This window comes from Carcharhinus amblyrhynchos, chromosome 31 (genome assembly GCF_965287045.1).
Source record: "Carcharhinus amblyrhynchos chromosome 31, sCarAmb.v2.hapA, whole genome shotgun sequence".
NCBI classification, from domain to species: domain Eukaryota; kingdom Metazoa; phylum Chordata; class Chondrichthyes; order Carcharhiniformes; family Carcharhinidae; genus Carcharhinus; species Carcharhinus amblyrhynchos.
The window spans coordinates 23,319,881-23,464,059 of record NC_137354.1 but is presented as its reverse complement, the minus strand read 5'-3'; the positions used below and the strand labels follow the sequence as shown (position 1 = coordinate 23,464,059).

At 48.7% G+C, this 144,179-nt stretch overlaps 1 protein-coding gene and 1 non-coding gene across 2 annotated transcripts; one reads left to right on the top strand and one right to left on the bottom strand.

The window, feature by feature from the left end:
• Positions 1-27,625: 27,625 nt before the first annotated feature.
• LOC145360476 (PDZ and LIM domain protein 1-like) lies at positions 27,626-142,431 on the top strand. Its single transcript, XM_080215697.1, is given in 8 exon segments — positions 27,626-27,718; positions 27,721-27,773; positions 80,043-80,194; positions 92,555-92,639; positions 116,566-116,756; positions 130,645-130,796; positions 140,455-140,572; positions 142,056-142,431. Coding segments are annotated over 8 exon segments (981 nt in total). The 5' UTR covers positions 27,626-27,678; the 3' UTR covers positions 142,246-142,431.
• On the bottom strand, positions 37,749-37,820 carry trnag-ucc (transfer RNA glycine (anticodon UCC)). The gene has a single exon. It is a non-coding gene; the product is annotated as a tRNA-Gly (tRNA).
• Positions 142,432-144,179: the final 1,748 nt, after the last annotated feature.

The window sequence follows — 144,179 nt, the reverse complement described above, 5'->3', positions numbered from 1 at the left end:
TTAATGCCTGTACTAGGGAAAATGCTTGAATCTATCACCAAGGAAGGAATAGCGAGACATCTATATATATATATATATATTGGCTAGCGGATATGAGACAGAGGGTGGTGGTTGATGGTAAATATTCATCATGGAGTTCGGTTACGACTGGTGTGCCTCAGGGATCTGTTTTGGGGGCCACTGCTGTTTGTAATTTTTATAAATGATCTGGATGAGGGTATAGTTGGGTGGATTAGTAAATTTGCTGATGACACCAAAGTCGGAGGTGTGGTAGATAGTGAGGAAGGGTGTCATAGTTTGCAGGAAGACTTAGACAGGTTGCAGAGCTGGGCCGAGAGGTGGCGGATGGAGTTTAATGCAGAGAAGTGTGAGGTAATTCACTTTGGTAGGAATAACAGATGTGTCGAGTATAGGGCTAACGGGAGGACTTTGAATAGTGTGGATGAGCAGAGGGATCTAGGTGTATGTGTACATAGATCCCTGAAAGTTGGGAATCAAGTAGATAAGGTAGTTAAGAAGGCATACGGTGTCTTGGCGTTTATTGGTAGGGGGATTGAATTTAGGAGTCGCAGCGTTATGTTGCAACTGTACACAACTCTGGTGCGGCCGCACTTGGAGTACTGTGTGCAGTTCTGCTCCCCACATTACAGGAAGGATGTGGAGGCTTTGGAGACGGTGCAGAGGAGGTTTACCAGGATGTTGCCTGGTATGGAGGGGAGGTCCTATGAGGAGAGGCTGAGGGATTTGGGGTTGTTTTCGCTGGAAAGAAGGCGGCTAAGAGGGGATCTTATTGAAACATATAAGATGATTAGAGGTTTAGATAGGATGGACAGTGATAGCCTTTTTCCTCGGATGGAGAAATCTAGCACGAGGGGGCATGGCTTTAAATTAAGGGGGGGTAGTTATAGGACAGATGTCAGGGGTAGGTTCTTTACCCAGAGGGTGGTGAGGGATTGGAATGCCCTGCCTGCTGCAGTTGTAAATGCACCTAGTTTGGGGGCGTTTAAGAGATCCGTGGATAGGTTTATGGACGAAAAGGGATTGGTTTAGGTTAGAGGGTCATTGTTTTGTAACTGGTCGGCGCAACATCGTGGGCCGAAGGGCCTGTTCTGCACTGTAATGTTCTATGTTCTATGTTCTATCTAGGTATAAATTGTCCCATTGGTCAGATGCAGCACGGGTTCATGATGGGCAGGTCATGTTTGACTAATTTACTGGAATTCTTTGAGGACATTATTTTTGAGTTTTTTGAGGATATCACCCCCCCCCCCAAATTCCCCCCTCATCCTCCTTCCATCCCCCACCCCCATCACCTCCTCTATTCCCCCCCTCCATCCCCCCTCCACTTCCCACTCCATCATTCCCTCCATCACCCCTCTATTCCCCCTCCAACCCTCCCTCCATCACCCCCCCGTCACCCCCTCATAGAACCCTACAGTGCAGAAAGAGGCCCTTCGGCCCATTGAGTCTGCACCGAACACAATCCCACCCAGGCCCTACCCCCCATATCCCTACATATTATACCCACTAATCCCTCTGACCTACACATCCCTGGACACTAAGGGGCAATTTCTTAGCATGGCCAATCAACCTAACCCGCACATCTTTGGACTGTGGGAGGAAACCGGAGCACCCGGAGGAAACCCACGCAGACACGAGGAGAATGTGCAAACTCCACACAGACAGAGACCCAAGCCAGGAATCGAACCCAGGACCCTGGAGCTGTGAAGCAGCAGTGCTAACCCACTGTGCTACTGTGCCGCCCAAATCCCTCCATCACTCCCTCCATCCCCCCCCCATCCCCTCTTATCATCCCATCCATCCCCCTCCTCCAGCTCCCCTCCATCTCCCCCTCCATCTCCGCCTCCGTCACCCCCTCCGTTAACTCCTCTTATTAATTTTTCATATTTTTCTGAGCTATTAAATGACTTGGGGTTTCGCTCAGTTGTCTGGGTGGCTGGTTAGTGATGCAGAGCGATGCTAACCCCATCCCGTTCCCCTACCGTCTGAGGCCCCGCCTTGTCGACCTTGCCCCCTTGTCTGAGGTGTGGTGACCCTCAGGTTAAACTCACCACCAATCAGCTCTCCCCCTCAAAGGAGAGAGCAGCCTATAAAGAACAAAGAAGAACACAACACGGGGAACAGGCCCTTCGGCTCAACGAGCCCGCGCCGCCATCTTAACAATGTGCTTTTCCTCCTCCACCCTTGACCCATGTCTATGTTGATGGTACGTCCATTGGTCATCTGGGACTGTAGCGACTTATCTTTATGTACATTATTTACAAATTAATTTGTGCTAATTGGTTGATTAGTTCCTCGCTGCTTGATTTTTGCCTTTCTGTGTTGTTTCGAAGGGTATCTATGGTGTCATTGTGAATATAATTGTGTAAAACTCTCTTCCCCCAATCGTCTCCAGCTGAAACATTTCCTGTGGTTTGTAAACTGGCTAATTTGTCCTTGTTCCTTTTTGTGATATCGCCACTACTTCCCTTTTCCCTTTGCGTCTCAGTGAAGTGCGTTTTGTTATTGGTTATTGTCTCTCTTTCTGTTTCTTCATATCTCAAACCCAATCTGAGGTGTAACCTCCCGAGAGAAAGCTTCCACTTTGGATTCTGCTTCCAGAGATTTCGCACCGATGTTGTGTGTGTGACAGATTACCAAACACTCAGGCCTTTCTGCTCCTGGGGGAGAGGCGCAGTCGGACATTTCCCCATCTCGCCGTACCCGCCTCAGGAAGCAGGCCTCGGATTCCGAATCTTCCTTCTGGTGGTGATGGGTGGACAGGTGCGTGCTGGGATTAGGTTGACCACCCCCAGACATGGCTTGGAGGCAGCCACTGGGGACACGAGAGCCGAGGTAGGCTCGTCACCTTGCCTCTTGGTGGGTTGGTCCCCGCTATGCTGTTAAATATTAGGCCCTCCAGCTATTACCCTCTAACCGCGCCCCCCCCCCCCCCCCCACACCCACTCCCCATGCCCCATCCATGCCAACACATATCCCTCCTCCCATCCACCCTCAGTGTTCCCTCAACTCCTCCCTGCCAACCTATGTTCCACCTCTCATCCTCATTGTCCTTTATACCCCTTATGCCAATGTGGTGTCTACCCATACCAAGTTATCGAGTCGCCCCCCCCCCCCCTCCCCCCCCGGTCCCCAATAGCCCTTACACCAATTTAATGGCAACTCAAGACTCAAGTGGTGAGGGATTGGAATGCCCTGCCTGCTGCAGTTGTAAATGCGCCTAGTTTGGGGGCGTTTAAGAGATCCGTGGATAGGTTTATGGATGAAAAGGGATTGGTTTAGGTTAGAGGGTCATTGTTTTTTAACTGGTCGGCGCAACATCGTGGGCCGAAGGGCCTGTTCTGCGCTGTAATGTTCTATGTTCTACTCATTATCATGACCCGTTGTAGCTCTTATGCCAACTTGGTGCCAACTCATGTCAACTCAATATGCCTCACCCACTCATTATACTCCTACACTAACTCAGCGCTAACTCGTGTCAATCCAAGCACTCCCTCCCACACGTAGGAATGTCCGCCTGTTAATTGTCCACCGCCATTCGCAGTTGGGTATGGCAGGATGGCAGGGCTAGAATCTGATCCGTTGGTTGTGGGATTGTTTCACTCTGCCTGTTGCACGCTGTGTTGCAGCTGTACCAGAGTGCCCATTCTTTTTTGGGTAAGCCTGGTGTTGCTCCCACTCACACTCCATAGTCAATGAACGAATGGTGAAAGTTAGAATGAAGGCATTTATGCACAGTAGGATCCCACTGGCAGAACCACAAAGGATCCCACACCCAGACTCTGTGTGTGTCTCTCTCTCCGCCCCCCCCCCACAACACCTCCCGAGACCCTCACACCCCCAGCCCCACCCCCTCCTTTATAGTTTAGCTCTCCCTCCCTCCATCTCTCTCTCTCTGCCCCTTCCCCCTCCTCAAGCCTTCTCCTTTCCCTCAGTCGTTAACGTTTAACGTGCACACAGTGCGAGGAGTAGGGAGCCAGACCCACCTCTGTACACAGCAAGATCCCACACACAACCTGGCGACGGCCAGTTAAAATATAATTTTGGGTGGGGATTGGAAGAAAGTGTGTGGGAAATGGGATTCACACCTCTCTTTCTCTCTCTTTCCTTCGACTAAAATGGTAACAATTCATGGAATTCCTACTGTGCAGAAGGAGGTCATTCGGCCCATCAGATCTTCATGGAGAACAATCCCACCTAAGCCTTATCCCCGTAACCCCACGTATTTATCTCACTAATCCCTCTAACCTAATCTATCCCAGGACACTAAGGGGCAATTTAGCATGGTTAATCTACCCACATCTTAGGACTGTGGAAGGAAATCAGAGCACCCGGACGAAACCCACACAGACACAAGGAGAATGTGCAAAATCCTCACAGATAGTGACCCAAGCCGGGAATCGAACCCGGGTCCCTGGCGCTGTCAGGCAGCAGCGTTAACCCACTGTGCCACCCATTCATTTCGGTGTTTTTTTCCAACACTTTATTGAGAAATGAAATACAGTTAGGAATAGCCGGAGAGAAAGAGGGAGATGGGATGGGCTGTAGGGATTGGTGAGAAAGCTGGAGAGACAAAGACCGGGTAATTGTACAGATCCTCATCGCCTCAGAATGGAGTGTTTTTCGATGCTTGTTTCCAGTCCGTTTAGTGAGTGAGACTCAGTTTTACTGAGGCATCTTATTCCTGCTCCCTCTGCAGAGAGTTGGCATGTGTGCAACATAGATCCCTGAGGAACATCACTGGCCATATTCCATTAACCAGAGAGTCACTGCAGACTCAATGGGCCAAATGGCCTCTTCTGCACTTCAGGGATTCGATGATTCCATGACAGCGCACACTCTTGGCAATCTTTGTCTCAATTTCCAACGAACTGCCGGCTTTGCCACAAAGCTGAATGCTGTGGAAACTCTATCCATGTGTGGGCATCGCAGCTTTCATAACGTCAGAACATGACAAGGCATTTTATAGCACAGTGGCACAGCACGCTAACACTGCTGCCTCACAGCGCCAGGGACCTGGGTTCAATTCCAGCCTTGGGTGACTGTCTGTTTGCTGTTTGCACATTCTCCTCATGTCTGCGTGGGTTTCCCCCGAGTGCTCCGGTTTCCTCCCACAGTCCAAACATATACAGGTTAGGTGGATTGGCCATGCTAAATTGCCCCTCAGGGTGTAAAGGTGTGCAGGTTAGGTGGATTGGCCATGCTAAATTGTCCCTTAGTGTCCAAAGATGTGCAGGTTAGGTGGATTGGCCATGCTAAATTGCCCCTTAGTGTCCAAAGATGAGCGGGTTAGGTGGATTGGCCATGCTAAATTGCCCCTTAGTGTCCAAAGATGAGCAGGTTAGGTGGATTGGCCATACTAATTTGTCCCTTAGTGTCCAAAGATGTGCAGGTTAGGTGGATTGGCCATGCTAAATTGCCCCTTAGTGTCCAAAGATGAGCGAGTTAGGTGGATTGGCCATGCTAAATTGCCCCTTAGTGTCCAAAGATGAGCGGGTTAGGTGGATTGGCCATGCTAAATTGCCCCTTAGTGTCCAAAGATGTGCAGGTTAGGTGGATTGGCCATGCTAAATTGCCCCTTAGTGTCCAAAGATGAGCGGGTTAGGTGGATTGGCCATGCTAAATTGCCCCTTAGTGTCCAAAGATGAGCGAGTTAGGTGGATTGGCCATGCTAAATTGCCCCTTAGTGTCCAAAGATGTGCAAGTTATGTGGATTGGCCATGCTAAATTGCCCCTTAGTGTCCAAAGATGTGCAGGTTAGGTGGATTGGCCATGCCAAATTGCCCCTTAGTGTCCAAAGGTGTGCAAGTTATGTGGATTGGCCATGTTAAATTGCCCCATTCTGTACAAAGATGTGCGGGATAGGTGGACTGGCCATGCTAAATTGCCCCTTAGTGTCCAAAGATGAGCAGGTTAGGTGGATTGGCCATGCTAAATTGCCCCTTAGTGTCCAAAGATATGCAGGTTAGATGGATTGGCCATGCTAAATTGCCCCTTAGTATCCAAAGATGTGCAGGTTAGGTGGATTGGCCACGCTAAATTGCCCCTTAGTATCCAAAGATGTGCAGGTTAGGTGGATTGGCCGTGCTAAATTGCCCCTTAGTGTCCAAAGTTGCATAGGTTAGGTGGATTGGCCATGCTAAATTGTCCCTTAGTGTCCAAAGATGTGCAGGTTAGGTGGACTGGCCATGCTAAATTGTTCCATGGGGTCCCAAATGTGTAAATGAGGTAGATATCAGGATTGTTGGATCTTAGTCGAGCCATTACAAGCATTAAGGAGCTCTGAAGGCTGTTCCAAGTTTGCTCATCTTTTGGAATTCTGAGACAATTCCCAGCGAAACCAGGACATGGACACTGGAATGAGATGCAGGACGGTGAATAATTGGGTGTCTGGAATGTTCTGAAGCAGGGTTACTTTCCGTTGGGCAACAAACACAAGGAACAGCTGCAAGCTATCAAACTGTTGAGTTTTGTTACATCTTCCACGGAGAATTCTTAGCTTTCATCATACGATGACTTTGTCAGGCAATGATTATTTGATTGAAGTTGTGGCCAATATAGTTATTTCCACATGTTAACAAACGCCATGTCAGCAATGGTTCAGTGGGTAGCACTGTTCGCCTGCAAGGCAGAGCGTTGCAGATTCAAGTCCAAGAGATTTGAGAACATAAACCAGGCTGACAATCCTGGGTCCCTGCCGAGCTGGGGGAGTGCTGCAGTGTTGGCAATGCTGTGTTTCAGATTAGACAGTAAATAAAAGCCCGATGTTGTCTCAGGTGGATGTCAAAGATCCCATAGGGCAGTACCTAAAGAGAAACAGAGACATCTTTATCCCTTTACCAACATTGTGAAGAAATCTGAATAACTGGCCAAAGTTATATTTTCTGTTCGGGGGGATTTTGCTGAGAACGAAATGGCCGCCACATCTCCTCCAACGCAGTAGCTTCTCATTCCAGTATTCATAGAATCCCTGCAGTGTAGAAGAGGCCATTTGGCGCATTGAGTCTGTACCGACTCTAAGACTCACCTTTCTCTCGACCTATCCCCGCAACCCTACACATTTATCATGGCCAATCCACATAACCTACACATCTCAGGACACTAAGGGGTCATTTAGCATGGCCAATCCACCTAACCTGCACATCCTTGGACACTAAGGTACAATTTAGCATGGCCAATCCACCTAACCTGCACATCCTTGGACACTAAGGGACAATTTAGCATGGCCAATCCACCTAACCTACACATCTTTGGACCATGAGGGGCAATTTGGCATAGCCAATCCACCTAACCTGCACATCCTTGGACACTAAGTGACAATTTAGCATGACCAATCCACGTAACCTACACATCTCTGGACATTAAGGGGTCATTTAGCATGGCCAATCCACCTAACCTGCACATCCTTGGACACTAAGGGGCAATTTAGCATGGCCAATCCACCTAACCTACACATCTTTGGACTCAAAGGGACAATTTAGCATGGCCAATCCACCTAACCTGCACATTTTTGGACACTAAGGGGCAATTTAGCATGGCCAATCCACCTAACCTGCACATCCTTGGACACTAAGGGACAATTTAGCATGGCCAATCCACCTAACCTACACATCTTTGGACACTAAGGGACAATTTAGCATGGCCAATCCACCTAACCTGCACATCTTTGGACACTAAGGGACAATTTAGCATGGCCAATCCACCTAACCTGCACATCTTTGGACACTAAGGGACAATTTAGCATGGCCAATCCACCTAACCTGCACATCTTTGGACACTAAGGGATAATTTAGCATGGCCAATCCACCTAACCTGCACTTCTTTGGACACTAAGGTGCAATTTAGCATGGCCAATCCACCTAACCTGCACATCTTTGGACACTAAGGGACAATTTAGCATGGCCAATCCACCTAACCTGCACATCTTTGGACACTAAGGGACAATGGCCAATCCACCTAACTTGTGGAAATGGTGACGCTGTAAACCTAATTGAAAAGGGAGACTGGGATCTAATTGCGAATTAACGCTAGGGTTATGCTACTGAAGGGTACGTTGAACATGCTGCCCCTTATCAGACCAGAAAGGGTTAGCAGCTCAGCCTTATCTATGTTAACATCACTGAGAGAAGAGTGGGTGCTGGCCATTGGGTAGAATGTAAGATCGTTGGGGTTGGCACAAGTGATTAGCACTGCTGCCTTACAGTGCCAGGGGCCCAGGTTCAATTCTGGCCCTGGACAACTGGCTGTGCGGAGTTTGCACATTCTCCACATGTCTGCGTGGGTTTTCTTTAGGTGGTCCAGTTTTCTCCAACAGTCCAAGGATGTATATGTTTGGTGGATTGGCCATGCTAAATTGCCCCTCAGTGTCCGAAGGTGTGTGAGTTAAGGGGATTAGTGGGTTAAATACATGGGGTTATGGGGATAGGGCCTAGGGAAGAGTTGATGCATGTTGGAATGTAACTAATGATAACATTGGATCTGTTGTCATGTGGCCAATGGTAATGAGTTGTAAGGGTCAACTGACCCAGTAAACCATGTAACCAATGGCAGAATGATCAGCTGACCATCTCACTCAGTATAAATATGAACCTGTTGGGAATTATTGGGAGCTTGGAATGGCTCAGGATGAGGCTGTAAGTGTTGGTGTAATGAAATTTGTGTATTAAACCTTTTTCATTATAAGTTGGAGTAAGTTTTGTTTTATTTTACTATCTACAACTGAAGAGGTATGTCTGGAGGGTCAACAATGCAGAGTCAATGGGCTGAATGGCCTCCTTCCGCTCTGTAGAGATTCTATTTGCATTTACTACGTTAAAGGTGCTATATGAATGTAAGTTATTTTTGTTGATGTGGGCTGCAATGAAAAGGATTTTGGGTGGGGACAGGAGACTGGTTTTTGACCTGATTCTGTTAATACCTTTGACCAGCTCACATTAAAATTAGCTGGTGAGCACTGAACTCCTTGCGGTGTCAGCAATGTTAATCATAGTTTTGAGGATGTTTGCTTGAATATTTAATCAAGACATCTATTATTCTGTGGTTCACTGTGAAACACTTAGACTTGAGTCATACAGGACAGAAGAGGCTCTTTGGCCCATTGAGTCTATGCTGGCATATGGGAAACACCTGACTGCAAACCTAATCCCATTCACCAGCACTTGGCCCATAGCTCTGAATGTGCCAAGTACCCATCCAGATACTTTTTTAAAGGATGCCCTCCCAGGCAGTGCATTCTGGACTGTCACCGCCATCTCCCATCCCCATCTCCCTCTCCACTTTCCCTCAAACCTCCCCTTCCCCACCCCCTTCCCCTCGAACCTCAGGGGACCAGTTCTCTATCCATGTCCCTCATAATCCTCGATCAGGTCGCCCCTCTGTCTTCTCTGCTCCAACAGAAACAACCCAAGCCTAACCAACCTCTGTCTTTATAACTTAAATGTTCCATCCTGGTGAGTCTCCTCTGCACCCCCCTCCAGTACAATCACATCCTTCCCATAATGTGGCGACTAGAACTGCACACAGTATAAATCTGACAAATGAGCTGTTTAATTGTTAATGAGGGGCAAACAAAACCCAATAATCTCAAGATAGATAAGGCCATATCAGTCTTATCCAAGATCCCAGATCAATGGCAAGGAAATGATGCAAAGAACAAAGAACAACACAGCCTGGGAAACAGGCCCTTTGGCCCAACGAGCCCACGCTGCCATTTTAACATTGTGCTTTTCCTCTTCCACCCTTGACCCCCTTGTGGTACCCCCATTGGAAACCAGATTGAGGGGAGATTTCCTTTCTTATCAATGCTTGCAATTAAGGCTTCCTTGGTAAGCAAAGTGGGAACTGTGCCATTTTAGTCACCTTAGCAGCTTATCAGATTCGAAAATAAGAACCTTGTACTTATGGAGCGGACTGTTGGCTCTCAGTGGGTCTGTAAATCAGTGCTGGAGTGAATTGATCCGATAATGATGCCAGTAATTAGAACGAGTATCTCATTAAAGGACAGGGTGTTAGATTATTTGAGCAACATTGGTGAACATACCTGCAGGGACGAACCCCACCAGGACGCATTGCTCATACTCTGCAGGAAGAGGCCATTTGGCCCATTGAGTCTTGCACTGACCACAATCCCAACCAGGCCCTATCCCTGTGACCCCACACATTTGCCCCACTAGCCCATGCATCCCAGGACACAATTTAGCACGGCCAATCAACCTAACCCACACATCTTTGGACTGTGGGAGGAAATCCACGCAGACATGGGGAGAATGTGCAGTCTCCGCACAGACAGTGACCCAAGCTGGGAATCGAACCCAGGTCCTTGGAGCTGTGAGGCAGCAGTGCGAACCACTGCTGCCGTGTCTTAAGAGGCTTATTTTCCTTCCTTCTCAATGTGCAATCTGAGATAAAGGAACAGGCAAACGTACGAATCGAGAGCAGGAGTAGACCATTCGGCCCCTCGAGCCTGCCCACCATTCAATAAGATCGTAACCCCAACCCCACACACTTGCCCACTCCCGATTAGCTTCTGCCTCCAATAACCCCCGATGGTTAGCACTGCTGCATCACAGCACTAGGGATCCAGGTTCCATTCCTGGCTTGGGTCACTGTCTGTGCAGAGTCTGCACATTCTCCCCGTGTCTGTGTGGGTTTCCTTCAGCTGACCCAGTTTCCTCCCATGGTCCAAAAGACGTGCTGGTTAGATGCATTGGCTGTGCTAAATTCTCCCTCAGTGTACCCGAACAGGCGCCGGAGTGTAGCAATTAGGGATTTTCACAGTAACTTCATTGCAGTGTTAATGTAAGCCTCCTTGTGACACTAATAAATAAACTTTAAATCCCCTTTTAAAAAGTGTTGCAAGTAGGCTTATGTTAATACTGCAATGAAGTTACTGTGAAAATCCCCTAGTCACCACTCTCTGGCATCTGTTTGGGTACACTGAGGGAGAAGTTAGCACGGCCAATGCACCCTAACCAGCATGTGTTTCGAACCGTGAAAGGAAACTGGAGCACCTGGAGGAAACCCATGCAGACATGGGGAGAACGTACAGACTCTACACACAGATAGTGACCCAACCTGGGTCCCTGGCACTGTGGGGCAGCAATGCTAGCCACTGATGCCTCTATCCTGCTCTTAAAAAAATATTCAAAGACTCTGTTTACACCCTCTTTTTTGAGGATGAGAGTTCCAAAGACTCGCAGCCCCCTGAGAGAGAATTTCTTCCCTTGCATTTGGAATATTGTGTGCAGTTCTGGTCACCTCACTATAAGAAGGATGTGGAAGTATTGGAGAGAGTGCAGAGGAGATTTACCAGGATGCTGCCTGGTTTGGAGGGTAGGTCTTGTGAGGAAAGGTTGAGGGAGCTGGGGCTTTTCTCTTTGGAGCGGAGGAGGATGAGAGGCGACTTAGTAGAGGTTTATAAGAAGATGAGAGGGATAGATAGAGTGGACGTTCAGAGACTATTTCCTCAGGTGGATGTAGCTGTTACTAGGGGGCATAACTATAAGGTTCATGGTGGGAGATATAGGAGGGATGTCCGAGGTAGATTCTTCACTCAGAGAGTGGTTGGGGTGTGGAATGCACTGCCTGCTGTGATAGTGGAGTCGGACACTTTCGGAACTTTCAAGCGGTTATTGGATAGGCACATGGAGCACACCAGAATGATAGGGAGTGGGATAGCTTGGTCTTGGGATTGGACGTAGCTCGGCACAACATCGAGGGTCGAAGGGCCTGTACTGTGCTGTCATGTTCTATCTCCATCCTGAATGGGCAATCCTTTACTTTTACAGTGACCCCTAGTTCTTGATTCTCCCACAAGAGAAACTTTGCTTTGCATACAATGCAAACTGGCTGATTCCACATCTGCAAGATTTCTGGAGAACTACAAATAGTTCTGTTGTCAGATCTTGAAGAATATTAAAGCCAGGTCCTGAGTTATAGGCTAGATCCCAATTTAATAGAAGCCATCTGAATCACCACTGGTGTTGTATTGTGAAATAGTAAAGTTGTTCCTCTACTTTGAACCATTTGAACATCCTGGTTTCCATCACTCCATTCATGCCTTCAGCTGCCTAAGCTCCAAGCTCAGGAATTCCCTCCCTAAACCTCTCTACCTCCTCCTCCTCATTCGGTCCCTCAAATCCTAGAAGATAAAAGTAGGGAGGTCTTGCTGCAACTGTACAGGGCACTGGTGAGGCTGCATCTGGAGTACTGTGTGCAGTTTTGGTCGCCGCACTTACGAAAGGATATATTGCCCTTGGAGGGAGTGCAGAGGAGGTTCACTAGGCTGATACCAGAGATGAGGGGGTTGGACTATGAAGAGAGACTAAATAGACGGGGTCTGTACTCGTTGGAGTTTAGAAGGATGAGGGGGGATCTTATAGAGACGTATAAGATGACGAAGGGGATGGATAGGGTACAGGTAGAGAGATTCTTCCTGCTTAGAAAGGATAGCAGGACTAGAGGGCACAGCCTCAAGATAAGGGGGGGGTGCAGTTTAGATCAGAGTTGAGGAGGAACTTCTTCACTCAAAGGGTGGTGAATCTCTGGAATTCTCTGCCCGTTGAAGTGGTGGAGGCTGCCTCGCTAAATATATTTAAGACGCGGGTTGATAGGCTTTTGATAGGTAAGGGGATTAAGGGTTATGGGGAGAGGGCGGGAAAGTGGAACTGAGACACAACAGATCAGCCATGATCTTATTGAATGGCTGGGCAGGCTCGAAGGGCTAGATGGCCTACTCCTGCTCCTATTTCTTATGTTCTTAATTGAACCCAAGTGCTGTGAGGCTGGGGTGCTAACCACTGTGCCACCGTGCTGCCCCGTCAGGGTTTAAAGGGTCTGCAGAGGAAGAACATTATGTGAAAGGGGGTGGCAAAGCAGATCGACGCCTCGACACCATTTTCCATGCACAAGGGAGCTGGGAGGAAGAGGTTTACATTCATCCTAACGTACAAATGAGGGGCAGGAGAAGGCCCCTTGAGCCTGCTCTGCTGTTCAACACGATCATGGCTGATCTGACTGTAACCTCAACCCCACATTCCTGCTGATCCCTCAAACCTTTCACCCCCTTGTTAATCAAGAATCTATCCAGCTCAGCCTTAAAGATATTCGAAGACTCTGTTCCCACTATCTTTGGAGGAAGAGAATTCCAAAGACTGACAACTCTCTAAGACAAAAGCTCTCATCTCTGTCTTAAATGGGTGACCCCTTATTTTTAAACAGCGGCTTCCAGTTCTAGGCTCTCTCAAGAGAAACATCCTCTCCGTATCTATCCTGTCGATACCTATCCGGACGTTATATCTTTCATTCAAGTTGCCTCTTGCTCTTCTAAACTCCAGTGGATACAAACCTGAAGGCTCCAGCTTTTGCTCATAATTTAACCCACCCATTTCTGGTATTAGTCTAGTTAGTTGTTCGTCCATCGTCCTCGATGAGGACCTCGACACCATTAGTCATTTTGAGGCTGGTTGCGGTGTGTCTGTAGATGACTGATCAGGGCCAATTCGGGCATGGAATGTCCTGGCACACATTGGACAGACTTGTGTAGTTGTTGCGCTGGTGGCTCTGGACTTGCGCAGCTCGCGCTTAAGTTGTGCTTCAGCAATGCACCTTGCTTCATAAGCTTGACAGCCTCTTGTGGATGAGGCAGTGCCAGGTAGGGTGGTTTTGTGCCAGCGTTTCCCAGGTGGTCGTGTCAATGTCAAGTGACTTCGGGGAGGCCTTGAGTGTGTCTTTGAAACGTTTCTTCTGCCCTCCATGCGAGCGTCTTCCAGCAGAGAGTGCCCCAGGAAGGAGCTGCTTGGGTATGCGTTCATCTGGCATATGGATGGCATGACCTGCCCATCAGGTCTGCGCTCTCATCAGCAGTGTGGACTGATGGTAGACTTGCTCTAGAGAGAACTTCAGTGTCTGGTACTTTGTCTTGCCAATGGATACATAATGTTCTGCGAAGGCAAATCATGTGGAAATGATTGGATTGTTTTGCATGCCTTCGATACACAGTCCACGTTTCACAGGCATACAGGAGGGTAGTGAGTATTGGGGCGCTGTAGACCTTCAGTTTTGTTGCTGGGCTGATTCCTCGACGTTCCCGTACAGTGGGGCGCAGTCTACCGAAAGCAGAACTTGCCTTTGCTATTCTGCAGTTAACTTCTGTACTTAGTCTAGCAAACCTTCTCTGAACTGCTTCTAATGCATTTCCATCCTTCCTTAAATAAGCAGACCAATACTGTACAGGGTGGCACAGTGGGTTAGCACTGCTGCATCACAGTGCCAGGGTCCTGGGTTCGATTCCTGGTTCGGGTCACTGTCTGTGCGGAGCTCGCATGTTCTCCCTGTGTCTGCGTGGGTCTCCTCCGGGTGCTCTGCTTTCCTCCCACAGTCCAAAGATGTGTGGGTTAGGTGGATTGGCCATGCTAAAATTGCCCCTTTGTCCCAGGATAAGTAGTTAAGAGACATTAGTGGGGTAAATATATGGGACTATGGTGTGGTTAGTGCAGACTTGATGGACCAAATGGCCTCCTTCTGCACGGTAGGGTTTTTATGATTCTAATATTCCAGATGTAGTCTCACCAAGTGAAGTAGAACCTTCCTACTTTTGTACTCAATTGCTCTCAAGTGGCAACATTCTATTAGCTTTCTGAATAACATGGGCAGTAAGTCTTTCTGTATGTGTAAAAAATATCCCCCCCCAACAACCTGTATCTATGTTACACACTTCATAACATGTTGGACTCCATAGGTGCATTAGCAAACAAAATTTGACACTAAACTTTACATGAGAATTTTAGCACAGGTGAGGGAGGTAGTGGCATAGTGTTATTATCACAAACAAAGAACAACACAGCACAGGAAACAGGCCCTTTGGCCCAACGAGCCCGCGCCGCCATTTTAACATTGAGTCCCCTCTCCCACCCGTGACCCTTGTCTAAGCTTATGGCACTCCACATTGGAAACCAGATTGAGGGGAGACTAATTTGTTACACCAATTAGCCTAGGAGCACATCTTTGGGGTGTGGGAGGAAACCCACGCAAGCACGGGGAGAATGCGCAAACTCCCACTGACACTGACCCAAATCCATGTATCTGCACAGCAAACAGTGATAGTCACTGAGCTGTGGTGTTGCCCGTCAGTCGGTCCAGTTTAAGCGTACACTAACGACGTGAAGCACTAGGCAACTCTCGCAGCAACATCCAAGAGCAGCCCTTGCACGACCCACCGCGTGTATGCCCCTTGTTGGACAACAAGGCGGACCGAATCGCCTATGGATTAAAAGAGAAAAACAGTCACCAGACTAGTAACGAGACCCAGGGTAATATTCTGGGGGCCTGGGTTCAAATCTCACCATGGCAGATGGTGACATTTAAATTCAATTAAACTTTTTTCTGAAATACCAGATTTTAACGATGGCCCATGAAACGTCAATTGTTAGTAAAACCCACCTCGGTTCACTAATGCCCTTCAGGGATAGAAATCTGCCATCCTTACCCAGTCTGGCCTACACGTGATTCTAGACTCACGGCAACGCAGTTGGCTCTTAAGGTCAAATGGAGTTGATCAATAAATACTCAATGAATTAAAAAAAGTTACCAAAAGCTCGGCCTAAGGGGTCGGTCTGACAGAACTTCCATAAGGAATGGAGATTTAAGGAGGGATTTTCATGGTTCACAGCCTGGATAACTGAAGGCATGGCCACCAATGGTCAAACAAAGGAAATCATGGACCCCAGTGCAGGACACAGCTTGTCCTTGTCTTTCTCTGTTCTAGATCCTTCCTTATGGCATTCTTCTGGAAAGGGGGTGAGAATTGTAGAAAAGTTAAAGATGGGGATTTTTCAGTACAGACAAAAGCTGATACCAACCGGACTAAATCCACTCATACATTCTGTTAGGTCCTGGAATATGAGGGTATAAATGAGCAGTATCATATAGAATCCCCTACTGTGCAGAAAGAGGCCATTTGGCCCGTCAACCTTACCCCCAACAACAATCTCACCCAGGCCTGTAACCCCACGTTGCTAATCCCTCGAACCCACACTTCCCAGGACACTAAGGGGCAATTTAACACGGCCAACCCACCTATCCCACCCATCTTTGGACTGTGGGAGGAAACTGGAGTACCCGGAGGAAACCCACGCAGACACGAGGAGAATGTGCAAACTCCACGCAGACAGTGACCCAAGCTGGGAATCGAACCCAGGGTCCCTGGAGCTGAGAGGCAGCAGTGCTAACCACTGCGCCACACTGCTGCCAGGTTTCCCCAAATATTCTGATCCATCACCAACGCTCTGAATGTCACGTGCCTACCTCTGCACTCACACTTTGAATCCAGATAGCCAAAGGCCATTTTGTTATGGGGAGAATGTGCTGTTCCGTTCACTCATATTCTTATTAAACATCTTCCAGTTTGTGTTATAGTCTGCCTCGACTCTCTCTCTCTCCCTCTCGATGGGGCATTGGAGATTGAAGGAACAGGGAGAGTTACAGAGAATTAAGCCTAGCTGGCGAAAGGATGTGGGTTTTCTTCGGGTGCTCTGGTTTCCCCCAAAGATGTGTGCGGATTAGGTGCATTGGCCATGCTAAATTGTCCCTTAGTGTCCCGGGATGTGTAGGTTAGAGAGATTTAGTCGGGTGAATGCGTAGAGTTGTGGGGATAGGGCCTGGAGTGGGATTGTTGTTGGTGCAGACTCGATGGACTGAATGGCCTCCTTCTCTGTAGGGTTTCTATGATATAGAGCAGGATAATTGCACCCCCCCCTCCCTTCCCCACCACTATTGACTGCCAGTGGGGGTCTCCAGGTCCCACCAATGTCTATGGTGTTTTGTGTAGCGCGCTGATCCCCGACAGTACAGAAGGAGGCCATTCGGCCCATTGAGTCTGCACCAACAGCTCTGCCCAGCAAAGGGGGCTATTTTTGCGCTATTCAGTCTTTGCAGGCTTCTTTTGAGAACTTTTCAAACATCGTGCACTGTGTGACAATCTCCACGGTGATTAACCACTTTTCAGAAGGGATTAATTTCCCAGCGACTGATGGGCAGGACTAAAGGGCAACATTTTGAGATTTCCACTGTAACAAATGAACCAAAATCAACATAGGCCAAACATATAAGGACATAAGAAATAGGAGCAGGAGTCGGCCATCTAACCCTTCGAGCCTGCCCCGCCATTCAATAAGATCATGGCTGATCTGAAGTGGATCAGTTCCACTTTCCCGCTTTCTCCCCATAACCCTTAATTCCCCTGTCTATCAGAAACCTATCTACCCGTGACTTAAATATATTCAGCGAGGTAGCCTCCACCACTTCAACGGGCAGAGAATTCCAGAGATTCACCACCCTTTGAGTGAAGAAGTTCCTCCTCAACTCTGATCTAAACTGCCCCCCCCCCTTATCTTGAGGCTGTGCCCTCTAGTGCTGCTATCCTTTCTAAGCGGGAAGAATCTCTCTACCTCTACCCTATCCATCCCCTTCATTATCTTATACGTCTCTATAAGATCCCCCCTCTTCCTTCTAAACTCCAACGAGTACAGACCCAGTCTATTTAGTCTCTCTTCATAGGCCAACCCCCTCATCTCTGGTATCAGCCTAGTGAACCTGCTCTGCACTCCCTCCAAGGCCAATATATCCTTCCGCAAGTGCGGTGACCAAAACTGCACACAGCTGCAGCCTCACCAGTGCCCTGTACAGTAGCAGTAAGACCTCCCTACTTTTATATTCTATCCCCCTCGCTATAAAGGCCAGCATCCCATTCGCCAAACATTATATTCCAAGCAACTAATACATCAAACCAAAGAAAATATACTCGCACAACAACTAACTAGCACAACTGCAGTGTGTCTTACACTTCCACTCACTGTATGCTGCATTTCAAGCAGCTATGTCACTTGGGGAGGCAAGGGCTAGTGGTATTATCACTCGAATATTAATCCAAAAACTCAGCTAACGTTCTGGGGACCCGGGTTCCAATTTCGCCACAGCATATGGCTGCATTTGAAATCAATAAAATCTATCTGGAGTTAAGCATTTACTGATGATCATGAAACCTATTGTCAATTGTTGGAAAAATCCATCTGGTTCTTTGGGGAGGGAAATCTACTGTCCTGACCTGGTCTGGCCTACGTGCGACTCCATAGTAATGTGGTTGCCCTCCTTGGACAACGAGGGATGGGCAATAAATGCTGGGCAGCCAACGATGCCCATATCCCACGAATGAATAAAAAAAAAATGATGGGAATAGTTCCAAAGTACATCTTGGTTTTCCCAAGTGCTCATTTTTCCCTGTTATGCTGGATCTTAACTTCTGATGTCCTTCAAAACACATTCCACTCAATCTGAGTCTTCTGGATCTAATTTTCATCATTTCCCTGTAACTCCCTTCCCTATTCCTTCAACCTCCAATGACCCCATAGAGAGAGAGAGTTGAGTCAGACTATAACACAAGCTGGAAGATGTCAGATATGATTGAACAGAACAGTACGTGACTCCCATAGCAAAATGACCTGCTGGCGCATATAATCCTCTGTAAAGTGACAAACGTGTGGGACAGAGTGGCAGGGAAAGGCTAGCAAATTTAAGAGGCGCTTGTTTCATTGATGCAAAGGAGTGACAGGAGGTGTGCTCGATGGGAATTTTTGATGCTTATCGTACACATTCCTGCATCGCTAATGAAATGATGTTATCTGCACGCTCTAATCAGGGGAGTAAGGGCTTAGCATGTAGGATTTACAAGGAGTGTGTGGGCTCCTGACGGGGACAATGGTAACACTATCCAGAGCTGTATGTTTTCCCTGTTTGATCTCTCCACATTGGTACGCTCGCTGAAGTCAAACAAATTCACGAGGGTTCCTGGAACGCTCCCAAATCTGCCGATTTCTCTCCACGTCCATTGCTTTCCTGAAACATGCAAGAATGTGTTCCCATTAAACCGCTGATGTCTCATGGGGGCAGCAAAGGGGGTTGTTGATGAATAACGGGTTCGCCTGGATTCTCAACAGCTGCTCTGTCTGTTCCTCTCTTATCCGCATCTAGAATCCGATGATTGTAAAGAGCTGATCCCAAGTGCCAAACCTTAATCCAGCACAGATTAGAGTCAATTTCTGCTTCTAATCAGCGGCTCAGAAGCAAAAAATTCTGCCCTACTGCCTTAATCAGGATATACTTGGCAGAACCGCTGGTGGTGTTGTGAGATATCAAGATTGTTGTCAGCTGGACGCAGATCAAGAAAACACGAGATTTCAGAAGTCAGTTCAGTCGGAGATACTTACTGAGCTGCAGGCAAAGTTTTCAAGCTCAATATTAACTCTTCCATCCATTCTGACTTGCAAATATATCCCCATTCCTTCATTGTCACTGGATTAAAATCCTGGAATCTTAGGGTAGCAAGGTGGCACAGTAGACAGCTCTGTTGCCTCACGGCGCCAGGGACCTGGGTTTAGTTCTGGTCTTAGGTGACTGGCTGTGCATTTTCTCCCCGTGTCTGTGTGGGTTTCCTCCGGGTGCTCCGGTTTTTCTTCCACAGTCCAAGGGTGTGTAGGTTAGGTGGATTGGCCATGCTAAATTGCTCCTTGGTGTCCAAAGATGACAGGAAGGCTATGGCAGGTGAGAACCTAGAAAATATCATTATCACGAAATTCCTGGGCAGGTTAATGGGGCTAAAGGTACAGAGGAGATGCCAGGGGTAAGTTTTTCACTCAGAGGGTGGTGAGTGAGTGGAATCGGCTGCCATCAGTGGTGGTAGAGGCGAACTCGCTGGGGTCTTTTTAAGAGACTTCTGGAATGAGTACATGGGATTTAATAGGATTCAGGGTTATAGATAGGCCTGGTAGGCATGGATATGATCGGCGCAACTTGTGGGCCGAAGGGCCTGTTTGTGCTGTAGTTCTAAAGGTAGACAAGTCTCCTGGCCCTGATGGAATGCATCCCAGGATACTAAAAGAGATGGCAAGAAAAATAGCAAATGCACTTGTGGTAATTTACCAAAATTCCCTGGACTTTGGTATGGTTCCTGCAGATTGGAAAACAGCAAATGTGACGCCACTGTTTAAAAAAGGAGATAGACAAAAGGCGGGTAACTATAGGCCGGTTAGCTTAACTTTTGCAGCAGGGAAAATCCTTGAATCTATCATCAAGGAAGAAATAGCGAGACATCTGGATATAAATTGTCCCATTGTTGAGATGCAGCATGGGTTCATGAAGGAAAGTCACGTTTGATTAATTTGGTGGAATTATTTGAGAACATTACATGCGCAGTGGACAAAGGGGAACCTGTGGATGTGCTGTATCTGGATTTCCAGAAGGCATTTGACAAGGTGCCGCACCAAAGACTGCTACATAAGATAAAGGTGCACGGTGTTACGGGTAATGTATTAGCATGGATAGAGGATTGGTTAACTAACAGAAAGCAAAGAGTGGGAATAAATGGGTGCTTTTCTGGTTGGCGATCAGTGACTGGTGGTGCGCCTCATGGGTCAGTGTTGGGACCGCAATTGTTTACGATTTACAGAGATGATTTGGAGTTGGGAACAAGTGTAGTGTGTCAAAATTCACAGATGAGACTAAGATGAGTGGCAGAGCAAAGTGTGCAGAGGATGCTAAAAATCTGCAAAGGGATATAGATTGCCTAAGTGAGTGGGTGAGGGTCTGGCAGATGGAGTACAATTTTGGTAAATGTGAGGTCATCCATTTTGGTAGGAATAACAGCAAAATGGACTATTATTTAAATGGTAAAAAATTGCAGCATGCGGCTGTGCAGAGGGATCTGGGTGTCCTTGTGCAGGAATCTCAAGGAGTTGGTTTGCAGGTGCAGGAGATAATTAAGAAGGCAAATGGAATTTTGTCCTTCATTGCCAGAGGGATGGAGTTTAAAAACAGCGAGGTTACGCTACAGCTGTATAAGGTGCTGGTGAGGCCACACCTGGAGTACTGTGTACAGGTTTGGTCTCCTTACTTGAGAAAGGATATATTGGCACTGGAGGGGGTGCAGAGGAGATTCACTAGGTCAATTCCGGAGTTGAGAGGGTTGGATTATGAGCAGAGACTGAGTAGACTGGAGCTATACTCATTGGAATTCAGAAGAATGATGGGAGATCTTATAAAAACATATAAGATTATGATGGGAATAGATAGAAGCAGGGAAGTTGTTTCCACTGGCGGGTGAAAGTAGAACTAGGGGGCAAAGTCTCAAAATAAGGGGAAGCAGATTTAGAACATAGAACATAGAACATAGAACATAGAACATTACAGCGCAGAACAGGCCCTTCGGCCCACGATGTTGCGCCGACCAGTTGAAAAAAAACAATGACCCTCTAACCTAAACCAAACCCTTTCCATCCATAAACCTATCCGCGGATCTCTTAAACGCCCCCAAACTAGGCGCATTTACAACTGCAGCAGGCAGGGCATTCCAATCCCTCACCACCCTCTGGGTAAAGAACCTACCCCGACATCCATCCTATAACTACCACCCCTTAATTTAAAGCTATGCCCCCTCGTGCTAGCTTTCTCCATCTGGGGAAAAAGGCTATCACTGTCCACCCTATCTAAACCTCTAATCATCTTATATGTTTCAATAAGGTCCCCTCGTAGCTGCCTTCTTTCTAACGAAAACAACCTCAAATCCCTCAGTCTCTCCTCATAGGACATCCCCTCCATACCAGGCAACATCCTGGTAAACCTCCTCTGCACCCTCTCCAAAGCCTCCACATCCTTCCTATAATGTGGGGACCAGAACTGCACACAATACTCCAAGTGCGGCCGCACCAGAGTTTTGTACAGTTGCAACATGACACTGAGACTCCTAAATTCAATCCCCCTACCAATAAACGCCAAGACACCGTATGCCTTCCTAACAACCCTATCTACTTGATTCCCAACTTTCAGGGATCTATGTAACATACACCTAGATCCCTCTGTTCATCCACACTATTCAGAGTCCTACCGTTGGCCCTATACTCGACACATCCATTATTCCTGCAATTTAGGACTGAGTTGAGGAGGAACTTCTTCACCCAAAGGGTTGTGAATCTGTGGAATTCCCTGCCTAGTTCAGGCTACCTCATTGAATGTTTTTACGGCAAAGATAGATAGATTTTTAAACAGTAAAGGAATTAAGGGTTATGGTGAGCAGGCGGGTAAGTGGAGCTGAGTCCATGAAAAGATCGGCCATGATTTTATTGAATGGCGGAGCGGGCTCGAGGGGCCAGATGGACTACTCATGCTCCTTATGTTAAACAAAGAACAACACAGCACAGGAAATAGGCCCTTCAGCCCTCTAAGCCTGTGCTGCTCATTGGTCCAACTAGACCTTTCTGAAGATGTGAGTTCCAGGGGTGGACGTATGGGGTTATGGATATAGGAAAGATGCTTTGTTGGAGAGTTAGTGCAGACTCATTGGGCCGAATGGCCTTCTTCTGCACTGTTGAGATTTTATGGACTCTGTGGCTTCTACGAAACTCCTTCCCTAACAGCACGTATGGTGTACCTATACCAGATGTACTCCAGCGTGTTCAGGAAGGCAGCTCACACCAAATTCCTGAGGGCAATTAGGGATAGGTAATAAATACTGGGCTAGCCAGTGACACCCACATCCTGTTAGCTAATACAAAAGAATGGGAGGGGGTTGGGTCAGAGGTTAAAGAGCTAAATGCAGGGAATGGGAACCCATCTGCTCTCTTTATACCAGCAGCGAGAATCAAGTTCTCCGACTGTCACATCATGAAGATGTTCTGCCACTGCCTCCTGAGACTATCACAGTTCCAGTCTTCAGCTCATTCCATTCACTCCACATCAAGAAACAATTAATGCCCTGGATACAGCAAGAGACTAATGGTTGTGTTTAAGGGGAATATTTCAAAATTCAGCTTTATGCTACAGGTGGTCAGTTTGTCTGGTCGGAATACAACTCAGATGCTGGGAGAGCAGGATAATTACTAATTGTAGCCATGTAATTAGATACGTTAAGTAGGATTACTAGACTTGTGTTTACTTAAGTACCCCTGGGACTTTTGATTAGAGTGATTGATAGTATCATGTGGTGATATCATAGAAAGAGGCCCTTCAGTCCATCGAGTCTGCACCAAACACAATCCCACCCAGGCCCTACCCCCATATCCTTACATATTATACCCATTAATCCCTCTAACCTACTCATCCCTAGACACTAAGGGGCAATTTCTTAGCATGGCCAATCAACTTAACCCGCACATCTTTGGACTGTTGGAGGAAACCCACGCAGACACGAGGAGAATGTGCAAACTCCACACAGACAGTGACCCGAGCTGGGAATCAAACCCAGGACCCTGGAGCTGTGAAGCAGCGGTGCTAACCACTGTGCTACCGTGTCATTTACGTACAGTACCTAAAGCTATAGCAGAGTTAGAAAGAAGCTTTTACAAAAGGAATTGGGATGTGGCTATTCTGATTGAAGCTAGGAGAATTTTGCAGGCCTCTGAAAGCTCTATATCCCTCTGCAAACTCCACGGTGTCTACAAAGAACAAAGAACAACATAGCACGGGAAACAGGCCCTTCGGCCCAACGAGCCCGTGTTGCCATTTTAATATTGTGCTTTTCCTCTTCCACCCTTGACCCTTGTCTATGCTTCTGGCACCCACATTGGAAACCAGATTGAGGGGAGAATAATTTAGGGACAATTTGTTACACCAATCTACACTCATCATAGTAAGTATATATGCGATTACTAACTATATTTAAGTGGGTTTTAAGCTGTAAGAAGAATTTTGCTTATTTGGAACTGAAACAGTGATATGTTAGAAATTAAAGTTATCTCTTTTTATATATTGTTCAAATAGTTAAGCTGGTTCATTTGTTAGAGTTATATTGAAACTGTTGTTAAATAAAGTTTGTTTTACTATAAAAGATCCTTGATTTGTCAGTGGAATCATTCGTGAAAGGAGGTATTCTTTCATCACATTTATCCCAAAATGGAAAAATGGTTGGAATCTACTCTGGCTTTATGTATCATGGCATTCAGGTGCTGGACCCTAACACTATCGATCAGTGTCACCAAATCAGATTATCTAGTCATTTCAAATTGCCGTTTGTGGAATACTTCTGTGCATAAAGATTTGCAGGTTATGTGGATTGTCTCTGCTAATATGCCCTGTAGTGTCCAAAGATGCGTAGGTTAGGTGAATTGGCCATGCTAAATTGTTCCTTAGTGGGACTTTTGATTAGAGTGATTAACAGGATCATGTGATGATGTGGTTCAAGTGCATTCCTGAAGAGTTAGAAACAAGCTTTTACAGGAAGAAGTTGGAATTTGGCTGTTTTATTGAAATTCGGAGAATGTTGCAAGCTTCTGAAAGCTCTACATCCCTCTGCAAACACCAAGGCTATCCACACTCACTGGTGTCAATGTGTAGGTTTAGGGAGATTATGGGTTAGGGGATAGGGCAGGGGTGGGGCAGGGTTAGGCCTGGGTAAGATTCTGAATCATAAGAACATAAGAAATAGGAGCAGGAGTAGGCCATCTAGCCCTTCGAGCCTGCCCCGCCATTCAATAAGATCATGGCTGATCTGAAGTGGATCAGTTCCACTTTCCCGCTTTCTCCCCATAACCCTTAATTCCCCTGTCTACCCGTGACTTAAATATATTCAGTGAGGTAGCCTCCACCACTTCAATGGGCAGAGAATTCCAGAGATTCACCACCCTTTGAGTGAAGAAGTTCCTCCTCAACTCTGTTCTAAACTGTCCCCCCTCCTTATTTTGAGGCTGTGCCCTCTAGTCCTGCTATCCTTTCAAAGTGGGAAGAATCTCTCTACCTCTACCCTATTTATCCGCTTCATTATCTTGTAAGTCTCTATAAGATCCTCCCTCAGCCTTCTAAACTCCAACGAGTACAGACCCAGTCTATTCAATCTTTCTTCATAGTCCAACCCCCTCATCTCCGGTATCAGCCTGGTGAACCTTCTCTGCACTCCCTCCAAGGCCAATATATCCTTCCGCAAGTGCGGTGACCAAAACTGCACACAGTACTCCAGCTGCGGCCTCACCAGTGCCCTGTACAGTTGCAGCAAGACCTCCCTGCTTTTATATTCAATCCCGCTCGCTATAAAAGCCAGCATCCCATTCGCCTTCTTGATCTCCTGCTGCACCTGCAGACTGGGTTTTTGCGATTCGTGCACAAGGACCCCCAGGTCCCTCTGCACCGTAGCATGCTGCAACTTTTCGCCCTTTAAATAATAATCCCTCCTACTATTATTTCTACCAAAGTGGATAACCTCACATTTGCTAACAATGGCCTCGATGGGCTGAATGGCCTCCTGTGAGGCATTCTATGGTCGTAATGCAATCCCTGGGCAAGATAAGCCTCTGCAAAAAAATGAGAACTGTCTTGTAACTGAAGTGAGAGGAAGTTTGTCAGACAGAGATAAAACTCAGTGGCCTTCTATTTACTTGGAGGACATTGTGCACAAAATCCAAAAATAGCCCAGTCTTGGGATAAAGCTGGGACCAGTTCTGGGACAAGTAGAAGTGCCAGAATTAATGGAAAGAAAAAATGATTGAAAGGCCTGTGAGTTTTGCAAAGGAGAAACAGTGGAGCTTGAGGGAAAATATAGTGCAGCATGTGTATCCATATCGATATATAAATTTGAACAGCACATAATGGGAAAAGATTTCACTGCATCCGACCATACTTGACAACCAGGAATATGGGAATATTCTGTGCACACACTGCAGGGAGCTGGGAATGTCCCCATTTTTCTATGGTTTCCTCAGAGGGGTTTGTTTTTTTGCAATCGTTAGATCTGCATGACTTGGGGAAATCCCAGTTTACTGTTCATTTCAGCAGAGTCATTCCTGTGGCTTTACAGAACTGTTGGTGAGAAGTTTGTAGCAATACTGTGTCCTTTTCCGCTCCCGAAAATCTCCAAAATAATGTCAGACCTGTCATCACGTGACTGAGCAGTTAGAGCAATGTCGGGGGGTGACTGAGAAAGATTCTGTTCTCTCTCTTGTCCTTTCAAGGGTGGCACGGTGGTTAGCACTGATACCTCGCACAGCGCCAGGGACCCGGGTACGATTCCCAGATTGGGTCACTGTCTGTGCGGAGTCTGAACGTTCCCCCCACCCCGTGTCTGCGCGGGTTTCCTCCGGGTGCTCCAGTTTCATAGAACCCGACAGTGCAGAAGGAGGCCATTTGGCCCATCAAGTCTGTGCCGACCACAATCCCACCCAGGCCCTATAACTCCATGCATTTCTCCTAACTAGTCCCCCTGACACTAAGGGCAACTCAGCGCGGTCAATCCACCTAACCCGCACATCTTTGGAGTGTGGAAGGACAGAGGGCACAGAGGAAACCCATGTAGACACGGGGAGAATGTGCAGTCTCCACACAGACAGTGACCCAAGCCGGGAATTGAACCCGGATCCCTGGTGCTGTGAGGCATCAGCGCTAACCACTGTACCACCCATGGTCTGAAAGATGTGCTGGTTAGGGTGCACCTTAGGCTGATTGGTGTTAACAAATTGTCCCTAAATTAGTCGTCCCTCAATCTGGTTACGGTTCCTTTATTGTGGAGTCCAATAGGCGTAGACCTATTGCGCAAGGATATATTGGCCTTGGAGGGAGTGCAGAGGAGGTTCACTAGGCTGATACCGGAGATGAGGGGGTTGGACTAAGAAGGGAGACTAAATAGACTGGGTCTGTACTCGTTGGAGTTTAGAAGGATGAGATATATATATATAAATATATATCTTATAGAGATGTATAATGAAGGGGATGGATAGGGTAGAGGTAGAGAGATTCTTCCCGCTTAGAAAGGACAGCAGGACTAGAGGGCACAGCCTCAAGATAAGGGGGGGGCAGTTTAGATTGGAGTTGAGGAGGAACTTCTTCACTCAAAGGGTGGTGAATCTCTGGAATTCTCTGCCCGTTGAAGTGGTGGAGGCTACCTCGCTGAATATATTTAAGTCACGGGTGGATAGGTTTCTGATAGACAGGGGAATTAAGGGTTATGGGGAGAAAGCGGGAATGTGGAACTGATCCACTTCAGATCAGCCATGATCTTATTGAATGGCGGGGCAGGCTCGAAGGGCTAGATGGCCGACTCCTGCTCCTATTTCTTATGTTCTTCAAGGTCATAGGTAGAAGAGGGGACTCACAATGTTAAAATGGGCGGCGCGGGCTCGTTGGGCCAAAGGGCCTGTTTCCTGCGCTGTGTTGTTCTCCGGCTGCGCTGAATTCTCCCTCAGTGTACCCGAACAGGCTTCGGAGCTTGGCGGACAGGGGATTTTCGCAGTAACTTCACTGCGGTGTTAATGTAAAGCTATTCGTGACACTAAGATGTAAACTTCCAAGTGCTTGTTGGAGCAGGACTGAAAGGTTTACACAAGAAACAAACACGGATGATTAAGTGAAAGGGTGCGGGTACTGGACTGAGAGAGAGAGAGAAGGCGGATCCAGCCTGTGAACACCATACAAGGCAACAGGAGAGGGACTGGCTGACGTGTGTGCTGTTGGGTCATACAATAAAACTCTGGCAAACCTCGGAAATGATTGCACTCCCGTGCAGAGTTTAATCCTCGGCGAGGGGGGATCGCTGTTCCTGGGACAAACAGTGTCTCTGCTTCTCCAGTATCCCTCTCCCCCAACACCACTCCCTGAATTCAAACCCCCTCCCCACTCACTCACTCACTCAGCATGTCCCAGTTTCGGGTGGATCTACACGGACCGGCACCCTGGGGTTCAGGCTGGTCGGAGGGAAGGACTTTGAACAGCCGCTGACCATCTCCCGGGTAAGGAAAAGGGGTAGGGGTAGGGGTGGGGGTGAGGGTGGGGGGCTGGATCTCCCCGTTCATCCTTTAATTCTTGTTCATTTCAGAAACTGACCCCCCCCCCCCTCCTCCCTTGCTGCTTATTCCCTACTCCTCTCTGTCCATATGGAAAAGTGAAACCTACAGAGTGGGGGAAGAGTAGGGGTAGTGGGGGGAGGGTCTGTCTCTCTTTCCTTCCTCCCCCACCCCTCCCAAGTAGCTGGCTGCACACACCTGCCCCCACCCCCTCCCCCGGCTAGGTGTCTATGTGTGTGTTGGGGGGGGGGGGTGGTGGTGAGGTTTAGGGGGTTAATATTCTGTGTGGGGCAGGTGTGAGTGTGTGTAAGATGTGGTAGGGTCTGTGTGTTGGGGTGGGGTAGAGGTTGTGTGTGTGGGGGGGGGAGATAAGGGGTTGTGTGTGTGTGTGGGTGGGGGGGGAGGGGGTGGTTAGGAGTATGTGTGGGGGAGGGATTAGGGGTTTTGTGTGGGGGGCGCGGTGGAGGTTATGTGTGTGTTTGTGGAGGGGGGAGTTAGGGGCTGTGTGTGCAGAAGAGGTTAGGGATTGTGTGGGGGGTGGTTAGGAGTTGTGTGTGTGTGGGGGGGGTGTTAGGGGTCATGTGTGGGGGGGGTGTTAGGGGTCATGTGTGGGGGGGGTGTTAGGGGTCATGTGTGGGGGGGGGTGTTAGGGGTCATGTGTGGGGGGGGTGTTAGGGGTCATGTGTGGGGGGGGTGTTAGGGGTCATGTGTGGGGGGGGTGTTAGGGGTCATGTGTGGGGGGGGTGTTAGGGGTCATGTGTGGGGGGGTGTTAGGGGTCATGTGTGGGGGGGGTGTTAGGGGTCGTGTGTGTGTGGGGGGGATGTTAGGGGTCGTGTGTGTGGGGGGGGTGTTAGGGGTCGTGTGTGGGGGGGGGTGTTAGGGGTCGTGTGTGGGGGGGGTTAGGGGTCGTGTGTGTGGGGGGGTGTTAGGGGTCGTGTGTGTGGGGGGGTGTTAGGGGTCGTGTGTGGGGGGGGTGTTAGGGGTCGTGTGTGGGGGGGGTTAGGGGTCGGTGTGGGGGGGGGTTAGGGGTCGTGTGTGTGGGGGGGGTGTTAGGGGTCGTGTGTGGGGGGGTGTTAGGGGTCGTGTGTGTTTCGGGGGGGGTTTAGGGGTCGTGTGTGTGTTTCGGGAGGGGTTTAGGGGTCGTGTGTGTTTCGGGGGGGTTTAGGGGTCGTGTGTGTGTTTCGGGGGGGTTTAGGGGTCGTGTGTGTGTTTCGGGGGGGTTTAGGGGTCGTGTGTGTTTCGGGAGGGGTTTAGGGGTCGTGTGTGTTTCGGGGGGGTTTAGGGGTCGTGTGTGTGTTTCGGGGGGCGTTTAGGGGTCGTGTGTGTTGGGGGGTTGGGGGTCGTGTGTGTTTCGGGGGGGTTTAGGGGTCGTGTGTGTTTCGGGGGGGTTTAGGGGCCGTGTGTGTTTCGGGGGGGGGTTTAGTGGTCGTGTGTGTTTTGGGGGGGGTTAGCAGTTAGTTGTTATATATAAGTGGGTGGTAAGGGTTGTGTTGCGGGGGTGTCAGTGTTAGTGGTGTAGTCTTTCACAAGAAGGGGGCGTTAGACCACCCCAAAGGTCAGGTGAGGAGACGGCATCATTGGAAGGTGTCGGCTCGTCACCCCCTTGTCAAGGGGCAGTAAGGAGTGGGCAACAAGTGCTGGGCTAGCCAGCGACGCCCATGAAAGAATTGACATTCTCAGGCCATGGGCATTGCTGGCAAGGTTGGCATCTATTGCCCATCTCTGTCGCGGAGCTGCTTGTTTGACCAGAGCCGTCGCCCCACACAATGCAATGTGTTAATCCAACATCGTGACTCAGTGAGAGAGGGGGATCCGGAGAGACAGCAAACATTCCAGTTGCTGATCAGCCCTCACGTACTCTGGGGATTTCTTTTTGAACTGATGAAATTTGAAGTCCTGTAAAACAACATTTTTATTATTCACTGACGCAGACTGGGAACGATTATCATCAGTGGAATTTTTCCTTGTGGATTGCGAGCTAATCTTGGGGATGGGAAAAGTCAGAATGTCTATTGCCTTGTAAAATATTATTGTCCGCGACATTACTTAGTTGATACGTTATTCTCTGTGAGCTGAGTGGATTCTGAACAGTAACTCAATTAGTTTGTGCTCGTCTGAGAAGGAGCACCTTTTTTTCCAGAAAGAAATTGGACAATTGCAAAGGAGAGCTGGGGTGTTGAGCTAATTGGATAGCATGGATATGATGGGCTGAATGGTGTTGTGTGTTGTATTGCTCTGTGCTACTTGTGGACACGGGTTGGGCTATCCTGTCTGACCTCATTATTCCGGAGAGCAGACTTGAGTAACAGACCAGGTGCTTCCCAATAAAGGCAGGAAGGGGAGTCAAACCAGGACGTGTCCTTTGCCAGCTGGTTCGTGTTTAGCTCACCGCACCAGCTGAGGTTTGGGGTTAGCGTGCGTGCCTATCCCTAAACCACAGCCAGCATCTGCTGTGCCGTACATGACGAGAAAATGTACAGTCTAGTACTGAGAATACCCACCCCTGTGAAACACAGGGCACTTAGGAAGGAAAGGATCGCGTCACTCCATCCCCAGAGACTGGCTAAAATACTGAAGAGCCAGTTAGTTATTTCCGAAGTGTTCCAAAGGATTCCCTACGAGGAGGCCACTCGGCTCATCAAACCTGCACCGACTCTCGTAAAATGAAGCATCTAGGCTCATCTCCCACTACCCTATCTCTGCAGTGACGTGGAGATGCTAACGTTGGATTGGGGTAAATACAGTCAGAAGTCTCACAACACCAGGTTAAAGTCCAACAGGTTTATTTGGTAGCAGAAGCCACTAGCTTTCGGGCCTCTGACCCTTCGTCAGGTGAGTGGGGAGTTCTGTTCACAAACAGGGCATATCAAGACACACACTCAGTTTACAGAATGCTGGTTAGAAAGTGAGTCTTTACAGCTAATCAAGACTTAAAGGTGCAGACAGTGTGAGTGGAGATAGCATGAAGCGCGGGTTAAAGAGATGTGTATTGTCTCCAGACAGGACAGTAAGTGAGATGTTGCAAACCCAGGCAAGTCACGGGGGTTACAGATAGTGCGACATGAACCCAAAGTCCTGGTCAAGGTTGTCCTTATGTGTGCGGAACTTGGCTATCAGTCTCTGCTCAGGGACTCTGCGCTGTTGTGTGTCGTGAAGGCCGCCTTGGAGAATGCTTACCCACAGATCAGAGGCCCTGACCGCTGAAGTGTTCGCCAACAGGAAGAGAACAGTCTTGCCTGGTGATTGTCGAGCGGTGTTCATTCATCCGTCATCGTAGCGTCCACAGCAGGTTGCAAATGACCAAATAAACCTGTTGGACTTTAACCTGATGTTGCGAGACTTCTTACTATCTCTGCAACCCCAGGCATTTTCCGTGAATAATCCATCAAACCTACACATCTTTGGACACTGAGAGGCAATTTAGCATGGCCAATCCACCTAACCTGCCCTTCTTTGGAATGTGGGAGGAATCTGGAGGAAACCCACGCAGACACGGGGAGAATGTGCAAACTCCACACAGACAGTCACCCAAGGCTGGAATCGAACTCGGGGTCCCTGGCGCTGTGAGGCAGCAGCGCTAACCACTGTGCCTCCCCTGGCAGTTGCAGTTGTAGTGCAGGAAAAGGGACAGACAATTGGTGCACAGCAAGCTCCCACAAACATCTCAAAAATGACCAATAATCTGCTTTAGATACATAAATAAGTATTGGCCAGGATGTCGCCTTTCTTTAACAAGTGCTGTGGGATCGTTTAGGTTGATAAGTGAGGGCCAAAAGCATATAGGAACATAGCAACTGGAGTAGGCCATTTGGCTCCTTGGATCTGTTCTGCCACTTAACCGGATGATGGCAGACATTGGGAGAATGTGCAAACTCGGGCGGCACGGTAGCACAGCGGGTTAGCACTGCTGCTTCACAGCTCCGGGGTCCTGGGTTCGATTCCCGGCTCGGGTCACTGTCTGTGTGGAGTTTGCACATTCTCCTCGTGTCTGCGCGGGTTTCCTCCGGGTGCTCCGGTTTCCTCCCACAGTCCAAAGATGTGCGGGTTAGGTTGATTGGCCGTGCTAAGAAATTGCCCCTTAGTGTCCTGCGATGTGTAGGTTAGAGGGGATTAGCGGGTATAATATGTAGGGATATGGGGGTAGGGTCTGGGTGGGATTGTGTTCGGTGCAGACTCGATGGGCCGAAGGGCCTCTTTCTGCACTGTAGGGTTCTATGACTCTAAAGGCAGCCCTACCCCTTACCCTCGCCCTTCTGCCATTGAAATCTTCTCTGTGCTTTGTAACCTCCAGATTTAACTATTCCAATTTACAACTAGCCTGGCTCCCACATTCCACCTTTTGTAAACATGAGGCCGTTCGAAGCTCTGTGGTCCAGGTCTAAACTTGTAGCAAATACCATTCCCTCACCATCCCCCCTCTGTGCTCACTGACTGGCTCCTGGTCAGGTTTTAAACATTCTTAGGCTTGTTTTCAAATCCCACCCTGACCTCGCCCCTGTCTGTCTCTGTGACTCAACCCCCTTAAGATATGAGAGATCGGCACTTTTCGAATGCCACCTTCCTGGACACTCCCCCCTGACTATAATCACTCCACCGCTGGTGGCTACACCTTCAACTGCGTGTCCTGAAGCTGTGGAATGTACTCTCTAAGCCTCTCCTCCTCACGTTCCCCCTTTTTAAGATGCTCTTTCAGCCCCATCCCTCTGATCGAGGATTTGGTCAGTTCCCCTCACGTTGGCTTGGGTGGCGCAGTGGTTAGCACCGCTGCCTCTCAGCGCCGGGGACCCGGGTTCGATTCCCGGCTCGGGTCACTGTCTGTGTGGAGTTTGCACGTTCTCCGATTTCACCCCCACAGTTCAAAGTGCAGGTCAGGTGGATTGGCTGCGTTAAATTGACCCTAATGTCCAAAGATGTGCAGGTTAGGTGTATTGGCCATGCTAAATTACCCCTTAGTGTCCAAAGATGTGTAGGTTAGGGGGATTGGCCATGCTAAATTACCCCTTAGTGTCCAAAGATGTGTAGGTTAGGGGGATTGGCCATGCTAAATTACCCCTAGTGTCCAAAGATGTGTAGGTTAGGGTGGATTGGCCGTGCTAAATTGCCCCTTAGTGTCCAAAGATGTGTAGATTAGATGAGTGGGGGAGTTGCGAGGAGGGGATAGGGCCTGGGTAAGATGCTGTTTTGGAGGGACGGTGCAGATTTGATGCGCTGAGTGGCCAGTTCTGCGCTGTAGGGATTCTTATCATTTCTGTGGTGTTGTATCTTGTTTATAATGTATCTGTGAAGTTGATGTTTTATTATTGTGCAGATGCTATAGAAACACGAGTTTGTTGCTGCATTTGTGATTATGATGGATTGTGTGGTGTGCTGGATAATATCTGTGGCTGGAACCTTTAAGACTGGATAAGGGATGGTATTGCGAACTCTATGTGCCGTAGTATTGGCCGCTTTCCATTTGCCACTCCATCTGACGGAACGGAAAGCCTCCTGATCCACGTTAACCCTCCATGCTGGACCCCAGGCTTCCTGGAAATGTCTACCCGAGAAGCCCTTGGTTTGGCATTTCACCTTAAAAACAGTGCAGCTCTGACAGTGCAGCATTCCCTGTGCTCTGTGTATGCCGTCGCAGATTCAGTACATGGAAATCAAAGAGAAATTGCTGAACTTCACCTGTATTGCTGCTTTAGAGCGGCATGGTGGCACAGTGGTTAGCACGGCTGCCTCACAGCACCAGGGAGCTGGGCTTAATTTCTGGCTTGGGTCACTGTTCCCTCCCCCCCACTTTCTGCGTGTGTGTTTCCTCCCATAGTCCGAGAGACATACTGGTTAGGGTGCATTGGCTGTACTAAATTCTCCCTCGGTGCGCCCGAAAAGGCGCCAGAGTGTGGCGACTAGGGGATTTTCACAGTAACTTCATTGCAGTGTTAATGTAAGCCTACTTGTGACACTAATAAATAAACTTTAAAAAAAATCTAAAAGTTACACGTTGGTAATGCAGTGTAAATGAATCATAGAACCCTACAGTGCAGAAAGAGGCCCTTCGGCCCATCGAGTTTGCACCGAACACAATCCCACCCAGGCCCTATCCCCATATCCCTACGTACTATACCCACTAATCCCCTCTAACCTACACATCCCTGGACACTAAGGGGCAATTTCTTAGCATGGCCAATCAACCTAACCCGCACATCTTTGGACTGTGGGAGGAAACCGGAGCACCCGGAGGAAACCCACGCAGACACAAGGAGAATGTGCAAATTCCACACAGACAGTGACCCGAGCTGGGAATCGAACCCAGGACCCTGGAGCTATGAAGCAGCAGTGCTAACCACTGTTCTACCATGCCACTCCAGCAGAATACCGACCATTATAAATGGGTTTATAATTGCAAGCTAACTTGTAACTATTGCTGAAGAACCTCTCGGGCCCTGGAAAACAAATTTCATTTTTACGTCCTTCCATTCTGTAAAGTTTACATTCCTTTTTAAATATTTTTGGGAAGGCTGTCCATGATATTTCTGCTTCATTCCCATGTCTCTGTCTCAATCCTTATTTCACTCCACAAAATTTATAAGAATTGAAGCATTGTACTCCTGGTTTCCTGTCTCTGGTAATACTTTAATGTGATTGGCTACTTTCTCTGCTCATAATATCGGTATTGGTGGACATCTAGAAGTCTCCTTGACTTGGCAGCAGATTCAATGACAGACACAGGGGGATCTGTGCCACCACTAGATCCCTGTGGGCAACTTTCTTTGAGGTCAGTGACCAATAATGCCACTGTGCACTTTGGCCTCAGATGCTTTGTTAATGTCACATCTTAGCGAAAGTTCTAATATCTTTCCTATTACTGATAGTAAGCTAGCTGGTCTGTAACTATCTTGTTCAAATTTTGTCTCCGGTTTTGCAGAGAGAAATAATATCTGCTGTTTGCTAGTCTGTTAAGACCCAGATGGGAAATTCCAGGGTGTTTTGTGCATTTAGCTTTGACCCTAAGTTTTAGGTTTGATTTTAGCATTAGGGTGAGCTTAAGGTGTTTTACTCCAGGTTTGATTCCAGTGACCCACTAGGGAGCTTTTAGCAAGCAACGTTTATTTCAGAACACAGTTAGAATGTAACAAAGAGAATTAACGTAACTTTTACCAATTACAAGACCTAAACATGACACAGTATAATTCTTAACAGCTAGCTATCTCTGTTGTTCCAACTTAAAGCCATAAACCTTCTTCAGAATTAGGTAGCACAAAAGCAAGTATGTTCACAAGACACTAGATTTCTAGTTTTTAACATCTATGGACAGAAATCCAAACAGCAGTTTTCAGAGAAGGATGTATCCTCAAGACACAGGAACAGAGAAGCGAACTTTGTCTCCATCAACTTTCAGACTTCAGAGACAGAAAAGGATAGCTCTCTCCCTGCAGCTTCCAAAACAGTAACATTCAGACAGCAGATTCTCCAACTCCAGAGAGGGGAGAAAAAGAGACATTGCGCTCTCTCTCAATTCCAAATAGCAGCTGAGCTGGAATTCTCTGTAAAAGCCTAGCTGTCTCCAGTCATATGACCTGACCTGTCAATCATCCCAGTCAAGCTATACTCTGCAATCCCAGGGGAACACTGCATTACTTCAGATTAAAACAAACATGGTATCAATTATACTGCTTCAGTAACAATAGAGGACAGCGGCAGGAGACAAAACGACTCTGACAGGATGCCAAGGACCGCTTAGAAACATCCTGTAGAGAAACATGACTGAATTTACAGGCACAATATTGTCACAAGTGCTCTGGCATCATTTCTTCGCTACTGAATCTTTATGTATGGATACTAGTGCCTCTGCTATTTCACAGAATCACAGAATACTACAGTGTAGAAGAGGCCCTTTGGTGCAGCGAGTCGACACCAACCTATAAATTGCCCTGACCTGCCCACCTAATCCCACTTGGCCCAGAGTCTTGAATGTTACGGTGTGCCAAGTACTCATCCAGGCACTTTTTAAAGGATGTGAGTTTCTTTGCACAGCTCCAGGTGTAAGCCATCTGGACCTAAAGTTTAAAAGTTTATTAGTCACGAGTAAGCTGACATTAACACTGCAATGAAGTTACTGTGAAAATCCCCCAGTCGCCACACTCCGGTGCCTGTTTGGGTACAATGAGGGAGAGTTTAGTGTGGCCAGCCAGCACGTCTTTGGGAGGAAACTGGAACATCCGGGGGACACGGGGAGAATGTGCAATCTTCACACGGGACAGTGACCCAAGCCGGGAATCGAACCCGGATCCCTGGCGCTGTGGGGCAGCAGTGCTAACCACCGTGCCGCTCTTGGAGTTCTGTTCTCAAGTCTGCCTTGTTTATTTTGCACATTAATTCCTTTCCTTACCTATTGTGTTACCAATCTTTGCCATCCATAGGTCAGAAGGTAGCACACTTATGTCTGAGTCAGGAGGTTGTGGGGTGCAGGTCCCACTCCAGGACTGGGCACAAACTCGGGGCTAATACTCCCCAGTGCACTGCTGAGTGTTACAATGAAAAGTTCATAACGTTGTTGGAACTGTAGCTTTAAATTTAGCATCAATGAAGATGGTTTTATGACCCATTTTGCAGTGTCCTTGACAATAAGTCTGGAATGTTTGATTGTTGGAGATCAAAGGAAGGCTTAGATTATCTTACTGAGAAGAAGGTACAAGGCGGACATCCTTGGAGACCAAGGCAGCAGCCTGGGTCTCCCAAAGGCATGGATAGTAACATAGAACACTATAGCACAAACAGGCCCTTCAGCCCACAATTTGCGCCGATCATATCCATACCTACCAAGCCTATCTGTAACTCTCAATCCCATTAAATCCCATATACTCATCCAGAAGTCTCTTAAAAGACCCCAGCGAGTTCACCTCTACCACCACCGACGCCTGCCGATTCCACTCACTCACCACCCTCTGAGTGAAAAACTTACCCCTGACATCTCCTCTGTACCTGCTCCCCAGCACCTTAAACCTGTGTCCTCTCGTAGCGACCATTTCAGCCCTGGGAAATAGCCTCCGAGAATCCACCCTATCTATTCCTCTCAACATTTTATAAACCTCTATCAGGTCGCCCCTCAACCTCCGTCTCTCCAGGGAGAAGAGACCGAGCTCCCTCAACCTATCTTCATAAGGCATGCCTCCCAATCCAGGCAACTTCCTTGTATCAGATTGTAAAATGTTATGCTGTAAACTGTCTACTTGCTCCTGAGGTCAAAGACAACTGAGGGTCAATAATAACAAATCAGTAATTCTATCAGGATGGAGTATAAATGTGTTTCATGTTGCTATGGCGTGGAGGGCAGAGCAAGCCATTTTTGCGATCAGGTTACGTACTTCCCTAAAATCAGTGAATATCTCAAACAGACGACAGTTCTGTCTGATCAGCCGAGGGGAAAGGCTGCTGGACTTTGGGAGCTAATACTGCCGGATATAAGGAGGGGGGAGAGGGAGGAGGAGGAAGGGGGGAGGATGGAGACGGTCTCTAGTTGAAGATTCGCCCACTACGGATTCTAGGAAACTTGTCCTGACACAGCCAGAGGGAGGAAGACACTTTGGGGAGTTCCAGAGATTTGACTCAGAGCAGAGGAGTGCCGGTATAACTCCCAAGTCAGGGTGCTGTGTGACTTGGAGAGGAAATTTGCAAGTGGTGGTGTTCCTATTGCATCTGTTGCCTTTGTCCTTTCAATGAAAGAAGATGCCCACTGAAAACTGGGAGCAACTGTAATTCTGTAGAGAGTGGGACGTCTGATCAGCATAAAAGTTCCTCTTTGTAGTTGAAAGTATAAGCTGCCTACAAAATGAAAATAGTGTTTAGTCAATAGTGCATTTAATCATTTGTTACCGTAAGAGTTTTAAGATGCGAACTCTTGCCATGTGATTTGTTCAACTACCAAAAAGCTCATTTGCGATGGCCGGGAATCGAACCCGGGTCAACTGCTTGGAAGGCAGCTATGCTCACCACTATACCACCATCGCAGTGATGTAGGGGTGGCACGGTAGCACAGTGGGTTAGCACTGCTGCTTCACAGCTCCAGGGTCCTGGGTTCGACTCCCGGCTCAGGTCACTGTCTGTGTGGAGTTTGCACGTTCTCCTCGTGTCTGCGTGGGTTTCCTCCGGGTGCTCCGGTTTCCTCCCACAGTCCAAAGATGTGCAGGTTAGGTTGATGGGTCGTGCTAAGAAATTGTCCGTTAGTGTCCAGGGATGCGTAGGTTAGAGGGATTAGTGGGTATAATATGTAGGGATATGGGGGTAGGGCCTGGGTGGGATTGTGTTTGGTGCAGACTCAATGGGCTGAAGGGCCTCTTTTTGCACTGTAGGGTTTTATGATTCTATGAACTACCGACTGGAAGCTTGAACCTCTTTTCAAAAGGTTATCATTTCCTCGGAGAGTGTAGCACTGAGAGAGTGCCGCACAGTCAAAGGTGCAGTCAGACATTGGCCCAAACTTTCTGGATGCTCACACTGGTGAGATCTTCTGGTCCTGCCTCCTCGGTGCGGATTTCCTGGTGGCGTGGGATGGATGAAATCCCGGTGGTTGGACTGGAAGATTTTGCCGCCAGCGAACTGCGCGCCAACTCCTGCGCGATAGACACACAATGAGGAGACCAGAAAATCTTGCCCACGAAAGTGACACACGCTCTGCGATCTCAGACAGCCATAAAAGGACCTAAGAGCACTACATTGAGGATGAGCAATACCTGGTGTCTTGGCCAATATTCATCCCTCAATCTGTATCACTAGAATCGATTCTCTGTCCGTGGGAGCTTGCTGTGCGCACATTGGCTTCTGAGTTTCCGACAGTGACCACATTTCAAAAGTACTTCATTGGCTGTAAATGACTTTGGGGTATCTGGTGCGATGTCAATGCAATTCTTTTATTCTTTACTGCTGCCAGTTCTTCTGTTTGAACTTCTTCAATGATAACAGAGGCAATCTTTCCATATCTCTATCAACATCTCCTGTGAGTTTATCTCGTGCTTCCTTTGCTGGTCTAGTTCCTCTTTTAATTTCCTTGCATTATTTACATGCTGGTAGAATACATTACTAGTCTTATGTTCTTTTGATATTTTCATTTCATATTTTCCCCTTACCTTCTGAAATGTCCTTTTAACCTGTGACCTGAAGTCACTATTTTCCCTTTTGCCACCCTCTCTGTTGTGTTTATTCTTTTACGAGATGTGAACATCATTGGCAAGGTCAGAATTTTATTACCATTCATAATTGAATAGAGATTGAGGGATTGAATAGACTGGGTCTGTACTCATTGGAGTTTAGAAGGCTGAGGGGAGATCTTATAGAGACTTACAAAATAATGAAGGGGATGGATAGGGTAGAGGTAGAGAGATTCTTCCCGCTTAGAAAGGATAGCAGGACTAAAGGGCACAGCCTCAAGATAAGGGGGGCTCAGTTTAGATCGGAGTTGAGGAGGAACTTCTTCACTCAAAGGGTGGTGAATCTCTGGAATTCTCTGCCCATTGAAGTGGTGGAGGCTACCTCGCTAAATATATTTAAGTCACGGGTAGATAGGTTTCTGATAGACAGGGGAATTAAGGGTTATGGGGAGCAGGCGGGAAAGTGGAACTGATCCACTTCAGATCAGCCATGACCTTATTGAATGGCGGGGCAGGCTCGAAGGGCTAGATGGCCGACTCCTGCTCCTATTTCTTATGTTCTCAATTATCCTTGAGAAGGTGGTGGCACACTGCTTTATTGAGCTATGGTGAGTTGGATCGACAGGCAGTGACTAGTGAGGTACCGCAGGGATCTGCACTAGGACCCCAACTGTTCACATTATATATAATAATTTGGATGAGGGAACTAAGTGTATTATCTCCAAATTTGCAGATGATACAAAGTTGGGTGGGAGGGTGAGCTGTGAGGAGGATACAGAGATTTGGGCAGGTTGTGAGTGTAGGCATATCTGTGACAGATGCAGTATAATGTGGATCAATGTGGGTACTTGTGCCAAGAATAACAAGGCAGATTATTATGTGAATGGGTATAAGTTTGAGAGAGGTGGATACTCAGTGAGACCTTGTACATCAGTCACTGAAGGTAAGCGTGCAGGTACAGCAGGCAGTAAAGAAGGCAAATGGTATGTTGGCCTCCATAGCGAGAGGATTTGAGTATAAGACCTGGGATGTTTTGCTGCAATTGTATGGGGTGTTGGTAAGGCCACTCCTGGAGTATTGTGTGCAGCTTTGGTCTCTGTATCTGAGGAAGGATGTCCGTACTATAGAGGGAGTACAGCGAAGGTTTACCAGGCTGATTCCTGGGATAGCAGGTCTGTCATATGAGGAGAGACTAAGTTGGTTAGGAATCTATTAATTGGACTTCAGAAGAGTGAGAAGGGGATCTCATAGAAACTGATAAAGTTCTAAATGGTTTAGATAGGGTAGATTCAGAAAGAATGTTCCCAGTGATGGGACAGTCCGGAACTATGGGTTATTGTTTGAGGATAAGGGATAAACCTTTTATCATAAGAATCATAGAACCCTACAGTGCAGAAAGAGACCCTTCGGCCCATCGAGTCTGCACCAACCACAGTCCCACCAGGCCCGAACCCCCATATCCCTACATATTTTACCCACTAATCCTTCTAACCTGAGCATCCTAGTATACTAAGGGGCAATTTCTTAGCATGGCCAACCAACCTAACCCGCACATCTTTGGACTGTGGGAGGAAACCAGAGCACCCGGAGGAAACCGGCGCAGGCACAAGGAGGACGTACAAGCTCCACACAGACAGCGACCCGAGCTGGGAATCGAACCCAGGTCCCTGGAGCTGTGAAGCAGCAGCGCTAACCACTGTGCCGCCCACTGATTTTAGGACTGAGATGAGGAAAGATTTCTTCACTCAAAGGGTGGTGAATGTGCGAAATTCACCACCACAGAAAGCAGTTGAGAGATTTCGAGGAGGATTTAGATCTAGCTCTTGGGGCTAAAGGGATCAAGGACTATGGGAGGAAGGGGAGATCAGGATATTGAATTCAATGACGGGCCACGATCAAATGAATGGCTCTAAGGGTCTACTCCTACGTTTCCCTGTATGCCTTCTTGAACTGCTGCAGTCCCTGTGGTGTAGGTACACCCACACTGCTGTTTGGGAGGGAGTTCCAGGATTTTGACCCAGCCACAGTGAAGGAATGGCCGATACATTTCCAAGTCAGGATGGTGAGTGCCTCAGAGGGAGGATTTTGCAGGTGCTGGTGTGCCCAGCTATCTGTTGAGCTGACCTTGAGCTGGTAGAGATTGCGTCGTTTGTAAGCTGCTGCTCATGTATCTTGCACTTACTTCTTAAAATTCAAATTCGTCCGAACCTGACAACGTCCGACACTTGCTAGTTTGCTATCTTTTCAAAAAGTAAAGTCTATTTATTAGCCACAAGTAGGCTTACATTAACGTTGCAATGAAGTTACTGTGAAATTCCCCTAGTCGCTACGCTGCGGCACCTGTTCGGGTACACTGAGGGAGAATTTAGCACCTAACCAGCACGTTTTTTGGACTGTGGGAGGAAACCAGAGCATCCGGAGGAAATCCACGCAGACACAGGGAGAATGGATGAAAAGGGATTGGTTTAGGTTAGAGGGTCATTGTTTTTTAACTGGTCGGCGCAACATCGTGGGCCGAAGGGCCTGTTCTGCGCTGTAATGTTCTATGTTCTCTATGTAATGTGCAAACTCCACACAGACAGTGACCCAAGCAGGGAATCGAACCCAGGACCCTGGAGCTGTGAGGCAGCAGTGCTGACCCACTGTGCTCCCTCTTTAATGAAATGTTAATCTAAGTAAAGTAAAGTAAAGTTGATTTATCAGTCACAAGTAATGCTTACATTAACACTGCAATGAAGTTACTGTGAAATTCCCCTAGTCGCTACGCTGCGGCGCCTGTTCGGGTACACTGAGGGAGAATTTAGCGCCTAACCAGCACGTTTTTCGGACTGTGGAAGGAAACCAGAGCATCCGGAGGAAACCCACGCAGACACGGGGAGAATGTGCAAACTCCACACAGACAGTGACCCGAGCCGGGAATCGAACCCAGGTCCCTGGAGCTGTGAGGCAGCAGTGCTGACCCCACTGTGCTACCTCTCTAATGAAATATTAATCTAAGTAAAGTAAAGTTGATTTATCAGTCACAAGTAATGCTTACATTAACACTGCAATGAAGTTACTGTGAAATTCCCCTAATCTCCTGAACTGTGTCTGCTTCATTGTCTGTACTTTATCATTGTTCTATCCATCCTCATTCCGTCACTCTTGGCATTGTTCCTAATCGATTACTTTGCTCTTTAGACTCTGATTATCTTAGGCTTGCCACACCCTGGCTGGTTTAGCTGTACTTACTTCCTCTATCGCTGTATTTCCTTTCTCGGCAAACTTCTTGGATCAGGGGCAGAGTTTTTTTTGTACACAGTCGGTGCAGTGGAAGTGAAAGGACTGGTTTCAGCTCGTTGTCGCTACCTGTGGAGGAGGGGCATTAGCTTTTTCTAACGGCCTCCAGCAAGAGGAACGCGGGTGACGGGTCTAATGCAGGATGTGGTTTTGGGTGGGAGTGCCGAGCCTTTGAAGCACACCGTTTGTGTTTCCTGAAGGCAGTGATTGATTCCAAGGTGCGGGGAGCTACGGGCGGAGTTGGCACTGCTGCACCTCTGGTGTGGCTGCATGCCCGCGACGGTTGGCACATTGGCTGCAGCAACCCAGCTCAGCTCAATCCTTCCTCGTCTGCCCCAGGCACGTACCTCTCATAGAAATGTAGAAAGCAGGGGGCAGAGGCAAGCCATTTGGCCCCTCTCCCCCCCCCCCCCCCTTCATTATGATCGTGGCGACGGTGCAGAGGGACCTGGGGGTCCTTGTGCATGAGTCGCAAAAACCCAGCCTGCAGGTGCAGCAGGTGGTCAGGAAGGCAAATGGGATGCTGGCCTTCATAGCGAGGGGGATTGAATATAAAAGTAGGGAGGTCTTGCTGCGGCTGTATAGGGCATTGGTGAGGCTGCAGCTGGAGTACTGTGTGCAGTTTTGGGCGCCGCACCTGCGCAAGGATATTTTGGCCCTGGAGGGAGTGCAGAGGAGGTTTACTAGGCTGATACCGGAGTTGAGGGGATTGAGCTATGAGGAGAGGCTGAATAAACTAGGCTTGTACTTGTTAGAGTTTAGAAGAATGAGGGGAGATCTCATTGAGACGTATAAGATGATGAATGGGATGGATAGGATAGAGGTGGAGAGACTCTTCCCGCTCAAAAAAGACAGTAGGACTAGGGGGCACAGCCTCAAGATAAAGGGGGGGCGGTTTAGAACGGAGTTGAGGAGGAACTTCTTCACTCAAAGGGTGGTGAATCTCTGGAATTCTCTGCCTGTTGAAGTGGTGGAGGCTGCCTCGCTAAATATTTTTAAGAAGCGGGTTGATGGGTTCTTGATAAGAGAGGGGATTAAGGGTTATGGGGAGAGGGCGGGAATGTGGAACTGATCCACTTCAGATCAGCCATGATCTTATTGAATGGCGGGGCAGGCTCGAAGGGCTAGATGGCCGACTCCTGCTCCTATTTCTTATGTTCTTATGTTCTTATGTTCTAATCATCGAATTCAATTGCCTGATCTCACCTCCCTCCCATCTCCCTTTAGCCGCATTCTTGAAATCACACAACGTTTTGGCCTCAACTACTTTCCGTGGGAGTGAATCCCACACGTTCGCCACCCTCTGGGGTAAAGAAACTTCCCCTCGGTTCTAAAAGATTTACTCCTTACCCTCAAACTCCGTTTTGGACTTCCCCGCCTTCGGGAACATGCTTTCTGAATCTACTTGTCTGCGCGGATGCGGACATAATGGATGGGAATTCCCGGCCTCCTCCACCCCCCGAGCCTGGAAATTCCGGCCTGAGGCTGACGGTCTGTCAGATTTTCCATCCTGCCCGCAATGGGCGGGACTGGAAAATTTCCCCGGGTAGGGGCACCGCAGTAGGTCACATCTCAGAACTGAGCTATTTGTCCATCATATCCAGGCCCTTACCTGACGTACAATTTTGTTTCAAAAGATTCTCTGAGCCAGTTGCACTCAAGTGCCAACACACTCTTCGTATCCCACTTTTTCGAGCAACGATCGAACTCTGAAAGAATTGTTGGATTCTGCTTCCGCAATAATTTCTACGTGGTGGAGAGTTGCACATTTGACCCGGAATGTTCTTGCCGATGCCCTGGACAAGTTGTGGAGATGTCGGCGTTGGACTGGGGTAAACACAGTAAGAAGTCTCACAACACCAGATTAAAGTCCAACAGGTTTATTTCGTAGTATCGGTAATGCAGAGAAACATGGAAAACACCAAGTTCTCATCCGACCATTTTCCAATGCGATTGTGAGACTGTAATAACAAAGAACAGAAACAGCCCGGGAAACAGGCCCTTCGGCCCAACGAGCCCGCGCCGCCATTTTAACATTACCAGTCCCCCCCCCTCCACCCATGACCCTTATCTATGCTTATGACATTTCACATTGAGGGAAAACGAATTTAGGGACAATTTATTACTTCCAGTCAGCCTAAGAGCACATCTTTGGGGTGTGGGAGGAAACCGGAGCACCCGGAGAAAACCCACGCAAGCACGGGGAGAATGCGCAAACTCCCACAGACACCGGCCCAAATCCACGTGTCTGCACAGCAAACAGTGATAGTCACTGAGCTGTCGTCTTGCCCAGTATCTAGTCCCGTTTAAGCGCACACTAACGACATGAAGCACTAGGCCAATCTCGGACATCCAAGAGCAGCCCAAGTGCGACCCATCGCGTGTATGCCCCTCGTTGGACAACAAGGCCGACTGACTTAAAACCTGTGAATGAAAAGAGAAAAACATTAGTATCATACCATATCCTTTTACATTACCAGGGGCGTCCCAGTGCTAATGAACCTTATTTAAAACAATCTCCTATATCCTCCCATCTCCAACCCACTCATGTGCCTGTCTAAGTTACTGGATGCATTGGAGAATTTGAGATTTTACTTTAGATTCCCACAGGGGTGGGAAACTAGTTGTCAATCTCACGGGCAGACTGAACAAGTGCGGTGTCATTAGCCCCAGATGTGATGTCCAAGTGAAGGAACTGGAAAGGTGGCAAAATGATCTACTGCCTTCCCATCAGTTTGGGTTCCTCGTTCTAATGATCTCAGCTAGCATCATGGACTATGAAGAGGCCAAACAGAAACATACGGGAGGAAAAATCCTCGGATTCTTTTTCTCTAAGATGTGAAACCAGTCTATAATAAAACATTGAAACTAAAAAAAACACACTCCACAGTAAAGTAACCTTTATAAACCCCATCCCAACCTCCGCTAAACTCTACTTGTGATTAAGTTTGTAACTGTCTCACCAACTGATGGAAACAATCTACTTGTCCCACCCTCTTTTCATCTTCTAGACATCTTTAACCTTCCCCTGTGAAAAAGCTCCTTATTTTCCCGTCTCTCATCACTTTTATCTGTCATCACTTGTCTCTCAGACTGGAATGAAATAAGTGATTGTCGAGATGCTGAATTGAGAAGGTGAATGCTGGTCTGAGCATCAGAGACTTTCCCTGACTCTTCCTTCGTTAGAGGAGTCACGGTGGCACAGTGGTTAGCACCGCTGCCTCACGGCGCCAGGGACCCGGGTTCGATTCCTGGCTGGGGTCACTGTCTGAATCTGCATGTTCTGTGTGGGTTTCCTCTGGGTTCTCCAGTTTCCTCCCACAGTCTGAAAGATGTTCTGGTTGGGTGGATTGGCCGTGCTAAAGTCTCCCTCAGTGTATCCGAACTAGAGTGTGACGACTAGGGGATTTTCATAGTAACTTTGTTGCAGTGTTAATGTAAGCCTACTTGTAACACCATCTCTGTCGGAGATTCGGTTCATATCCGATGGGCTGAAAGGCCTCCTTCTGCACTGTCAAGGGATTCCATTCTATGATTGCAGTGACAATATTACAATGCCACCATCTCTCCATGTTAAGAAGGCATGTTAGAATCCCTGCAGTGCAGAAAGAGGCCATTTGACCCATCGAGTCTGCACCAACCCTTCGAAGGAACATCCTCCCCAGGCTCACCCACCCCTGACCCCCAGTGCTAACCATCAGGCCACCTCTTTATTCCCTTACTCCAACCCTCTTGCAGCAACCCCTAACCCTAACCTTGCCATTTGTTTTCGAATTGCCTTCTGTATGTAAATAAATACATATCTCTCTCTCTCAAACCACATTGGGTGGCACAGTGGTTAGCACTGCTGCCCTACAGTGCCAGGGATCTGGGTTCAGTTCCCGGCTTGGGTCACTGCCTGTCTGGAGTCTGTGGCTTTCGTCCCACAGTTCAAAGAGATGTGCTGGTTAGGGTAAATTGGCCATGCTAAGTTCTTCCTCAGTGTACCCAAACAGGCGTCCAGGGGAGTGTGGCGACTCAGGGATTTTCACAGTTAACTTCACTGCAGTGTTAATGCAAGCCTACCTGTGGCGCTAATAAATAAAGTTCAAACTGAATAGGTCACCTGAGAGGGCAGATGTCACGTCCAAAGAAACCGGGATCTTGGGTTCATGTCACACTATCTGTAACCCTCATGACTTGAATGGAATGGACTTGAATGGAGCCCACGCGAATGGGATGTTGGCCTTTATAGCGAGGGGGATAGAATATAAAAGCAGGGAGGTCTTGCTGCCGCTGTACAGGGTACTGGTGAGGCCGCAGCTGGAGTACTGTGTGCAGTTTTGGTCGCTGCACTTACGCAAGGATATTTTGGCCTTGGAGGGAGTGCAGAGGAGGTTCACTAGGCTGATACCAGAGATGAGGGGGTTAGACTATGAAGAGAGGCTGAATAGACTGGGTCTGTACTCGATAGAGTTTAGAAGGCTGAGGGGGGATCTTATAGAGACGTATAAGATAATGAAGGGGATGGATGGGGTAGAGGTAGAGAGATTCTTCCTGCTTAGAAAGGATAGCAGGACTAGAGGGCACAGCCTCAAAATAAGGGGGGGCTCAGTTTAGATCGGAGTTGAGGAGGAACTTCTTCACTCAAAGGGTGGTGAATCTCTGGAATTCTCTGCCTGTTGAAGTGGTGGAGGTTGCCTCGCTAAATATATTTAAGTCTCGGGTAGATAGGTTTCTGATAGGCAGGGGGATTAAGGGTTATGGGGAGCAAGCGGGAAAGATCGACTTCAGATCAGCCATGATCTTATTGAATGGCGGGGCAGGCTCGAAGGGCTAGATGGCCGACTCCTGCTCCTATTTCTTATGACTTGCCTGGGTTTTGCAAAGTCTCACTAACTGTCCTGGATGGAGACCGCACACATCTCTTCAACTTGTGACTATCCCTCTCTCCACTCGTGTTGTTTGTACCTGTAAAGATTTGATTACCTGTTAAGACTCACACTCCAACGATGACCTTACAAATTGAGTTTGTGTCGATATTATGCCCTGTTTGTGAACGCAACCCTCCACTCACCCGATGAAGGGGCAGCGCTCCGAAAGCTCGTGCTGCAGATAAACCTGTTGGACTTTAACCTGGTATTGTGAGACGACTACACCCAAAGGAAACAGCGTCTCTGACTAACCCCCTCCAGTGCCGTGCCAGCCGAGAGGATGGGCTCATGCCTGTAGGGGAGAGGGTTGAACTAGGGGCTGGCTGAGACGGGAGCCACAGCTGTTTTGTGGTCTTGTGGGGGGTGGGGGGGAGAATGCTAAGATTATTCACTTTGTGGTCAGAATGTGGATGGAGACTGCAGCAAGCTTTGAGCGCTGACAGATTGTCGCAATATCTAGTCACATTGGAACATTCCCCCAGACTTATCGTGCCTACTATTTCCAGAATCTGGGAAAATAGACTTTCTTTTTTTGCCAGTTTCTTTCTGGGAAGGGATTGCAGTTTGCGAGTGGTTAAGGTGGTAATGCCCCCTAAGCCCATTATCTTTTTTGTTTATAACTGGCAGTTCTAGGTTTCCTGTTGATTACAAGAACCGGGATATTTAACTGCAGGTTAAAAGGACAAAGAGCAGAATGCCTGTGGGTGTTTACACAATGTGGGCCTGTTTTAATCCAAAGTAAAAGGGTGAGGTAACCTTTTATTTGGAGGGCAGTTGTCTTTATTAGCCAAAGCTATGACTACAGCCCGTGGCATGTCGGCTATGACTCTCTCCAACGTGCGCCATTGAAAGCATTCTCTCTGGTTGACGCCTGCTGTGCCCAAGACTGCAAAGGGTGGGGAATGTAGCCCAGTCCGTCACGCAAACCAGTCTCCCGTCCGTTGACTCCGTCTCCAGTTCCTCAGGAAAGCAGCCAGGATCCCATGCCCCCTGGACATTCTCTCTTCCACCACCTTCCAACACAAAAGTCTGAGGTCCCATACCAACCGACTCCAGCACAGCTTCTTCCCTGCTGCCATCAGACTTTAGAATGGACCTGCCTCGCATTAAGCTGATCTTTCTCTACACCCTAGCTATGACTGTAACACCACGTTCTGCACTCCCTCCTTTCCTTCTCTATGAGTGGTATGCTTTTTCTGTGTAGTGCACAAGGAACAATACTTTTCACCGTATGTTAATACATGTGACAAATCAAATCAAATTGAGGCATAGAATAGAAGAACAGGGAGGTTATGATGGAGCTGTGTAAAACATTAGCTAGGCCACAGCTAGGGTACTCAAAAAATCAATCATAGAATCCCTACAGTGCAGAAAGAGGCCCTTCGGCCCATTGAGTGCACCAAACACAATCCCACCCAGGTCCTACCCCCATATCCCTACATATTATACCCACTAATCCCTCTAACCTACATATCCCTGGACACTAAGGGGCAATTTCTTAGCATGGCCAATCAACCTAACCCGCACATCTTTGGACTGTGGGAGGAAACCCACGCAGACACAAGGAGAATGTGCAAACTCCACACAGACAGTGACCCGAGCTGGGAATCGAACCCAGGAGCTGTGAAGCCGCAGTGCTAACCCACTGTGCTACCTTGCTGCCCACCACAGGAACCATGAATGCTGTGGAGTCATAGAGTCATAGAACGTAGAACATTACAGCACAGTACAGGCCCTTCGGCCCTCGATGTTGTGCCGACCAGTGGAACCAATCTAATGACCCTCTAACTTTATAAGACCCTTGTCAGGCCTCATTTGGAGTACTGTGCGCAGTTCTGGTCGCCTCACTATAGGAAGGACGTAGAAGCTATTGAAAGGGTACAGAGGAGATTTACAAGGATGTTGCCTGGACTGGGAGGCATGCCTTATGAAGTTAGGTTGAGGGAGCTGGGACTCTTTTCCCTGGAGAGACGAAGGTTGAGAGGCGACCTGATAGAAGTTTATAAAATGTTGAGAGGAATAGATAGGGTGGATTCTCAGAGGCTATTTCCCCGGGTTGAAATGGTCGCTACGAGAGGACACAGATTTAAGGTGCGGGGAGGCAAGTACAGAAGTGATGTTAGGGGTAAGTTTTTCACTCAGAGGGTGGTGAGTGAATGGAATCGGCTGCCGTCAGTGGTGGTGGAGGCGAACTCGCTGGGGTCTTTTAAAAGACTTCTGGATGAGTATAGGGGGTTTTATGGGATTGGGGGTTATAGATAGGTCTATGGATTGGTAGGTGTTGATGTGATCGGCGCAACTTGTGGGCCGAAGGGCCTGTTTGTGCTGTAGTGTTCTATGATCTATGTTCTAACCTAAACTATTCCAATGTTATCCATATGCCTATCCACTGACCATTTGAACGCCCTTAAAGTTGGCGAGTCCACAACTGCTGCAGGCAGGGCATTCCACGCCCTTACTACCCTCTGAGTAAAGAAGGGAGGGGGAATTTTCACATCCCAGCCACCACAGGAATCGTAGCGGGCGGGACACGGATCATGCAAAAGTCTGCTGACTTCGGACAGGAGTTCCCAACCTTGGGGGCAAGTGTGACCAGGAGCAGTTTTACAGCACAGAAAAAGAGGCCCTTCAGCCCATCCTGTCTGGGTTGGCCATCAAGAACCTGTCTATTCAAATCCCACTCTCTATCACTCGGTCCACAGCCTTGTATGTTAATCCCGGCTCGGGGTCACCGTCTGTGCGGAGTTTGCACGTTCTCCCCGTGCCTGCGTGGGTTTCCTCCCACAGGCCGATAGATGTGCGGGTTTGGGTGCGTTGGCCGTGCTACGTTCTCCCTCAGTGTGCAGTTCGGGTCACCAGGCTGTAGGAAGGATGTGCTTGCTCTGGGAAGGGCGCAGAGGTGACTCACCAGGATGTTGACTGGGCTGGAATCCTTTTCCTTAGAGCAGAGAAGGCTGAGGCAGAACCTGTACAAAATTATGAGGAACGCAGAAAGAAACCTTTCCCCTTAGAGGGGTCAGTAACAAGGTGGCGTGGATTTAAGGTCGATCTAGAAGGGATTTGAGGAGGAACTTTTTCACCCAGAGGGTGGTGGAACTCGCTGCCCGAAAGGTTGAAGCCTCACAACATTTAAGAAACATTTAGATGAGCACTTGAAAAGCCAAAACGTACAAGGCTGTGGATCAAGTGATAGAGAGTGGGATTAGGATAGACAGGTTCTTGATGGCCAACCCAGACAGGATGGGCTGAAGGGCCTCTTTCTCTGTGCTGTAAAACTCCTCCTGGCCACGCTTGCCCCCAAGGTTGGGAACTCCTGTCCGAAGTCAGCAGACTTTTGCATGATCCGTGTCCCGCCCGCTACGATTCCTGTGGAGGCTGGGATGTGAAAATTCCCCCTCCATGACTCTATTTCCTGAAAAAAAGGATCTAGCTGTTCCAACATGCTTCTAAACATAGCAACCAATTGACGCGCAACTACTTCCCAGAATCAGGAAAGGACGTGGAAGATTACAGAATTTCATAGAACACTACAGCACAAACAGGCCCTTCGGCCCACAAGTTGCGCCGATCATATCCACCCTACCAGGCCATAGAACTATCTGTAACTCCCAATCCCATTAAATCCCACATACTCATCCAGGAGTCTTTTAAAAGATCCCAGCGAGTTCGCCTCTACCACCACCAACGGCAGCCAATTCCACTCACTCACCACACTGTGAGTGAAAAACATACCCCTGACATCTCCTCTGTACCTGCTCCCCAGCACCTTAAACCTGTGTCCTCTCGTAGCGACCATTTCAGCCCTGGGAAATAGCCTCCGAGAATTGAATGGCAGGGCAGGCTCGAAGGGCTAGATGGCCTACTCCTGCTCCTATTTCTTATGTTCTTATAATCCACCCTATCTATTCCTCTCAACATTTTATAAACCTCTATCAGGTCGCCTCTCAATCTTTGTCTCTCCAGGGAGAAGAGACCGAGCTCCCTCAACCTATCCTCATAAGGCATGCCACCCAATCCAGGCAACATCCTTATAACCCTGGGCCTCTCCGTACCTGTCCAGCAACAATGCCACTGTCTCCCTGATAAGCTGCTAAGATTTTGGAGTTTACCAACGGGGTATGAAGTATAAAACAAGGAGATAATTGTAAACCAGGACATGTTGTTGGGGTTTACAGTGCAATGAGAAAATCCACAATGCTACAAAAGGTTGGGCAGCATTGTGGAGGGAAAAGCGGAATTAAAGTGTCTGGTTTTCATGGGCTGAATGGATCCAGACAACCATTGAAAGTTAAATTAGTTTATTAGTCACAAGTGAGGCTTGCATTAACACCGCAATGAGGTTACTGTGAAATTCCCTGAGTCGCCGGAGTCTGGTGCCAGTTTGGGTCAATGCACCTAACTAGCACGTCCTTCAGACTGTGGGAGGAAATCGGAGCACCCGGAGGAAACCCACGCAGACACGGGGAGAATGTGCAGTCTCCACACAGACAGTGACCCAAGGTGGGACTCAAACCCAAGTTCCTGGCAGTGTGAGGCAGCAGTGCTAACCGCTGTGCCATCCCTGGCACTGATGTGACAATGGCCAGGATTCTCCGACCTTACCCACCGCTGGGATTCTCCAGTCCCACCGCTGTGAACAGAGGTTTGGCTCAGTGCCAAATTTTCCATCCTCGCTGGTAGCAGTAGAGGGGTGTACATCAGTGAGTTTCAGGGTTCGTTTCGATCTAAAGTCTAGTCTTTCTTCAATTTAGTAAGAGTTGAACATAAGAAATAGGAGCAGGAGTAGGCCATCTAGCCCCTCGAGCCTGCCCCGCCATTCAATAAGATCATGGCTGATCTGATAGTGGATCAGTTCCACTTTCCCGCTTTCTCCCCTTAATTCCCTTATCGATCAGAAATCTACCTGTGACTTAAACACATTTAACGAGGTAGCCTCCACCTCTTCAATGGGCAGAGAATTCCAAAGATTCACTACCCCCTGAGAGAAGAAGTTCCTCCTCAACTCCGTTCCAGATCGACTCCCTCTAATTTTGAGGCTGTGCCCTCTCGTTCTTGTTTCTGTTCTAAGTGGAAAGAATCTCTCTACCTCTACCCTGTCTAGCCCCTTCATTATCTTATATATGTCTCTATAAGATCCCCCCCCCTCAGCCTTCTAAACTCCAACGAGTACGGCTATTTGGGTTGGGAGAAGATGAGTTGGAGACCAGCTTAAAAACAGAGCTCACGCAGGTTCAGTTGGCGGCTAGTTAACAGTTGCTGCTTTCCCCTAGTTAATTAGATAACTAGCTTTAACAGGTTTTCAGAGCCGAGATTCAGATGTTATAAAAGCTGTCTGTCTTCCAGTGCTGACTTCTTTGGATCGAAATCTTTGGGCTGAGTTGAGTACTTAAGTTTGAGTTTGGTGGTTGAGGGAGGGCGATTTTTCCCCAAGCGGGTACAGTTGCCAATACCTCCAGCAGCAGACTGGCATTGTAACTTCTCACAGGCTCTTCGAGCTAAGGCGGTGCAGAAACCTTCATTTAGGCACAGTCTCACAACACCAGGTTAGAGTCCGACAGGTTTGTTTGGAATCACGAGCTTTTGGAGCACTGCTCCTCTGCTGTGAGACTCCTTACTGTGCCCATCCCAGTCCAGTGTTCAGGAGTGCAGGGATCGCAGATATGTTTTGGAACATTCCGAGGTTACGAAATTGCCCCTTTAAAATCGTAGAATCCCTACAGTGTGGAAAGAAGCCACTCGGACTGTGGGAAGGAGCGGGAGCATCTGGAGGAAACCCATGCGGAGACTGGGAGAATGTCTGCACGGTCACCCAAGGCCGGAATGGAGCCTGGGTCCCTGGCACCGAGGCAGCAGGGCTAACCACAATGCCATGGTGCCATCGTGTTCAAAGAGGTGTAGGGAACCAAGAAAATTACACAGGAACAGGCCCTTCGGCCCTCCCAAGCCTGCACTGACCATGCTGCCCAACTGAACTAAAATACCCTACCCTTTTGGGGACCCTGTATCCCCATCCCATTCATGTATTTGTCAAGATGCCCCTTAAAAGCCATTACTATGCCTGCTTCCACTACCTCCCCCAGCAGTGAGTTCCAGGCACCCACTGCTCTGTGTAAAATATCTGCCTCGTACATCTCCTTTTAAACCTTGTCCCTCGCACCTTAAACCTGTGCCCCCTACTCATTGACTCTTCCACTCTGGGGAAAAAGCTTCTGACTATCCATTCTGTCAGTGCCCCTCATAATCTTGTAGACTTCTATCAGGTCTCCCCTCAACCTCCAGTGAGAACAAACCAAGTTTCTCCAACCTCTCCTCAGAGCTAATGCCCTCCATACCAGGCAACATCCTGGTAAATCTTTTCTGTCCCCTCTCCAAAGCCTCCACATCCTTCTGGTAGTGTGGCGACCAGAATTGAACACTATATTCCAAGTGCGGCCTAACTAAGGTTCTATAAAGCTGCAACATGACTTGCCAATTTTTAAACCCAGTGCCCCGGCCGATGAAGGCAAGAATGCCTTCTTGACGACCTTCTCCACCTGCGTTGCCACTTTCAGTGCCCTGTGTATATACACACCCAAATCCCTTTGCCTATCAATATTTTTAAGAGTTCTGCCATTTACTGTATACGGTTATAGAAACCCTACAGAAAGAGGCCCTTCGGCCCATCGAGTCTGCACCGAACACAATCCCACCCAGGCCCTACCCCCATATCCCTACATATTATACCCACTAATCCCTCTAACCTACACATCTCTAGACACTAAGGGGCAATTTCTTAGCATGGCCAATCAACCTAACCTGCACATCTTTTGGACTGTGGGAGGAAACCAGAGGAAACCCACGCAGACATGAGGAGAATGTGCAAACTCCACACAGACAGTGACCCGAGCTGGGAATCGAACCCAAGACCCTGGAGCTGTGAAGCAGCAGTGTTAACCACTGTGCCACCATGCCACCCATGGTAGCACAGGTTAGGTTGGGTAGCTACAGTAGGTTGGTAGCTATGGTAAATGGGCAGAGCTACAAGGTTAGGGCTGGGGACCTGGGGTCTGATGCTGTTTTGGAGAGATGGGGCATACGCCGTGGGCTAAATGGCCTCCTTCTGCACTGTAGGGATTCTATGGTTCTTCGAATATAACAGTCTTTTGTTGTGTATTTGCCTTTAATTTAATAGATAATCTTTAGTAATTATTAGATGATGGCTCTGGTTATTCTCACCTGGTTTGGGAGGGGTGTCACGTGACTCATCACATCGTTTCCAAACTCAAAACTGTACACTAGCACAGTGGGTGTTTCAAGTTGAGATGAACTGTGCAGATGTTATCTCCGAGGACATGACAGAGCTGAGTGGCCCACATCTACCCCAAATTGTTTGTGAATTTATCATTGAATAAGAAATAGGAGCAGGAGTAGGCCATCCAGCCCTTCGAGCCAGCCCCGCCATTCAATAAGATCATGGCTGATCTGTCGCTGCTCAGTTCCACATTCCCGCCCTCTCCCCATAACCCTTAATCCCCTCTCTTATCAAAAACCCATCAACCCGCGTCTTAAAAATATTTAGCGAGGCAGCCTCCACCACTTCAACGGGCAGAGAATTCCAGAGATTCACCACCCTTTGAGTGAAGAAGTTCCTCCTCAACTCCGTTCTAAACCGCCCCCCTTTTATCTTGAGGCTGTGCCCCCTAGTCCTACTGTCTTTTTTGAGCGGGAAGAGTCTTTCCACCTCTATCCTATCCATCCCATTCATCATCTTATACGTCTCAATGAGATCTCCTCTCATTCTTCTAAACTCTAACGAGTACAAGCCCAGTTTATTCAGCATCTCCTCATAGCTCAACCCCCTCAACTCCGGTATCAGCCGAGTAAACCTCCTCTGCACTCCCTCCAAGGCCAAAATATCTTTGCGCAGGTGCGGCGCCCAAAACTGCACACAGTACTCCAGCTGCGGCCTCACCAATGCAGTTGCGGCCTCACCAATTCACCAATTGAATAGAACCATAGAATCCCTACAGTGCAGAAGGAGGCCATTTGGCCCATCGCGCCTGCACCGACAACAATCCCACCCAGGCCCTCTCCCCGTAACCCCACACATTGACCCTGCTAGTCCCCCGGACATTAAGGGGCAATTTAGTATGGCCAATCCACCTAATCTTTGGACTGTGGGAGGAAACTGGAGCACCCGAAGGAAACCCACGGGGAGAATATGCAAACTCCACACAGACAGTGACCTGAGTCGGGAATCGAACCCGGGTCCCTGATGCTGTGAGGCAGCAGTGCTGAAACCACTGTGCTACTCAAACGTGTTTGCTGTTTTCCCCTCATTCTTTATCCAGTGGTCTTCCTGGGTGAAATTGCTGATTTAGGGTGTTTAATTGTCACTTGTTCATTTGATCTTGTAAATAAAGTGAGCGTCCTGAAGGAATGTCGAAATGGAACTGGGAGACTGCCGATAAAAACATAAGAACATAAAAAATAGGAGCAGGAATAGGCCATCTAGCCCTTCGAGCCTGCCCCGCCATTCAATAAGATCATGGCTGATCTGAAGTGGATCAGTTCCACTTTCCCGCTTTCTCCCCATAACCCTTAATTCCCCTGTCTATCAGAAACCTATCTACCCGTGACTTAAATATATTCAGTGAGGTAGCCTCCACCACTTCAATGGGCAGAGAATTCCAAAGATTCACCGCCTTTTGAATGAAGAAGTTCCTCCTCAACTCTGTTCTAAACTTATAGAACATAGAACACTACAGCACAAACAGGCCCTTCGGCCCACAAGTTGCGCCGATCATATCCATACCTACCAGGCCTATCTATAACCCTCAATCCCATTAAATCCCACATACTCATCCAGAAGTCTTTTAAAAGACCCCAGCGAGTTTGCCTCCACCACCACCGACGGCAGCCGATTCCACTCACTCACCACCCTCTGAGTGAAAAACTTACCCCTAACATCTCCTCTGTACCTGCTCCCCAGCACCTTAAACCTGTGTCCTCTCGTAGCGACCATTTCAGCCCTGGGGAATAGCCTCCGAGAATCCACCCTATCTATACCTCTCAACATTTTATAAACCTCTATCAGGTCGCCTCTCAATCTTCGTCTCTCCAGGGAGAAGAGACCGAGCTCCCTCAACCTATTCTCATAAGGCATGCCTCCCAATCCAGGCAACATCCTTGTAAATCTCCTCTGCACCCTCTCAATAGCTTCCATAATCTTGTTGTCGATCTTCTTATTGAATTTGTTTTTGATCACATCAGTGCGAAGGTGTTTTCCACATTGAGTTATTAAAGCGAGACATTGCTTTAATAACTCAATATTGAAAGGCTGGTCTTGCCCCAGGTTCACAACCCTGGAGCATTGGAGGTCCTGCCTACAGAGTGTTGCCAGCCAGTTGGGGACCATGAGCCCTGAGTGACGGCAGGATCGGGGAGGCCATGCCTGCTGCCAGGACGGTGACTCAGTGCCCGTGCCAGGGGTGAGGGAAGTCGGGAGGGCGGCTGTGGGAGGGTGCAGTGGAGTTGGCAGCAATAGGGAAAGGGCTTCGGAGCCGGACTCGCTTCCCGAGGCTGGGCCCTTCGATTTGGCGCTGGATGCTTTTGAACGAGGTCGCCATGCCCTCAGGGTTGGCGAAGATTGTGGTGCCTGCCTCATGGTGAGTCCTCCTACCCAGCTCTGGGCTAAAGCCAGCAGCGAGACGGTGAGACCGTCAAAGTGGTCATCGATTGTCCACAGACAGGCCCCCACTGGAGGCAGGATGGGAAGATGGACCTTGCTGCTAAGGGTTTAATTGGAGTGGAGGTGGGAAGGCAGTGAGGTTCCCACCCATCTAATTACGTACCCTCCCGCCAACCAACCCAGCAAGGGAGGGAAGGCTGAGGATTCTACCCTCTAACCTGCGATGTGGCCCTCGCAAAATAGAGTGAGCTGTCATAGTTGCCATTGTGTCATGGCTGGCTGGGGAATGGGCCAACCGATAGGATAATCCAGTCGATAGACAGCTGGCCAAATCCTTCCTGATCCCATTGTTCTATATTGGGAATTCTATCTGGGAAACTAGTGACGGCCTCTGCCAGCATCCTGGCCTTGACTTGACCACCGATGACTGCCGAGTCGGAATATGGCTGACCCTGTCCCAAAGCGTTTCGCGGTCCGTACTTCTGACCGTTCTGTGTGCCTCAAATGAGGTCTACTCAGAGATTCCCGAACCTCCCCAGCCAAGCTGCAAACAAACTGAAGTTGCTGGTTTCTAGTTTGTTTTGTTCTTCCACGAGCATCGCTGGCTGGACTGGCACTTCTTACCCATCCCTAATTGCCCTTGAACTGGGAGCTAGGCCAATTCCGAGGGCAGTTAAGAATCAATCACTTTGCTGTGGCTCTGGAGACCAGACTGGGTAAGGACGACAGGTTTCCTTCCCTAAAGGGGTATCGGTGAACCAGATGGGTTTTTAATGATGGTATTTTAAACGTAGAACACTACAGCACAAACAGGCCCTTCGGCCCACAAGTTGCGCCGATCATATCCATACCCACGAGGCCTATCTATGACTCTCAATCCCATTAAATCCCACATAGATTTTCATGACGGAATCTTGCGCTCATCTGGTGTGTGTGATTGGTGGGCCTGGAGAGGACGCGGTACGCGTTTCTGTCCACAATAAGCCCCCAGCCATGAACTTTCACGCTAGCTGGCCATTAAATGGTCACTAAGTGCCTACCTGAAGGCCCCAATTGGGGCAAGAGAAGCCTAGGCCTTGCCTGTTGTAGTGTAAAGTTGCAGGGAGGCTAGTGAGAAGGTAATAAGAGGGATTTGATTTGATTTATTATTGTCACGTGTATTAACGTAGTGAAAAGCATTGTTTCTTGTGCATTATACAGGCAAAGCATACCGTTCTTAGAGAAGGAAAGGAGAGGGTGCAGAATGTAGTGTTACAGTCATAGCGAGGGTGTAGAGAAAGGTCAACTTAATGCGAGGTAGGTCCATTCAAAAGTCTGACAGCAGCAGGGAAGAAGCTGTTCTTGGTATGTGTCCTCAGACTTCTGTATCTTTTTCCCAAAGGAGGAAGGTGGAAGCGAGATTGTCCGGGGTGTGTGGGGGGGGTCCTTAATTATGCTGGCTGCTTTGCCGAGGCAGCAGGAAGTGTAGACGGAGTCAATAGATGGGAGGCTGGTTTGTGTGATGGATTGGTCTACATTCACGACCTTTTGTAGTTCCTTGCGATCTTGGACAGAGCAGGAGCCCAGGCCAAGTTGTGATACAACCAGAAAGAATGCTTTCTATGATGCATCTGTAAAAGTTGGTGAGATTCGTAGCTGACATGCCAAATTTTACACGCCTGCAAAACCGCTGTTGAGGGGAATTAAAATTCTGCACACGGGACATATGTGGAGGAAAATCCTCCAGGTGGAGAACTATGTTTGACATTTGAACAACATAGCGCAGGAGTGAAACTTGTGGTTAGCACTGCTGCCTCTCAGTAGTGGGGATCCGGGTTCGATTCCAGCCTCGGGTCACCGTCTGCATGGGGCTTGCACATTCTCCCCGTGTCTGCGTGGGTTTATGACAGTAATAAATCAACGTTAAACTTTCTTACCTCTCAAGGAAAGGGACTTTGCTCGTTCTTGCTGGGTAGACTGAATCATCTGTAAGTTTTATTCTGTGTTTAGAAAACTTATGTCTTGCCTGTCGAATAAAATTCTCCAATGTTGGAAACTAACAGCTTTCGTCACTTGAATTAAAATGAGACGGGAGATCTTCGCAATAAATTTAGGTATGATGCAGTCCTTTGTGACTGATAAGGAAATCAGTTCTTGTTTGATAGTGGGGAACTCCCAACATGGACTAAACTTGTGGTGTATAAAACTAGACTTCCTGTTTCTGATCTCCCAACATATTTTCGCCCAGGACCTGATGTGTGAGGGAAGTCACGAAAAGCAGTGCTTATGTAACCATAGAATCCCTACAGTGCAGGAAGAGGCCATTCGGCCCACTGAGTCTGTGCTGACTCTCCGACAGAGCATCACAACCAGGCCCTCCCATCAGTCCTATCGCCGTAACCCTAACCCGCACATCTTTGGACTGTGGGAGGAAACCGGAGCACCCGGAGGAAACCCCACGCAGACACGAGGAGAATGTGCAAACGCCACACAGACAGTGACCCGAGCCAGGAATCGAACCCAGGTCCCTGGAGCTGTGCGGCAGCGGTGCTAACAGGTTACTTGCAAAAGTGTACAGGAAATCAAAGTCTTGACCACCCTGGGAATAGTGGACACAGAATGAACTGTTGGTTGGGTAATGTGACCAGTGGGCAGGTGAGTAGCCTTAAAAACTCAAAGCAAAGGGAGAAGCCCTAAAGGAAATGGATTATGGTGGGATTACATAGAACCCTACAGGGCAGAAAGAGGCCCTTCGGCCCATTGAGTCTGCACCGAACACAATCCCACCCAGGCCCTACCCCCATATTTTACCCACTAATCCCTCTAACCTACGCATCCCTGGACACTAAGGGGCAATTTCTTAGCATGGCCAATCAACCTAACCCGCACATCTTTGGACTGTGGGAGGAAACCGGAGGAAACCCACGCAGGCACGAGGAGAATGTGCAAACTCCACACAGACGCTGACCCGAGCTGGGAATCGAACCCAGGACCCTGGAGCTGTGAAGCAGCAGCGCTAACCCACTGTGGTGCTGTGGCGCCCACTTATTATGGTGTGTTGGTCAATGACGTTCAGCAAAGAAAAGTACAGCACAGGAACAGGCCCTTCGGCCCTCCAAGCCTGTGCTGATCATGATGCCTGCCTAAACTTAAACCTTAGAGTCCGTATCCTTCCATTCCCATCCTATTCATGCATTTGTTTAGTTGCCTCTTAAATGTCGCTATTGTACCTGCTCACACCCCCTCCCCAGGCCCTGCGTTCCAGACACTCACCACCCTCTGTGTAAAAAAAAACTTGCCTCGCACATCTCTAAACTCTTCCCCACAAACCTTTAATCCATGTCTCCTTGTACTTGACCACAAATGGAAGATATTTAAATGTAAGCGTGTAGGATTAATACATTCCCAAAAGCAATAAAGCCAAACTAAACAAATGTGACCCAAAATGTAGAATAATGGATTAATGGTTATGATGTCTGGAGACAATACATATCTCTTTAACCTGTGCTTCATGCTCTCTCCACTCACACTGATTAGCTGTAAAGACTCGCATTCTAATCAGTATTCTGTAAACTGAGTGTCTGCCTTTATATGCCCTGTTTGTGATCAGAACTCCCCACTCACCTGACGAAGGGGCAAAGCCCCAGAAGCTAGTGGCGTTTGCGACCAAATAAACCTGTTGGACTTTAACCTGGTGTTGTGAGACTTCTTAATGGTTATGGCCGTGAGATATTGATATGCATCAGGAAGTAACAATGACATCAGTAGCCAGGTGTAGGAGACTGACAAGAGATGACACAATAGGTGGTTCAAGAGAGAAATAGAACATAGAACACTACAGCACAAACAGGCCCTTCGGCCCACAAGTTGCACCGATCATATCCATACCTACCAAGCCATAGAACTATCTATAACTCCCAATCCCATTAAATCCCATGTACTCATCCAGAAGTCTCTTAGAAGACCCCAGTGAGTTCGCCTCTACCACCACCGACGGCAGCCGATTCCACTCACTCACCACCCTCTGAGTGAAAAACTTACCCCTAACATCTCGCACATTAGGCGTAGACTAAAATCATGAATAGGTCATTGAGACAGTGGGACGGCGGCGCGGGCTCGTTGGGCCGAAGGGCCTGTTTCCCGTGCTGTGTTGTTCTTTGTTCTTTGTTCTTTTATCTCCTCTATACCTGCTCCCCAGCACCTTAAACCTGTGTCCTCTCGTAGTGACCATTTCAGCCCTGGGAAATAGCCTCTGAGAATCCACCCTATCTATTCCTCTCAACGTTTTATAAACCTCTATCAGGTCACCTCTCAACCTTCGTCTCTCCAGGGAGAAGAGACTGAGCTCCCTCAACCTATCCTCATAAGGCATGTCTCCCAATCCAGGCAACATCCTTGTAAATCTCCTCTGCACCCTCTCAATAGCTTCCACATCCTTCCTGTAGTGAGGCGACCAGAACTGCGCACAGTACTCCAAGTGGGGTCTGACAAGGGTCTTATAAAGTTTGGGGGGGTTGTTCTCCCAGCTCGCTGTGCTGCTTGAGTAGCGCAGCGGACCGCGAGATTGCAGTGTGACGCCTGTAGCAGGAGTCGCAACCGCCATCTGGATGATTACAATATTGAAATCTCCATTTCGATATCATTAGCAACCCTGGGACGGTAACCTCTGGGCATTGCTAGCGTCTCAAGCGCCCCCTCCCTTGCTGGGAGAGGCTCCCACCAGCAGGCTTTAAATCTGGCTCCCATCAAGATGGACCAGTGATGTGTCTGGGGGGGGAATCCGGAGAAGGAGGGCAGTGATTGGGGGAGGGGGAGACGGCGAGCACGCACCGATCTCCCCACTGACAGATTGGCGCACGCGCAGTGGCCCGCTCAGCACTATGATGCCAGCCTCTCCAGCAGGAACAGTGGCAGGCACGGTAGCACAGTGGGTTAGCACTGCTGCTTCACAGCTCCAGGGTCCTGGGTTCGATTCTCGGCTCGGGTCACTGTCTGTGTGGAGTTTGCACATTCTCCCCGTGTCTGCGTGGGTTTCCTCCCACAGCCCAAAGATGTGCGGGTTAGGTTGATTGGCCATGCTAAGAAATTGCCCCTTAGTGAACCAGGGATGCGTAGGTTAGAGGGGATTAGTGGGTATAATATGTAGGGATAAGGGGGTAGGGCCTGGGTGGGATTGTGTTTGGTGCAGACTCGATGGGCCTCTTTCTGCACTGTAGGGTTTCTATGTTCTAACAGGCCCCACATACCAACGCAAATCATTCTGAGGCACTCTGTGATCCACGGATTAGTAAAACTAAACACACCCAAAAAAAAACGGGCAGGAAAATCTCCTGTTTTCTCACCTGTTGGGCACCTAGTTTTTGTTTGAGAGAATCGCCCCCTCTGTACTTATTTAGGTACAGAAATCAGTTGGGAGAACAAATAGCCTGCAGGCCTTCATCACAAGAGGGTTAGAGTGAAAGAATAAAGAGGTGGCACAGTGCTGAGCACTGGAGGTTGGGGGGTGTGGATGGGCCTGGGTAAAATGCTCTTTAGAAGAGTTAGTACGGACTTGATGGGCCAAATAGCCTCTTCCTGCACAGTAGGGATTCTGTGGTGCCGTCTTAACAAGGGGAGGCACAGTGGTATTGTAACTGGACTCGTAATCCAGAGACCCAGTGTAATTCTCTGGGGTCCCAGGTTCAAATCCCATCGCCGCAGAGGCTGAAATTTGAATTCAATAAAAATTTGGAAGCAAAATAATGGAACCATTACTCATCTGGTTCATTAAGGGGAGAAAATCTGCCATCCTTACCTGGTCTGGTCTACATGTGACTCCAGAGCCAGGGTCTAAAATGGCCAATCGTAGAATCCCACAGTGTAGAAGGAGGCCATTCAGCCCATCGGATCTGCATCGACCGCAATCCCACCTAGATCCTATCCCCATAACCCTAATGCAATTATCCTGCCAGTCTCCCTGCTGCTAAGGGGCAATTTGGCATGGCCAATCCACCCAACCCGCCCATCTTTGGACTGTTATGTCACTCAGTTCAAGGGCGATTAGGGATGGGCAATAAATACTGACCCAGCTAGCAGCACCCGCGAGTGGACAAAAAAAAGATTGAAATTTAATATACGTACAATATCGAACCACAGGCAGAATTCTGCTGCTATTCTGGTTACTCGTTCCCTTGCTATAGAGGGAACTAGAAAAACATCAAAACTGAGGTGAAACACAATAGCGAAAGCAATTTTTGGTTCTGTAGCTGTCAAAGAGGAAGTGAAATTCTGAATGGTGTAAATGAGTATGAAACGGAATGAGTAAATAAATATTTTGAATTTTTGCGCATGCAAAGCAAGTACAATCAGTGAGTTCAAAGAAGTTGATATCTTAGGCAAATTAGTCAAAATTTAGGTTAGTGGTTAGCACTAACAGCGCCTCACGGCACCAGGGACCCAAGTTGGATTCCCAGCTCGGGTCACTGTCTGTGTGGAGTTTGCACATTCTCCCTGTCTCTGCGTGGGTTTCATCGAAAGAAATGTTAGAAACAGTGCCGAAGGAGGCTATTCGGCCTATCGAGTCTGCACCCACCACAATCCCGCCCAGACCCTATCCGCATCACCCTACATATCTACCCCACTAATCCCTCTGACCTACACATCTTGGGACACTAAGGGGCAATTTAGGACTAATCAACCTAACCTGCACATCTTTGGACTGTGTGAAACCGGAGCACCCAGAGGAAACCCACGCAGACACTGGGTGCTCTGGTTTCTTCCCAAAGATGTGCAGGTCAGGTGGATTGGCCATGCTAAATTGCCCCTTAGTGTCCAAAGATGCGCAGGTTAGGTGGATTGGCCATGCTAAATTGCCCCTTAGTGTCCAAAGATGCACAGGTTAGGTGGATTGGCCATGCTAAATTGCCCCTTAGTGTCCAAAGATGCGCAGGTTAGGTGGATTGGCCATGCTAAATTGCCCCTTAGTGTCCAAAGATGTGCAGGTTAGGTGGATTGGCCATGCTAAATTGCCCCTTAGTGTCCAAAGATGTGCAGGTTAGGTGGATTGGCCATGCTAAATTGCCCCTTAGTGTCCAAAGATGTGCAGGTTAGGTGGATTGGCCATGCTAAATTGCCCCTTAGTGTCCAAAGATGTGTAGGTTTGGTGGATTGGCCATGCTAAATTGCCCCCTAATGTCAGAGGACCAGCGAGGATAAATGCACGGGGTTGTGTGGATAGGGTCTGGGTGGGATTGTGGTCAGTGCAGACTTGATGGGCTGAATGGCCTCCTTCTGCACTGTAGGATTCTATGATTTTGTTTGATGAAAAGGATTATCAGAGTGCTAATCCATAAAACACACTCTATCTCAGCGTAAGACTTTATTCATCATTACAAAAGGGTATTGGACACTGGGAAAGTATCAGTGAAATGACAACCTAATGTGGCACCATATTGGAAAAAAAAGCTCAAAGTTACTTAATCAATCAATTCCATTATGGTCTACATTTATCAGGAATGAATTTGTGGATTACTGTACAATAATGATCCAGTGAAGAATAGTCATCATGGATTCAGAAGGGGAGCTGATAGCCTAGTGGTATTATCACTAGACTATTAATCCAGAAACTCCGCTAATGTTCTGGGGGACCCGGGTTCGAATCCCGCCACGGTAGAATTTGAATTCAGTAAAAAAAAACCTGGAGTTAAGGCTCCACTGATGTCCGTGAAACCATTGTCAGGAAAAATTTATCTGGTTCACTAATGTCCTTTAGGGAAGGAAATCTGCCATCCTTACCTGGTCTGGCCTACATATGACTCCAGGGTCACAGCAATGTGGTTGACTCTCAACTGCACTCCAAGGGCAACTAAGGACGGGCAATAAATGCTGGCCAGCCAGTGACACCCATGTCCCACCAAAGAAGCAAAGCAAATAGCATGCTGGGCCTCTATTACAAGAGGGTTGGAATAGAAGAATAAAGAGGTGGCATGGTGCAGAGAACTGGGGGAAGATTCTTTTCGGACGCCTTCCCCACTTCTCTGAGAAATGACCAGCATCTTTCAGACTCATAACCTCCGCCACAGAGAAGGAGAAGGGCAGCAGGCATATGAGAACACTATTACCTCTATCTCACGTGCTATCTTCATATTGCCGCTGCTACATCATTGCTAAGTCAAAATCTGGAACTCTGTTCTAAACGGCAATGGAGATCTTTGGCACAAGGAGCTTTGGGCTCAGGAAGTCTCATCTTTATCTGCTCTTGGAGGCCTTTGGAGCCCGCAACCATTCAAAGATCATGACTTATCTGTGGCTTAGTTCCTTCAACTTGGCACAAATGTTACTAGCCACTTAGCCACCAAGCCTGAATGTTGTCTGGATCTTGCTGTGAGTTGGCATGGCCTCCTTCAGTATCTGAGGAATTGCAAATGCAACAGACCACGGTAAACATCGGTGACTATCCCCACTTCTGTCCTTCCAGGAAGACGGTTATTGATAAAATAATTCATCGGTGAATACCGTTGCTCTGTTGACATGCAAGTTCCTGTTGTCCCTGTGGTCTGAGTTTGTATTGAGATGCCTGTATCACTGTTTGAGTCCAAGAGAACCCATGATGATGCCCAGAAGAAAAGCTGAGGAGTTCTCCTGGTTTCTTGACCAACATTCCTCCTTCAATACCAACAGATTTACCTCTTACTCATTGTAAGTAAATTGGACCAAATGATTGTAGGAATAGGAGGCCATTCAACCCTTTGAGCCTGTTGTGCTATTCAATACAATCATGTTTGATCAGTGCGTTTCCCCCACATCCCTTCATCTCACTGACATTTAGAAATCTATCAACCGCTGCTTTAAACCTTCTCAATGATCCAGTAAAGAACAGACCCCACTTGGAGTACTGTGCGCAGTTCTGGTCGCCTCAATACAGGAAGGATGTGGAAGCTATTGAGAGGGTGCAGGGGAGATTTACAAGGATGTTGCCTGGATTGGGAGGCATGCCTTATGAAGATAGGTTGAGGGAGCTAGGTCTTTTCTCCCTAGCAAGACGAAGGTTGAGAGGCGACCTGATAGAGGTTTATAAAATGTTGAGAGGAATAGATAGGGTGGATTCTCGGAGGCTATTTCCCAGGGCTGAAATGGTCGCTACGAGAGGACACAGGTTTAAGGTGCTGGGGAGCAGGTACAGAGGAGATGTCAGGGGTAAGTTTTTCACTCAGAGGGTGGTGAGTGAGTGGAATCGGCTGCCGTCGGTGGTAGAGGCAAACTCGCTGGGGTCTTTTAAGAGACTTCTGGATGAGTATATGGTATTTAATGGGATTGAGGGTTATAGATAGGCCTGGTAGGTAGAGATATGATCAGTGCAACTTGTGGGCCGAAGGGCCTGGTTGTGCTGTAGTGTTCTATGCTCTAGTTCAAAGATGTGCGGGTTAGGTTGATTGGCCATGCTAAATTGCCCCTTAGTGTCAGAGTGATTATCGTAGAATCATACAGTACAGAAAGAGGCCATTCGGCCCATCGAGTCTGCACCGACCAGAATCCCATCCACGTCCTACCCCCATATCCCTATCCATTTACCCACTAACCCTTTTAACCTATGCATCTCAGGACACTAAGGGGCAATTTTAGCCTGGCCAATCAACCTAACCCACGCATCTTTGGACAGTGGGAGGAAACCGGAGCACCCAGAGGAAACCCATGCAGACACGAGGAGAATGTGCAAACTCCACACAGACAGTGACCCGAGCCAGGAATCGAACCCAGGTCCCTGGAGCTGTGAAGCCACAGTGCTAACCACTGTGCTACCGTGCCGCCCGAATGATTAGGAGGGTAAATATGTGGGGTTACGGGGATGGGATCTGGCTGGGATTGTTGTTGGCGCAGGCTCGTTGGGCCAGATGACCTCTTCCTGCCCCGTAGATCCTGTGATTCTACGACTGAGCTTCCACAGCCCTCTGAGATTGAGAATTCCAAAGATTCTCCATCCTCTGTGTAAAGAAATTTCTCCTCCTCTCAGTCCTAAGTGTGGCGTGCAAGTTCTCGGAGGGTCATGTGACCTGTTTGGCCAATATGGTTAGAGTGTGCGAATCCTGGAGCTGAGTGTGGATATTCCTTTCCAATCTGGAATCATGGAATACCGGAACCTTTATATCACTGTGTAAACAGTCACTGACCTTAAACCATTCATTTATTAATCCACTTGATGGTCATCTTAGCAAGAGAATGTAGCTATACTTCCTGAGGGGAGTGACCCGCATAGCTCCATGTCCCTATTCCTGAATATGGCCCTTCAAGAAGACATTGGTGTTGGGTTTTAGTATGTTTTTAACTGTGAGGGTAACCAAGGCCCATAGTGCGGCACATCTCACAAGATTTGATTTGATTTCTTATTGTCACATCTTAGGAGACAGTGAAAAGTATTGTTTCTTGTGCCTTATACAGACAAAGCTTACCATACTTTGGGGCGGCATGGTAGCACAGTGGTTAGCACTGCTGCTTCACAGCTCCAGGGACCTGGGTTCAATTCCCGGCTCGGGTCACTGTCTGTGTGGAGATTGCACATTCTCCTCGTGTCTGCGTGGGTTTCCTCCGGGTGCTCCAGTTTCCTCCCACAGTCCAAAGATGTGTGGGTTAGGTTGATTGGCCATGCTAAGAAATTGCCCCTTAGTGTCCAGGGATGCGTAGGTTAGAGGGATTAGTGGGTATAATATGTAGGGATATGGGGGTAGGACTTGGGGTGGGATTGTGTTCGGTGCAGACTCGATGGGCCGAATGGTCTCTCTCTGCACTGTAGGGTTCTATGATGATACATAGAGTACATAAGGGAGTAGGAAAGGAGAGGGTGCGAAATGCAGTGTTTTAGTCACAGTTAGGGTATAGAGGTTGATCAGCTTAATGCGAAGTAGGTCCATTCAAAAGTCTGATGGCAGCAGGGAAGAAGCTGTTCTTTATTTAGTTGGTACGTGACCTCAGACTTTTGTTGCATCTTTTTCCTGATGGAAGAAGGTGGAAGAGGGAATGTCGGGTGTGTGGGGAGTTCTTGATTATGCTGGCTGATTTTCCTGAGGCAGTGGGAAAGGTGGATGGAGTCAATGGATGGGAGGAGGCTGGTTTGAGTGATGGACTGGCCTTCGTTCACAAGCTTTTGTAATTCCTTGCAGTCTTGGGCAGGGCAGGAGCTGTGATGCACCCAGAAAGAGTGCTTTCTATGGTGCATCTGTAAAAATTGGTGAGTCGTAGCAGACATGCCAAATTTCCTTAGCCTCCTGAGAGAGGAGAGGCGCTGGTGGGGCTTTCTTAACTATAGTGTCAGGGACTCGGACAGGGGTGTTGGTGATGTGGACACCTAGAAACTTGAAGCTCTGGATTATTTCCACTTCGTCCCCGTTGATGTGGACAGGGAAATATCCAAGCTTCCTGAAATTGATGACAATCTCCTCGATGCTGAAGGGAGAGATTCTTGTCGCTTCACCAGTTCACCAATCTCGTTCCTGTACTCCGTCTCGTCATTGTTGGAGTGTAACGATTAGAAGTGACTGAGTTGCGTGACACCCACTTGAGAAGCAATGGGTGTCGCCCGATTGTTGCCACTCCGTCATTCAATTGAACTTTCCACGCGTGGCCCAGAATGTAATTGGACTCTGAGAGTCTGCGTTCCATCGCGACTGCGGACGTTTGCCCTCTCTGCTAGTGCGTTCTGCATCTTGGAAGGGGTTGAACAGTCACGGAAAAAAAGTGGAATTAATGTGCACGGTTTTGTGCGTAAATAAAATCGCTACCAGATGCTTAAAATACTCCTCAGATCAAATGTGTCAGAGTTTCTGCACCCTTGCTGCCTGACTGTTCTGTCATTTTGAAAAGTTAAATGCAATCTGAAGCCACGATATTGTATTTAGCTTTGTACATTAAGAAGGAAGTGAGGATTATATTTCATTGAAGCAACACAAAATGCTGGAATCGTACAACAGAGGAGGGGAGTAATTGGCTCATCCAGCCTGTGAGTAATATCCAGTTAGTCCCCTTCCCCAGCTTGCTCCCTCTCATCCTGTGTGCCTGGGTGGCACAGTGGGTTAGCACTGCTGCTTCACAGCTCCAGGGACCTGGGTTCGATTCCCGGCTCGGGTCACTGTCTGTGTGGAGTTTGCACATTCTCCTCGTGTCTGTGTGGGTTTCCTCCCATAGATGGTAGAACCCTACAGTGCAGAAAGAGGCCCTTCGGCCCATCGAGTCTGCACCGAACACAATCCCACCCAGGTCCTACCCCCATATCCCTACATATTGTACCCACTAATCCCTCTAACCTACGCATCCCTGGACACTAAGGGGCAATTTCTTAGCATGGCCAATCAACCTAACCCGCACATCTTTGGACTGTGGGAGGAAATCGGAGCACCCAGAGGAAACCCACGCAGACATGGGGAGAATGTGCAAACTCCACACGTGCGGGTTAGGCTGATTGGCCGTGCTAAGTTGCCCCTTAGTGTCCCAGGATGCATAGTTCAGAGGGATTAGTGGGTAAAATGTGTAGGGATATGGGGATATTTGTAGTCTATTTTGTAGTCTGCAGAGGGATCTAGATAGGCTGGGCGAATGGGCCAGGAAATGGCAAATGGAATTTAATGTTGGCAAGTGTGAAGTTGTCCACTTTGGTAGGAATAATGGTAGGAAGGACTATTACTTACGTGGCGAAAAACTGCAGCATGCGACGGTGCAGAGGGACCTCGGGGTCCTTGTGCATGAGTCGCAAAAACCCAGCCTGCAGGTGCAGCAGGTGGTCAGGAAGGCGAATGGGATGCTGGCCTTCATAGCGAGGGGGATTGAATATAAAAGCAGAGAGGTCTTGTTGCAACTGTACAAGGCACTGGTGAGGCCGCAGCTGGAGCACTGTGTGCAGTTTTGGTCACCGCACTTACGCAAGGATATTTTGGCCTTGGAGGGAGTGCAGAGGAGGTTTACTAGGCTGATACCGGAGTTGAGGGGGTTGAGCTATGAGGAGAGGCTGAATAAACTAGGCTTGTACTCGTTAGAGTTTAGAAGAATGAGGGGAGATCTCATTGAGACATATAAGATGATGAATGGGATGGATAGGATAGAGGTGGAGAGACTCTTCCCGCTCAGAAAGGACAGTAGGACTAGGGGGCACAGCCTGAAGATAAAGGGGGGGTGGTTTAGAACAGAGTTGAGGAGGAACTTCTTTACTCAAAGGGTGGTGAATCTCTGGAATTCTCTGCCCGTTGAAGTGGTGGAGGCTGCCTCGCTAAATATTTTTAAGACACGGGTTGATAGGTTTTTGATAGGCGAGGGGATTAAGGGTTATGGGGAGAGGGCGGGAATGTGGAACTGAGCCGCGACAGATCAGCCATGATCTTATTGAATGGCGGGGCAGGCTCGAAGGGCGAGATGGCCTACTCCTGCTCCTATTTCTTATGTTGTTATGATAGGGTCTGGGTGGGATTGTGTTCGGTGCAGACTCAATGGGCCGAAGGGCTTCTTTCTGCACTGTAGGGTTAGAACATAGAACATAGAACACTACAGCACAAACAGGCCCTTCGGCCCACAAGTTGCGCCGATCACATCACCTACCTACCTACAGACCTATCTATAACCCTCAATCTCATTAAACCCCATATACTCATCCAGAAGTCTTTTAAAAGACCCCAGCGAGTTCGCCTCCACCACCACTGATGGCAGCCGATTCCATTCACTCACCACCCTCTGAGTGAAAAACTTACCCCTAACATCACTTCTGAACCTCCCTCCCCGCACCTTAAATCTGTGTCCTCTCGTAGCGACCATTTCAACCTGGGGAAATAGCCTCTGAGAGTCCACCCTATCTATTCCTCTTAACATTTTGTAAACTTCTATCAGGTCGCCTCTCAACCTTCGTCTCCCCAGGGAAAAGAGTCCCAGCTCCCTCAACCTAACTTCATAAGGCATGCCTCCCAGTCCAGGCAACATCCTTGTAAATCTCCTCTGTACCCTTTCAATAGCTTCTACATCTTTCTTATAGTGAGGCGACCAGAACTGCGCACAATACTCCAAATGAGGCCTGACAAGGGTCTTATAAAGTTGCAGCATTACCTCCCGACTCCTCAACTCAATCCCTCGATTAATGAAGGCCAGTACACCATACGCCTTCTTGACCACCTCCTCCACCTGCGAGGCCGATTTAAGAGTCCTGTGGACCCGGACCCCAAGATCCCTCTGCTCCTCAACACTACTCAGACTTCTGCCCTTGATAGTGTACTCGTTCATCCCGTTGGTTCTGCCAAAATGGACGACTACACATTTATCCGCGTTGAAGTCCATCTGTCACTTCTCCGCCCAGTCCTGCATCCTATCTATGTCCTGCTGCAACTTTTTCCGTCCTTCCAGATCATCCACAACACCACCGACCTTCGTGTCATCAGCGAACTTACTTACCCATCCCTCCACTTCCTCATCCAGGTCATTTATGAAAATGACAAACAACAAGGGTCCCAGAACAGATCCTTGAGGCACTCTGCTGGTGACTGACCTCCATTCAGAAAAAGCCCCATCCACAACCACTCTCTGCCTTCTGCAGGCAAGCCAGTTCTGGATCCACAAGGCCAAAGGCCCTTGGATCCCATGCCCTCTCACCTTCTCAAGAAGTCTTGCATGGGGGACCTTATCAAACGCCTTGCTGAAGTCCATGTACACTACGTCCACGGCACTTCCTTCGTCAATGTGTTCAGTCACATTATCGAAGAACTCAACTAGGCTTGTAAGGCACGACCTGCCCTTGACAAATCCATGCTGACTATTCCTGATCATGTCAAACCTCTCCAAATGTTCGTAAATCTTGTCCCTCAGAAGCCTCTCCATCAGCTTACCAACCACTGAGGTCAGACTCACCGGTCGGTAATTTCCCGGGCTATCTCTGTTCCCTTTCTTAAAAATAGGAACTACATCCGCAATCTTCCAATCCTCTGGAACCTCTCCCGTCTCCATTGACGACGCAAAGATCATCGCCAGGGGCTCTGCAATCTCTTCCCTCGCCTCCCACAGTATCCTGGGGTACATCCCATCTGGTCCCGGCGACTTATCTACCTTGATAGAATTCAAAAGTTCCAACACATCCTCCTCCTTAATATTCACGTACTCAATCCTTTCCATCTGCTGCAAATCCATAACAAAATCTCCCAGATCGGCTTCCACCGTGAATACTGAGGCGAAGTACTCGTTAAGCACCTCCGCCATTTCTTCTGGTTCCACACAAACCTTTCCCCCCTCACCTTTTATAGGTCCTATCCCTTCTCTTCTTATCCTTTTACCTTTCACATATTTATAGAAGGCCTTGGGATTCTCCTTAATCTTACCCGCCAAGGTCTTCTCATGACCCCTTCTGGCTCTCCTAATTTCCCTTTTAAGTTCCCTCCTACAGTCCTTATACTCCTCAAGATCTTTAACATCTCCTAATTCCCTGAACCTCTTGTACACCTTCCTTTTCTTCCTGACTAGGTTCAACACATCCTTTGTGCACCATGGTTCCCTCGACCCACCAAAACCCCCTCGTCTCATCGGAACGTTGTCATTCAGAGCTCCAGACACACATTCCTTGAATATCTGCCACCTTCCTTCGGTACCTTTCCCTAAGAACGCCTCCTTCCAGTTTATTTGTCCAAGTAACTTCCTGACTTCTTCGTATCTCCCCTTACCCCAGACAAACACCTTCCTAGCCTGCCTGATCCTATCTCGTTCCAACGCAATTGTGAAGGAGATAGAATTATGGTCACCATATCCAAGATGCTCTCCTACCGAAAGATCCATCACCTGCCCTGGTTCATTTGCCAGTACCAGGTCAAGTACAGCCTCTCCCCTCGTAGGCTTGTCCACATACTGTGTCAGGAAACCCTCCTGAACACACCTAACAAACTCCTCCCCATCTATACCCCTTACCCTAGGGATATTCCAGTCGATGTTTGGGAAATTGAAGTCTCCCATCACGACAACTCTGTTATTAAAACATCTCTCCAGAATCTGTTTCCCTATTTGCACTTCAACTTCCCTGTCACTATTGGGCGGCCTATAGATTACACCCAGCAAAGTTTTCGACCCTTTGCTGTTCCTAACTTCCACCCACAGAGATTCTGTAGACAATCCCTCCACGACATCCTCTTTCTCTGTAGCCATGACACTATCCCTGATCAACAGTGCCACGCCACCACCCCTTCTGCCACCCTCCCTGTCCTTCCTGAAGCACCTGAAGCCTGGCACCTGAAGTACCCAGTCCTGTCCCTGAGACATCCAAGTCTCCGTAATGGCCACCACATCACAATCCCAAACAGCCATCCACGCCCTAAGCTCATCTACCTTATTCACTATACTCCTTGCATTAAAATATATACACTTCAGCCCCTCAGTCTGGGCATTTCCCATCTCCACCACCTGTCTAACCTCCCTCCCATACTGCCTGCGGTCCTCCCCTACCTGGGAGCGAACCTCCTCTGTCCCAGTTTCCCCAACACAGTTCCCTCCCCCCATGATTCTATGATTCTATGTGGCTGTGTGTTAGCAGCACTTGTAGGGAGGGGGATCCTATGGGAGGGGGGCCGGGAGATGGAGTGAAACTGTCTTTAATCATTAAGCAGTGCTGACAGTGCTCTTGCTGAAACGAGAGATGGAATGCAGTCAGGGGTAATGTGGGCTGTGCTTTGTCTGCTCAGGAGGTGGAACGCTCGAGCAGGCTAAGTCTGGGAAAAGAGTCCATAGTGAGAAAGGCACTGGAATGTTGCAGAAAGTCAGGGAGGAAATAATGGGGGTTCTGACCGCAATCATCTCTGGACAGGGAGCACAGAATATAAAAGCAGGGAGGTCTTGCTGCAACTGTACAGGGCACTGGTGAGGCCGCAGCTGGAGTACTGTGTGCAGTTTTGGTCGCCGCACTTGCGGAAGGATATATTGGCCTTGGAGGGAGTGCAGAGGAAGTTCACTAGGCTGATACCGGAGATGAGGGGGTTGGACTATGAAGAGAGACTAAATAGACTGGGTCTGTACTCGTTGGAGTTTAGAAGGATGAGGGGGGATCTTATAGAGACGTATAAGATAATGAAGGGGATGGATAGGGTAGAGGTAGAGAGATTCTTCCTGCTTAGAAAGAATAGCAGGACTAGAGGGCACAGCCTCAAGATAAGGGGGGGGGGGCAGTTTAGATCAGAGTTGAGGAGGAACTTCTTCACTCAAAGGGTGGTGAATCTCTGGAATTCTCTGCCCGTTGAAGTGGTGGAGGCTGCCTCGCTAAATATATTTAAGTCACGGGTAGATAGGTTTCTGATAGACAGGGGAATTAAGGGTTATGGGGAGAAAGTGGGAAAGTGGAACTGATCCACTTCAGATCAGCCATGATCTTATTGAATGGCGGGGCAGGCTCGAAGGGCTAGATGGCCTACTCCTGCTCCTATTTCTTATGTGCCAGGAACATGTGGTGTCAATATAAATCTGCTCAGTGAAAGATAAATGGAAGTCTGTCGATGTGGATACTTCTGCATGGTTATTTTCAATGTGTAGTATTTAACGGGGGCCTTGGGGTTCTGGTCAGAGAGCTGGCAGGAGCCCGGTGTTACCTCCTGTGGGAATGGGCTTGCTGAATTAGAACCATAGAACTCTACAGCACAGGAACAGGCCCTTTGGCCCTTGGCTGTGCCAAACCATTTTTCTGCCTAGTTCCCACTGCATCATATCCCTCCACACCCCTCTCATCCATGTATCTATCCAAGTTTTTCTTAAATGTTAAAAGTGACCCTGCATTTATCCGGCAGCTCATTCCACACTCCCACCACTCTCTGCGTGAAGAATCCCCCCCTAATATTCCCTTTAAACTTTTCCCCCTTCACCCTTAACCCATGCCCTCTGGTTTTTTTTCTCCCCTAGCCTCAGTGAAAAAAGCCTGTTTGGATTCACTCTATCTATACCAATCGCATCTTATACACCTCTATCAAATCTCCCCTCATTCTTCTACACTCCAGGGAATAAAGTCCGAACCTATTCAATCTCTCTCTCTGTAACTCAGTTTCTCAAGTCCCGGCAACATCCTTGTAAACCTTCTCTGCACTCTTTCAACCTTGTTACTTAGCAGTCAGGCGGTTCACTGGCTAGCAGTGGGTCTTGCCAGTGGCCAGAGGGGTGGGAATCCTGCCCCACGCGAGCTGTCGCCCATTCAGGCTGGCAGATTCCAATGCGGGCAGCGCCACTGGAGTACAGCCACAGGCCTGTGATAGGATGACGGCATGTGTGACCCTGAGTCAGATTCCTGACACTTTATATTCTCCCTCACTGAGACCACCTCCTCCTAATCTGATCTAATTTTGATTTATTATTGTTACATAAGTATACAGTGAAAGGTATTGTTTCTTGCGTGCTATACAAAGCATACCGCTCATAGAGAGGTGAATGAGAGAGTGCAGAATGTAGTGTTACAGTCATAGCCAGGGTGTAGAGAAAGAGGGCGGCACGGTAGCACAGTGGGTTAGCACTGCTGCTTCACAGCACCAGGGTCCTGGGTTCGATTCCCGGCTCGGGTCACTGTCTGTGTGGAGTTTGCGCATTCTCCCCGTGTCTGCGTGGGTTTCCTCCGGGTGCTTCGGTTTCCTCCCACAGTCCAAAGATGTGTGGGTTAGGTTGATTGGCCATGCTAAAATTGCCCTTATTGTCCTGAGAAACATGGGTTAGAGGGATTAATGGGTAAATGCGTAGAGATCTGGGGGTAGGGCCAGGGTGCGATTGTGGTCAGTGCAGACTCGATGGGCCGAATGGCCTCTTTCTATACTGTAGAGTTTCTATGATTTCTATCAACTTAATGCAAAGTAGGTCCATTCAAAAGTCTGACAGCAGCAGGCTAGAAGCTGTTCTTGAGTCGGTTGATACGTAACCCCAGACTTTTGTATCCTTTTCCCGAAGAAAGAAGGTGGAAGAGAGAATGTCCGGGATGCGTGGGGTCCTTAATTATTCTGGCTGCTTTTCCAAGGCAGTGGGAAATGTAGACAGAGTCAATGAATGGGAGGCTGGTTTGTGTGATGGATTGGGCTACATTCATGACCTTTTATAGTTTCTTGGGCAGAGCAGGAGCCCAGACCAAGCTGTGATACAACCAGAAAGAATGCTTTCTATGGTGCATCTGTAAAAGTTGGTGAGAGTTGTAGCTGACATGCCAAATTTCCTTAGTCTTCTGAGAAAGTAGAGGTGTTGGTGGGGCTTTCTTAACTATAGTGTTGGCATGGGGGGGGACCAGGACAGGTTGTTGGTGAGCTGGACACCTAAAAACTTGAAGCTCTTGACCCTTTCTACTTCATTTCCATTGATGTAGACAGGGACATGTTCTCCTTTATGCTTTCTGAAGTTGATGACTATCTCCTTCATTTTGTTGACATTGAGGGACAGATTATTGTTGCTGCACCAGTTCACCAGATTCTCTATCTCATTCCTGTACTCTGTCTCATCATTGTTTAAGATCTGACCCACTACTGTGGTGTCATCAGCAAACTTGAAAATCGAATTGGAGGGGAATTTGGCCGCACAGTCATAGGTGTATAAGGGGTATAGTGAGGGGGCTGAGAACACAGCCTCGTGGGGCACCGGTGTTGAGGATGATCGTGGAGGAGGTGTTGTTGCCCATCCTTACTGATTGTGGTCTGAGAGTTAGGAAGTTCAGGATCCAGTCGCAGAAGGAGGAGCTGAGGCCCAGGCCACGGAGTTTAGAGATGAGTTTCGTATGGGCAGACCACCTAACCAGTACATCGGGTGGCACAGTGGTTAGCACTGCTGCCTCACTGCATCAGAGAGCCAGGTTCGATTCCCAGCACGGGTCACTGTCTGTGTAGAGTCTGCACGTTCTCCCCGTGTCTGTGTGGGTTTCCTCTGGATATTCCGGTTTCCTCCCACAGTCTGAAAAATATACTGGTTAGATGCATTGGCTATGCTATATTCTCCCTCGGTGTGCCTGAACAGGCACTGGAGTGTGGCGACTAGGGGATTTTCATTGCAGTGTTAATATAAGCCTACTTGTGACGCGAATAAATAGACTTAAACTTTTATCTTTGGACATTAAGGGGCAACTTACAAACCAAATCCATCTAACCTGCACATCTTTGGACACTAAGGGACAATTTAGCATGGCCAATCCACCTAACCTGCACATCTTTGGACATTAAGGGACAATTTAGCATGGCCAATCCACCCATTCTGCACATCTTTGGACTGTGGGGAAACCAGAGCACCCGGAGGAAACCCACACAGATTGTATTGCTGCCTGTGAGATCTTGCTGTGCCACAGGTTGATTGCCAAGATTTCTTACGATGTTGGAACCGGGACACACTTGGAAAAATTCATCTTTGACTTCAGACTTTGAGGTTGTAGAAAGTGCTACATATTTGCGAGGTCTTTGTTGGCTGGATAGAGCTGCTGGCCAGAAATAAAAGATCTAAAAATTACTCCCTACTAGGACAGCTGGGACTGTGGAATATCGTCAGTTTGAGATAGTACTTGTGAGAAAAAAATGAATCTGTATCGACTCCTTCCAAATTTGGGTGCCTGTCAGTCTACCCACTGCCAAAGCCTATTAACATTTTAACTTGCTGAAGAATGTTTCCTATCTCTGTAACTTCCTCCAGCCCTAAAACATTAATAAGCTTACATTCCTCCCATTCTAGACTCCTAATTGAATAATCTGCTATCACCCACTCTCCAGTCTCTTCAGGAAGCATGGCATCTTGGGCCGTTATTTATAGAGATTATTCATAGAATTCCCCCAGTGCAGAAGGAGGCCATTCAGCCAATTGAGTCTGTACCAATTCCCCAGCAGATTTGACCCATGCCTTATCCCCAAAATCCCACCTTGCCAATCCCCCTAACTTGCACATCCTTGGACACTAAGGGGCAATTTAGCATGGCCAATCCCCCTAACCTGCACATCTTTGGATGCTAAGAGACAATTTAGCATGGCCAATCCACCTAACCTGCACATCTTTGGATGCTAAGGGGCAATTTAGCATGGCCAATCCACCTAACCTGTACATCTTTGGATGCTAAGGGGCAATTTAGCATGGCCAATCCACCTAACCTGTACATCTTTGGAGTGTGAGAGGAACCGGAGCACCCGGAGGAAACCCATGCAGACACGGGGAGAATGAGCAAACTCCACACAGACAGACACCCAAGGCTGGAACTGAACCCAGATCCCTGATGCTGTGAAGCAGCAGTGCTAACCACTGTGCCACCATGCCACCTCTTGTACAACGCCCAAGAATTTTCCATTTACCATTGGGCTGTCTCCAGCAATGGTCAAAAACATCAGAGAAAGCCAAAAAGAGAGGTTTGCTTTTTTATGGCACGTTGTATGACCTCAGGCCATCCCAAAATGATTTACAGTTAATTGAACACTTCTATAAACAGAGGCAGAAGAAATTGAGTCACCCTGGTGACAGAGAAAAAAATGGCAACCGTTATGTGCACAGCATGATCCCACAGGCAACAAGGTGAAAATGACCTGTTGCAGTGATTTATTATTGTCACATGTGCAGCGAGACAGTGAAAAGTACTGTTTCTTGCGCGCCAGACAGGCGAAGCATACCATTCATAGAGTACACGGGGAGAAGGAAAGGAGAGGGTGCAGAATGTAGGGTTACAGACATAGAAAGGGTGCAGAGAAAGGATAGCAGGACTAGAGGGCACAGCCTCAAGATAAAGGGGGGGGAGCAGTTTAGATCAGAGTTGAGGAGGAACTTCTTCACTCAAAGGGTGGTGAATCTCTGGAATTCTCTGCCCGTTGAAGTGGTGGAGGCTGCCTCGCTGAATATATTTAAGTCACGGGTAGATAGGTTTCTGATAGACAGGGGAATTAAGGGTTATGGGGAGAAAGCGGGAAAGTGGAACTGATCCACTTCAGATCAGCCATGATCTTATTGAATGGCGGGGCAGGCTCGAAGGGCTAGATGGCCGACTCCTGCTCCTATTTCTTATGTTCTTAGAAAGATTAACTTTAACACAAAGTCGGTCCATTCAAAAGTTTGATGGCAGCAGGGAAGAAGCTGTTCTTGAGTCAATTGCTACGTGTCCCTCAGACTTTCGTATCTTTTTCCTAACAGAAGAAGGTGGAAGAGAGAATAAGAACATAAGAACATAAGAAATAGGAGCAGGAGTAGGCCATCTAGCCCTTAGAGCCTGCCCCGCCATTCAATAAGATCATGGCTGATCTGTCGTGGCTCAGTTCCACATTCCCGCCCTCTCCCCATAACCCTTAATTCCCTTGCCTATCAAAAACCTATCAACCCGTGTCTTAAAAATATTTAGCGAGGCAGCCTCCACCACTTCAACAGGCAGAGAATTCCAGAGATTCACCACCCTTTGAGTGAAGAAGTTCCTCCTCAACTCCGTTCTAAACCGCCTCCCCTTTATCTTGAGGCTGTGCCCCCTAGTCCTACTGTCTTTTTTGAGCGGGAAGAGTCTCTCCACCTCTATCCTATCCATACCATTCATCATCTTATACGTCTCAATGAGATCTCCCCTCATTCTTCTAAACTCCAACGAGTACAAGCCCAGTTTATTCAGCCTCTCCTCATAGCTCAACCCCCTCAACTCCGGTATCAGCCTAGTAAACCTCCTCTGCACTCCCTCCAGGGCCAAAATATCCTTGCGCAGGTGCGGCGCCCAAAACTGCACACAGTACTCCAGCTGCGGCCTCACCAATGCCCTATACAGCTGCAGCAAGACCTCCCTACTTTTATATTCAATCCCCCTCGCTATGAAGGCCAGCATCCCATTCGCCTTCCTGACCACCTGCTGCACCTGCAGGCTGGGTTTTTGCGACTCACGCACAAGGACCCCCAGGTCCCTGGAATGTCCGGGGTGTATGGGGTCCTTAATTATACTGACTGCTTTGCCGAGGCAGCGGGAAGTGTAGACAGAGTCAATGGATGGGAGGCTGGTTTGTGTGATGGACTGGGCTACATTGATGATTCTTTCTAGTTTTGTGCGGTCTTGGACAGAGCAGGAGTCATAGCGAGCTGTGATACATCCGGAACGGATGCTGAGGGGTGATGAATAAATACTGGCAAGGACACCGGGAGAACTTGCTTCCTCCTCCTCTTCCAGGTAGTTTCCTGAGATCTCTCACAGCTGTAAGGGTGTCTGCTTCGGGTTGTGTCTTGGCTGACGTGCAGCGGGGCGGTGGGGGAGAGCTGGAGAGCAAGAGAGAAAACAAAAATGCGGATCTAACCTTTGATTCACTGGTGATCACCGTGCCCCATTCCTCTTGTCAGATAACTCCAGGGAGCAAAGCAGAAGCTGCCAAACTCTGCATTGGGGATGTGATCTTGTGCATTAACGGGGAGACGACAGATGGGATGACTCATCTGGAAGCTCAGAGCAAGATCAAAGGATGTGCAGACGAGCTGACCTTCCTGATTGCCAGGTACAACTTCTATTTTCACATTGAAATAGAAAACATTACACTTCCTTTCTTGACTGGGTATCAGTTGCAAGTAGTCCACTATTGATGAATGGTGCTCTTCCAGGATAGAAGATGCCGGGGAGGGCGATGGCTTCGTGGTATTATCGCTAGGCTATAAATCCAGAAACTCAGCTACTTTCTGGGGACCTGGGCTCGAATCCCCCCCACCATGGATGATGGTGGATTTTGAATTCCATTAAAAAATACCTGGTATTAAGAGGCTACTGATGACCATGAAACCATTGTTGGAAATTACCCATCTCGTTCACTAATGTCCTTTAAGGAGGGCAATCTGCCGTCCTACCCAATCTGGCCTACTTGTGACACAGCAATGTGGGTGATTCTAAACTGCCCTGCAGAGGGAAACTAGGTGAAGTAACTAAGTTCTAGTAACACCAGCACATCCAATACACAACAGCTCAAAACCCTAAGAATAACTTGCACACAGGGAAATGTGATGTGCCACAGGCGGTTGGTCTGTACATTCTTATCCACTGCTGCTGTTTTGTTTTTAAATGTTATTAAACTCACTTTGTTCATGAAGACATTTTCTCCCACCCACTAATTCAGAGATTGGGCTGTGTTTTTATTCTCCAGTCAGTTTGTGTTTTGTCCTCAGCAATGCAGCTAGTTCATATCCATCCCTTTTTTTTTAAATCAGGCTTCCAATTATCTCTCCCTCTTCCTCAAAAGGAAGCCTCTTCCCCTCCAACAGACAGTCCAACCATTCATAGATTCAGAGAAACCCTACTACAGTGCAGAAAGAGGCCCTTTGGCCCATCGAATCTGCACCGAACACAATCCCACCCAGGTCCTACCCCCATATCCCTACATATTATACCCACTAATCCCTCTAACCTACACATCTCTGGACACTAAGGGGCAATTTTAGCATGGCCAATCAACCTAACCTGCACATCTTTGGACTGTGGGAGGAAACCGGAGTACCCGGAGGAAACCCACGCAGACACGAGGAGAATGTGCAATCTCCGCACAGACAGTGACCCGAGCCGGGAATCGAACCCAGGATCCTGGAGCTGTGAAGCAGCAGTGCTAACCACTCTGCTGCCCCTTGACATTCAATGGCATCACCATGGCTGAATCCCCCCACATCCCGGGGGTAACCATTGACCAGAAACTGAACTGGACTCAGCTGTATAAACACAGTGTCTACAAGAGCGGGTCAGACGCTAGGAATACTGCGGAGAGTAACTCACCTCCTGACTCCCCAAAGCCTACCCACCATCTACAAGGCACAAGTGTGATGGAATAGTCCCCACTTACCTGCATAGATGCAGCTCCCAACAACACTCGAGAAGCTCAACACCATCCAGGACAAAGCAGCCCCACTTGATTATCACTCCATCCACAAACATTCATTCCCTCCAGCACCAGTGATGAACAGTGGCAGCCGTTTGTACATCTACAAGATGCACTGCAGTAATTCTCTGAGGCTCCTTAGGCAGCACCTTTCAAACCTATGGCATCAGATATCTGGGAACACCACCACCTGGAGGTTCCCCTCCAAGTCATAGGAACATAAGAAATAGGAGCAGGAGTCGGCCATCTAGCCCTTCGAGCCTGCCCCGCCATTCAATAAGATCATGGCTGATCTGAAGTGGATCAGTTCCACTTTCCCGCTTTCTCCCCATAACCCTGAATTCCCCTGTCTATCAGAAACCTATCTACCCGTGACTTAAATATATTCAGCAAGGTAGCCTCCACCACTTCAATGGGCAGAGAATTCCAGAGATTCACCACCCTTTGAGTGAAGAAGTTCCTCCTCAACTCCGTTCTAAACCGCACCCCCCCCTCCTTATCTTGAGGCTGTGCCCTCTAGTCCTGCTATCCTTTCTAAGTGGGAAGAATCTCTCTACCTCTACCCTATCCATCCCCTTCATTATCTTGTAAGTCTCTATAAGATCCCCCCCATCCTTCTAAACTCTAATGAGTACAGACCCAGTCTATTCAATCTCTCCTCATAAGCCAACCCCCTCATCTCCAGTATCAGCCTAGTGAACCTTCTCTGCACTCCCTCCAAGGCCAATATATCCTTCCGCAAGTGCGGTGACCAAAACTGCACACAGTACTCCAGCTGCGGCTCACCAGTACCCTGTACAGTTGCAGCAAGACCTCCCTGCTTTTTTTATATTCTATCCCCCTCGCTATAAAGGCCAGCATCCCATTCGCCTTCTTGATCACCTGCTGCACCTGCAGACTGGGTTTTTGCGACTCGTGCACAAGGACCCCCAGGTCCCTCTGCACCGTAGCATGCTGCAGCTTTTCGCCTTTTAAATAATAATCCCTCCTACTATTACTCACCATTCTGACTTATTTATTTTGTTTATTTATCAGCGTCACAAATAGGCTTACATTAACACTGCAATGAAGTTACTGTGAAAATCCCCTAGTCGCCACACTCCGGCACCTGTCCAGGTACACTGAGGGAGAATTTAGCACGGCCAATGCACCCTAACCAGCACGTCTTTTGGACTGTGGGAGGAAACCCATGCAGACATGGGGAGAACATGCCAACTCTGCACAGAGAGTGATCCAATCTGGAAATTGACCCCGGGTCCCTGGCGCTGTGGCTGGGTCAAAATCTTGGAAATGCCTGCCTAACAGCACTGTGGGTGTACCTACACCACATGGACTGCAGCAGCTCAAGAAGGCAGCTCACCTTCTCGAGGGCAACTAGGGATGGACAAGAAATGCTGGCCTAGCTAGCGACGCCCATGTCCCGTGAATGAATAACAAAAATAAAGAAATTATTAGAGCTCTACAATTTGCAGAAGCAGGAGACACCCTTACTGAGCGGAGAAACACTCTGGTAAATGATGCTGATCTACGCGGGGATGGGACTTGCTGAGGAGTAGCCCAGCCCGGTATCTGAAACGATTTTCCGACGGTAGCACAGTGGGTTAGCACTGCTGCTTTCACGGCCCCAGGGACCTGGGTTCGATTCCCGGCTGGGGTCACTGTATGCGTGGAGTTTGCACATTCTCCTCGTGTCTGCGTGGGTTTCCTCCGGGTGCTCCGGTCTCCTCCCACAGTCCAAAGATGTGCGGGTTAGGCTGATTGGCCGTGCTAAGAAATTGCCCCTGAGATGAATCGGTCGGAGGGATTAGTGGGTAAATGTGTACAGATATGGGGGTGGGCTTGTGGTCGGTGCAGGCTCGATGGGCCGAATGGCCTCTTTCTGTGCTGTAGGGTTTCTGTGAACCCCGTTTTCAGCATTGAGAAAGCTGAAAACACGACAGGGCCTCAGGGTGAATGATAAGCCTATTTGCACAGTGAGGAAAGCCCCTTACCCCCTCTTACAAAGAACAGTACAGTACAAGAACATGCTCTTTGACCCAATAAGACTGTGTGCCGACACAGAACTCCTTTCTAAACTAATGTCCTTTTGCCCTTACGCAGTCTGTATCCCTCCGTGGGGTGGGGGGGGGTCTCTACAGTAACCGTAGCGACAAAGTGGTATTCTGGGATGCTAAAGCTCATTCAAATCAGTGTGGACTTGACCTGGTCAAACTGGTCAGTGGAAATTCACCCAATGGCACCAGTGGATGAGAGTCTCGCCAAAGCTCGGGTGTTTCTCGCGGGTTAGTGCAGGCTCGATGGGCCAAAGGGCCTCCGTACGATTCCATAAAATCAACATAGACGCGCAAAATTGGACGTCAACAGTGGCTTTGGACGCTTGCCTCTGGACGAAGAATCGAAATCGCTAAGCTTGCCGTTCAGAAATGCCTCAGCACCCGAGATATTCCAAACAGCGATGTCTCAAACCTCGGGATGCCACCTACACACCGTCCTGGCACACCGATCGTCAAGGCAGATCTTGGCTGTCGAGTGAGAGCAACTCTCAAATGTTGCCTGGTCTGGAGGGTATTAGCTAGCAGGAGGGGTTGGAGAAACTCGGTTTGTTCTCATTGGAACGACGGAGGTTGAGGGGAGACCTGATAGAGGTTTACAAGATTACGAGGGGCATGGGCAGAGTGGGTAGTCAGATACTCTTTCCGAGAGTAGAAAAGTCAAGTACTTGGGGACATAGGTTTAAGGTGAGTGGGGAAAAGTTTAGAGGAGAAGCTCCCACAGTGCGGCGCTCCCTCAGCACTGACCCTCCCCACAGTGCGGCGCTCCCTCAGCACTGACCCTCCCCACAGTGCGGCGCTCCCTCAGCACTGACCCTCCCCACAGTGCGGCGCTCCCTCAGCACTGACCCTCCCCACAGTGCGGCGCTCCCTCAGCACCGACCCTCCCCACAGTGCGGCGCTCCCTCAGCACTGACCCTCCCCACAGTGCGGCGCTCCCTCAGCACTGACCCTCCCCACAGTGCGGCGCTCCCTCAGCACCGACCCTCCCACAGTGCGGCGCTCCCTCAGCACTGACCCTCCCTCAGCACAGCGCTCCCTCAGCACTGACCCTCCCACAGTGCGGCGCTCCCTCAGCACTGACCCTCCCTCAGCACAGCGCTCCCTCAGCACTGACCCTCCCTCAGCACAGCGCTCCCTCAGCACCGACCCTCCCCACAGTGCGGCGCTCCCTCAGCACCGACCCTCCCCACAGTGCGGCGCTCCCTCAGCACTGACCCTCCCTCAGCACAGCGCTCCCTCAGCACTGACCCTCCCTCAGCACAGCGCTCCCTCAGCACCGACCCTCCCCACAGTGTGGCGCTCCCTCAGCACCGACCCTCCCCACAGTGCGGCGCTCCCTCAGCACCGACCCTCCCCACAGTGCGGCGCTCCCTCAGCACTGACCCTCCCTCAGCACAGCGCTCCCTCAGCACTGACCCTCCCTCAGCACAGCGCTCCCTCAGCACTGACCCTCCCACAGTGCGGCGCTCCCTCAGCACCGACCCTCCCACAGTGCGGCGCTCCCTCAGCACCGACCCTCCCACAGTGCGGCGCTCCCTCAGCACCGACCCTCCCACAGTGCGGCGCTCCCTCAGCACCGACCCTCCCACAGTGCGGCGCTCCCTCAGCACCGACCCTCCCACAGTGCGGCGCTCCCTCAGCACTGACCCTCCCCACAGTGCGGCGCTCCCTCAGCACTGACCCTCCCCACAGTGCGGCGCTCCCTCAGCACTGACCCTCCCACAGTGCGGCGCTCCCTCAGCACTGACCCTCCCACAGTGCGGCGCTCCCTCAGCACTGACCCTCCCCACAGTGCGGCACTCCCTCAGCACTGACCCTCTGACAGTGCGGCGCTCCCTCAGCACTGACCCTCTGACAGTGCGGTGCTCCCTCAGCACTGACCCTCCCACAGTGCGGCGCTCCCTCAGCACTGACCCTCCCACAGTGCGGCGCTCCCTCAGCACTGACCCTCCCACAGTGCGGCGCTCCCTCAGCACTGACCCTCCCACAGTGCGGCACTCCCTCAGCACTGACCCTCCCACAGTGCGGCGCTCCCTCAGCACTGACCCTCCCACAGTGCGGCGCTCCCTCAGCACCGACCCTCCCCACAGTGCGGCGCTCCCTCAGCACTGACCCTCCCTCAGCACAGCGCTCCCTCAGCACTGACCCTCCCACAGTGCGGCGCTCCCTCAGCACCGACCCTCCCACAGTGCGGCGCTCCCTCAGCACCGACCCTCCCACAGTGCGGCGCTCCCTCAGCACCGACCCTCCCACAGTGCGGCGCTCCCTCAGCACCGACCCTCCCACAGTGCGGCGCTCCCTCAGCACTGACCCTCCCACAGTGCGGCGCTCCCTCAGCACTGACCCTCCCACAGTGCGGCGCTCCCTCAGCACTAATCACCTTCAGCTCAGCATTGAAAATGTGAGGTAAGCTTTTTTTTACGCAGAGGGTGGTGAATGTCTGGAACTCAGGGCCTGGGGAGGGGGTGTGAGCAGGTACGATAGTGGCATTTAAGGGGCAACTAGACAAATACATGAATAGGATGGGAATGGAAGGGTACGGACTCTAAGTGCGTACGGTTTTAGTTTAGGTGGGCATCGTGATCGGTGCAGACTTGGAGGGCCGAAGGGCCTGTTCCTGTGCTGGACTTTCATGGAGGGAGTGCAGAGGGAGGTTCACTAGGCTGATACCGGAGATGAGGGGGTTGGACTACGAAGAGAGACTCAATAGACTGGGTCTGTACTCGTTGGAGTTTAGAAGGATGAGGGGGGGATGTTATAGAGACGTATAAGATAATGAAGGGGATGGATAGGGTAGAGGTAGAGAGATTCTTCCCGCTCAGAAAGGATAGCAGGACTAGAGGGCACAGCCTCAAGATAAGGGGGGGGGCAGTTTAGATCGGAGTTGAGGAGGAACTTCTTCACTCAAAGGGTGGTGAATCGCTGGAATTCTCTGCCCGTTGAAGTGGTGGAGGCTGCCTCGCTGAATATATTTAAGTCACGGGTAGATAGGTTTCTGATAGACAGGGGGATTAAGGGTTATGGGGAGAAAGCGGGAAAGTGGAACTGATCCACTTCAGATCAGCCATGATCTTATTGAATGGCGGGGCAGGCTCGAAGGGCTAGATGGCCGACTCCTGCTCCTATTTCTTATGTTCTTATATTCTGTTTACCCCGAGTTAAGCGTCTGCTCTTAATCCTTGGCCGATTGTGACAGTAATATTGTCGCGTGGCGTTGATAAATATGCCCAGCTGCCCCTAACCCCAGTTAACCCCTTTTTTTGATTCACAGGAAAAGACTTGCATTTATCCAGCAGCTTATCCCGTCTCTCCCCCCACTACCCCCTCCCAAAGCCCCCCAAAACAGAAACACACTACCAGCCCACACAAACCATCTGTGTGCCAAGCTTGTTTCTGCTGCAGGGTGCCGGTGAGGTGGGGGGGTTACTGATTTATATATATTTTTCTGACGTGTAATCGAGATGGCATGACAGAAATGTGCCGTCAGACCATTCTCAGGGAGGCATTCTGGGGCCGTCTCCTGTGGCTGCTAACCATTCCGGGGAGGTGTTGAGTAAATAGCTGTTGTGAAGTGGAGCAGGCTAACAATAGAGTCCTGTGCCTCTCTGTGTGCCCATATACAGACATGGGATCCGTGTGCCCTCCCCATTGTTCTATTCAACCTTCCTCCATGGCGCGTTCCCATGTAAGGGATGGGCTGACCTGCGTTGATAGAGTCCAGCTCGTGCTAATTTATGTGAAATTCTAACCTCGGAGCCTCGGAAAGATGACGGTTTTTGGTGTAACTATTATTTTGGCAGCGTGGGCTGGTTTTAAACAGAATTGTCGAGCTGTCTAGCCTTAACTGTTCAAGTCCCCTGGCGAGCACTCTTTACACCGAGCAGAAAGGAAGTTCTTTATCAGCTCAGGAGACGACTAAAGATCTGAAGACGAAAGATTTATCTCCGCTGGTCAATGGTTTCAGCTGCATTGAAGAGCAGAGTTGGTTTAGTTGGGTGACCTCGAATAGCCTTTGCTCACTGGCTCCCAGTCCGGCCGACCCTCCATTTTGAAATTCCGGCCAACCCTCCATTTTGAAATTCCGGCCACCCCTCCGTTTTGAAATTCCGGCCAACCCTCCATTTTGAAATTCCGGCCACCCCTCCATTTTGAAATTCCGGCCAACCCTCCATTTTGAAATTCCGGCCTACCCTCCATTTTGAAATCCTGGCCAACCCTCCATTTTGAAATTCCAGCCAACCCTCCATTTTGAAATCCTGGCCAACCCTCCATTTTGAAATTCCAGCCAACCCTCCATTTTGAAATTCCGGCCTACCCTCCATTTTGAAATCCCGGCCGACCCTCCATTTTGAAATTCTCCATCTTGGATCCAAGGCCGCAACTGCTGGTCATCTACGTAACCTTTTCCAGTCCAAGATCTCTTTGATCCTCCGATTCTGGCCTCTTGCTCATCCGCAATTTCCTTTGGCCCGCGGTTGGCAGTCGTGGTTAGCACTGTTGCCTCACAGCGCCAGGGACCCGGAGTTTGATCCCGGCCTCGGGTGACTGTCTGTGTGGAGTTTTCCCTGTGCCTGGGAGGAAACCGGAGCACTCGGAGGAAACCCACGCACAGTCCAAAGATGTACAGGTTCGGCAGGTTAGCGGGGTCAGTACATGGGGTTACAGGGATAGGGTCTGGGTGGGACTTGTCAAGAGTTGGCGCAGGCTCGATGGGCCAAGTGGCCTCCTCCTGCACTTTAGGGATTCTCGGATTCTATACATGCAGCTGCCTGGGCTCTAAAACTCTGTCCCATGTGCACATGCAAATTAGGAGCAAGAGTAGGCCATTCAGCCCGTCAAGCCCATTCCACCATTCAATAAGATCATGGCTGATTTGATTGTAGCCTCAATCCCACATTCCTGCCAACCCCCCGATTAAAGCTTGTGAAGAATTTCTCCAGCTCTGCCTTATAAATGTTCAAAGACTCTGCTTCTACTGTCATTAGAAGGGAGTTCAAGAGACTCACCACCCTCTGAGAGAAAAAATATTCTCCTTGTGTCTGTCTTAAATGGGCGATCCCTTATTTTTAAACAGCCATCCCTAATTCTTCCCACAAGAGGAAACATCCTCTTCATATCTGTCCTGTCAATACCCCACAGGATCCTAAAGGTTTCACTCACCTCTTGTTCTTCTAAACTCCAGTGGATATGAACCTCAGCCTGTCCAACCTTTCCTCATGAGACAACCCATCCGTTCCAGGTATTAATCTGGTGAACCTTCTCTGAACTGCTCCTAATGCACTTACCACTTTCCTTCGGTAAAGAGACCATAATACCGTACGTAGATTGTCAGAGAGGATGCTGACTGGAAGCTCTAACATAGAGTCATAGAATTCATAGAAAATCTCAGCTCAGAAACAGGCCTTTTGGCCCTTCTTGTCTGTGCTGAACCATTTTTTGCCTCGTCCCACTGACCTGCATTTGGACCAAATCCCTCCACCCCCCTCTCATCCATGAACCCGTCCAAGATTTTCTTAAATGTTAAAAGTGACCCCGCATTTATCCGGCAGCTCATTCCACACTCCCACCACTCTCTGCGTGAAGAACCCCCCCCAAGTATTCCCTTTAAACTTTTCTCCTTTAACCCATGCCCCCTGGTTTTTTTTCTCCCCTAGCCTCAGTGGAAAAAGCCTGCTTGCATTCACTCTATCTATACCAATCTCATCTTATACACCTCTATCAAATCTCCCCTCTACGCTCCAGGGAATAAAGTCCTAACCTATTCAATCTCTCTTCTCAAGCCCCGGCAACATCCTTCTCTGCACTCTTTCAATCTTATTTATATCCTTCCTGTAACTCGGTGACCAAAACTGTACACACTACTCTAAATTCACCTGTTGATATGTTAGTTTACAGTACTCTAATCAAAAAACTCACTGCGACACACAAAAAACAGAGAAGACAGGGTCTAAATGTTGCTTTCTGTGTCAGAATATTCCTGTAATGGAATTGTTTGAAGGGATTATCCACTATTTGCTAAACACAGTGCACTCATTATGATTTATGGTGAGAAAGTCTTTAAGTGTACATTTTACACTTCTAGTTGAAAATAGTTTCCATTTCAAAGCAGTCTGGAGGGTTTAGAATGCATCCTAGTCCCTAGATTTCTTTTCTCCTTCCCACTCAACTCAACTCTGGCTTTCGAACGATGGCATTTAGTTCTCGTCTCCAAAATTCCTCAGTTGACTCTTCACTTTCCGCTCCCTTGACCTCTGGTCATCAGAAAATCTGGCACGTTCTGTGTGGGTTTCCTCCAGCTTTCCCCCACAGTCCGAAAGACGTGCTGGTTCGGTGGATTGGCCGTGCTAAATTCTCCCTGAGTGTACCCAAAGAGGTGCCGCAGTGTGGTGGCTAGGGGATCTTCGCAGTAACTTCATTGCAGTGTTAATGTAAGCCCACTTGTGACACTCATAAATCAACTCGAATTAGTCTTCAGGAGTGCCAAAGTGGCTGTAAAGGGCTTTTGGGCCTGTTATTACTCTCTAGGCTGAAGGGAACTGCAAGAGAAGTTCTTGGACACAAACAGAGTCACGATCGAGTACAATTCCGTGGGAAGGCAAGTTACTACAAAGTCCGTTTGTTTTGTGACTGGCAGATTCTAAAACTGGCAAAAAAGTAACATCCTTGCGCAATTGGAATTGGAGTTTGTTCTTAGCCACTTTGGCACCCGCAGCTCTCCAGAGTAAGGAATGTAATCATTGTACAAGTATGACTATTATGTGCCAAGTGAAGGGATATCAACCCAAACTATCTGTGAACGCTGCAAATAAAAGTCAAAACCCTCCGAACAGGGGACAGAATCCGGCGGAGGTTGCCAACGCTTCTCTAAGTTGACGGGTTTTTACGGCCTCCCTCATTCTGAGACAGTAAAGTCCAGCCCGAGGTCAGCGGATCTTCTCGTGGTCTGCCTGTCGCCCGCTCCGATCCCCCCCTGGTGGATGGGAGGGTGAAATTTCAGCCGACTTGTCCTGATCAATATGAAGTTGGCTTCGATCTCCAAATTAAAGTCACCAAAACAGTCTTAAGGCGGGATTTTCCACCCCTTTGCTGCTGGTGGAATCTTCCGGTCTTGCCAACAGTGACCCCCCCCCACTGCACTGGAGGTGGGGCAGGTGAGCTGTACCTTACACCATCGCCTTATACCAGTGGGAGAGGAAGATCCCACCAACGGAAAACGGCCTCTGCCGGTGAGAAACCTTTAGCCTCGGTGGCGACGAGGTTAAAGAACTTGCCAACCCGCTTTTGGTGAAAGCAACGTTCGTATCTTCCGAGGAAAAGCTCCCGGACAACACGAGACATCTATGGTCTGGATGGAGCGACCCAATGCTGTGCATTGTCAACCTGACCCCTCCATCACACGGCCTCCCTACATGTCCCAAGGATTCATAGGGTGGGTATGTGGGTTTCAACTTGTTGAAGGGTGGCACCTTAGGTGCAGATATGCCCCTTCCACTGCTTCCACGTGTGTGGGGCTTTTTAAAAATTCATTTGTAGGGCATTTCATTGCTGGCTGGCCAGCATTTATTGATGTGGAGATGCCGGCGTTGGACTGGGGTAAACACAGTAAGAAGTCTTACAACACCAGGTTAAAGTCCAACAGGTTTATTTGGTAGCAAACACCGCTAGCTTTCAGAGTTGGGGATTTAGGAACAGCCAGTTCTGAAAGCTAGTGGCATTTGCTACAAATAAACCTTTAACCTGGTGTTGTGAGACTTCTTACAGCATTTATTGGCCATCTCTCGTTGCCCGAGGACAGTTGAGAGACCACCACGTCACAGTGGCTCTGGAGAGCAGGTAAGGACGGCAGATTTCCTTCTCTAATGAACCAGATGAATTTTCCAACCGTCAACAATGGTTTCATGGTCATCAGTCTGGGACTGGGAGCTCCTCCTCCCACCCACCCATCACCCCATTTAAGTTTTGGCCATTGCATACGGAGGCAGGATTTTGAAAAGCAGGTTTTGCAACCAGGCTTCCTGACTGTTTGGACCCGAGGTCCTTCACAACACAGTGGTTAGCGCTGCTGCCTCACAGCGTCAGGGACCCAGGTTCGATTCCTGGCTCGGGTCACTGTCTGTGTGGAGTCTGCACATTCTCCCTGTGTCTGCGTGAGTTTCCTCCGGGTACTCTGGTTTCCTCCCACAGTCTGAAAGACGTGCTGGTTAGGTGCTTTGGCTATGCTAAATTCTCCCTCAGTGTACTCGAACAGGCGCCGGAGTGTGCCCACTAGGGGATTTTTACACTAGGCGGCGTGGTAGCACAGTGGGTTAGCACTGCTGCCTCACAGCTCCAGGGTCCTGGGTTCGATTCCCGATTCGGGTCACTGTCTGTGTGGAGTTCGCACATTCTCCTTGTGTCTGCGTGGGTTTCCTCTCACAGTCCAAAGATGTGTGGGTTAGGTTGATTGGCCATGCTAAGAAATTGCCCCTTAGTATCCAGGGATGTGTAGGTTAGAGGGATTAGTGGGTATAATATGTAGGGATATGGGGGTAGGGCCTGGGTGGGATTGTGGTCGGTGCAGACTCAATGGGCCGAGGGGCCTCTTTCTGCACTGTAGGGTTCTATGTTCACACTAACTTCATTGCAGTGTTAATGTAGGCCTGTTTGTGACACTAATAAATCCGTTTTAATAAATAAATTTGGTAAATAAAATGAAATCAGACATAGGATTTGATACTCAGCCACGTAGGGCGATCTTCGGGTAGCTGGTTAAATAATCCACCCTGAGTGACAGAGAACAGTAGAGCACAGGAAACAGGCCCCTCGGCCCTCCAAGCCTGTGCCACTCATTGGTCCAACTAGACAGGTCAGGCCAGGAGAAATGGAGACGTTTGGTCGGGGGGGGGCGGAATTTGTCAAATAGAATGATTAACCCAAGTCTTGTTCCTGTGTACTTACTTTCTGCTAGGTCTGAGTCCAAAATTTGGTCCCCTCTATCTAAGGAGGAAGGAAAACAACATCCATATAAGATGAACCTGGCATCTGATCAGCAGGTAAAAGACTTTCACTACATCTACAGCCGCACACTGCCCGTTGTGTTCAAGTTACAGTGTTATAGATTCATCAAGGAACTGCAGAGCTTGTGTGAAATATTCCTCTTAGAATATAGAACGGAATGACCTGCTACACCTCATTCTATCTCCTCAGGCCATTACTGAGCGTTGCTTAAAACCAAAGGCACAACTTTTGTTTTATTTCTGCATAAAGGCCGTTTAAGCTTGCATGTGTAAGGGGGCTACTCCCCGTAGCAAGATTATTTAAATATCTACGTAGAATTAGACAGGATGTGCAGCACAGCATTTGGCCTCCCCAGCCTTGAACACAGTAAGACGTCTCACAACACCAGGTTAAAGTCCAACAGGTTTATTTGGTAGTCAACGCCACTAGCTAACGAGACAGACGTGACTACCACCCAGTCTTGCCAGTCTTTATACCCCACTTGAGCCCCTTCCTACTCTGTCTGAAGTAAATTTATCATCAGAACCATCTATTGCGTTCTCCCTTATATACTTGTCTATCCTTCCTTTAACTGCCCCTATATTATTCACTGGAACCACTCCCTGTGTTAGTGCCCTCCACACTCTCATCACTCTTTGGGTAAGGACATTTCATCTGAATCCTGTTGGGTTTCGAGGTGGTGATTAATGGTCTATAGTTAAGCTCTTCCCCAGGAAACATTCTGTCTGTATCCGTGCTATCGAAACCTGCCAGAATTTTGTGACCTATTAGGTGGCCTATTGTAGAAAGAGTGCAGTGAAGGTTTACCAGTCTGGGCGGCACGGTAGCACAGTGGGTTAGCACTGCTGCTTCACAGCTCCAGGGAGCTGGGTTCGATTCCTGGCTCGGGTCTGTGTAGAGTTTGTACATTCCCCCCGTGTCTGCGTGGGTTTCCTCCAGATGCTGTGGTTTCCTCCCACAGCCCAAAGATGTGCGGGTTAGGTTGATTGGCCATGCTAAGAAATTGTCCCTTAGTGTCCTGAAATGTGTAGGTTAGAGGGATTAGTGGGTTTAATATGTAGGGATATGGGGGTAGGGCCTGGGTGGGATTGTGGTCGGTGCAGACTCGATGGGCTGAAGGGCCTCTTTCTACACTGTAGGGTTCTATGATTCTCTGATTCCTGGGATGGTAGGACCGATGTATGCGTTGTTTAGGATTATATTCACTGGAGCTCAGGCCAATTAAACTCTTAAAAGGCTAACAGGATTTAAAAGGGTAGAGAGGCAGAAAGGATGTTCCTGATGGTGGGGATGTCCAGAACCAGGACGCATAGTCTAAGGATACAGGGTAAACCTTTTCGGACTGAGATGAGGGTGGCACGGTGGCACAGTGGTTAGCATTGCTGTCTCACAGTGCCAGGGACCTGGGTTTGATTCCCTGGGTCACTGTCTGGGTAGAGTTTGCACACTCTCCCCGTGTCTGCGTGGGTTTCCTCTGGGTGCTCCAGATTCCTCCTACAATCCAAAGCTGTGTGAATTAGGAGGGTTGGCCATGCTAAATTGTCCCGGAGTATCAGGGAGATTAGCTAGGGCCTTTGCCCTTGGAGGGAGTGCAGAGGAGGAGGTTTACTAGGCTGATTCCGGAGTTGAGGGGGTTGAACTATGAGGAGAGGCTGAATAAACTAGGCTTGTACTCGTTAGAGTTTAGAAGAATGAGGGGAGATCTCATTGAGACGTATAAGATGATGAATGAGATGGGTAGGATAGAGGTGGAGAGACTCTTCCCGCTCAAAAAAGACAGTAGGACTAGAGGGAACAGCCTCAAGATAAAGGGGGGGGCGGTTTAGAACGGAGTTGAGGAGGAACTTCTTCACTCAAAGGGTGGTGAATCTCTGGAATTCTCTGCCCGTTGAGGTGGTGGAGGCTGCCTCGCTGAATATTTTTAAGACGCGGGTTGATGGGTTTTTGATAGGCAAGGGGATTAAGGGTTATGGGGAGAGGGCGGGAATGTGGAACTGATCCACTTCAGATCAGCCATGATCTTATTGAATGGCGGGGCAGGCTCGAAGGGTTAGATGGCCTACTCCTGCTCCTATTTCTTATGTTCTTATGCTTGGGGTTATGGGGATAGGGCCTGGGTGGGATTGTAGTCTGTGCAGACGCGATGGGCTGAATGGTCTCGATCTGCACTGCGGGATTCCATAAGGAGACATTTCTTCCCCTAGAGAGCCTGTGGAATTCTCTACCACAGAAAGGAGTTGAGGTCAAAACACTGAATGTTTTCAAGAAACAGTTAGATATCGCACTTGGGGTGAAGGCGATCAAAGGGAGGAAGGCGAAATCAGGCTATTGAATTGGATGATGATATAATGAATGACGGAGCAATCTCGAAGGGCCAAATCCCTCGATTAATGAAGGCCAGTGCACCATACGCCTTCTTGACCACATCCTGCGAGGCCGATTTAAGAGTCCTATGGACCCGGACCCCAAGGTCCTCCTGATCCTCTACACTGCTAAGAGTCTTACCCTTGATATTATACTCCTTCATCCCTTGGAGCCTCCTCATCTTGCTCCTATTTTCTACGTGAGCCCTCCGCCAAGAGGAGAGAGACTCAACTTCAACCATACTGTGTGGCAGTGGGTTCCAGATTCTAACCACACTCTGGATAACATTTCTTCTGCTGCGTAGAATGGGGCTGGTTTGGCTGGGATGGCTGGCTCGTGAGTCAGAGCGACACCAACAGTGTGGGTTCAATTCCCGTACTGGCTGAGGTTCTCCCTCTGCTTCTCGACCTTGCCCCTCGCCTGAAGTGGGGTGACCCTCAGGTTAAATCACCACTGCTCTCTCTCCCTCTCAACAGGGGGTAGAGAGAGAGCAGCGAATGATGTTCTGGGACTTTCAGTAAGATTTTTGTAGTGTGGTTTGTACCTTCTTACTTTAACAGGATTAGATTATCTCGAAACAACTTTGGAATCACGTTACACTGCATATGAAGCACTTGGACAGCTGATCAGTGTCAGCATGGCTTGAGGAGTAGGTCATACCCACATTTTAATTGAATTTGGTGATACATCTCCAAGGGTGGTGATTTCAGCTAAGGAAAGGTGTACGGGCATTGGAATCTTCCAGAGAAGATTCACTCGATTGATCCCGGGTATGGAGGGATTTTCTTATGAGGAGAGGGTGAGTAGGTTGGGCCTGTACTCATTGGAGTTTAGAAGTATGAGCGGAATGAATAATTATTGAGATATACTGGATTCTCAGGGGGTTTGCCAGCATCGTTGCTGAGATGTTGTTTCCCCCTGTGGGTTCAGAGGGCACAATCTCAGAATAAGGGGCTCCCCCATTTAAGACAGAGATCAGAGATCCCTACAGTGCAGGAAGAGGCCCTTCAGCCCATCGAGTCTGCACCGAACACAATCCCACCCAGTCCCGACCCCCATATATTATCCCCACTAATCCATGCATCCCTGGACACTAAGGGACAATTTCTTAGCACGGCCAATCAACCTAACCCGCACATCTTTGGACTGTGGGAGGAAACCGGAGCACCCGGAGGAAACCCACGCAGACACGAGGAGAATGTGCATACTCCACACAGGCAGTGACCCGAGCCGGGGAATCGAACCCAAGGACCCTGGAGCTGTGAAGCAGCAGTGCTAACCCACTGTGCCACCCCTGAGGAGGAATTTCTTCTCTGAGGGGAGTGAATCTGTGGAATTCTTGCCCGCAGAGGGTTGTAGAGGCTGGGTTACGTAGGTTCAAGGCTGAGACAGACAGATATTTAATCAGTCAGGGAATCGAGGGGATGAGACAGGAATGTGGAGTTGAGGATTATCGACGCAGCACTCCCTCGGTATTACCCTGAAGTTACAGAATTGGTGCGGTGCAGCAGGAGGCCATTTGGTTCATTGTGTCTGCACTGTCTTGTCCAAATGAGCATCGTGACTTGGTGCCATTCCCCTGCACCCCCGTCCCATACCCCCCAAACATTATTTCTATTCCAATAATCACTCTAACACTCTCTTGAATGCCTCGATTGAAGCTACCTCCACCCACACCTCAAGGCAGAACGTTTCAGACCACTCGCTGGGTGAAGATTTTTTTTTCTCGTGTCACATTTGGTTCCGTAAATCGCTTTAAATCTGTGCCCCCCACCTCGCCCTCGATCCTTTTGCGAGGGGGAGCAGAGTCTCCCTCTCTGTCCAGCCCCCTCACGCTTTTGAACGTCTCGATCAAATCTCCTCTTAGCCGCCTTCTCTCCAAAGAGAATAGGATCGCAGCCCAGGAGAGGCCATTCGGCCCATCGAGTCTGCGCCGACACACGAGAAATACCTGACCCTCCCCCACACCTGATCCCATTTACCAGCATTTGGTCCAGAGCCCTGGATGTTTTGATGCGTAAGTGTTCATCCAAGTACTTTTTAAAGGATGTGAGGCAACCCGCCTCCACCACCCTCCCAGGCAGCGCATTCCAGACCCTCACCGCCCTCTCCATTCTTTCCTCATAACTATCCCTGGAACTACTCGAGTAAACTTGTCCTTGTGCATGAGTCGCAAAAACCCAGCCTGCAGGTGCAGCAGGTGGTCAGGAAGGCGAATGGGATGCTGGCCTTCATAGCGAGGGGGATTGAATATAAAAGTAGGGAGGTCTTGCTGCAGCTGTACAGGGCATTGGTGAGGCCGCAGCTGGAGTACTGTGTGCAGTTTTGGGCGCCGCACCTGCGCAAAGATATTTTGGCCTTGGAGGGAGTGCAGAGGAGGTTTACTAGGCTGATACCGGAGTTGAGGGAGTTGAGCTATGAGGAGAGGCTGAATAAACTGGGCTTGTACTCGTTAGAGTTTAGAAGAATGAGGGGAGATCTCATTGAGACGTATAAGATGATGAATGGGATGGATAGGATAGAGGTGGAAAGACTCTTCCCGCTCAAAAAAGACAGTAGGACTAGGGGGCACAGCCTCAAGATAAAGGGGGGGCGGTTTAGAACGGAGTTGAGGAAGAACTTCTTCACTCAAAGGGTGGTGAATCTCTGGAATTCTCTGCCCGTTGAAGTGGTGGAGGCTACCTCGCTAAATATTTTTAAGACGTGGGTTGATGGGTTTTTGATAAGAGAGGGGATTAAGGGTTATGGGGAGAGGGCGGGAAAGTGGAACTGAGCCACGACAGATCAGCCATGATCTTATTGAATGGCGGGGCAGGCTCGAAGGGCTGGATGGCCTACTCCTGCTCCTATTTCTTATGTTCTTAAACCTCTCTCCAGTGTGTTCATATCCTTCCTACAGTGTGGCGTCTAGAACTGTACACAGAACTCCAGCTGGGGTTTAAATAGAATCATATTTGATTTATTATTGTCCCGATTTTGGGACATATTGAAGAGTATTGTTTCTTCTGTGCTACACAGACAAGGCATACTGTTCATAGAGCAGGAAAGGAGAGAGTGTAGTGTCTAGGGTGTAGAGAAAGATCAACTTAGTGCGGGGTAGGTCCACTCAAAAGTCTGACGGCAGTAGGGAAGAAGCTGTTCTTGAGTCGGTTGGTACGTGACCTCAAGAGTTTTGTATCTTTCTCCCAATGGAAGAAGGTGGAAGAGAGAATGTCCGGGGCGAGTTGGATCCTTAATTGTTCTGCCTGTTCTTCCAAGGCGGCAGGAAGAGTAGGCAGAGTCAATGGATGGAAGGCTGGTTTGTGTGATGGATTGGGCTACACTTGTGACCTTTTGTAGAGGTCTTGGGCAGAGCAGGAGCCCATACCAAGCTGTGATACGACCAGAAAGAATGCTTTCTATGGTGCATCTGTAAAAGTTGGTGAGAGTCATAGTTGACATGCCAAATTTCCTTAGTCTTCTGAGAAAGTTGGTGTTGATGGGCTGTCTTAAGTATAGTGTCGGCATGGGGGGACCAGGATAGGTTGTTGGTGATCATGGCACCTAAAACTTTCAACCGTTTCTACTTTGTCCCCGTTGATGTAGATGGGGGGCATGTCCTCCAGTATACTTCCTGAAGTCGATGACAATCTCCTTCGCTTTGTTGAATAAAATCATAGAATCTCTACAGTGCAGAAGGGGTCCATTGGCCCATCAAGTTGGGATAGACTATCCAACAGAGCACCTTTCCCAGGTCCACACCCTGCCCTATCCCCACACATTTTACTTGCTAACCCACCGGGCCTGCACATCTTGGGACACTAAGGGGCAATTTAGCCTGGCCAATCCACCTAACCCGCACATCTTTGGACTGTGGGAGGAAACCAGAGCACCCGGAGGAAACCCACGCAGACACGGGGAGAATGTGCAGACTCCTCACAGACAGTGACCCGAGCACGGGATTCGAACCCGGGTCCCTGGCGCTGTGAGGCAGCAGCGCTAACCCACTGTGCCACCGTGCCAGTGAGTTTGAAAATGATTTCCAGCTGTTATATCTGTACTGCCAGCGTGGAACCACCTGGAAATGTCTCAAGGTTGTCGGTTGTTTGGTTAATGTTTGGATCCTGTTTCCCCTGGCAACCTGATAGGATTTGCTTGAGGGTTTGTCAGTTTAACATGAAACATTGGTTGTGAGATTCTCAGTTTTTAAATAAAGTTAAGACTGGGCTTGATGTTAACAGCTGCCAAGTTGTAGCAGGCGACCTCCTGCCCCTCACCCCGGTTCCTGGGCACATAGCTGGCTAACTCTTCCATTCTGTTTCCAGAACCCCCTCTGTTATTCCCCAAATAGATGCTTCTGAAATGAACCTTCCCATCACCTTGGCAGAGTTTTGAGAATCAGCCTTCACTTATCTGTAAACAGTTCCCAAATGTGTCCATCTCTGTCGCTGTGGGAACGAAAGTATGTTGGAACCGGGATATGCTCTCAGTATAAGTTGGACGGGAAGCAGGATAGGAGAGGTGGCATGGTGGTTAACACTGCTGCCTCACAGCGCCAAGGACCCGAGTTCAATTCCGGCCATTGTCTGTGTGGAGTCTACACATTCTCCCCATGTCTGTGTGGGTTTCCTCCGGGTGCTCCAGTTTCCTCCCACAGTCCAAATTTAAAGTTTATTTATTCATGTTTCCAAGTAGGTTTACATTAACACTGCAATGAAAATCCCCCAGTCACCACACTCCGGCGCCTGTTCGGGTACACTGAGGGAGAATTTAGCACAGTCAATGCATCTGACCAGCATGTCTTTCGGATTGTGGGAGGAAACCAGAACGCCCGGAGGAAACCCACGCAGACATGGGGAGAACGTGCAGCACTCCATACAGACAGTGGCCCAAGTCAGGAATAGAACCCAGGTCCCTGGTGCAGTGAGGCAGCAGTGCTAACCACTGAGCCACCACGATGTGTAGGTTTCATGGATTGATTATACTAAATTGTCCCTTAGTGTCCAAAGACGTGCAAGTTAGGTGGATTGGCCTTGGTAAATTGCCCCTTAGTGTCCAAAGATGTGTAGGTTAGGTGGATTGGCCATGCTAAATTGCCCCTTCATTTCCAAAGATGTGTAGGTCAGGTGGATTGGCCATGCTAAATTGCCCCTTCATTTACAAAGATGTGTAGCTCAGGTGGATTGGCCATGCTAAATTGCCCCTTCATTTACAAAGATGTGTAGCTCAGGTGGATTGGCCATGGTAAATGCATGGGGATGGGGTGGACCTGGGTGGATTGCTATCTCATGGAGTCGGTGGAGACTCAATCAACCAAATGGACTCCTCCTTCACTGCAGAGAATCTGTGGAGAAGCGTAACAGAAGCCTTTGTGTCTGTGTTGTTCAAACTGAATATTGAGGAAAGCTGAGTGATAGGGGATGACGGAACTGAACGGTGGACAGATACTAAGTCCACTTCTGAGATGGTTACCAATGCTCCAGGGTTGTCCTCCATGAACTAAAGATTATTCCACTGGGCGTGCTAGCTACGAAGGAGAACGATCGCACTGAGTAAAAAGTACACGTTCCTTCTTTAAACACTTTTAAGACAATTTGACAAGATGAGGTAAGAGATCATGTAGCGAACATTCTAATAATACACCAGTGAGAGTTGGCAACCCTACCCAATCCCTGTGCCCAGATTTAAATCCCTTGTACTGATAGGCCTCCAACTGAGATTACTAGGGCTGGGCTTGAGGGTGAAATCATAGTTTGACTCCACAGTTCAATTTTCCATCAAAATAAACCAAAATTGCCTCGATGGCTACGTCCTCAGTCATGATGTGGATCTGCCAGCGTTGGACTGGGGTAAACACAGTAAAAAGTCTGACAACACCAGGTTTAAGTCCAACCGATTTATTTGATAGTAAACTCACAAGCTTTCGGGGTTTGTCCCTTCGTCAGGTGAATGGAGAGTTCTGGCCTCAGACAGAGCATATAACAGCACAGACAGTTTACAGATTACTGATTAGAATGCGAATCTTTACACCTAACCTGCTGTTCAAGTCTTAAAGTGGCCAACAATGTGAGTGGAAGGAGCATTAAGCCCAGGTTAAAGAGATGTGTATTGTCTCCAGACAGGACAGTAAGTGAGGTATTGCAAACCCAGGTAAGTCACGGAGGTTACAGACAGTGCGACATGCCTGGGTTTGCAAAACCTCACTTACTGTACTGTCTGGAGACAATACACATCTCTTTAACCTGCGATCAGTGCTCCTTCCACTCACGTTGTTGGCCACTTTAAGACTTGAACAGCGGATTAGGTGTAAAGATTCACATTCTAATCAGTAATCTGTAAACTGTCTGTGCTTTATATGCTCTGTCTGAGGCCAGAACTCTCCATTCACCTGACAAAGAGGGAAACCTCGAAAGCTTGTGAGTTTACTATCAAATAAATCGGTTGGACTTAAACCTGGTGTTGTCAGACTTTTTACTGTGTTTACCTCCTCAGTGGCAGTGCCTGGAAAATCCGGGGGTTATTTTAAATGCCAGACCTTTGCTCCCTCAATAACTGGGCTGTCAGATACAAAAACTGTGACAATCTAATATAGTGAACTTTTCAAACCAGGTCTCGTTCCGTGAGGGGGTCCTTCTGTCTTGTGTTCTGGGTCTGGTTCTCAGACAGACGGTGGACATATTCTGCTGAGCACTTAGTGCGATTTCTAAACAGCTTTCAGAGTAGACATGTTGCTATTGGGCGTGATTCCAACCACCCCCCCTCTCTGAAAAGTCTAACACATGACTGACTGACCGCATTATCAACCCCATCACACATATCCCATCTCTTCACCCTTTATGCTAAAGATTCTGTCCAGTCTGTGCAGATATCAATACTGGGCCAGCACAGTGCTGCCTCACAGCGCTAGGGACCCGGGTTCAATTCCAGTCTTGGGGTCACTGCCTGTGCGGAGTCTCCCCATGTCTGTGCGGGTTTCCTCCGGGTGCTCCGGTTTTTATTCCCCACAGTACGAAAGACGTGCTGGTTAGATGTATTGACCCGAACAGAGTGTGGCGACTAGGGGATTTTCACAGTAACTTCATTGCAGTGTTAATAAGAACATAAGAAATGGGAGCAGGAGTCGGCCATCTAGCCCTTCGAGCCTGCCCCGCCATTCAATGAGATCATGGCTGATCTGAAGTGGATCAGTTCCACTTTCCTGCTTTCTTCCCATAACCCTTAATTCCCTTGTCTATCAGAAACCTATCTACCCGTGACTTAAATATATTCAGCGAGGTAGCCTCCACCACTTCAACGGGCAGAGAATTCCAGAGATTCACCACCCTTTGAGTGAAGAAGTTCCTCCTCAACTCCGTTCTAAACCGCCCCCCCTTTATCTTGAGGCTGTGCCCTCTAGTTCTGCTGTCCTTTCTAAGCGGGAAGAATCTCTCTATCTCTACCCTATCCATCCCCTTCATTATCTTGTAAGTCTCTATAAGATCCCCCCTCAGCCTTCTAAACTCCAACGAGTACAGACCCAGTCTTTTCAACCTCTCCTCATAGGCTAACCCCCTCATCTCCGGTATCAGCCTGGTGAACTTGGTGTTAATGTAAGTCTACTCATGACATTCATAAATAAAATAAAACCTTTCAAAAAAAAATCATTAAATTTTGCATTATAATGAGGATCTAATAACCAGGAGAGATTGAACCAGCTGAGGGGGCTTTTCTCTCGGATCAGAGTGGGGGACGAGGTTGAGGGTTTATTGAACAGCAATCTCGGAGTCTCTGAAGTATTTGGGTGTAGAGAGGACGTTTGTACTTGTGGATGGATAATAATCAGCATGGTGGCACAGTGGTTAGCACTGCGGCCTCTCAGTGCCAGGGACCTGGGTTCGATTCCAGCCTCGGGTCACTGTCTATGTGGAGTTTGCACATTCTCCCCGTGTCTGTGTGGGTTCCCTCCTGGGTGCTCTGGTTTCCTCCAAAGATGTGCGGGTTAGGTGGATTGGCCATGCTAAATTGCCCCTCAGTGTTAGGGGATTAGCAGGAGAAATGTGTGAGGTTATGAGGATAAGGCCTGGGTGGGATAGTAGGTCGGAGTGGATTTCAATGGGCTGAATGGCCTCCTGCTGCACTGGTGGGATTCTATGAAAGATTCGCATCAGACTTTTCACTTAGCTTGCGTTAAGTTGATCTTTCTCTACACCCTAGCTATGACTGTAACACTACATTCTGCACTCTCTCCTTTCTTTCTCTATGAACGGTATGTTTTGTCTGTGTAGCGTACAAGAAACAATACCTTTCACTGTATGTTAATATATGTGACAACAATAAATCAAATCAATTGCGAGGCAGCAGGGCTAACCGCTGTGCCACCTGAGCGGGTAAACGTAGCCCCAGTTGACACAGGGCGGCACGGTAGCACAGTGGGTTAGCACTGCTGCCTCACAGCTCCAGGGACCTGGGTTCGATTCCCGGCTCGGGTCACTGTCTGTGTGGAGTTTGCACATTCTCCTCGTGTCTGCGTGGGTTTGCTCCGGTTTCCTCCCACAGTCCAAAGATGTGCAGGTTAGATTGATTGGCCGTGCTAAGAAATTGACCGTAGATGCAGAGATTAGAGAGGATTAGTGGGTAAAATATGTACGGATTCGGGTAGGGCCTGGGTGGGATTGTGGTTGGTGCAGACTCGATGGGCTGAAGGGCCTCTTTCTGCACTGTAGTGTTTCTGTGATTCTATCACCGTAAATATAAGATGGTTATTATTAAAAGCAGTCTGGAGCTTACCCAGAGGGTGGTTAGAATATGGGACTCGCTACCACAAGGAGCAGTGGAGGTGAGTCGCATTTTAACAGAAAGCGAAATGAAAGAGAAAGGAATAGGTTGATATTTCGATGGGATGTAGATGAGGAGAGTGGGGGGAGGTTTGTGTACAAACACTGGCATTGATCTCTTGGCTACTCCTTCCTTTGCCTGTGTGCACGAGACAGATTTTCATCCGTTTCCATTGCTAGTCGTTCCTGGAACAGGTCACGGGGTCTGTGGGGGTGCCCACATCAAGGAGAGACCAGGAATCTCTCCCACACTTACCGCCAGCCATTGGCGTGTTTGGAAGGATTGTGACACTCAACCTGTTTGTCCGCGTTATGAGCTCACCTTCCTTGGCCACTAGTTCCTGGGGTGGGACCCGAACCCGGAGCTTCTGGCTCAGAGGCAGGTACGCTAACCCACGGCGCCACAACGGTGCCCTGCATTGGTCTAAACAGCCCATTTCTCTGTTGTAAACTCTGTGTCAACTGGGGCTGTGTTTACCTGCCCAGGTGGCACAGTGGTTAACACTGCTGCCTCACATTTTGATTTGATTTATTATGGTCACATGTGCTAATATACAGTGAAAAGTGTTGTTTCTTGCACACTATACAGACAAAACATACCGTTCATAGAGAAGGAAAGGAGAGAGTGCAGAATGTAGTGTTGACAGTCATAGTTAGGGTGTGGAGAAAGATCTATTCAAAAGTCTGACAGCAGCAGGGAAGAAACTGTTCTTGAGTCGGTTGGTACGTGACCTCAGACTTTTGTATCTTTTTCTTGAAGGAAGAAGGTGGAAGAGAGAATGTCCGGGGTCCGTGGGGGTCCTTAATTTACCAAGGCAGCGGGAAGTGTAGACAGAGTCAATGGATGGGAGGATGGCCACGGATCTGCCAGGGTCAGGACAGCTCCAGGGACTCAGGGTTACTTCCTGGCTCGGGCCACTGTCTGTGTGGAGTTTGCACATTCTCCCCATGTCTGCATGGGTTTCCTCCGGGTGCTCTGGTTTCCTCCCACAGTCCAAAGATGTGCGGGTTAGGTTGATTGGCCGTGCTAAGAAATTGCCCCTTAGTGTCCTGGGATGTGTAGGTTAGAGGGATTAACGGGTAAATGTTTGGGGTTGTAGGGATAGGGTCTAGAGTGGGATTGTTGTCGGGACAGACTCGATGGGCCAAATGGCCTCCTCCTGCACTGTAGGGATTCTGCGATCACACGTTAGAAAATGTGGATAGTATCTCTGTGGTTTTCAGAGTTCCACTGATTGTGGGGAGGCTATCCACACGGAAAGTTGACAAAGCAGACTTTGGTGGGATTGTAGAATATTTTTTGTAATCGCTTCAATTTTAAAATGATCATTTATGTGGAGTACTGGGCCAGAATGCCCCATTCCTGCTACGTTATCCGATCAGAGTGAGTTTCCCCGGTTCGGGAAAGTGTTGGGACTGGACTTTGAGCCCCATCTAGTGACCACTGTTGAGAAGTGCGGCTGGACGGGGAAGTGGTAGCGGAGTGGTATCGTCACTGGACGAGTAATCCAGAGACCCGAGGGAACGCGGGTTCGAATCCCACCACGGAAGGTGGTCAAATATGAATAAAAATCTGGAACTAGAAGTCTGATGATGGCCATGAAACAACTGTGGGGAAAACCCATCCAGTTCACTCATGTCTCTTAGAGGGGGAAAAGATCTGCAGGCCTGGCTGGATTACATATGACTCCAGATCCACAGCAATGTGGCTGACTCTTAAATACACCCTCAAAGGCCCAGCCAGTGACCCCTATATCCCGTGATAGTATTTTGCAGGCAGTACACTGGCACGTTCATTGACACTGCTGTCTCACAGTGCTGGGGACCTATTTCCTCCCACAGTCCGAAAGACGTAAGAACATAAGAAATAGGAGCAGGAGTCGGCCATCTAGCCCTTCGAGCCTGCCCCGCCATTCAATAAGATCATGGCTGATCTGAAGTGGATCAGTTCCACTTTCCCGCTTTCTCCCCTTAATTCCCTTGTCTATCAGAAACCTATCTACCCGTGACTTAAATATATTCAGCGAGGTAGCCTCCACCACTTCAACGGGCAGAGAATTCCAGAGATTCACCACCCTTTGAGTGAAGAAGTTCCTCCTCAACTCTGATCTAAACTGCCCCCCGCTTATCTTGAGGCTGTGCCCTCTAGTCCTGCTGTCCTTTCTAAGCGGGAAGAATCTCTCTACCTCTACCCTATCCATCCCCTTCATTATCTTATACGTCTCTATAAGATCCCCCCCCTCAGCCTTCTAAACCCCAACGAGTACAGACCCAGTCTCTCTTCATAGGCCAACCCCCTCATCTCCGGTATCAGCCTAGTGAACCTTCTAAGATGGTGCAGCTTAGATGGATTGGCCGTGCCAAATTGTCCCTTAGTATCAGGGGAATTATAGAGTCTTAAAGGTTTACAGCATGGAGACAGACCGTTCGGCCCAACTTGTCCATGCTGCCCGGTTTTTACCACCTAAGCTGGTCCCAATTGCCCGCGTGTGGCGCATGTCCCTCCATAGCCATCGTACCCATGTAACTATCTAAATGTTTTTCAACAGACAAAATTGTACCTGCCTCTACTACTACCTCTGGCAGTTCGTTCCAAAGCCTCTGTGTGAAAAAAATGCCCCTCTGGACACTTTTGTATCTCTCCCCTCTCACCTTAAACCTATGCCCTCTAGTTTTAGACTCCCCTACCTTTGGGAAAAGATGTTGACTATCTACCTTATCTATGTCCCTCATTATTTAATAGCAATAGCAGGATAAATGCGTGGGGTTACGGGGATAGGACCTGGGTGGGATTGTTGTTTGTGCAGGCTTGGTGGGCCGAATGGCTTCTGTCTGCACTGTCAGGATTCTATGATGAGGTTGGCCGGCGATGGCCTACACAGTGGAAGAGGCCCCCTTTGTTTCGAATTTACTGTTACCTTTTTCTCTACAACAAATGACCCCTGGAGTAAAGAGCTTGTCGTATGTGGAACGGTTGAGGACTCTGAGTCTGTACTGGGAGTTTAGAAGGATGAGAGGGGGATCTTATTGAAACTTACAGGATACTGCGAGGCCTGGATAGAGTGGACGTGGAGAGGATGTTTCCACCAGTAGGAAAAACTACAACCAGAGGGTACAACCTTAGACTTAAGGTCATGAGATGGAATTTCTTCAGCTAGAGAGTGGGGAATCTGTGGAATTCTTTGTCACAGAAGGCTGTGGAGGCCAGATCATTGAGTTTCTTTAAGACAGAGATAGATAGATTCCTGATTAATAAGGGGATTAGGGGTTATGGGTAACCCCCTGTTCATAGGCTAACCCCCTGATACCGGAGATGAGGGGGTTAGCCTATGCAGAGAGATTGAATAGACTGGGTTTGTACTCGTTAGGGTTTAGAAGGCTGAGGGAGGATCTTATAGAGACGTATAAGATAATGAAGGGGATGGATAGGGTAGAGGTAGAGAGATTCTTCCCGCTTAGAAAGGATAGCAGGACTAGAGGGCACAGCCTCAAGATAAGGGGGAGGGGCAGTATAGATTAGAGTTGAGGAGGAACTTCTTCACTCAAAGGGTGGTGAATCTGTGGAATTCTCTGCCCGTTGAAGTGGTGGAGGCTGCCTCGCTGAATATATTTAAGTCACGGGTAGATAGGTTTCTGATAGACAGGGAAATTAAGGGTTATGGGGAGAAAGTGGGAAAGTGGAACTGATCCACTTCAGATCAGCCATGATCTTATTGAATGGCGGGGCAGGCTCGAAGGGCTAGATGGCCTACTCCTGCTCCTATTTCTTATGTTCTTATGGGGAAAAGGCAGGAGAATGGGGATGAGAAAAATATCAGCCATGACTGAATGGTGGAACAGACTCGATGGGCCGAGTGGCCTAATTCTGCTCTGGTGTCTTATAACAAGTATACACTACTCTCACCATTTTCCCTCTCAGGGCTTTTGTGGAGAAATCATGGGTTTCCTCCGGGAGCTCCAGTTTCCTCCCACAGTCCAAAGATATGTAGATTAGGTGTATTGACCATGCTAAATTGCCCCGGGGTTAGATGGATTAGCTGTGTTAAATGTGCTGGATTGCAGGGATAGGGCAGGGAGTTGGGCCCAGGTGGGATACGCTCTGGAAGGTCAGTCCCGACCTGATGGGCTGAATGGCCTTCTTCAGCACTGTAGAGATTCTACGATCGATGAATTTTGGACACTGATTAACCAGGCGGTTGATCCAGTTACAGGCGTGTGTGCTGATATCTGCATTGCCCATGTTAGCTCTGGAACCTTCTCTTGCCAGCAACCCATTGCGTCTCCTCTCACAATTCCTGTTCTGTCCAAACCCTTGAGATCACCCTTTCCTCCCTCATCCTGTGTGCTGAGATACTTCACGGACTCGGTGACTCCGTCTTGACCCTGGGCTGTCTTTGCCCTCTGTGTGCCCAGGTGCCAATTGCACCCCACTGAACTTGTCCCTCCACACACTCCCATCCAACCCTGTGGTCTCTGGGTGGAGTTTGTATGGTCTCGTGGGGTCTTTATTGATGGCCCATTCACGCCCATCCCCTTTTCTCCCACCTACTTTCTCCACCCTTGGACAAAACATCTTTGTCAAGTCGATATCAACTTCCCTTTCAGATTCCCAACCGTTTGGCTTTGACTTTGCACTCATGATAGTTCTGCAACTGCTCATTCGCTTAGCCACTCCCTTTACCCCCTGACCTTTGACATGGTTGGCCACACCTTCTTGTTACAGTGACCCTTGCAAAGAACCCGCTGGTGTTACCAATGAGAGTCTCAAAACCCCAAAGCATAACATGAGACACTGGTTCTTAGTGTTGTTTGGAATAATGTGAGGAATCGTGTACACCCAATGAGGAATCCAGTTCAGTCACTGTGGAAACAATTAATAGAGTATTTATAAAAGTAAACTGAATAAAGCACACAAAAATCAATATACACTCTGATACTCAAGTATATTAATAACTAAACACATTGTTTTATCTAAAATTACATCTGAAATTGGCCTTTATAAATTGGAGTATCGAGTATAAAAGTTGGAATGTTATGGTGAGGTTGTCTAAGGCATTGGTGAGGCTGAATTTAGAGTATTTTGTACAGTTTTGGTCACCTAGTTACAGGAGGGATGTAAATAAGATTGAAAGAGTGCAGAGAAGGATGTTGCCGGCGCTTGAGAAGCTGAGTTACAGAGAGAGATTGAATAGGTTAGGACTTTATTCCCTGGAGCGTAGAGGGGAGATTTGATAGAGGGGTATAAGATTTTGATGGGTATAGATAGAGTGAATGCAAGCAGGCTTTTTCCACTGAGGCTAGGGGAGAAAAAAAACCAGAGGGCATGGGTTAAGGGTGAAGGGGGAAGAGTTTAAAGGGAATATTAGAGGGGGGGAGGTTCTTCATGCAGAGAGTGGTGGGAGTGTGGAATAAGCTGCTGGATAAATGCAGGGTCACTTTTAACATTTAAGAAAAATTTGGACGGGTTCGTGGATGAGAGGGGTGTGGAGGGATATGGTCCAAGTGCAGGTCAGTGGGACTAGGCAAAAAATGGTTCAGCACAGACAAGAAGGGGCAAAAGGCCTGTTTCTGAGCTGTAATTTTCTATGGTTCTATCTTATACCCAAAATATAGCCATGTTCCCTGAACTTACTGGGACACCCTGTTACCAAACAATACAGCTTAGATCACCAAGTGTGGGAAAAGATCTTTTCCTGGTTCAGCGAAGGTACCAAACTCTGTCCTTTAGATGGGAATCTCTGCGATCTGTTGTGCCTCTGAGAATGGCCTCTGTCTGGCTATTGGATAGAAAACTAGGTTGCTTTGCCAGTGGGGCTGCTAGCGGTTGCACTGTTCTGCTGTTTTAATATTCCACCCTGTGGTTCTGGCTGTCTACAATTCCTTGCCTGTACAGCCCCCACTGATCTCTAGTAGACAATGTCTCCGATATGGCAATGTGCAGCACAATTTCGCTAGACGCCTGCTAATCTTGCTACTGGGCAAATCACATCTCAGTATTCTTCTAGACGTCTGCCAATCTTGTTGCTTGTTTGTGTTATTCTGCTTTTCATCTCAAACTCACTGGGCAGCTTGGTGGCACAATGGTTAGCGCTGCTAAACACTCGCAGCAACAGGGAACTGGGTTCGATTCTTGGCTTGGGTCACTGTCTGCATGTTCTCCCCAAATCCTCTGGGTGCTCTGATTTCCTCCCACAGTCCGAAAGACGTGCTGGTTAGGTGTATTGGCCGTGCTAAATTCTTCCTCAGTGTACCCAAACAGGCGCTGGAGGGTGGCAACTAGGGGATTTTCACAGTAACTTCATTGCGGTGTTAATGTAAACCTACATGTAACACTAATAAATAAACTTCAACGCCATTAACTTTCAAATTCCTAATACCCTTTTGCATTGCCTCACTCGAGTGCCTCTTTTAACATTTAGCTATCTGTCCGAACCCAGAGTGTCGCCAGCAATTAGAGTTCCCTTCCCGACTCTGCACTGTCAGAATCATAGAATTCCTACAGTTCAGAAGGAGGCCCATTGAGTCTGTATTGACTACAATCCCACCCTGGCCCTATTCTTGTCACCCAACACATTTACCCTGGGTTAATTCAGCATGGCCAGTCTTTCAAAATGTGGGAGGAAACCAGAGCACCCGAGGGAAACCCACGCAGACACGGGGAGAATGTACAAACTCCACACAGACAGGCACCCGAGGCTGGAATTGAACCCCGGTTCCCTGGCACTGTGAGGCAGCAGTGCGAACCACTGTGACCCCCCTCAAAAATATGGAACGCTTTATGAATTGGCTTATCATTTTGCCTCCAGTCCTTTCTCTTTTCCTCTTTCTCTCTTCACATTCTGCTCCCGGGAGGCATAGGCAGGTAATCTTCTGCTTTCAATGCTGTTCTGTACACCAATTCACCCAAATACTCCAGCGACTTCATGTTGTCGGCCTACATTGTTGGCATCCTGGCTCAGTGGTTAGCACCGCTGCCTCGCGGCGCCAGGGACCAGGGTTCGATTCCAGCCTCGGGCCACCGTCTCTGTGGAGTTTGCACATTCTCCCCGTGTCTGCGTGGGTTTCCTCCGGGTGCTCCGGTTTCCTCCCACAGCCCAGCAGGTTGATTGGCCACGCTAAATTTCCCCCCCAGAGGTGTTAGATGGATTAGCCATGGGAAATGTGTGGGGTTCCAGGGGGAGAGGGTCTGAGTAAGATACTCTGTCAGAGAGTCGGTGCCGACTCGATGGGCTGAATGGCCTTTTCTGAACGGCGGGGCTTCTATACGTGCCCAGTTTTAGATGAGCTGGAATTTACTTCAGTCTGGTCAAGGCCATCATCTTTGGCTCCATCACAAACTCCTAGCTGCTGTTTCGCTTTCCCTTTCCTGCCCTCACCTCAGGCCGTCCAGACCGTTTGCCACCTTGGCAACCAAATGACCTCGAACGAAGAACAACACAGCACGGGAAACAGGCCCTTCGGCCCAACGAGCCCTTGCCGCCATTTTAACATTGAGTGCCCTCCTCTACCCATGACCCTTGTCTATGCTTATTGGGGAAGATTGAGGGGAGACTAATTTCGGGACAATTTGTTACACCAATCAGCCTAAGAGCCCATCTTTGGGGTGTGGGAGGAAACCGGAGCACCCGGAGAAAACCCACGCAAGCACGGGGAGAATGTGCAAACTCCCACAGACACCGGCCCAAATCCATGTATCTGCACAGCAAACAGTGATAGTCACTGAGCTGTCGTGTTGCCCGTCAGTTGGTCCAGTTTAAGCGTACACTAACGATGTGAAACACTAGGCAACTCTCGCAGCAACATCCAAGAGCAGCCCTCGCACGACCCACTGTGTGTATGCCCCTTGTTGGACAACAAGGTGGACTGAAGGACCTGTGAAGTAAAAGAAAAGACCTGTAGAGACCTTCCAATCCCTAGTTTGCACATTCTCCTCGTGTCTGCGTGGGTTTCCTCCGGGTGTTCCGGTTTCCTCCCACAGTCCAAAGATGTGTGGGTTAGGTTGATTGGCCATGCTAAGAAATTGCCCCTTAGTGTCCAGGGATGTGTAGGTTAGAGGGATTAGTGGGTATAATATGTAGGGATATGGGGGTAGGGCCTGGGTGGGATTGTGGTCGGTGAAGACTCGATGGGCTGAAGGGCCTCTTTCTGCACTGTAGGGTTTCTATGATCCTGATCCTCTCCGTAACACACAGACTGTTGACTTCCAATGATCTTGTGTTGCCTGTTTTACCCCTGCCTTGACACCCCTACCCCTGACCAGAGACATTATCAGCACCAATCATTCTCAGAGTCATAAAGGTCCACAGCACAGAACAAGGCCCTTCAGCCCATCAGGTCTGTGCCAGTCAAAGAAAAGCCACTTAGCTAATCTAATCCCATTTTCCAGCATTGAGCCCATCGCCTTGGCATCGCAAGTCCAAATCTAAGTGCTTCCTCAATGTAACCGGGGTCTCTGCCTCCACCACCCTTCCAGGCAGTGAGTTCCAGACTCCCACCACCCTCTGGGTAAAAAAAGCCTTTCTCACTTTCCTTCTAAACCTCCTGCCCCTTACCCTAGATCTCCTTCAACCCCTCCCCCTCCATTGATCCCTCCATATAGGGGATAAGTTTCTTCCTGTCTATCTATGCCCCTCATCATTTTATACTCCTCAATCATGCCCCCCCACTCCTCTGCTCCAAAGTCTATCCAATCTCTCTTACAATCCCAGAATCCCTACAGTACAGAAGGAGGCCATTTGGCCCATCAAGCTTGCAGCAACAACTAACCCACCCAAGCCTTATCTCCATAACCCCACGTACTTACCCCACCGATTCCCCTAACACTAATGGCCAATTTAGCACGGTCAATCCACCTAACCTTCATAGTTCTGAGAATTCTCTTGACTCATCTTATATCCTCCACCCATTGGATGCTTCAGCTCATTGGCGTCTCTTCATGTGTCCTGTTTAATATTCAGTCCAATCCTCACTGACTTCTATTAGCTCCCGGCCTTCCAGGATTTATTTTGTTCTAACTCTCTCTTTCATGTTTAACTTCCGTCATGACTTTGCCCGTCTGAGATCTCAGTCCTGCTTCAGTCACTTAAGCCATGCAAGTTTCTGAGATTTTGACCTCTTCAGTTTACAGACTCCTGCGATACAAACCATAAGTCCTAATGGAATATCAAGGCTTGACCACCTTGGTGTAAAATTTTGAGTTCATGGAGGCCATTTGACCCATCGAGTCTTCACCAACTCTTCAACAGAGTATCGTATCCTCACCTTCCGCCCTATTCTTGTAACCTCCAAGGATTTACCCCACTAATCCCCTAACCCTAACATCTTTGGGCACTAAGAGACAATTTATCATTACCCCTAATCTGCAGACTTTTGGATGATGAGGGGCAATTTAGTATGGCCAATCCACCCAACCTGCACATCTTTGGACACTAAGGGGCAATATAGCATGGCCAATCCACCCAACCTGCACATCTTTGGACACTAAGGGGCAATTTAGCATGGCCAATCCACCTAACCTGCACATCTTTGGACACTAAGGCACAATTTAGCATGGCCAATCCACCCAGCCTGCACATCTTTGGACACTCAAGGACAATTTAGCATGGCCAATCTACCTAACCTGCACATCTTTGGACAGTAAAGGGCAAGTTAGCATAGCCAATCCACCTAACCTGCACATCTTTGGGCACTAAGGGGCAATTTAGCATGGCCAATCCACCTAACCTGCACATCTTTGGACACTAAGGCAAATTTAGCATGGCCAATCCACCCAGCCTGCACATCTTTGGACACTAAGGGACAATTTAGCATGGCCAATCCACCTAACCTGCACATCTTTGGACACTAAGGCAAATTTAGCATGGCCAATCCACCTAACCTGCACATCTTTGGACACTAAGGCACAATTTAGCATGGCCAATCCACCCAGCCTGCACATCTTTGGACACTCAAGGACAATTTAGCATGGCCAATCTACCTAACCTGCACATCTTTGGACAGTAAAGGGCAAGTTAGCATAGCCAATCCACCTAACCTGCACATCTTTGGGCACTAAGGAACAATTTAGCACGGCCAATCCACCCAGCCTGCACATCTTTGGACACTCAAGGACAATTTAGCATGGCCAATCTACCTAACCTGCACATCTTTGGACAGTAAAGGGCAAGTTAGCATAGCCAATCCACCTAACCTGCACATCTTTGGGCACTAAGGGACAATTTAGCACGGCCAATCCACCTAACCTGCACATCTTTGGACACTAAGGGGCAATTTAGCATGGCCAATCCACCTAACCTGCACATCTTTGGACACTAAGGCAAATTTAGCATGGCCAATCCACCCAGCCTGCACATCTTTGGACACTAAGGGACAATTTAGCATGGCCAATCCACCTAACCTGCACATCTTTGGACAGTAAAGGGCAATTTAGCATGGCCAATCCACCTAACCTGCACATCTTTGGACACTAAGGCAAATTTAGCATGGCCAATCCACCTAACCTGCACATCTTTGGACACTAAGGGACGATTTAGCATGGCCAATCCACCCAACCTACACATCTTCATAGAATCCTACAGTGCAGAAAGAGGTCATTCGGCCCATCGAGTCTGCACTGACCATAATCCCATTCAGTTCTATCCCCGTAACCCCATGTCTAGCTAGCTAGTCCATCTGACACTAAGGGGCAATTTAGCATAGCCAATCCACCTAACCCTCACGTTTTTGGACTGTGGGAGGAAACCGGAGCACCCGGAGGAAACCCACACAGACACGGGGAGAACGTGCAAACTCCACACAGACAGTGACCTGAGCCGGGAATCGAACCTGGGACCCTGGTGCTGTGAGGTAGCAGTGCTGACCACTGTGCCCCTGTGCTGCTTTGCCCCTAGGTTGTTGCTTCCACCCAGCCGTATGAATGAGGACGATTTCTCTGAAAGCCCATTTTTCTGGCTGAGTTTTTGGTTATTGTATGCTATGTCTCTGTATAAAATTTCATAATTTTTTATGCTTGTGTCTTTTTGGAGTTTCCTTCGGGTGTTTGTTCTATGCTAATGTTTAGTACAGGCGCTCTGTGAATGTGAGTTACTGAATCGGGTCTATAGGTTCACCCTGCTTTACATGGTCTACTCTGCAACATACAGTGAGCGAGTGGTTTCACTAATCTGCTTTTGCACAGAGCTGGAATAGAAGAAAATAAGTGAACAGCCCTATTAGGGATGTGTCATCGCTGCTGGCTTCTGTTTAACTTAAATACGTGATATGATTGTGTTCACTGCGCCTCTCCTCCCCAATCAACTCTGTGGGTTCAGTCACTGGTGTGTTGGGGACAAGGAGGTGCCGTTTTGGATTCCGAGGGTACAAAGTAGCTGATCCATTGGGAAGGATAATCTTAACCAAATCCTGTAGATAATGGGCGGCACGGTGGCACAGTGGTTAGCACTGCTGCCTCACAGCACCAGGGTCCCGGGTTCGATTCCCGGCTCGGGTCACTGTTTGTGTGGAGGCTGCACATTCTCCTCGTGTCTGCGTGGGTTTCCTCCGGATACTCCGGTTTCCTCCCACAGTCCAAAGATGCGCAGGCTAGGTTGATTAGCCATGCTAAAATTGTCCCTTAGTGTTCCTAGATGTGTAGGTTAGAGGGATTAGTGGGTAAATATGTAGGGATACGGGGTAGGGAATGGGTAGGATTGTGGTCGGTGCAGACTCGATGGGCCAAATGGCCTCTTTCTGCACTGTAGGATTTCTATGATTATGGAATTAGATGCCACACCAATTTCACGCCCTGCCTAGTGTATTCATTCAGAAAGTGGGGCGGCACAGTGGTTAGCACTACTGCCTCACAGTGCTGGGACCCGGATGCGATTCCATCCTTGGGTGGCTGTCTCTGGAGTTTGCACATTCCCCCAGTATCTGCATGGGTTTCCTCCCACCGATGTGTGGGTTGGCTGGATTGGTCATATTAATTTGCTCCTTAGTGTCCAAAGATGTGTAGGTTAGGTGGATTGGCCATGCTAAATTGCTCCTTAGTGTCCAAGATGTGTAGGTTAGGTGGACTTGCCATGTTAAATTGCTCCTTAGTGTCCAGAGATGTGTAGGTTAGGTGAATTGGCCATACTAAATTGCCCCTTAGTGTCCAAAGATGTGCAGGTAAGGTGGATTGGCCATGCTAAATTGCCTCTTAGTGTCAAAAGATGAGTAAGTTCACTGGATTGGCCATGCTAGATTGCCCCTTGGCGACCAAGATGTGCAGGTTAGGTGGATTGGCTATGCTAAATTGCTTCTTAGTGTCAAAAGATGTGCAGGATAGTCATGCTAAGTTTCCCCATTGTGTCAAGGGCACTTCAATACGTGGGGTTGTGGAGATAGAGTTTCAGTGGGGTTGTTGACAGTGCAGGCCCGATGGGCCAAATGGCCTCCTTCTGCACTGTAGGAATTCTATGAAAGTGAGATTTGGCAGGATGTAAGACCGGTGTTGCAGCTGCTTTGATGGGTTAGGTTTAGAATGGCTCTCTTAGAGTACACAAGGAAGCCCTTTGGCCCATCACACCAGTGCTAGCTCTTTGGAAGAGCTTTCCAAAATGACCCCATCCTCCATCTCCGGTGAGGCCCGGATGCTAATCTCCCAGTAAATTACAATCTCTTCCTTCAGGTAGAGGGATGATGCTTCATTCCTGCGTCAAAAGGTGAACTATTTAATGGGTCGGCAGTGGTTACAAATCCCTAATGGCGTAGATGTCGGGCTGCATGTTACTTGGCCGTCACCCCACGCCTGCATGTAGCCATGTCTCTTTGTCCTTGCACGCAGGAGGCTAAGCACATAGGAAGTGCCCACAATCGGAGCGCTAAGCCATTCTGTGCCGCTTCCAGCACCTCTCCCAAAGTCATTACCTCACAGTACAACAGCCCCGCCGGCCTCTACTCTGCAGCCAACGTGGAGAAAATCAACAGTGCCGTCGAGACCAGAGCGGCCTCCAGCAACCACGAGCCAACCAAACCGTAAGTACCGTCTACTCTGGCCCGCCGGGGCCCGGAGGCAAATATTCGAGTGACTACCGCGCATGGCTTCACGCTCAGTGCTCCGTGGTTACGGGCTCCCCTGGTCGGGCATTCGAGCGTTACGAAAGAGGGTGCGTTTAATGTAATTATTTTACTGGGTTATGTGGGGGGAGAAAGCCGATCTGGAATGTGGACAACCTGAGCCTCAAAGCCACAACCTGGGCCCAAGTCGATTGGAAACAGGGAGAGGAGGCGCGAGAGAGTGAAGGACGGATTGGGATCCCTTCTCCATCCCCTACAGGATCTAAAAAATTAATTTTGGCACAATATATGTTAATCTTCAGAGGAGATCTAGAGCGTTGGGTGATCTGGTCTGTCCAAGCTGTCTCTGATCCAATTTAAAGGAACAGTGTTGTCTTCAGTTCTCTCCTCGCAGTTTTCTTGTGCTGTCTCGTACCCGCTGTTGGATTTTAATTTGGCGTGCTGACGAAGGGCGAAGTTAACTCCAGTCTCTGTGTTTGCTGTTCCCTTTCTTTTCCAGAGCCCAGCTCACTTGCAGCGCACATTCAGTCTAGTAAACCCGCCCTTTAAACGGTCGCCCAGTGCAAGCAGGTGCCTGAAACTTTGCTTTACCGCGGCTTAGTAAATGTAACGTCATATAATCTACCACCGGCTGGTGAGCCACACTTTCGGGTTGTCGGCACTGCCAGTATGCAGCATCCCTGATTCACGGAGTGCGCCGCGTTCCGAGAAGGACGTCTCCATCCCGGCAGTGCAGGCCCTGAACTTATTTCTTCACACAAACCTTCTCCATCTTTTCTCAAATAATCAATAGAAATCTCACTGCACTGTATCTTTTTTTTTTTAAGGTGTCAATTTAATATTAAAAAGAGCAGCATGATTAGAACCACACATGTTAAACCATTATATAACACCATGATTCAATTCTCTCAAAGTTTACTTTTTAACTATCATTGCATGATTCAGGCTAAACTCTCCTATAATTCCCTCCTTAATGAACAGTGTTGTCACCCCGATTTCAATAAGATGCAGCCACCGAGGTACTGTTCCAATTCGAATTCAGAACAGCAATCACTGATAGTGCAGTCACTGTATAACACTGGGGTACAGTACTGGTGGGGACGGGTCTGCCACTGTATAACACTGGGGTACAGTACTGGTGGGGACGGGTCTGTCGCTGTATAACACTGGGGTACAGTACTGGTGGGGACGGGTCTGTCGCTGTATAACACTGGGGTACAGTACTGGTGGGGATGGGTCTGTCTCTGTATAACACTGGGGTACAGTACTGGTGGGGAAGGGTCTGTCGCTGTATAACACTGGGGTACAGTACTGGCGGGGACGGGTCTGTCGCTGTATAACACTGGGGTACAGTACTGGCGGGGACGGGTCTGTCACTGTATAACACTGGGGTACAGTACTGGTGGGGACGGGTCTGTCACTGTATAACACTGGGGTACAGTACTGGCGGGGACGGGTCTGTCGCTGTATAACACTGGGGTACAGTACTGGTGGAGATGGGTCTGTCTCTGTATAACACTGGGGTACAGTACTGGTGGGGACGGGTCTGTCGCTGTATAACACTGGGGTACAGTACTGGTGGGGATGGGTCTGTCTCTGTATAACACTGGGGTACAGTACTGGCGGAGACGGGTCTGCCACTGTATAACACTGGGGTACAGTACTGGTGGGGACGGGTCTGTCACTGTATAACACTGGGGTACAGTGCTGGTGGGGACGGGTCTGCCACTGTATAACACTGGGGTACAGTACTGGTGGGGACGGGTCTGCCACTGTATAACACTGGGGTACAGTACTGGTGGGGACGGGTCTGCCACTGTATAACACTGGGGTACAGTACTGGTGGGGACGGGTCTGTCACTGTATAACACTGGGGTACAGTACTGGTGGGGACGGGTCTGTCGCTGTATAACACTGGGGTACAGTGCTGGTGGGGACGGGTCTGCCACTGTATAACACTGGGGTACAGTACTGGTGGGGACGGGTCTGTCACTGTATAACACTGGGGTACGGTACTGGTGGGGATGGGTCTGCCACTGTATAACACTGGGGTACAGTACTGGTGGGGGCGGGTCTGTCGCTGTATAACACTGGGGTACAGTACTGGTGGGGAGCGTCTGTCGCTGTATAACACTGGGGTACAGTACTGGTGGGGAAGGGTCTGTCGCTGTATAACACTGGGGTACAGTACTGGCGGGGACGGGTCTGTCACTGTATAACACTGGGGTACAGTACTGGTGGGGAAGGGTCTGTCGCTGTATAACACTGGGGTACAGTACTGGCGGGGACGGGTCTGTCACTGTGTAACACTGGGATACATTATAAGTGGATTAATCCGCTGAGTTTCTGTTTCTGATGGCTCCCTTGTGCAATATCCTCACAATACCCAATCTTCAATCAGTGACTGACTCTGGGAAATTGACCCTAAGTGTGTATTACGCAAAAACTGGAGGAATTATAAGAGATCTTCTTATTCTGTGGCAGAATAATCCCGGTGACAACACTGTGACGTTAAGGTTCCTTTCTAAGAAATGTGAAAAGGTTTTGTTGGCGATTTAATTCTTATTAAAGTCTGATGGTCAATTTCTCTTTTTCCAATCATCATGCTTTGTAAAATCATTCATCTGTTTTCCTCCGAATCCATCCATTTATCAAAAAAAAAATACATTTAATACTCTAGTCCTCTCTCTCCTACTGGGATCTTTAAAGCTCCCATTGCTACAGTCTATGCTCCTTCTCCCTCTTGCTCTCCATCAGCTTTGTACAGAAGGCACAGTACCTCCTCCATCCCCAGTCGGCTCAGGGTAGGACCCGAGGAATTGAAGCAAGCTGCCCAGTACAGCCCAGCGGGTAACGTGGAGGTGGATGTGCCTGGACTACGCGTACTTCACACTCAGTTTAACTCCCCTCTGCAACTTTATTCTCAACAAAACATTGTGGATAGTTTGCAGGGACAGATCTCAACACTGAGCCCCTCTGCTGTCAGGTAACAAGCCTGCCATTCCATGTTCTGTGCGTACGTGTGTGTCTGTTGCGTGTGCGTGCGTGTCTGTGGTTTTTCTTGGCTGCACACTTTCACGTCACCACTGCCTCAGCTCTTGCATGCTTTATGTTCCCAACGTGAGTTTGGATGAACTCAGTACGGTGGCACAGTGGTTAGCATTGCTGCCTCACAGCGCCAGGGACCCAGGTTCAGTTCCCGGCTTGGGTAACTGCGTGGGTTTCCTCCGGGTGCTCCAGTTTCCTCTCAACTCCAAAGGTGTGCAGATTAGGTGGATTGGCCATGCTAAGTTGCCCCTTGGTGTCCAAAGATGTGCAGGTTAGTTTGATTGGCCATGCTAAATTGTCCCTTGGTGTACAAAGATGTGTAGGTTAGGTGGATTGGCCATGCTAAATTGTCCCTTAGTGTCCAAAGATGTACAGTTTAGGTGGATTGGCCATGCTAAATTGCACCTTAGTGTACAAAGATGTGTAGGTTAGGTGGATTGGCCATGCTAAATTGCACCTTAGTGTACAAAGATGTGCAGGTTAGGTGGATTGGCCATGCTAAATTGCACCTTAGTGTACAAAGATGTGTTGGTTAGGTTGATTGGCCGTGCTAAATTGTCCCTTGGTGTCCAAAGATGTGTAGGTTAGGTTGATTGGCCATGCTAAATTGTCCCTTGGTGTCCAAAGATGTACAGGTTAGGTGGATTGGCCATGTTAAATTGCCCCTTAGTGTCCAAAGATGTACAGGTTAGGTGGATTGGCCATGTTAAATTGCCCCTTAGTGTCCAAAGATGTGCAGGTTAGATGGATTGGCCATGGTTAATATGTGTGGATATGGGGATAGAATTGGGTGGTTGGCCTGGGTGAGATGCTCTGTCGGAGAGTTGGTGCAGACCTGATGGGCTGAATGGCCTCTTCCTGAACTGTAGGGTTTCTGTGGGTCTATGACATGCCACAGACGGCGAGGAAGGATTGGATTGAATGAACTCTTGACTCATTTTCTATTGTAACAGACTCGAAAGGCTGAATTTCCTCTTCTCACATGTTCCAGTATAACTTGCCCAGGGACTGAATTCTCTCTCTGAGTCATAGAGATTTACAGCATGGAAACAGGCCCTTCGGCCCAACTTGTCCATACTGCCCTTTTTTTTAAAACCCCGAAGCTAATCCCAACTGCCTGCATTTGGCCCGTATCCCTCTATAACCATCATATCCAGGTAACTATCTAAACGCTTTTCAAAAGATAAAATTGTACCTGCCTCTACTACTACCTCTGGCAGCTCGTTCCAGACACTCACCACCCTCTGTGTGAAAAAATTGCCCCTTTGGGCACTTTTGTATCTCTCCCCTCTCACCTTCAACCTATGCCCTCTCGTTTTAGACTCCCCTACCTTTGGGGAAAGATATTGACTATCTATCTTGTCTATGCCCCTCGTTATTTTATAGACCTCTATAAGATCACCCCCTAAGCCTCCTACACAGAGTAAAAAGTCCCAGTCTATCCAGCCTCTCCTTATAACTCAATCCATCAAGTCCCGGGAGCACCCTAGTAAATCTTTTCTGCATTCTTTCTACCTTAATAATATCCTTTCTATAATAGGGTGACCAGAATTGCACACAGTATTCCAAGTGTGGCCTTACCAATGTCTTGTACAACTTTAACAAGACGTCCCAACTCCTGTATTCAATGTTCTGACCGATGAAACCAAGCATGCTGAATGCCTTCCTCACCACTCTGTCCATCTGTGACTCCACTTTCAAGGAGAACGGCATTTTTACATAGATACCGCCTTGTAGAGGAATCCACTCCCCACTCTGCCCTTACACGGTATGTACAGCATAGGGAGAGGCCACTCGGCCCATCTCTGCTGGCATTTGGGCTTCACCCTATCCTTCCAATCCTTGCTCCCTCTTCTGTCTCCCATAAATGTATCTGTGCGATTTGCCTTAGCCACCCACCCCTGGGAGCAAGTTGAACGTTTACAGCACCCCCTGTGCCTGACTCCCAGCTGCGGTTATTATTGAGCGAGTAGAAATCCTGGACCTCCCTTCGCGAGCATCCACGAGAGGAGTGAGGAAACTTAAAGAGGAATGGGTGCACGTCGTGAGCTTGCCTCACACTTTTCTCCGTAGACGCAAGAAGTGCCTCGAGGGGAGCTGAGGGCTAAGAGAGAGTGGGAGGATTGTCGGCCGTTTATCCCTGCTTAAGCATTGGGTTTGGCTCATTCTGACTTGAGATGATGCCAGAGCTGTGAATTTGGTCATATATTGAACGCCAGTGAAAGGGAAATTGGAACTGATTGTACACACTCTAGGGCCTGGGGGTGGGGGGTCAAAAATGACAGCCAGAGTGTTGCCTATGGGGGAGACGTAGAACCTTACAGCGCAGTACAGGCCCTTCGACCCTCGATGTTGCGCCGACCAGTGGAACCAATGTAATGACCCTCGAACCTAAACTATTCCAATGTTATCCATATGCCTATCCACTGACCATTTGAACGCCCTTAAAGTTGGCGAGTCCACAACTGCTGCAGGCAGGGCATTCCACGCCCTTACTACCCTCCGAGTAAAGAACCTACCTCTGACGTCCATCCTACAGTTACCACAGCATTTTGAGAGTCTTGTGTCTGTAATTATCACCATTTGCCACTCGCACTGTATCGTTCCAAAACTGTCACCAGGCGCTGCTTCACACCAGAGTTTTTGCATTTCTGATTTCCCAGATGTTTAATCTTAGCATGTTATGGAATAAATCTGTGTGGCGCTGCTTTTGTTACTTCTTTTAAAAACGCGCTGGTGATTTTGGTTAATGAGTCAGGGGTTGATGGAAGGTTTTAATACTGGGCGTTCACAGCAGTGGACCCTCGGAGCGCTCTCCCCCCTCTCCCCCATTCTGCATTGCGTTCATGGTGGCTGGATAGACAAACGGACAGACTGGGTACCGCCTGGTGATACCCGCCAACTGATTGGCCAACATTGCTATCGCCCAGTGCTCAGCTGGGCACGGGATTGGACCGGGTTGTGACCATCCCTCCCCGCCATGGTGGAATAGCCAATTCTGCTCACCATCTGAATGAGACATAAAGAATCGAAAGGGGTTGAGGGGGGCTGGCCAGCTCACAAAGAAACCTGTAGTTTTCTATCTTGGAGATATACCTCGGCAATATCGATGGACAGACTCCGTCACAGCTTTACCCTTTAGCATGTATTTGATACGTTTTCTCTGTTAGTGTTGTGTTATTTTGAGATTTGGCACAGCGAGTTAGCACTGCCACATCACAGCGCCAGGGATCCGGGTTCAATTCTGGCCTCGAGTGACTGTCTGTACCTTCTCCCCATGTCTCCGTGGGTTTCCTCAGGTGCTCCGGTTTCCTCCTACATGCCAAAGGTGTGTAGGTTAGGTGGCTTGACCACAATAAATTGCTCCTTAGTATCCCAAGATGTGCAAATTAGGTAGATTGGCCATGCTAAATTGCCCCTTAGTGTCCCGAGATGTGCAAGTTAGGTGGATTAGCCATGTTAAATTGCCTCTTAGTATCCCAAGATGTGTAGGTTAGGTGGATTAGCCATGTTAAATTGCCCCTTAGTGTCCAAAGATGTGCAGGGTAGGTGGATTGGCCATGCTAAATTGCCCCTTAGTGTCCAAACATGTGCAGGTTAGGTGGATTGGCCATGCTAAATTGCCCCTTAGTGTCCAAAGATGTGCAGGTTAGGGGGATTGGCCATGCTAAATTGCCCCTTAGTGTCCAAAGATGTGCAGGTTAGGTGGATTGGCCATGCTAAATTGCCGCTTAGTGTTCAAAAATGTGCAGGTTAGGGGGATTGGCCATGCTAAATTGCCGCTTAGTGTCCAAAGATGTGCAGGTTAGGTGGATTGGCCATGCTAAATTGCCCCTTAATGTCCAAAGATGTGCAGGTTAGGTGGATTGGCCATGCTAAATTGCCCCTTAGTGTCCAAAGATGTGCAGGGTAGGTGGATTGGCCTTGCTAAATTGCCCCTTAGTGTCCAAAGATGTGCAGGTTAGGTGGATTGGCCTTGCTAAATTGCCCCTTAGTGTCCAAAGATGTGCAGGTTAGGGGGATTGGCCATGCTAAATTGCCCCTTAGTGTCCAAAGATGTGCAGGTTAGGTGGATTGGCCATGCTAAATTGCCGCTTAGTGTTCAAAAATGTGCAGGTTAGGGGGATTGGCCATGCTAAATTGCCGCTTAGTGTCCAAAGATGTGCAGGTTAGGTGGATTGGCCATGCTAAATTGCCCCTTAATGTCCAAAGATGTGCAGGTTAGGTGGATTGGCCATGCTAAATTGCCCCTTAGTGTCCAAAGATGTGCAGGGTAGGTGGATTGGCCTTGCTAAATTGCCCCTTAGTGTCCAAAGATGTGTAAGTTAGGCGGATTAGTGAGGCAAATGCGTGGGGTTAATGGAATAGGGCTGGTGGTGGGCCCAGTTAGATGTCTATCAGAGAGTCGGTGCAGATTCAATGGGCAGAATGGCCTTCTGCATGGTAAAATTTGATGAGCTGAGGGAGACAGAATGACAATTCAGAAAATGAAGGTCCGACCCAAAATTCAAAGACCTCCTTGTCCTGCACACCAAAATTCCTTCTCTTCATTCCCTCTTCTCGATGAGTTTCCACTTCTTCTTGTACATTAGAACTGGCGGTCAAAGATGGAGAGTAGTTTTCTTTCCCTCTAAATAACATTCCCACTTTGACTGGGGTCCGTTTTTTTCCCGATCTGCTACTTTGGCTGAGATTGGGATGAGAACCGTTGGCCTCGGATTCCTGGCCTAAATTTCCATTGATTTGCCCGCGGGTTGAGTCTTTGTGAAGCCATTGGCTCTTCTTGCCAGCCCAGTGACCATTCCTTCCCCCTCCATACACACACACACACGCGCACGCACACACACACACGCACCCCATCAAATCAGGCTACTTCTCCCTAAGTTCAGCATTCACAATGGTGTTGACCGCTGGTTGCCCTTTGATTCATGTGATGGTGTCGCTTGGTTTGGAGAGGGTGAGGAGATGGTGTCGTGGAGATGGGGATGGGGTGGATAGGGAGGGTGGGGTGGGGGTGGGTGCCCTTGGCCACAGACTGAATTCTTGGCTTGTGGGGGGGGTTAGGTGAGACTCCAGGCGTCGTCGAGACTGGTAATCAGTGGTCAGGGTACGCGCGTTCACCACCAATTAAAGATTTGGGGTGGGGGTGGGTGGTGAGGTGTAGGTGCGCAAGGCTGGAGGGCCAATAGCAGGCCTTCCAATCATAACACACGATAGTCTCACTGGCTGAAGGGGGGAGCTGCCAGTGCCTGTGTAAGAGGGAGAGATGAAGTGGGGGGGGGCACGTCAAATTTTCAGTTCACAAAGGCCACAGCTACCAGGTCATCGCCGTAGAGGCACGACCCCTGGACAGGAGGGTCCGCAGCCGTAGCGGGTGTAGCAAAGGCCCCAAGTGGGCTGAGGCGCCGTATACCCCCTCCACCCTCCCAGATCCACCACCAGGAATTCTCTGCCCCTTGAAGTGGTGGAGGCTACCTCGCTGAATATATTTAAGTCACGGGTAGATAGGTTTCTGATAGACAAGGGGATTAAGGGTTATGGGGAGAAAGTGGGAAAGTGGAACTGATCCACGACAGATCAGCCATGATCTTATTGAATGGCGGGGCAGGCTCGAAGGGCGAGATGGCCTACTCCTGCTCCTATTTCTCACGTAGGAGGCCGTGCCCATTGCCTGGCCATATCTTGGTCTCCGTAAAGGGTCCACAGTAAGTACCAGTTGGCTTCTGCTTTGTGGCCTGAATGACCATTTGTCTAATCGACTGGGATATCATAACAGATCAGTCATGGTCTCATTGAATGGTGGAGCAGGCTCAGTGGGCCGAATGGCCTGCTTCTGCTCTACCGTTTTGCGGTCACCAGCTGTGGCTGGGTAACCATTCTCGATAGGAGTTCGGAATTTGACCCTTCCGGTGGAAGTTTCTTGCCCCGCCTGCCACAGGAAGTGTAGCGGGTAGGACACGATCCACACAAAAGCCTGGGTGGGATTTTCCGACCTTGGGCCGAGTGTCGCTGGAAAATCCCACCCTGGGTACCCGAGGAAGAAGTCTTTCTCCGGGCCAAACATCCCAAACGTGGATGAGCACTAAAGCAGCGATCGATTGGAGAATAATCCTCAGTTCTGTAAATAAAGAAGTTGTTGAGCTGTGATTCCTTCTCTCCTCAATCCCGAGCTCTTCCCAACATTCCGGCTAGATCCAGATTGGATTTGGAAAATCGAGAATGATTGAAACTAAGGAAAGCCTTTCAGGCTCACTGTTGGATCAAAGCACTGAGGAACTCTGGAGATTTTAGAATCTCCAGATAGTAGGGAAGGAGGCCATTTGGCCCACCCAGTCTGCACTGACAACAAGCCCTATCCCTGTAACCCCACACGTTTACCCTGCTGATCCTTCTGACACTAAGAAGCAATTTTGTTTTAGCATGGCCAATAAACCTAACTTGTACGTCTTTGGACACCAAGGGGCAATTAAGCTTGGCCAATCCACTTAACCCACACACCTCTGGACTGTGGGAGGAAACCAGAGCTCCCGGAGGAAACCCACACAGACATGGGGAGAACGTGCAGATTCCACATAGGGACCCATGGCCGGAATTGAGCCCAGATCTTTAATACTGCGAAGCAGCAAGGCTAACCATTGTGCCAGCATGCTGCCCACAGGACTAAGCTGGCAAGAGAAAAATGAGCTGGAGTCACCCTCCCACTGCCCCCAGATTACTGACCCTGCTGAGAACTCCTTAAGTGTGCACTGGGCAGTTGCGAAACCACTTGCCACGTACATCCTCTTGAGTAAGATTAGGTATACTCCAGCAAACATAAGCTGACAGAGAGAGGAGGAAGGAGGTTAAAACTGGGAAAAGGGGAACCGAGACAAAAATGAGTGTCTGTCTTTGTTGAGTTGAACTAGGTCAGATTTTGTAGCACTGGCCATTCAACACTGAGGCTTTTTTAATTCATGGGCCATGGGTGTCACTGGCTGGCCTGAATTTATTACCCATCCCTATTTGCCCTTGGAGGGTAGTTGAGAGCCAACTTGGAAATGGAGTCACGTGCAGGCCAGACCTGGTAAACGGTAGATTTCCTTCCCTAAAGGACATTGGGTTTTTCCAACAATGGTTATCAATAGATTCCGAATTCCTGATTATTTTTGTTGAATTCAAATTCCACCATCTGCTGTGGTGGGATTCGAACCTGGGCCCCCAGAACATTAGCTGAGTTTCTTGGATTAATAGTCTAGCGATAATATCATGAGGCCATCGGATTGTAAGAGTGCTTTCTAAATGAGGCAATCTCTTCCAGTAGAAGCACAACTGCTAAAGGGAGTGGTTTTAAACCATTCTAACTCCTTCCGTATGAGTAGTAATGATAGAAAGATTTGTGGACTGAATTTAAACCTAATTGCAAAATGATATGTTACTGCAAGGTTATACTGTTCAAAATAAAACCTCTTCAATCAGTTTGGATGAGGGAACCATTGCAGTGATAATATCCCCTATACCAGGGTGATTTAATTGGAGAAGTTTAGCAGTCTGTTCTAATGCTTCTTGGAAATGGATTTCTCAGTGCCTTGTAATATTCCCTTTAGGGAGAGCGGCAAGACATCATTAGCAGGGAAATGTGTCACGTGATCCACTTTTAAGGGCGGCACGGTAGCACAGTGGTTAGCACTGCAGCCTCACAGCGCTGGGGACACCGGTTCAATTCTGATGTCAGTTGACCGTCTATGTAGAGTTTGCACCATCTTCTCTGTGTCTGTGTGGGTTTCCACCGAGTGCTCTGGTTTCCTCCCACAGTCCAAAGATGTGCCAGTTAGGTGTATAGGTTTGTTACATTGGCCATGTTAAATTGCCCCTTAGTGGATTGGCCATGCTAAATTGCCCCTTAGTGCCCAAAGATGTGCAGGTTAGGTGGATTGGCCATGCTAAATTGCCCCTTCATGTCCAAAGATGTGCAGGTTAGGTGGATTGGCCATGCTAAATTGCTCCTTCGTGTCCAAAGATGTGCAGGTTAGGTGGATTGGCCGTGCTAAATTGCCCCTTAGTGTCCAAAGATGTACAGGTTCGGTGGATTGGCCATGCTAAATTGCCCCTTAGTGCCCAAAGATGTGCAGGTTAGGTGGATTGGCCATGCTAAATTGCCCCTTCATGTCCAAAGATGTGCAGGTTAGGTGGATTGGCCATGCTAAATTGCCCCTTAGCGTCCAAAGATGTACAGGTTAGGTGGATTGGCCATGCTAAATTGTCCATTAGCATCCAAAGATGTGCAGGTTAGGTGGATTGGCCATGCTAAATTGCCCCTTCATGTCCAAAGATGTACAGGTTAGGTGGATTGGCCATGCTAAATTGTCCCTTAGTGTCCAAAGATGTACAGGTTAGGTGGATTGGCCATGCTAAATTGTCCATTAGTGTCCAAAGATGTACAGGTTAGGTGGATTGGCCGTGCTAAATTGCCCCTTAGTGTCCAAAGATGTACAGGTTAGGTGGATTGGCCGTGCTAAATTGCCCCTTAGTGTCCAAAGATGTGCAGGTTAGGTGGATTGGCCATGGAAAATACACAGAATTATGGGATAGGGTGGGGTAGGGGTGGGTGTTTGGGCCTGGGTGAATGCTCCTTCAGAGACTGGGTGCAGACTCGATGGGCTGAGTGGTCTTCCCTGCTGTAGGGATTCTATTCTAACTTCCCACTGGCGGGATCTTGCCACCCCACTGATGACGACTCCCACCATGGCTTGCCAGACGGCGGCATGGATGGGGAATGCAAATCAAAGATCCCTCCGGCGACTGATGGTGAGCTGCCTCCACCATGGGAAAACTCACAGCGGGAAAGCAGGAGAATGTCGCTCTCAGTTTCACTTTTGTTTTGAGCAGAGCACAGAGACACAGCTCAGCTTCAAGCGTTCTATCCAGATTCTCATGTACCCAGCTAAAATAAATTAAATTAACCCACAATGTGGTTACATATGTGGTTACACAGTCCCTTACGAGCGATTGATGCTTTTAATGTCATTCTACAAACACAATATAATCCATTTCTGACCGAAAAAGAAAACTGAACTGGATTTAGTTACACAGCAACTCCAGGACTAACAGATCCCAGCTGGGGAGGTAAATAGAGATTGCTGATGATTAAATATCTTGGACAGAATTTTCCAGATTCCCTGTGGCATGTTTTTCCAGCAGTTTGCCATTGGCTGCCAGTGGGATTCCAGTTCCGCTGATGTCCACCACTTTTTGCCTTCCCACAATCTGTGTCCCTGCCACAAGGGGTCACCTTTGGCGGGACTGGAAGATCCGCTGTAAGGATTGGCAAATCCCCCACCTCATGCTGCCTCAATTAGCAAACAAAGCTCTGAGGGTGCGATCTTGCCTGCCGTTCACACCACGCTCCCGCTGCGGCGAGGTCGGAGAATGTGGCGGCCAACCAAATCGCCGATCACTGCAGCGGGAAGGGAAAATCCTGTCAGCGTGAATGGTGATAAGATTCTGGCCAAAGTTTTCGTTGCAGCACTGTTTTCAGAGTTGGAGATAGGGCAGGACCTAAAGGCAGTCTGCTTCAAAGCAAACTTAAACAGCCCACCATAGCAAACAGTCTACAGAGTCTACTTAAGAAAAGTCTGTATGGGCTATAGCAAACAGGCCTCATGCTCAAAACTTCTGCAACCTCCCCCAATGAAAGGGTCACTGTCTGTGTGGAGTTTGCACATTCTCCTTGTGTCTGCTTGGGCTCCCTCCGGATACTGTGGTTTCCTTCCACAGTCCAATGATGTGCGGGTTAGGTTGATTGGCCATGCTAAGAAATTGCCCCTTAGTGTCCTGGGATGTGTGGGTTAGAGGAACTCCAAGTGGGGTCCTTGTCAGACCCCACTTGGAGTACTGTGCGCAGTTCTGGTCACCTCACTACAGGAAGGATGTGGAAGCTATTGAGAGGGTGCAGAGGAGATTTACAAGGATGTTGCCTGGATTGGGAGGCATGCCTTATGAGGATAGGTTGAGGGAGCTGGGACTCTTCTCCCTGGAGAGACGAAGGTTGAGAGGCGACCTGATAGAGGTTTATAAAACGTTGAGAGGTATAGATAGGGTGGATTCTCGGAGGCTATTTCCCAGGGCTGAAATGGTCGCTACAAGAGGACACAGGTTTAAGGTGCGGGGAGCAGGTACAGAGGAGATGTCAGGGGTAAGTTTTTCACTCAGAGGGTGGTGAGTGAGTGGAATCGGCTGCCGTCGGTGGTGGTAGAGGCAAACTCGCTGGGATCTTTTAAAAGACTTCTGGATGAGTACATGGGATTGAACGGGATTGAGTTATCGATAGGCCTGGTAGGTATGGATATGATCGGCGCAACTTGTGGGCCGAAGGGCCTGTTTGTGCTGTAGTGTTCTATTAGTGGGTATAAAAATGGGGGTAGGGCCTGGGTGGGATTGCATTCGGTGCAGACTCGATGGGCCGAAGGGCCTCTTCCTGCACTGTAGGGTTTCTATGGAAAGCAGTTTGGTTTCTCAAGCAAAGCTCCGCAAAGTGGAGGACGGCTACATAATGAAATTGTTGTGTGAAAAATCGATCCCGTTCACTTACAGCAGGGTGGTCTCCAGGCACGGGATTCACCCAATCACCTCTCTATTGAGACGGAAGTTTGGGTGCAGACAACAGAAATCGAGCACGCGTTTGCCATCGGCCTTCACTGCTGGGCTGTGTGTTGCACGATGAGCGCGCGGATTCGTGCGACTCCGGGCTTTTTCCCCCCCGCGCCCGGAATCGAACCTTGATCCACTGGATTGTTCTTTTGTCCCCCCTTCACACTTGCAGCTTGGAAGCCGCGAAGCCCCCGTGCAGGCCGGCTGTGGACACGGAGTCGGAAGTTTACAAGATGCTGCAGGATAACCAGGAGCCGGAGGAGTTGCCCAGGCAGTCGGCGTCGTTCCGTGTCCTGCAGGAGATCCTGGAATGTGAGGGCAACGGTAGGAGCTCAACACCCCTCAGACTGACGGTCTCTCTGTATCCCTCGGGCCGCGGGAGACTGAGGGGATTCCGAGCTGAGATTTTTATCGGGGGTAGATAACGGAGAAATGGTTCCCCTAATTTGGAAAATCAAACACGAGGGGCCATGATCTTAAAATGAAAGCTAGGCCCTTCAATGGGGAGGTACATTTTCACACAAATAACCTCTAGACTTGGCCAAGGGATGCCAGCATTTCATTTTCTTTGTTCTTTCATGGGATGTGGGCATCGCTGACTGGGCCAGCATTTGTTGCCCGCCCCTAACTACCCTTGAACTGAATGTCTCACTTGGCTGTTTTGAAGGGGGGGGGTGCTAAGAGAGTCAACCACATCGCTGTGGGTCACATATAGGCCAGACCAGGTAAGGATGGTAGATTTCCTTCCCCCCCCAAAGAATCCCTTCATGAGCAGAAGGAGGCCATTCGGCCCATCGAGTCTGCACTAACAACAATCCCACCCAGGCCCTATCCCCGTAACCCCGCACATTTACCACGCCTAACCCTTCCAAGCTACACACCAGTGAACCAGATGGCTGTTTCCAACAAGGTCTCTATTACGGAGACTAGTTTTCAGTTCCAAATTTTTGAGTTAAAATCCCACTAGTTGCTGCCCCAGGAGAGACCCCCATTTGCCACATCCTGCCAATCAGAAAAAGACCCATTTATGCATACTCTGCTTGCTGCCAACTAGTCAACCTCCTGTTCATAATGACCTTTGATGTGGCACCTTATCAAACACCAAGGAGGCCTTGTGGGTAGTGCCCCAATCCCTGGTCCAGAAGCTCTGAGTTCTAAACTCGTTGGAGTTTAGAAGGCTGACGGGGGGGATCTTATAGAGATGTATAAGATAATGAAGGGGATGGATAGGGTAGAGGTAGAGAGATTCTTCCTGCTTAGAAAGAATAGCAGGACTAGAGGGCACAGCCTCAAGATAAGAACATAAGAACATAAGAAATAGGAGCAGGAGTAGGCCATCCAGCCCTTCGAGCCTGCCCCGCCATTCAATAAGATCATGGCTGATCTGTCGCTGCTCAGTTCCACTTTCCCACCCTCTCCCCATAACCCTTAATCCCCTCTCTTATCAAAAACCCATCAACCCGCGTCTTAAAAATACTTAGCGATTAAATATAAGTGGGGGGGCAGTTTAGATCGGAGTTGAGGAGGAACTTCTTCACTCAAAGGGTGGTGAATCTCTGGAATTCTCTGCCCGTTGAAGTGGTGGAGGCTACCTCGCTGAATATATTTAAGTCACGGGTAGATAGGTGTCACGGGTAGATAGGTTTCTGACAGACAGGGGAATTAAGGGTTATGGGGAGAAAGTGGGAAAGTGGAACTGATCCACTTCAGATCAGCCATGATCTTGTTGACTGGCGGGGCAGGCTCGATGGCCTACTCCTGCTCCTATTTCTTATGTTCTTATGAGCTTGAGTTCAACACTAAGACTTGTAGGCTGTGCTCATAACACCAGGTTGACAATCAGCTCAGAAATCCTTCCACCTCATCCCCCTGCTATTCCCTAAAGGGAGAGGGAAAAAAAACAGTGTGGATGTGAAGATACACAAACGAGGATATAACAGCTGCCTTGATGGGATTTGAACCTGATACCCACAGAGCAATAGCCTGGGTCACTGGATCACTCCACCTGTGACACTCAAAAATCTATAGCAAAATTCGGAGTTAAACAGTTCCAGTTGGGGACACAAACCTGAATCATCAACTTCTCAATCTCCAGGACACTGCTTCAACAATTCAGGATATACATCTTTGGAACATTAAAAAATGATAAGACGTACACAAGAAATAGAAGCAGGAGTAGGCCATTTGGCCCTTCAAACCTGTCCCACCATTCGACACAATCGTGCATGATCTATGCCAGCCTCAACTCCATTTCTGTCCCATTCCCCAGAGCCCCCTATTCCTCGATCTATCAAACATTTATCCACTCTAAATACTCCTAATGATCCCGCCTCCACCACCCTTCAGAGCAGAGAATTCACCACTCTCTGGGAGAAGGAATTTCTACGCACTTCTGTTTTTAAATGACCAGCCCTTTCTCTTGTACCTCTGTCCACTTGTTCAAGTCTCTCCACTGCTGAAACCATCTCACCATCTACCCTATCAAGCCCCCTCAGGATCTTGAATAAGGTCACCCCTCACTCTAAGCTCCAAGGAATACAGACCCAGACTTTTTAGTCTCTCTGGATTGGACATTTCTCTCATTCCAGGAATTAGCCTGGTGAGTTTCCTTTGGACTGCCTCCAATGTTACTATATCCTTTTTCACTTAAGAAGAACACAGTGTTCCAAGTGAGGCATTATTGCTTGACTATTAATCCAGAAACTCAGCTAATGTTCTGGGGACCCAGGTTCGAATCCCGCCACAGCAGATGGTGGAATTTGAAATCAATAAAAAAAAACTGTGGAATTAAGAATCTACTGACGACCATGAAACCCATCGGGTTCACTAATGACCTTTAGGGAAGGAAATCTGCCATCCTTACCTGGTCTGGCCTACATGGGACTCCAGAGCCACAGCAATGTGGTTGACTCTCAACTGCCCTCGGGCAACTAGGGATGGGCAATAAATGCTGGCCCAGCTAGTGATGCCCATGTCCCATGAATGAGTAACCAACCCTGTACAATTGCAACAAAACCTCCCCAGTTTTAAACTCCAAGTCCTATGACTTGTTCCTCTTGATTTTTCAGAACCTGCTTTTGGAAGTTTGTTGAGAGCAATATTAGACTTGCCACGAGGGCAGCATGGTGGCACAGTGGTTAGCACTGCTGCCTCTCGGCGTCAGGGTCCCAGGTTCAATTCCTGGCTTGGCTCACTGTCTGTGTGCAGTCTGCATGTTCTCCCCATGGGTTTCCTCTGGGTGCTCCGGTTTCCTCCCACAGTCTGAAAGACGTGCTGGTTAGAACACAGAACATTCCAGCGCAGTACAGGCCCTTTGGCCCTCGATGTTGCGCCGACCAGTGGAACCAATCTAATGACCCTCTAACCTAAACTATTCCAATGTTAGGGTGCATTGGCCTTGCTAAATTCTCCCTCAGTGTACCTGAACAGGTGCCGGAGTGTGGCAACTCAGGGATTTTCACGCTAACTTCATTGCCGTGTGAATGTAAGCCTTACTTGTGACACTAAATCGATAAACTTGAAACTTCAACCTCAAGAAGTATCTTAAGTTGAACTATTTCCCTCTCCGTTCGCCGGCACTCTTTGGGCTCAGACTTGAAGAAGACATTGAGGATGTTCACATTGCTGGGAACTCTGCCCAGCAAGGCTCACAGTCAGAGAGGGAGTAAACAGAAGTGGCGACCAGATTTGTCTTGGCTAATCCTAGCTCTGGGAAATAGTCTATTCCAGTTTATTTTAATTGGATCACTGGGTGTGTAACCACCCAGGCACAAGTTTGCCCACAATCGAAGGACATCTCTAATCGACTAAACAAACCTCAAACTGAACGAGTAAAACTAAGTCCGAACCTTGTGGACAATTAGTCCATTGACTGCAATCAGGTTGAGACTGAACAAGAACCTTTGCTTTGCTCCGTTGGGATAGCCCAGTGCTTCCCAATGAATAATCAGTGTTCAATCACGACCATAGTGTGTCAACATATCAACCAAGCAAAGGAACATAATTCTCTAGAATAATTGGCCAAACCAACCTGACTTCATCCAAACCAGACATGGAGATGTGTATATTTCCCTTTGGCCTACCCAGTTATTAATTTGTCTGGACAAACTTGGTTGCCAGCCATAGACCTCAGCGATGGTCTTTGGTGGCAACAGTGGTTGGCACTACCATCTCACAGCACCAGGGACCCATTTCAATTCCGGCGTTGGCTGACTATCTGTGTGAAGTTTGCCTGTGTCAGCGTGAGTTGCTCTGGATTCCTCCCTCACTCCAAAGGTTAGGTGGATTGGTCATGCTAAATTGCCCCTTAGTGTCCAAGACGTGTAGGTTGGGGGATTAACTAGGTCAATACATGAGGTTACGGAAATAGGATGGGATGCTGTCAGAGAGTCAGTGCAGACTTGGTAGGCCAAGTGGCCTCTTTCTGTACAGTAGGGATTCTTGTCCTTACCTGGCTGGTTAGTGTGTGTGGGGTTTGGGGTTGATGGGAGGCTCACAGTTATTAGCCAGGGAAAGTTAATTGGTTATGATACACCGGAACATCCCAACCTGACCTGATTCTCATCCCCATTCTCCTGCCTTCTCCTCATAACCCCGATTCCCTTATTAATCAAGAACCTATCTATCTCTGCCTTAAAGACCTGGCCTCCACACCACCCTCTGGCCAAAAAAATTCCAACCCATCTCAGTTTTAAAGGAGTATCCCTTCACTCGGAGGTTGTGCCCTCGAGTTCTAGTCTCTCCCGCTAGTGGAAACATCCTCTCCACGTCCACTCTATCCAGGCCTCTCAATATTCACCATTGCCCTCGACCTTTACCCTCTCGAGCCCTCTGAGAATCCGATATGTCTCAATAAGATCGCCTCTTGTTCTTCTAAGCTCCAATGAGTGCAGGGCCAATCTACTCAACCTTCCCTTGCGAAACAACTCTTTCAACCCAGGAATCAGCCCAACGAACATTCTCCGAACTATCTCCACTGCAAGTATCTCCCCACATGTTGACTGCAACTATGCATAGTTCTGCGTACAGTTTTGAAGGAAGTCTCGCCAATACTCTGTACAGTTGGGGCAAGCCTTTGCTACTTCTATGCTCCGTCCCCTCCTTGCAATATCAAGACCAGCGTTCAACTTGCCTTTCTAATTACCGGCCGCACACGCACGCTAACTTCTTGCGATTCACGTACAAGGTCCTTTGCAATGCACCATTCCACAGCCTCCCTTCATTTGAATAATATCCTGTTTTCTATTCTCCCTGCCAAAGTGAGTAACTTATTTGCTTATCCGCAGGCAGCGATTAATTTCAAGGTGCACTCATGCTTCACAGGCAAGTGAGGGATAGCTAATTCGCACACAGCAAGATCTCAGAATGATTAATGGCATGGTGGGGGGGTGCAGTTAATGGGTTTTTGATGGATGGGTTGGAGGCCGAATGTTGGTCGGGGAATCTGTGGAACTCCCAGTTCATCAACACCAAGTCACAGCAGCTGAACGGGGTGAAGGGCCTTTGATTTAAGGGTTGATCCAAAAAAAAGAGCACTGGTGACAGTGCAGCACACCCTCAGGACTGCACTGATGGACTACCCTAATCCTGAAGAAGGATTGGATCTCCTGAGTTACATAGAAACAATAAAAACTAGAAGCAGGAATAGGCCATTCGATCTTGCTCTGCCATTATTTTGATCACGGTTAATTAGAACATAGAACATAGAACACTACAGCACAAACAGGCCCTTCGGCCCATGAGTTGCGCCGATCACATCAACACCTACCAACCTACAGACCTATCTATAACCCTCAATCTCATTAAACCCCATATACTCATCCAGAAGTCTTTTAAAAGACCCCAGCGAGTTCGCCTCCACCACCACTGACGGCAGCCGATTCCATTCACTCACCACCCTCTGAGTGAAAAACTTACCCCTAACATCACTTCTGAACTTCCCTCCCTGCACCTTAAATCTGTGTCCTCTCGTAGCGACCATTTCAACCCGGGGAAATAGCCTCTGAGAGTCCACCCTATCTATTCCTCTCAACATTTTGTAAACTTCTATCAGGTCGCCTCTCAACCTTCGTCTCTCCAGGGAAAAGAGTCCCAGCTCCCTCAACCTAACTTCATAAGGCATGCCTCCCAGTCCAGGCAACATCCTTGTAAATCTCCTCTGTACCCTCTCAATAGCTTCTACATCTTTCCTATAGTGAGGCGACCAGAACTGCGCACAATACTCTAAATGAGGCCTGACAAGGGTCTTATAAAGTTGCAGCATTACCTCCCGACTCCTAAACTCAATCCCTCGATTAATGAAGGCCAGTACACCATACGCCTTCTTGACCACCTCCTCCACCTGCGAGGCCGATTTAAGAGTCCTGTGGACCCGGACCCCTAGATCCTTCTGCTCTTCAACACTACTCAGACTCCTGCCCTTGATAGTGTACTCGTTCATCCCGTTGGTTCTGCCAAAATGGACGACTACACATTTATCCGCGTTGAAGTCCATCTGCCACTTCTCCGCCCAGTCCTGCATCCTATCTATGTCCTGCTGCAACTTTTGCCATCCTTCCAGACCATCCACAACACCACCGACCTTAGTGTCATCAGCGAACTTACTTACCCATCCCTCCACTTCCTCATCCAGGTCATTTATGAAAATGACAAACAACAAGGGTCCCAGAACAGATCCTTGAGGCACTCCGCTGGTGACTGACCTCCATTCAGAAAAAGCCCCATCCACAACCACCATTGTTGAATTCTACCCCCCTCCAATATCCCTTTAGCCCCAAGAGCTATATCTAATTTCTTCTTGAAATCACACAACATTTTGGCCTCAACTACTTTCTGTGGGAGTGAATTCCACACATTCACCACTCTCTGGGTGAAGAAATGTCTCCACACCTCAGTTCTATAAGGTTTACCCCTTATCCTCAAACTATGACCCTTAATTCTGGACTCCCCCACCACCAGGAACATTCTTTCTAAACCTACCCTGTCTAATCCTGTTAGAATTTTATAAGTTTCTATGAGATTCTCTCTCACTCTTCTAAACTCCAGTGAATATAATCCTAACTGACTTAATCTCACCTCAGATGACAGACCTGCCACCCCAGGAATCAGCCTGGTAAACCTTCTCTGTACTCCCTCTATAGCAAGGACATCCTTCCTCAGATAAGGAGACCAAAACTGCACACAGTACTCCAGGCGTGGCCCTAACAGTTGCAGCAAAACACCCCTATCCCTATACTCAAATCATCTCGCTATGAAGGCCAACATACCATTTGCCTTCTTTACTGCCTGCTGTACCTGCATGCTTACTTTCAGCAACTGATACACAAGGACACCAAGATCTCATTGAGTATACACTTCTCTCAATTTACACCCATTCATTGAATAATCTGTCTCCCTATTATTGCTACCAAAGTGGATAACCTCACATTTATCCACATTATACTACATCTGCCATGCGGATTCCCACACACTCAGCCTGTCCAAATCACATTGAAGTATCTCTGCATCCTCCTCACATTTCACCCTCCCACCCAACTTTGTATCATCTGCAAATTTGGGGATAATACCTTCAGTTCCCTCTTCCAAATCATTAATATATAATGTGAACAGTTGGGGTCCCAGCGCAGATCCCTGCGGAACCCCACTAGTCACTGACTGCCAATCAGAAAAAGACCCATTTATGCCAACTCTTTGCTTCCTAACTGCTAACCAGCTTTCTGTCCATCTCAAGACATTCCCGGCCATCTCACGTGCTTTAACTTTACATAGTAGTCTGCTGGAGAGTTGGAGAAGAATTTGACCAACTGAAATAACAGATGATTCAATCAATAAATTAACAACATATACAACAGAGTGAAACTGAGATCAGTAGGAACAGCAGGGGGAGGGAGCGGTGGAGATCACTGCGCGAGGGGGTGTTGATGAACGGGGATCACTGCACAAGGTGGGGGGATGACTGACGGGAATCAGTGGGGAGGGCAGTGGGGAGTGATGGGATCACGGAGGTGGGGTAGTGGTGGGGCGGCGGTTAGAGAGTGACTGCATTTTGGGGCCATTCTCATGCCTACGTTTATTGCAAACATGGAGTAAACCTGAACCACTGGGACTCCGTCTGTAGCACAATCGCTTTGAAAAGTCTCGCTTTACTCATGGACATTGCCCTATCTGCCAAAGTCAGCAGAAATTAAACATCTCTAATTGCCCCTTTAGAAAGATCTCCCCACACCCTGTCTGGACTGCTTGGAGGGACATAGTGTGTGCGGGAGTAACAGCTGACCGTGAGAAGCTGTGGGGGGTGGGCAGGGAGAAAGTCAGTGACCATGAGGGTGTGAGGAGAGGAGGTCTTGAGACCAGGTTAGCAGGGGTTGTGGATGTGGGTGCGGGGTTGGGTTGGGGTGGGATGGGGGGAGGCATTGGAACTCAGCTACATTTTACAACGTTGACTTACACCACCCCTCTGCCATTGATTCACCCATTTGCATGTCGTTCTCCAATCGCTCAAACTTACCCTGGCCATTCCCACAAACAGTCTGTCTGAGAGGCAATCCCTCAGGGCTACGGCTCATACCATCAAAATAAGGGACAATCCCTTATTGGTGGCACGGTGGCACAGTGGTTAGCACTGCTGCCTCACAGCTCCAGGGACCCCGGTTCAATTCCAGCATTGGGTCACTGTCTGTGTGGAGTTTGCACATTCTCCCTGTGTCAGACTGGGTTTCCTTCGGGTGCTGCAGTTTCCTCCCACAGTCCAAAGATATGAGGGTTAGGTGGATTGGCCATGCTAAATTATCTCTTAGTGCCCAAAGATGTGTAGGTGGATTGGCCATGCTAAATTATCCCTTAGTGCCCAAAGATGTGTAGGTGGATTGGCCATGCTAAATTATCCCTTAGTGCCCAAAGATGTGTAGGTGGATTGGCCATGCTAAATTATCCCTTAGTGCCCAAAGATGTGTAGGTGGATTGGCCATGCTAAATTATCCCTTAGTGCTCAAAGATGTGTAGGTGGATTGGCCATGCTAAATTATCCCTTAGTGCTCAAAGATGTGTAGGTGGATTGGCCATGCTAAATTATCCCTTAGTTCCCAAAGATGTGTAGGTGGATTGGCCATGCTAAATTGTCCCTTAGTTCCCAAAGATATGTAGGTGGATTGGCCATGCTAAATTGTCTCTTAGTTCCCAAAGATGTGTAGGTGGATTGGCCATGCTAAATTGCCCCTTAGAGCCCAAAGATGTGTAGGTGGATTGGCCATGCTAAATTGCCCCTTAGAGCCCAAAGATGTGTAGGTGGATTGGCCATGCTAAATTATCCCTTAGTGCCCAAAGATGTGTAGGTGGATTGGCCATGCTAAATTATCTCTTAGTTCCCAAAGATGTGTCGGTGGATTGGCCATGCTAAATTGCCCCTTAGAGCCCAAAGATGTGTAGGTGGATTGGCCATGCTAAATTGCCCCTTAGAGCCCAAAGATGTGTAGGTGGATTGGCCATGCTAAATTATCCCTTAGTGCCCAAAGATGTGTAGGTGGATTGGCCATGCTAAATTATCTCTTAGTTCCCAAAGATGTGTCGGTGGATTGGCCATGCGAAATTGCCCCTTAGTGCTCAAAGATGCGTTGGTTAGTTGAATTGGCCATGCTAAGTTGCCTCTTAGCATCCAAAGATATGCAGATTAGGCGAATTAGCCATGGTAAAATGCTCGCAGTTACAGGGATAGGGTGGAGTGGAGGGGAGGGCCTGGGTGGGATGCTCTTTTGAAGAGTTGGTGCTGACCTGATGGGCTGAATGGCCTTTTTCTACACTGTCGGGATTCTAGATTGGGCACTTTGCGGGTAGGTGCTGTGGAAAATGCTTTGGTGAGTGGCAGCAGTGCTTCCTGTGGGTACTACAGATTGTAGCCACCCCACACCAAGTTAATATTAAAAATATGAAGTGGAATCGGAGGTGTTAGTGCAGGATTGTGACCCTGTCTGTATCCTGGTGTTTTCAGAGCAGCCGGATAAGCCGTCTGGATTCAGGAAAGTGAAGGCCCCGGCGACGAAGATTGGCTCCTCGGTTGGGAGTGTGCAGAAGTTGCCCGTGTGTGAAGTGTGCGGTTCTGGAATAGTGTGAGTGTGAAACGATGTTTGTACAGTGATACGTGGTGATGTCCCAGCCACAGGAGGGAGGGTCCGGTACAACAGGCCACGGCACCCAGAGGCTGGGATCCTGCTCCTGGTCATTGGGTAGCGATTGCTGCCCTAACTCCCGGGTGGAATGACACAACACACAAAAAGGATTAATTAACAAGAAAGGCTGTAACTAAAGTTTTATAAAGCTGCATCATGACATCCTGATTCTTGTGTTCAATGCCCCGACCAATAAAGGCAAGCTTCCATATGCCTTCTTTAACCATCCTGTCCATTCGTGTGGCCACTGGGGTCGGTGCTGGGGCCTCAGCTTTTTACCATTTATATAGATGATCTGGAGGAGGGAACCGAGTGCAGGGTGTCGAAATTTGCTGATGACACCAAGATTGGTGGAACGGCAAATTGTGCGGAGGGTGGGGAGAGTCTGCAGAAGGATCTAGATAGGCTGGGCGAATGGGCCAGGAACTGGCAAATGGAATTTAATGTTGGCAAGTGCGAGGTGGTCCACTTTGGTAGGAATAATGGGAGGAAGGACTATTACTTACGGGGCGAAAAACTGCAGCATGCGACGGTGCAGAGGGACCTCGGGGTCCTTGTGCATGAGTCGCAAAAACCCAGCCTGCAGGTGCAGCAGGTGGTCAGGAAGGCGAATGGGATGCTGGCCTTCATAGCGAGGGGGATTGAATATAAAAGTAGGGAGGTCTTGCTGCGGCTGTATAGGGCATTGGTGAGGCCGCAGCTGGAGTACTGTGTGCAGTTTTGGGCGCCGTACTTACGCAAGGATATTTTGGCCTTGGAGGGAGTGCAGAGGAGGTTTACTAGGCTGATACCGGAGTTGAGGGGGTTGAGCTATGAGGAGAGGCTGAATAAACTAGGCTTGTACTCGTTAGAGTTTAGAAGAATGAGGGGAGATCTCATTGAGACATATAAGATGATGAATGGGATGGATAGGATAGAGGTGGAGAGACTCTTCCTGCTCAGAAAGGACAGTAGGACTAGGGGGCACAGCCTCAAGATAAAGGGGGGGGTGCGGTTTAGAACGGAGTTGAGGAGGAACTTCTTCACTCAAAGGGTGGTGAATCTCTGGAAATCTCTGCTCGTTGAAGTGGTGGAGGCTGCCTCGCTGAATATATTTAAGATGCGGGTTGATGGGTTTTTGATAAGAGAGGGGATTAAGGGTTATGGGGAGAGGGCGGGAATGTGGAACTGAGTCACGACAGATCAGCCATGATCTTATTGAATGGCGGGGCAGGCTCGAAGGGCTAGATGGCCTACTCCTGCTCCTATTTCTTATGTTCTTATGTTCACTCTTAGGAGCTAGGGATTTGAACCCCAAGATCCTTCTGTACATCAATGCCGTTCTGGGTCCTGATTTAGGTAGAAGCTAGATATTGTTGCCTGCTTTGAATTCTTTTCTTAAAGAAAATCCTGCCTTACTGTGGACTCTTGTGTAATGTTTCAGGGGAATGATTGTGAAAGTGCGCGACCAGTTCCGTCACCCTGAATGCTACAACTGCTCCGACTGCGGAATAAACCTGAAGCAGAAAGGACATTTCTTTGTAAAGGACGCAATCTACTGTGAGCAGCACGCCAGGGAGCGGAGCGCACCCCCAGAAGGTTACGATGTTGTCACTGTTTTCCCCAAGTCGTAGACCATTATCCGAAGCCACGTTTCCCCAAACCCTGTGAAAGAAGCGATTGAACTTGCATGCCTACCTGTGTACATTAGCTACATCTGACACGCCATTTTTCTAAATCAAAAAGGAATGAATTTGTGTAATCACTCAGTACAAATGCCTCTCGAATGCAGCGAGACAACATTAAACTACAATTGGTTACCTCTTGGTTTCTTCAGTCTTTTTCTTTCCTCATCCAGAGAAAATTCGAGTCTGCTCCGTCATTCACCTTGATCATGGCTCATCATCGAATTCAATATCCCGATTTCCCCGCTTCCTCCCATATCCCTTTAGCCCCAAGAGTCTTTCCTTCTGGTTTCCTTTGGGTTTTTACTCTCCATAGAATCCTTACAGTGCAGAAGGGGAGCGTTCGGCCCATCGAGTCTGTACCCTCTCTCCAAACGAGCATTCTACCCAGGCCCAACCTGCCCTATCCTGTAACCCAGCATATTTAAAAATGGCCAATCCACCTAACCTGCTTAGCTTTGGACACTGAGGGACAATTTAGCATGGCCAATCCACCTAACTGCACATCTTTGGACACTAAGGGGCAATTTAGCATGACCAATCCCCCTAACCTGCACATCTTTGGACACTAAGGGGCAATTTAGCATGGCCAATCCCCCTAACCTGTACATCTTTGGACACTGAGGGACAATTTAGCATGGCCAATCCCCCTAACCTGCACATCTTTGGACACTGAGGGGCAATTTAGCATGGCCAATCCACCTAACCTGCACATCTTTGGACACTGAGGGACAATTTAGCATGGCCAATCTGCCTAACCTGCTTAGCTTTGGACACTAAGGGGCAATTTAGCATGGCCAATCCACCTAACCTGCACATCTTTCATAAGAACATAAGAAATAGGAGCAGGAGTAGGCCATCTCGCCCTTCGAGCCTGCCCCGCCATTCAATAAGATCATGGCTGATCTGAAGTGGCTCAGATGCGTCCATCAGGATGAGGGCAATGTTGGTACACTTGTTCCCCTTTTCCCCGAGAGGGTTGGACATCGTGAATGCATTTCTGACCATCCAGATGAAGGCGGCTCACCGGGGTTTGGAAGAGTGAGAAGGGACCTCTTACAAAATTATAACGAGCTTAAACAGAGTAGATTCAGAAAGAATGTTCCTGATGGTGGAGGAGACCGGAACTGGGGGTCTTAGTTTGTAGACAAGGGATAAACCTTTTAGAACTGAGGTGAGGAGAAATTTCTTCACCCAGAGGGTTGTGAATTCATTACTATAGAGTAACTTAGGCCAAAATGTTGTGTGATTTCAAGAAGAAATTAGATATAGCTCTTGGGGCTAAAGGGATATGCGGGGAAGGGGAGATCAGGATATTGAATTTGATGATCATAATGAATGGCACAGCAGGGCCAAATGGCCTACTCCTGTTTCTACTTTCTACGGCTCGAGATATCGGCACACAGCACAGGAAAGATCCAGAATTGTGCCAGGCACAGCAACACTGAGTTTCTTCCAGGATGGCCAGGTTCTTGCTCGCAATGGAGAGGGAATGTCACTCACACATGACTTGTTCCTGTTTGACCACAGCTCTTTACCATTTCCAGCACGTGCCCTGGTTCTTCCAACCATAGGGATGGCACAGTAGTTAGCACTGCTGCTTCACAGCTCCTGGGTTCGATTCCCGGCTCGGGGTCACTGTCTGTGTGGAGTTTGCACATTCTCCCCGTGTCTGCGTGGGTTTCCTCCGGGTGCTCCCGTTTCCTCCCACAGTCCAAAGATGTGCGGGTTGGGTCGATTGGCTATGCTAAGAAATTGCCCCTTAGTGTCCAGGGATGTGTAGGTTAGAGGGATTAGTGGGTAAATGTGTAGGGATATGGGGGTAGGGCCTGGGTGGGATAGCGTTTGGTGCAGACTCGATGGGCCGAAGGGCCTCTTTCTGC